Raw genomic sequence first — 139,763 nt, forward strand, 5'->3', positions numbered from 1 at the left:
AGTAAGTTAAATGTCTGATATGAACTGAGGTCCTTCTGACTCCAGGCCCCATGCTCTATCATTACTCCATCTGGCTGCCCTATGCTCATCATTTCTTATAGAACAAGAGTATTCCATCATAATCACACGCATAATCAATTTGTTCAGCTGTTCCCCAGTTGATGGGCATCCTCTTAGTTTCCAGTTCTTGCACCTTTCTCTACACAAATTTCTGCAACAAGTGGAAAGACATTTCCCATTTTTTATTCTGAACCTTAATTCTTTCTGGTCTCTCAGGAAATTCAAGGTACCCAGCATTCCCATCTCTGACTCTGTAAAGGTGCTGGTCTTGGCTTCCAGGAGGGACACCTGTCATCTTCGATTCCACCTTCTCTTCACTCATAGAATTTAGTCTGAACCCCTTATTTTGGATAAGGAGGGCGGAGGTGCAGAGAGGCTCAGAGAGGCTCGGTGACTTACTGAAGTCATATAGATAGTGAAGGGTCACTCCCTTTGCCTCTTTTCATGGCGCCATGTTGACTCCAAATATACCTTAGACTCCCATCTGGGATCCTCTCTTATGGATTATTCTTTTTTAAATATTTCTAAGAAATTCTTTGGTTTCACTCTGGGTTCATATTCTTATGACTTCTTGTCACAATTCAGGAAAAGTCCTCTGTCATGTACAAAATACTTTCCAGGACTCCCCATTGACCCCCAGAGGAATTTCCAACCTAGGTTTATTCTGTATCTCGGCCTGAATGCCTTCTGCCCAGCTGACTTTAGATTGGACTCCCTCTGTGCTCCAGAGTGCCCCATGCCCTTGTGCCCCACCTCCCTCTTTCCTTGGTATGTAAGATGTTCTTCAAATGTTACTTCTGGGACAAATCTTTCTTGGACTCTTCCTTCCTGCTCACAGCCCCACTGTGTGTGTGTGTGTGTGTGTGTGTGTGTGTGTGTGTGTGTGTGTGTGTGTGTCTGTCTGTCTGTCTGTCCCTGATGCCCCAAAAGACCGAGGCTGCCTTCAGATCAGGGATCACGTGCAGTCAGCATGCCCTTTTGCTCTCTGGAGGGGACTACCTGGTCCCCCACTGTTATAACCTCAGAGTCATCTTTGTCTTTTCTCTCTCCTTCCTTCAGCTCATTTTGTCCATCACCAAATAGGGTTTTTTCTGCCTCCACATCTCTCATCACTCTCTCTCTATTCAGATGGCCAACCCCTAGTTCAGGTTTCCATCACACTTGGCCCAAAGTCTTTATAATAGCCTCCTGGTGAATATTTGTCTTCAATGTCGCCTCTTTCCACCTCTCTCTTTTATACAATTGTCAGTATAGTCTGCAGAAATAGTCCTGGAAATGTTTTACATAACTTTACATATATCATCAATATCATATTACTAACCTCAAGGGATAGGTAAGAGAGAGAATTTAGACCTCAAATTTTAAAAATTAATTAATTAAAATATTAAAACACAGAAGAAAAACAGTGCTGGACATGTCTTTCCCCTCCTCAGGAATCAGATAAAAATGGGGATTCCTCCTCAAAAACCATCAGGGTCTCTCTATGGCCTCTAGGATAAGATGAAATTGAGAGTCCCAGCATCATAGCTGTAAGACTGGACAGGACATGAGATTGCCTTTGTTTTTTCCAAGACATCAAATCTGGTATCAGGGCAGGCTTCCCTGGTATCCCCATTTTTAAATGCTGCTGACTCCTCAAATATTCCTAGTTCTTTGACCTATCTATCCCTTGTCCCCATTATTACCTTCCTATGTAAAACGGCTGGAGATTTTAGTGACTGATTAAATAACTACAAGGTCGATATAAATCAATAAATATTTGTTAAGCATGCCAGGTCTGTGCTAATAAGCACCTTACAAGTACTGCTTCATTTGATGTTTACAACAACAGGGAGTGCTGTTACAATCCCCTATTTTACAGTCGAGGAAGCTGAGTGACTTGCCCATAGTTATACATCTAGAAAACGTCAGGTTGGATTTGAAATCAGGTATTCCTGACTCTGGGCCCAGAGCTCGAACCATTACACCCCCAAACTGAAGTAGGGATTAGTGCTCTCCTTCCCTTTACTGGAAGTAGAGTCCAGACACAGGAGATGGGTGAGAATCTGGCTTTCCTTGACGTGGAAGGCTGAGCCCAGCTCTGGATGCCATGTCTGAGGAGCAACAGAGTGAGTGGGAGTGAATGCTGAAGAAGCTCCCAGGTGAGGAAAAGAGGGAGGTCTGGATGAGTGACTGATGGTGATACTCAGGCAGGAAGAAGGTCTAGGGAGAAGGCACGTAGGAGACATCTTCCAGCTTCGGCGGCATCTTGGAGGCAGTTTGAACGTAAAATTTTGTTTTCCCTCATCAGCCCGCTGCCAGTGCCCTCCAGGCCAGGATTCCAGTGTTCTGCGTTCCTGGCCAGCTCTAATAGCCTGTGTTGTCATGGCTAATAGGGAAAGGTTTCATATGACTTCACATATAAAATCAATATTAATTATTTGCCTTCTCAAGAGGTGGAAGGGCTGGGACTGGGGAGGAGGGGATGAATCTGGAGTGCAAAATTTTAAAATATTAAATTTTATTTTTGCAAGTAATTGAAAATAGTGAATGAAAAGTTCTGAAAAACAGTCCGTGCTGTAGGCTCCCTGTACCCCAGCTCGAACATTTTATGTTCTTTGTCCTAAGATCCTTTCTCACTCTAAAGATCTCATTCTTCAGGGCTAGGTATTTGAGGAAATGAAAAATGTTCAGAGGTTCTGAGAGTCAGTGGCCCTGGGGCCTTCAGGTCTGCCCTTTACCGGATGGATGGCCTTGGAAAGGTCACAGGCCTCGGTTTCTCCCCTCCTTACGATGGGGAGATAAAGATGTGTGAAAGGAACATTTGAAGTTTTGGAAAGCCCAGAAGTGTGAAACGGGGCGCAGGGGTCACTGGGACCGGCAGGGGGCGCTGCACACACGCACCTGCCAGCTCCTGGCCAGTCCCCAGCCATTGTCAATTGTCCTACTGGGAACACGGCCTGGGGGAGCCGGGAGAGAGCTCCGCGGCCGCTGTGTTCAGCCCCATCATCCTGGGAGGGCTTTCCAGGACACAGGGAGCCGGGCTTTAAATCCAGACTTCTCTCCTGTCTTAGCGTTCTGGGCTCTTGTCACTGACTCCCACCTGTGCCTTCAGCCTTCCCTGCCCCAGAGAGGGAGATGCCCCGTGCAGCTCAGACCCACCCAGGCAGTAAAACCCCCCTGCCTACAAGGGCCCCAGGGATAACCCTGGCTGGTGTCCACATTTGACCTAGAAAGGAACACCCCTTTGGGCTTTGGGCTGCAGGCCTCCCTCCCCACACCCACCATCCTCCATCTCTCCACTAGCCTCGGATCCTTCCCTCATTCTCCTCTGGATTGACAGTTGCCTGCTGTCTCTAGAAGACCCCTTATGCCATGTGAGGAAGGAATTATTGTGAGGGGCCGGTGACTTAGAGGCCCTAATGGGCAGGGAGAAGGGCCTGTGACTTAGAGGCCCTAATGGGCAGGGAGAGGGGCCTGTGACTTAGAGGCCCTAATGGGCAGGGAGAGGGGCCTGTGGCCCTAATAGGGAGGGAGAGGGGCCTGTGGCCCTAATAGGGAGGGAGAGGGGCCTGTGACTGAGAGGCCCTAATGGGCAGGGAGAAGGGCCTGTGACTGAGAGGCCCTAATGGGCAGGGAGAAGGGCCTGTGACTTAGAGGCCCTAATGGGCAGGGAGAGGGGCCTGTGACTTAGAGGCCCTAATGGGCAGGGAGAGGGGCCTGTGACTGAGAGGCCCTAATGGGCAGGGAGAGGGGCCTGTGGCCCTAATAGGGAGGGAGAGGGGCCTGTGACTCAGAGGCCCCCCTAATGGGCAGGGAGAGGAGCGAGGTGGCAGCTGCATTAGAGCTGCAGATACAGATGATTGATGCTAAGGCTTTTACACCACCTGCAGCCAGGCCTTGGGGAGGCCAGAGCACCTGCTTCTTCCTCCCCTTCAGTCAGTAGCTGTGCCTGGTGCCTGGCAAGTCAGGGCTGGAGGCTGGGAGGTCGGCTCTGGAGACCTAGGGATGAGGAGGAGCTCCCCACCTGTATTGGAGGTTCCTGAGTCACAGCCTGTGCAGCTCCAAGCTCTTGGTCCCTGCAGCAGCCACGGATCTCAAATATACAAAGGTCTTACAATATGGCGGACACTGACAACAAAGAAACTGGACTTGACCAACAAGATATGGAAGATGTTGAAGAAGTGGAAGAAGAAGAAACTGGTGAAGATGCAAATAGCAAAGCTTGTCAGTTGACTGTTCAGATGATGCAGAATCCTCACATTCTTGCAGCTCTTCAAGAAAGATTGGATGATTTACATTGGATACATTGACAGTTTGCCAAAAGTAGTTAAGCGATGCTCTCAAAAACCTTCAGGTGAAATGTGACAGATAGAAGCCAAGTTCTATGAGGAAGTTCATGCTCTTGAAAGAAAATATGCTGCTCTTTACCAACCACATTTTGATAAGAGAAGTGAAATCATCAATGCAATTTATGAACCTACAGAGGAAGAATGTGAATGGAAACCAGATGATGATGAAGAGATTTCAGAGAAATGAAAGAGAAGACCAAGCTTGAAGAGGAGAAAAAAGATGAAGAAAACCGCCAGGGCTGGCCCGGGGATAACCCTAACCCAGCTTCTCGGGGGGTGGATGAAGGCACTCTGCAGGGGAGAAAGTTATTCTCAGTCTCCCCACCATGGCCCTTTGGGGCACTTCCCCCATTCCATCTTCCTTTTCATCTCCCCCATCAGGGACCCCAATAGTGTCCATGATGTTTTCTTGGCAAAAATCCGGGGCTGCTTTACCATGTCCTTCTCTGGTGGAGTAAGACAAACAGGTTAAATGACTTGACCAAGAATCTAGGAGAGTACTAGGGCTGGAGCAGGACCCCAGGAGGAAGGGAGAGGGTAGCAGGTTGAGGGAGACAGATACTGGGCTCAGGGGGAAGGTTCTGGGCTCCAGGGGATGACCAAGTCCTGCAGCCAGGTGGGAGATGGTCAGGGGTCTCTCCTTGACTCCCCTCCTTACATGGAGGATGTGGGAGGAGCTCTCTGAGGCCCACCCTCTGTCCCTTCCAACCAGAGCAGGAGCTGGCTTTATGAAACAGGCATTTTGCCCTCCCCCTCTGCTCTGTACTGTCTGTTACTCCTCTACAAACCCCTTGGCTGGTGAGTCTCCTGCTGCTGCAGCCATAACAAACTCTTCCACCTGGAGCTCTGGAACTGGCAAAGCAGCCTCCAACCTGAGCACCTCCATCTCTAACCATATTTGGGCTCCTACTCAGGAAAGGAAACCCAAGCAGAACAGACCAATAGGGGCTCAGGCCCAGACTCATCTAGTTGAATGGGGTGTGGACCTGGAATCAAATTCTGCCTCAGATAGCTGTATGACTTACCTGCTATCTGCCTCAGTCTTCTCTAAAATGGGATCGATAACAATAGTACTTACCTTAAGGGTGGGAGGAATTATTCATTTGGACCCCTAATCTATTCCAATTAATATCTATTCCAATTTGATAGAAATATATCAGAGTTCTGGACGTCAGTTCTCAAAGCTATAAACTGCAGATTCTAACTTCACTTGCTAAACTTAGAAAATTAACTAAAGGCCCTCTACCCAAATTTTTTCTTGTCGTGGTGACCAAGCCCATGTGGCAGAGATGACAAGTACGCGGAAAGTTCCCCAAAATATTTTGTACTCTAGACCAATCCCTTGTCCGATAGGAGCAGGTGGCCATCTTGTGCCCACTTAGCTTGCTGACTATGATAGCTTGTACCATTTCCTCCTACTCAGCCTAAAGAGAAGCCTCTCTGTCTGGTGTGCAGATATTCCTTATCGACTTGCGACCTTGCTGATGCATTCTTTAGCTTATTTTAGCTCATTTTGTACGGCCATTCCACAATGTCTGGAAGTCTAGCCCTCTATAAACAGGGCTGGAAGGAGGGGGCGTCTCAGATGGAGAGGAAGATCTGAGGCCCGCTTCATGAGAGAGGACCATTCAAGGAGGAATCAGGCCTAAATCCTCCTCCTCCCTTTCCCCCATCACTCCTGGCTCCTGAGCCAAGCAGGCCGACTTCAGCCTGCCCTGCCCGGGACGGCACTTCCTTCATACGCTTGAAGGCAGATGGCATGGCCCGCAGGCTCAGCTGAGCCTTCTCCAGTTCCCTGGTAAGATCCCGGCAAGAACAAAGCTAAGTTCTGCAGCAGATAGAACTGGTTTCAAATACTGCCTGAGACACTCTCTGGGTGATCCTGGGCCAAGTACTTACTCTCTACTTGCCTCAGTTTCTTCATCTGTAAAAAGGGGAACAATAAGGACCCCTCCTTCCCAGTTTTGTTTTGAGAATCAAAGGAGCTAATATTTGTGAAGCATTTTTCCAACTTTAAAGTGCTGTAGAAATGTGAGCTGTGTAATGATCGCAGGCCTTTCACATCCTGCTCATCCTTCTCTGGACACCCTCCAGCTTATCAACGTCCTTGCTAAACTGTGGCGCCCCAAACGGAACACAATACTCCGGGTGTGATTTAACCGGAGCAGCAGATCACAACAGGACTGTCACTCTTGAAAGTTCTGCCTGTCTTTAGGCTGCCCAAGATTGCCTCACCTATTTTGACTGCCCCACAGATCACACTGATGATTTGTGGTATGCTTACAGTCCACTAAGACCCCCAGATCCTTCTCGGATAAACTACTGTTACCTCTGCTTTCCCCATTTTGTAGTTGATTTTTGAACCCAAATGATTTTCTTTGAAATTAGACTTTTTTATGCCATTGAACTTCAGAAATATCACCTTGGCAGCCAAGTAGAAAGTGGACTTGGGTGGGGGAGGCTCGAGGTTGGCAGATCCACCAGCAGAGACATCATAAAGGACTTGTCAACCAATTGAATACGGGGAGTGAGTACGACTGAGGAGTTGAAGATGGCCATGAAGTTGTGAGTCTGGGAGGTTACGTATGGGTTCGGGATGCCCTTTACAGTAACGGGGATGTTCAGAGCGGCTGTTATCATGACTGCACCACTCCCCCAGATCATCCTGTTATATAACCTGGCTGTGATCTATGATAGAATCAAGAACTAATATAAGTTTTATTTTTTAACAAATTTTTATTTATCTATTTCATTAAATATATCCCAGTTACATTAAAAGTTTTTTTTAACATTCTTTTTTTGGAGGAAGGCAATTGGGTTAAATGACTTGCCCAGTAAGTATCTATGTCCACTACACCACCTAGCTACCTTTTAACATTCATTTTTAAAATTTGTGAAAGACTCACATCATCTTAAGAGCAGAATTGTCTCTAACAGTCTCACTGCTTCCTGAGCAGGAATCCTCCCTACAGTATAATAGGAGAAGCCATTCATCCATCTCCTGCTTGAAGCCCTCTAGAAATGGAGAGCTCAGCCCTTCCCAGGCTCCCCGTTGGACTTTTGGATAACTCCAGTTTTCAGACAGTGTTTCTTTATGAAGGTGGAGGGTAGCCAAGATCAGATGCTGATTGGGAGAATCTGAGAGGGAAGTGTTGCAGAGCTTGGCCATTGGGAGCTCAAACCCAAGGACAAATAGGGGGTTATCAGGGAATAGAGGGATAGAAGAGGTAGGGAGACCTGATTCGGGTCTCCTTTAGCAGACAGGGAAGATGTGGGGCCAGAACTGAATTTGGAGGCAAGCAGGGAGGATGAGAAGCCCCACCTGAGAAGAGCAGATATACAAAAACCCAGGGACCATAAGAACTTTAGAAAATACCATCTGCACCCAGAGTAAGAACTACAGAGACTGAATGTAAATCAAATGTAAATGCAATATTCACTCTTTTGTTTTCTTTTTCTTCTGTTTTTTTTCTTCTCATGGTTTTCCCCTTTTGTTTTGATTTTTCTCTTATAAAGAAATTTCATAAAGAAATGTGTATTTTTTAAATTAAAGTACGGGAGTAGGGTCTAAAAAAAGGTGTGTGGGGCGGGGGAAAGAACTTTTGTTTATGTTCAGGATTAGATGGAAAGTCAAGTCCCAAACAAATGATGGATCCTTCTGGATTTTGGGAATCCAACCTCTGCAGGGAAATGGGCTTTTTTTCTATCCTTTTTCACTCACTCCCAAGAAGAGCAACATGTGGAAAACTCAATGCTTACTCTCAGGGTTCAGAGCAAGTGGCAGAATAGCTGATTCCTAAAAGTCCTGGATTCCAGCTGTGGTCATAAACTATTATTTGAGTAAAGTTTTGTACCGCCAGTGTTCATCTGTTTTCTTTCCTTTAAATTCTTTCCTCTAGAGCTTTCATTTCCTTTCTCATTTTTTTCCCAAGAGTTCTCATTTCATTTCTTTTTCTTTTGAAGGCAATTGGGATTAAATAACTCGACCCCAAGTCACAGCTAAATGTCTGAAACTACATTAGAACTCGGGTCCTCCTGACTCCAAGCCTATTATTGTATCTACTGCACTCTCTAGCTGACCTTATTTCATTTAAATAATCTTCCCCCCAAAAAAAAATTTAATTGCTTCATTTCTTTCCAGGATTATAGTAAAGCTTAGGGGTAAATTGGTAATTTTCTTTGCAGTTTTGCTAATAGATGGTGTGGAATGATTCTCTTCCGGGTTTGTACTTTTAGCCTCCCTGACTCCAGAATATTTATCATTTGTATACATGCTTATTTTTTGCAGCCTTATATCCTAAATTGGGACTTTGTTTCAGGGCCAGGCTCAGTGTACTTTTGGAAGAAATGATGGGTCTCCCTTGATACTGATTTGGGGTCTGAGCAACACATGCTAAGGTCTAAACTTAGGCCCACATGGCCACAGAGTAGGATACCTGGAGAGCAGGTAGTGCACTTGAATGGCCTTGAATGGAAGGTGTGGGCTAGGCTGTTCATTTTTCAGTTGTGTTTGTGACCCTGTTTGGGATTTTCTTGGCAGAAATCTTGGAGTGGTTTGCTGGTTCCTTCTCCAACTCCTTTTGCAGACAAGTAACTGAGGCAGGCAGGATTAAGGGACTTGGCCAGCCTAATAAGTGTCTGATGCTGGATTTGAACTTGGGAAGATGAGTCCCCCTGACTCCAGGTCCAGTGCTCTATGCACTATAGCACCCCCTAGCTGTCCAGGGCTGGGAGTAGGGGGTTGGGAAGATCTATATATCTTCTCAGAGAGGACAAGAGCAATAGGCTATAACCACAAAAAGTCAATGGGCATTTATTAAGCACTTACTGTGTGCCCAGCACCATGCTAAGCTCTGGAGATACAAACACAAGCAAAAAGAGAGAGTTCCTGCCCTCAAAGAATGGAGAAAGACAACACATAAAAGGGAGCTGAAAATGGAAGAAACAAGGGAGAACTCTGACTGGGGCAGAGAAAGATAGAGGTAGAGGTGGGGTAGAAATAGAGAAAGTCCAAGAGAGTCAGGAGTTCTAGAAAGAACTAGTCAATTAGAAAAAAGAAAATGTAGGGATGGAGGGTGATTTTTCTCCTACTATACATTTTTAAGCCCTCTGAGAAGTGACTGGCCATCTGTGTGAATTTTATTCTGGTGAGCAGATCGAATTCAGTTTACAGATAATACAGATAAAACTAATGCCCATCCCAAAGCCCATCAGAATGAAACAGAGACACAGACAAGAGACAGAGACAGAGAAGCAGGCAGAGAGACAAAGAGAACTGAGAATAGAAAGAGACAGAGAGACAGACACAAAGACAGAAACTCTCGTCATTGAGACAGAGGCACTTCCCACCTTCAGATTTCTGCTTCCAACTTTGAGAGGAGAGGACATGCTAAGACCACTTCCATTTATTGCAGAGAGAACAAAACTCTGGGAAGGAGCCAAGGTGAGAGGAGCCACTGGGCTCCATCACGCCCCTATCCTCAGTTCCCTACATTAGAGACTTCGGGGAGTTTCCCTTTGGATGAGATCCAAGACGCTCTCTTGCCTGGGCTGAGTTTTCTCACTCCCAGTGGGAGAGCTCCTTCACTGTGTTGTCTGGTATAAATTCTCCTATGGATCCCTTCTCTGATTTCTGTTTTGTTTTTGACTTGCTTAGCTAAGCACTGCATGTGTTCACTGTGGACCTTGTATTTGGTAGGGCAGGACTTGGATACAAAGTTTGGGGTCCCCAACAATGAAGCAGTAATCAGAAGTTTGATTGAACTAAAAAATCAGACTAACAAATCAAAGGGGGCAGATGAGAGCTTTTCTTTTTCTTTTTTTTAAATTAATTTTATTATATTGTATAATAACTTTATTGACAGAATCCATGCCAGGGTAATTTTTTTTACAACATTATCCCTTGCACTCGCTTCTGATCTGATTTTTCCCCTTCCTCCCTCCATCCCTAGATGGCAAGCAGTCCTATATATGTTAGATATGTTGCAGTATATCCTAGATACAATATATGTGTGCACAACTGAACAGTTCTCTTGTTGCACAGGGAGAATTGGATTCAGAAGGTAAAAATAACCCGGGAAGAAAAACAAAAATGCAGATAGTTCACATTCATTTCCCAGTGTTCTTTCTTTGGGTGTAGCTGTTTCTGTCCATCATTTATCAATTGAAACTGAGTTTAGGTCTCTTTGTCAGAGAAATCCACTTCCATCAGAATACATCCTCATACAGTATCATTGTTGAGGTATATAATGATCTCTTGGTTCTGCTCATTTCACTCAGCATCAGTTCATGTAAGTCTCGCCAGTCCTCTCTGTATTCCTCCTGCTGGTCATTCCTTACAGAACAATAATATTCCATAACATTCATATATCACAATTTACCCAACCATTCTCCAATTGATGGGCATCCATTCAATTTCCAGTTTCTAGCCACTACAAACAGGGCTGCCACAAACATTTTGGCACATACAGGTCCCTTTCCCTTCTTTAGTATCTCTTTGGGGTATAAGCCTGGAAGTCGCACTGCTGGATCAAAGGGTATGCACAGTTTGATAACTTTTGGGGCATAATTCCAGATTGCTCTCCAGAATGGTTGGATTCTTTCACAACTCCACCAACAATGCATCAGTGTCCCAGTTTTCCCGCATCCCCTCCAACATTCATCATTATTTTTTCCTGTCATCTTAGCCAATCTGACAGCTGTGTAGTGATATCTCAGAGTTGTCTTAATTTGCATTTCTCTGATCAATAGTGATTTGGAACACTCTTTCATATGAGTGGTAATAGTTTCAATTTCATCATCTGAAAATTGTTCATATCCTTTGACCATTTATCAATTGGAGAATGGCTTGATTTCTTATAAATTTGAGTCAGTTCTCTATATATTTTGGAAATGAGGCCTTTATCAGAACCTTTCACTGTGAAGATGTTTTCCCAGTTTGTTGCTTCCCTTCTAATCTTGTTTGCATTAGTTTTGTTTGTACAAAGGCTTTTTAATTTGGTATAATCAAAATTTTCTATTTTGTGATCAGTAATGATCTCTAGTTCATCTTTGGTCACAAATTTCTTAGATGAGAGTTTTTCTAGCCTCTTACTCCCTTTCTCTGGGGAGAGCAAAATGGCCTCTAGCCCCCACTTCCTGCTTTCCCCTCTGGCAAGAATGAAAGTCTCCTATGAATAGGATGGGGAGACATCAATTGGGGAATGACTAAACAAGTTGTGGTACATGAAAGTAATGGAATATCATTGTTCTAATAAAATGATGAACAAGCTGATTTTAGAAAAGCTTGGAAAGATTAGAAAGTGAAACAAGTAGAACCAGTAATACATATACCCAGTGTGTCAGCCACAGTGCTAGTGCTAGAAAGCCAGAAAAAAAACTGACACAAATCCACACAGGGTGGACACTTCATGACCTAGTGAAATGTGAAATATGTCATGGGACATATGCACCAATTGTGAGTGCAATTTGGGGGGGGGGGTTGGGGCATGAATCCTGGGGTTGAGAGAGTTAAATTCCCCAGAAGAATGTAGTATAAAAATCCAATGATCTGGAGCATGCAGCAGTAGCCGGGGCAGTTGTCCAGAAAGTAGCTAGGGGGTAATGTGAGATGTGGCTGTGGCTAGATTGGATGGGCCCTGCTACTGTCTCCCCACTCAAGATAGCACAGGACATACTGAAAAGTGTGTGTGTATGTGTATATATATATATATGAATGTCCCCAAAAAGTATGTATCTATGTCAGGGATAAAGGGATAAGTCATTATCATTGTTTTCTATTATTTTATATGTCTTCCCATATTTCTCTGAATTCTTCACATTCGTTGTTTCTCAATGTTCCAACAATATTCCATTATACCCACATACACCGATTGGGTTAGCCATTTCCCAGTGAATGGAAGGGCAGTGAGATGTTGGAGCAGACCCACCCCAGCACTCAAGAACTAAATGTTCAATTTTTATACCTCAGAAACCAGCAAACAACAGAAATCAAGGTTTGATTTGTTGATTATCTAGACTTAAGAAAGTGATAAAATGTTAATACAGATTCAGCTTAAAAGTTGAATTCAAACATTGATCAAACATATACCTATGGAAAGCCTACCTTTTTTTAATATCAATAGTTTGGTTATATGTTTGAGAAATGTGTATGGTGGCTGTGAGCTGGTTGCAATATATAACAAATAATCAACTGACAAGTATTTCATATGTGACTCTGGCCTCTCAATGTTTTAGATAATTCTCTAAGATCCTAAGTTATATAGAAAATGTTGACTTGGGTAGAGGGAGTTTCTTCACCTGAAAGTTCTCCATAACAATAAAATCACCCAGTTCTAAGAAAAGAATCATCAAAGGGATAGGAAGACTACTTGGTGATGAGAGAAAGGACAAAGCTGCTTAATTACTATTTTATTTTTCCTTTTCTGGCCAAAAAAAATTAATTTGTGCATTGAAAACTACCTCAATAGGGAGTTGATGCCCAATATTAGTGAAGAGATAGCTAAAAAAAAAAACAAACAAAAAAAAACATAGTTCAATGAAAAGAACACTGACTCTCCCAGCAGAGGGCCTGAATTCAAATCTCGCCATTGATGCTAATTCTCTGCACAAATCTCTTTACTACTTTAGAGATATTTCTCATCTGTTATAGCCTGAGAGAAGATAATGGGACCATCTTTTCTGGTTGGAGAGAAGCTGGAGAATACAGAGAGAAAGAAAAAGAAGAGTCCCTTTTTGCTTGAGGAACTGTTTTTAACCTTTAAATTTTGAAGATAATTCTGGAGAAGAGACTTTGATTGATATGTTGAGTGAAATAATCAGTGTAGGACTGTATATTCAGAAGTGAAGAGGAGTCATCTGTCAATGTGATGATAATTTGAGGTGGCTCTAGTTGTGATCATCCTTGGCTAAAATATTATAAATAATTATGCATGTTTTTATTTTATTATTAAGTTCACTAAATTGTATATTCATTGATTTTAGATTAGATTGTAAACTCCCTGAGGACAGGCAGAGTCTTTTGCCTCTTTTTTGTTTCCCCAGAGAACATTTATATGGTATCTGGCACATAGTAGGTCCTTAATGTTTTATTGAATATATTGAATTGAATTGAATATTTATCTAATCCTAAATGATTACCTCTATATTTTTAGACAGAGCTACATGAGTAGCTACTCTCAGGGAAAAAGATTTCTCCAATTTGTTAAATAACATCATTGTTTGGCCAGGCTATACTCCAGCCTGGAATCTTTTCCCTCCTACCATTGACTAAAAGAATCCCCAGATTCCTTCAAAACATAACTGAGGTCTCATCTCCTACAGGAGACCTTTCTTGACTTTCTCCCTTTTGAAATTACTTGACCTATAATCTGTATTATTTCTGTATTTGTATCCCTAGCATCTAGCAAAGTGCTTAGCACACAGCAAGTTCTTAGTAAATGGTTGTTGAATTGCCCTGAAGATCTCAGAGGTGAGATAGTTATTAATTTTGGAGGAGAAGTTCCAACCTGCCTTCTCTCCTCTCAAAGTGTAATCACTCTTTGTAAAGTAGATGTTAAAACACTTTCCTCCAATCTCACTGTGTAGCCACTTGTAAACTCCTCTCTGTGTCAATAAGGGAATAGTGGGATTGGCTAAAAGGAACAGTTGTATTCCTTAGTTATGTATAAATGTATACATGCATATATTGCTTATATACATGTACATACATATGCACATATATGTACATATATGTGTTCATTTAGCAGTTTGTAAGTTGGAAGGTTTCAGCTTTGTGGAAATAGATCCCTTTGCCTGTACCTAAGAACAGCAAGGGAAGGAGACAAGATGCCCATCCCCTAATCATATCATTGGACTTCCTGGACAAATAGGAAATATTCCATTTAGCTGGGAGCAGAGTTATATAAATTATAATTTTCAAACTATTCATTTTGTATTTTTACAGCTAATAGTATTTTATTTTTTCTAATTATGTGTAGAAGATAGTTTTCAACATTCATTTTTGTATGATTTTGAGTTCCAGACTTTTTTCTCCCCTCCTCTCTTACCTTCACCCTCCCAAAGACAGCAAGTAATCTGACATGGGCTATACATTTATAATTATGTTAAACATATTTCCAAATTAGTCATGTTGTGAAAGAATCATAACAAAAGACAAAAAAAAAAAAAAAACCACGAGAAAGAAAAAACAAAAAACCCACAAATTTTAAAAAGTGAAAATAGCATGCTTTGAGCTGCGTTCACACTCCATAGTTCTTTCTCTGCATTTTCCAGCATGAGTCTTTTGGAATTATCTTGAATCATTGTATTGCTGAGAAGAGCCAAGTCTATCATAGTTGATCGTCAGACAAAGTTGCTGTTACCATGTGTAATGTTTTCCTGGTTTCGATCTCTTCACTTAGCATCAGTTTGTGTAAGTCTTGACAGGTTTTTGTGAAATCTGCCTGCTCATCATTCTTTTTCCAATAGTATTCTATTTAGTTTTCAACATTCATTTTTGAAAGACTCTGTGTTCCAAATTTTTCTTTTTCCCTCCATCCTCCCCAAGATGCAAGCAAAATCAGACTAAAGGGGGGGAACACAAGAAAGGAAAACAAAGATTAAAATACCATGCTTTGTTCCACATTCAGTCTCCTTAATTATCTCTCTGGATGTGGATTGCATTTTCCATCCTAAATTCTATTGAAATTGCCTCAAATCACCAGATTGTTGAGAAGAGCCGAGTCCATCACAGTTGATCATCCCATCATCTTGTTGTTACTGTGTACTATGTTCTCTTGGTTCTGCTCCTTTCACTCAGAATTAGTTCATGTAAGAATTTTCAGGCTTTTCTGAACTCAGCCTGCTCATCACTTATAACACATGTTATTCCATTACATTCATAGACCACAACTTGTTCAGCCATTCCTCATCTGATGGACATCCTCTTAATTTCAAATTCTTTACCACCATAAAAGAGCTACTATAAATATTTTTGCACATGTGGATCATTTCCCCTTTTTTGTGATCTTTTTGGGGTACAGACTTAGAGTACTGCTGGATCAAAGGTTAATATTCTTTTGGGCATAGTTCCAAATTGCTCTTCAGAATGGTAAAATAAGTTCACAACTTCACCAAGGACGTATTAGTGAGAGACACATAAATTAAGGACAGACATACCTACTCCAGATAATTACTTAAGAAAGGAAGTAGCTTCAAGGTGCTCATTCTCAGTAAAGAATACTAGACACAGGGGCAGCTAGTTGGTATAGTGGATAGAGCATCAGCCCTGAAGTCAGGAGGACCGGAGTTCAAATCTGGTCTCAGACATTTAATACTTCCTGGCTGTGTGATCCTGGAAAGTCACTTAACCCCAACTGCCTCAGCCAACCCCCCCCAAAACAAACAAACAAACAAACAAACAAAACCAGGTATAGATATGAGGCAAGAGAGTAGCATAGTGGTTAGAATGCTGGTCCTGTAAACAAGAAGGCTGGGATAGATACTTATTAGCTTTGTGAACCTGAAGAGTCAAGTAATATATCTGCCTCAATTTCCTCTTCTGTAAAATGGAAATAATAATAGTACTTAACTCCCAGAATTTTGGGAGAACCCTATGAGATAATATTTATAAAGCTCTGATTGGGGAGTAGCCTTTTCCAATTCTAAGTTTTTCTGTTATAACACTAATTCATAAAAATGCAAATTAAAACAACTCTGAGGTACCACCTCAGACCTCTCAGATTGACTAAGATGATAGGAAAAGATAATGATAAATGTTGGAGGTGATGTGGGAAACCTGAGACCCTAATGCATTATTGGTGGAGTTATGAAATGATCCAGCCATTCTGGAGAGCAATTTGGAACTGTGCCCAAAGGGCCATCAAACTGTGCCTACCCTTTGACCCAGCAAGTAACTCTACTAGGTCTGAATCCCAAAGAGAGCTTAAAGAAGGGAAAGGGACCCACATGTGCAAAAATGTTTGTGGCAGCCCTGTTTGTAGTGGCCAGAAACTGGAAACTGAGTGGATGCCCGTCAGTTGGAGAATGGCTGAACAAGTTATGGTATGGGAATGTTATGGAATATTATTGTTTTGTAAGAAATGACCAGCAGGATGAAAACAGAGAGTCTTGGAGAGATTTATATAAACTGATGCTGAGTGAAATGAGCAGGACCAGGAAAACCTTGTATATAGTAATAGCAAGATTATATGATGATCAGCTATTATGGATTTGGCTCTTTTCAGTAATGAGATAATTCAAAGCAGCTCCAATAGACTTGGGATGGAAAACACCAATCACAGCCAGAGAAAAAACCATGGAGACTGAATGTGGATTGAAGCATAATATATTCACCTTTAAGCCCAGCTTTCTGACTCCAAATTCCATATGACATTGCATATTTTAGGTGCTCTTCTGGCATTGACTGTCTCTGTTTTATATCCTAAGGACTCTTCCCTTTTTGACATTATATTCTAAGGTTATTCCCACTTGTGACACTTAGTGATCTATATTCAAAGGACCCTTTATAACACTATTAGATAAAATACATTATATTTTCTATCTTCCCATGGACACTGTGTATAATTTGGCAAGAGGATATCTCCACAGCTTTGGAGGAGGGAGGATGGTTCACCAAGACCGTTGTTACTAAACCATCTTAGCGAACGCTTTTGCTAAAAGCTAAATAGGCTTACTAGTTGATCGTTCACAGGACACACCACTAGTGGAGGCTAATGAGCTCTACTACTAGGAGTAGCCAACAAAAAGATAAACCCTGAAGATAGTCTTGTTCTGGGGACCCAACCTATGAGTTCAAGTGCAAGTAATGGTGGAGTTATGTCTAACTTTTTTTATCTTAAAAAAAAAAATTCAGTGAACTACCATCTTCTTTTATTTATTTATTTATTTATTTTTTACAGCATTATCTCTTGCATTCATTTCTGTTCCGATTTTTCCCCTCCCTCCCTCCACCCTTTCCCCCAGATGGCAAGAGTCCTTTACATGTTGAATGGGTTGCAGTATATCCTAGATACAATATATGTTTGCAGAACTGAACAGTTTTCTTATTGCACAGGGAGAATTGAATTCAAAAGGTATAAATAACCCGGGAAGAAAAACAAAAATGCAAGCAGGTTATATTCATTTCCCAGTGTTCTTTCTTTGGGTGTAGCTGCTTCTGTCCATCTTTGATCAATTAAAGCTCTCTGTAACGAAGAGATCCACTTCCACCAGAATACATGCTCAAACAGTATCGTTGTTGAGGTATATAATGATCTCCTGGTTCTGCTCGTTTCACTCAGCATCAGTTCATGTAAGTCTCGCCAGTCCTCTCTGTATTCATCCTGCTGGTCATTCCTTACAGAACAATAATGTTCTGTAATGTTCCTATGCCATTCCATAATGTTCATATGCCACAATTTACCCAGCCATTCTCCAATTGATGGACATCCTTTCATTTTCCAGCTTCTAGCCACTACAAACAGGGCTGCCACAAACATTTTGGCACATACAGGTCCCTTTCCCTTCTTTAGTATCTCTTTGGGGTATAAGCCCAGTAGTAACACTGCTGGAACAAAGAGTGTGCACAGTTTGATAACTTTTTGAGCATAGTTCCAAATTGCTCTCCAGAATGGCTGGATGTGTTCACAATTCCACCAACAATGTATCAGTGTCCCTGTTTTCCCACATCCCCTCCAACATTCCCCATTATCTTTCCCTGTCATTCTAGCCAATCTGACAGGTGTGTAGTGGTATCTCAGAGTTGTCTTAATTTGCATTTCTCTGATTAATAATGATTTGGAGCATATTTTCATATGTCTATAAATAGTTTCAATTTCTTCGTCTGAGAATTGTCTGTTCATATCCTTTGACCATTTATCAATTGGAGAATGGTTTGTGAACTACCATCTTCTCAAGCTATCATCCTATATCTGTTATCCCTTTCGCAGCCAAACTCCCAGAAAAAGTTATCTAACACTGTTGCCTCTACTTCCTTTTTCTCCTTTTCCCCAATATCTTACAGTCTGACTTTCAATTTATTACTCATAATGAAGTTGCTCATTATCCAAAGTTACCAATAAACTCTTTATTGACAAATCTGATGGATTTCTCATGGTCCTCATCTTTCTTATCCTCTCTGCAGCTTTTGACACACTATTCACCACCTTCTCTTTCTAGATATTCTCCTTACTGGGTTTTTGTGACGCTGCTCTCTTCTGGTTCTCCCTTGACCTGTATGAACATTCCTTCTCAGTATCCTCTGCTGTATCTTTAGCCCTTCTAATTATAGGTGTACCCTAAGGTTTGATTTGAGCCCTTTTCTCTTCTGTTTCTATATCCTCACTCCTCAGCTCCCATGCATTTAATGATCATCTCCCTGCAATTGATTCCATCTTGATAATCTCAATCAGGTCCTATGGGTCCAATTATCATTGATATACAGATGACTCCTAGATCCATATATCTAGCCTTAGTCTTCTTCCTGAGCACTAATCCTTTATCACCAATTGATTATCGAGTATCTCAAACTGGGTATTCTATAAATATCACAAACTCAACCTGTCTAAAATAGAACTCATTATCTCTTATTATCTATTTTTCCCCCTCAGACACTTCCATGTCCCCATCCAGGACACTATGCATTTTTGAATAGGTTAAAAAAAAAAGGCTATTCTTTGCCTGCCTCATTTCTTACCTATCTTTAATCATAGATTGGACATTACCTCAGTCATATTGAGACCCATTAGTTTCAGAAATGTAAGGTCTTCCACTGCATTGAAGGCCATCTCCAGTCATCGTGCTCTATAGACAGGTGACCTTGCACAGCCCTCCCTCACTTCCATCTATTTCAATTGTATGCGATTACATCCTCTCCTTGATGTCATGGTCATCTTCAAGAACAAAGGACAAACAAGAATAATTATTGTCCTTCTTGTGGCTCTTGTTTACAACCATGAAGCCATGTTCCTTTCTTCATTGTCTCTCCATCCCCACCCAGCATCCAATCAGGTGTTAAGCCTTGTTGATTCTCCTCCTGCAACTTTCATATTCATCCTTTTACTCCTCCCCCAAAGCCATCCTAATTCAAGCCCCCATCATCGCTCTGCCTCTTAATTGTCTTCCCTGTCTTAAGTCTCTCTTCTCTCCAATCCATCTTCCACAGAGCTGCTGCCAAAATGATTCTCCTAAATACAGTCTGATGATATCGCTCCTCTGTTCAATAAACTCCAGGGACTCCTTATTTCTTCTAGCATCAAAGACAAAGCTTCTCTGGGATCTGAAGACTTTCACAAGTTGACTTCAAGCAACCTTTTTCAGCTTACTGTACATTCACACATTCTATCTAGTCCAGCAAAACTGGGCTTTTTTATGTTCCTCACACCCAACCCTCCATCTCTCATCTCTACACTTTTGCACTGGCTGTGCCTGGAATGCACTATTTCCTCACTCCTGCCTTGGTAGAATCCCTTTGATGTGATTGTTCAGTGATTCTGAGTCATGTCCGATTCTTTGCAAATTTGGACTTTGCTTAGCAGAGATACTGAGTTGGTTTGCCATTTCCTTCTGAAACTCATTTAAAAGATGAGGAAACTGAGACAAACATAAATTGCTTTCCCAGATTTGAACCCAAGATGATCCCCTTCAATCTATCCATTGTTGACCAAACTCTTATTAACTTCACTCAATCTACTGCACCCCTTTGCTCCCTATTTAGATTTCCTAGTTTCCTCCAAAGGACCATTTCCACATGCATCCCTCCATATGATACTATCTCCTCCCTCCTCATATGTATTTGCAAACTTTAAAGCCCTGTATAATGTAAGCGGATATTATATATATAATACAAAATATCATTTTGTATATAATTATATGTGCATGTTATCTCCTGAGAGAATAGAAACTCCTTGAAGCCAGGGACTGCTTCATTTATGCCTCTCTCTCACTAATACTCAACACTGCCTAGCATATTGTAGCGGCTTAATAAATGCTTAGGGATTGAGCGAAGGAGTGAGCGGGAGGCTGAGGGATTGGGGTGGTGACATGATACCTGTATTCAGGTATTTGTGAGGGAGATGACAGATGTTCTCTTTGGCCCCAGAGAGGAGGACAAGGAGGACTCAATATTAAGAACTTCCAGATGAACTTTGTTATTATTTTTTCTAGTTCTATAAAATGGCAGTTTGATTGGTACGACACCAAACAAGTAGACCAATTTAGATAGAATTGTCATTTTTATATTAGCTCGGCCTAGCCATGAACAATCAACATTAAGAACTCTTTAACAAAGATGCCGTCCTACAATGGAACAAATGCTTTTGGAACATAGTGAGCCCTTTTTCCTGGAGGTATTCAAGTGCAGGTTGGATGACCAACCTGGGTGAGTTGGAGCAGAGATTTTTCCTTCAGGCAAAGTTGGACGAGATGACCTTTTAAATCTGAGATTCTGGGATTGTCCAGACTGGAGAGTGCATTGGGCCCAGAATTTATCTGTCTCCCCATCCCCTGCCTTCCCATTCAGAGCAGAACCTGAGCCTCCATTTAGGGGTTAGGTGGGGAAGAGTTTCTTTGAGTTTCTTGCTATTTAATTCTTCAGAGTCTGGCCTTATTTCCTCCTTTGGGGTGTCTCAGTTTCCCCAAACTCAGAGGAAAGGGAGAATACAAGTGGACAGAGCAGATTACAGCCAAGCCCCAGTAGCAAGATGCTTTTGGATCCTTGTAATTGTGGTGTAAATGTCTGGCCCTTCTTCCTCTTAGCTTATGATCTCTTAGTCCCTGAGCCCAGATTGAGTGACTACTGTTTACTCTGCCATGGTGAAGGCGTGGATAGAGGGGGAAAAGAGGGGCAGACTGAATGGGGGTGGGGGAACAGATGGATGGATGGACAGAAGGCTGCTGGGTGGGCCAGGGAGATGAATGGGGGAGGGGCAATCAGCGAGGACAGGTGGATACAGGGCAGGACAGAAAAGCGTACAGATGGCGAGGGGGGATAGGGAGAAGCAGACAAATGGAAAGTAGGACAGACAGGGGCATGGCCGGACCCTGAGGGGGACAAACGGATAGGAAAGGGACGGGAAGAAGGGGAGGGAGCAGGTGAGGCGGGCTGGCAGACTGACAGCACACGGGCGGACGAGGGGCGCAGTGCCTGGGGAAGGCAGCGGCGGAGGAGGGGCTCGGGCTGGTGCCCGGGGGCACACGGGGGGCCGCCCCTGCCCTGCCCACCCTGGGGCCCGGCGGCTCCCTCCCTCTCCTGCCCTCTGGCGCCCCTGCGTAGGCACGGCTGCTCTGGAGGAGGCTGCGGCGGGCGGCGGGGGAGGCGGAGCGCCTGGGCAGCGGGCGGGCGGGCGGCACGGCAGGAGCCGGAGGATGCGGTCTCCATGGGGCTGCTGTGGTTTCTGTCCTTCCTCCATTCCACCTTCTTCGGGGACGAGGTAGGAGCTGCCGAGGCTGGGGCTGGGGCGGGGGGGGCTGGGTTTCTCCCGCCGCGGGGAAGGGCGAGCTTTGGGGGAGAGGGCAAGGCCTGAGCCCAGAGGGAGGGAGAGGTTTGGATGCCCGGGAAGGGGGAGGGGAGGAGAGGGAGATGAAGGACCAAGGGGATGGGGGAGGAGGCAGGGACGGAGGGGTGGGGGGAGACAGGGGTGCCTCGGAGGGAGTAGAGGGTGTCCTTCAGACCTGGCGGGGAGCGCAGACTGGGGGGAGAACCCTCCTGGAGGGGGGCGCTGCAGTGAGAGTCCCACAGAGAGAGGGCGGAGCCCCTGGCCGGGAGACCCGGTGGGGAAGGAAGCGCTGGCTTCGGGGCTCAGTTGGAAGGGAGACTGGTCGGGGTTCGGCCGCAATGTGGGGGGCATAATTTGAGGAGCTCTGGGAACAATAGGGTAGGGTTTCCGGGTATTGGCTTGGGGGAGGATTTTAAGGGGAGCAATGTAATGGGAAGGCTTTAGGGAGAAAGAAGGGGCCATCTTTTGGGCCTAGATTGGAGGCTGGAGCTCAGTGTGGTCTTTCGGCAACGATTTATCTGGCCTTTTCGGATGCTGTTAGCCCCTACTACGTTGGGAAGTTTTGGGGGTGGGGAGGAAAACAAGGCTGCGGCAGAGGTGAGGCTTCATCAGGCCTTGGTGCTAGGGCGGAGCTGGAATGGACATCTGGGCCCCCCAGGCCAGAGGCTGGCACCAGAGGCTGGCACCGGAGCCTGGCACCAGCCGTGGGAGAGTCTGCCCCCAGGAGGCCTGCTTCTCCATTCCTCCTCTAACCCACCCCTCCCTGCTCCCCCATCCCTGGCCCTGGCACCTCCCCAGCCAATTGGCAAGGGAGCCCCTGTCCCCATGGTGACCGTTGCCAGGGAACTGCTTCCTATGTCTTTGGATTCTAAGTCTAAGGCCCTTGCCTTGTGGGAAGATGTGCTAGGGGTTTATGGGGGCATGTGGAGGGTGGAAATCTCCCCCCTCCTTCCACAGTGTCTCCTTCCCCAGGACCAGACCAGACTCTAAAGCATCACTATCTCCAAAACATCCCTCTATATTACTGAATCTCACGTGGCAACACTTATACTTCTTCCTGAAACCTGGCTGCCCTCAGTATCTCCAGCATGCACAGGCCAGCCCAGTCCCTCAGTCATACAGCCCAGTGTGGGAAGAAAACGCAGCAGGAGTCTCTGGGAGTGGCCTGCTAGTCATGCTTTGGTCTCTGGGGAAGGGGGGTAGCTGTAGACTGGGCTAGTAGGAGGAAATTCTGAGTCCCAGGGGAGGGGGATAGCCCAGGACCTCTGTACCTTCTCCTCCCCATCAGTTCCTTCCCTTAGAGGGAGAGCGGGTTTAAGGGGAGGACAATGAGTGATAACATCTTAAACTAGGACAGAAAAAGACATTTTTAATATTCTTATTTCTCTCCAGAGGGTGAGACAGGGTGGTGTGTGAGTTGAGGGAAGTGCTGAGAGACCATATAGTTCAAGCATCTTATTCCATAGATGGGGAAACTGAGCCCCAGAGAGGCAAATAGCCTTCTCCTAAAATCACACAATGAGGAAGCAGACAGAGACTAGTGTCTGGGAATCTTGAGTCTCAATTCAAGAATGGATGCATCTCTCTCCCTCTTCTGAACCCTCCCAGTGTTTCATTTTTGCCTCTGCTGGCTTCTTCCATGCAGCTTCAGGATTACAAAATGTTTTTAATAGATTATCTCTTTGGATTATCACCATTCCTCTGAGAGGCACACTGTGCAACTGTTATCAAGCTTTTTTATAGAGGAGAAAGATGCAGCTATATAACTTGGATACACAAGTATAGTAGTCAGCAGAGCAAGGAATTGAGTCTTTGACCTGGACCAGGTCTGGGCTTTTGTCAAGGATTACCTTGTAGCCCTTATGATAACTTTGTGGCTTAGAGTCTCTGTTAAGTTGTGATGGGCAGGAACCTAAATTTTCTTCTCTGGATAGTGACAGAATCAGACTAGATATCTACCTTTAAGATATTCCCCAGCTTGGACCTTCTGTGTTTTGAAAACCCTCCCAACTCAGCCATTCTGTGTTCTAAGGGCCCTCCCAGCCCTGACTTCCTGGGTTCTAAAGGTTCTCTCAGCTCTGAAACTGTTCTAAGGGCCTTTCCAGTACTAATGTTCTATGTCCTCTTTCCAAGCAAGTGCGTTTCCCCCTAAAAATTTGGGCAGAAGAACCACAGTCTCTAGTAGTCTTATAGCCAACCAGTCACAATGAAAACCCAAGAAGGATTTTCCTTTTCAGCTTTATTGTTAGAGGGCAGCTCTCAGATCTCCTCAATCTGTGACTTCAAGCCAAATTGGGTTTAGAGGCAGGAGATGGCTTAGAATAAGACCCAAACACCTTGGTCTCCTGAAACTCCAGTAATTTCTCCTCTATCTTCAGAGAGCAAATGAAAAGAATGTATGCTTCTTGAGGGCAAAAGTGTCTCTAACCCAGCACAGTGCCTTGCACATAGTACGTATCTAATAAATATTTTAAAAACTAATTTGAACTCAAGTCTTACCAGATGGAACCTTAAAGGTTATTGAGTCCAGCTCCTCAATTCTACAAATAGGGAAACTGAGACCTTAATAGTTATTGTCCTACATAACACAGGTAGTAAGTGGTGTAGCTAGGATTTGAATTCAAATTTTTAACTACAAGTCAGACATTTTCCCACTCAGTCTATTTGGAAGACATCATTTATTTGGTCGCCTCTCATCCTCTCCCTGCCACCAATTGTTTTTGGCCCCAGGCTTAGTCATTTGCTCTGGATGTGTATACTTGGTCAATGTTCCCCCCAAGAGCATGTAAATTATTCAGGTAGGGTTGGAGTGTGTATGTGTGTATGTGGATATATATATATATATATGAGTATGAATATATAAAATGTATATATATACTGTGTGTATACATACACACCCATATAGTCATTATACCACCAGCACCTCACACAATGCCTGGCACATGGGAGAAAGAAAACAGAGGAAGTGAAGGGAAGAGAAAGAAGCATTTATTAGTGCCTACTATATACTATATACCAGACACTGTGCTAAGTGTTTTACAAATATTATTCCATTTGATGCTCACAACAACCTGAAAGGTAAGTGCTGTTATTTCCTCCATTTTTACAGCTGAGGAAACTGAGGTAGAGGTTAAGTGACTGGATCAGGTAACACAACTAATAAGAGCCTCATTCCAATCTCTTACAAATGAGGAGACTAGAACCTAGAGAAGTTAACTGATTTTCTCTGGGCACATAGGTAGTAAGTGACAGGTAGAATTTGAACTCAGGTCTTTCAAATTCCAGGCCCAGCACACAATCCATTCTGCCACCTACCTGAATTTATTTAATTTTTCTTGAATTGAATTGTTTCTCAGTAAACAACTTATTGTACCTGCAATAAAGAGGAAAAAGCATGGGTTTTGGAGTCAGGGATTCCACCTATGTCATTTACTACCTGCATGGCTTTGGACATACTTCTTCTCTAAGCCTCAGTTGGATTCAAGGACCTCTGAGTCTCCTCAGCTCTCAATCTCCTTCTGAAAAAGACTTATAGACTGACTACAGAGAAAAGCCCCTGATTGTATAACACAGCTAGGAGACAAATAAACAAGATAAAACTGACATTGAATCAGATGAGAAGGCGTGGGTGGGCTGTTATTTGTGTTATTGAAAGGAGAACCACATGATATGACATCACAAATCCATCAGAGTTGAAAAAACTAACATTTCTTTTAAATTAATTAATTAAATGTTTATTCCAGTTATAGTTAAAACTTTTTTTTACATTTGTTTTTAAAACTTTTGAATTTCAGATTCTTTCCCTAATCCTCACTCCCAGCCCCCATTAAGGAACCACATGTGAAGTTATGTAAAACATTTCCATAAAAGTCATATTGTGAAAGAAAACATAGATCTCCCATCCTAAAAATCTCAAGAAAAATAAAGTAAAAAGAGAGACAAAGACAAAGAGAGATGGAGATAGAGAGAGACAAGAGACTATCTTTCTATATGTATTCAGATACAATCAGTTTCTTCTCTGGGTATGAATAGGATTTTTTATCATAAGTCTTTCAGAGTAGTTGTGGATCATTATACAGCTGAGAACAAAATCATTTACAACAGATCATCCCAGAACTTTATATACAGTACATTTCACTTTGCTTGAGTTCATGGAGGACTTTCCTGGTTTTTTCTGAGCGTATCCTGCTCATCTTTTCCCATAGAACAATAACATTTCATCATATTCTCCTACTACGATTTATTCTGCTATTTCTATATTGTTTGGTGGCTTGCCAAGCCCTTTTACATCCATTCTCTTCAAGTGAACATTTGTTTTAAAATGTATATTGATCCTCACATCAAAAAAATTGCTATCCCAATTTTTCAGAAGAGGAAACTGAGGCACAGAATAACAAAATGACTGGTCCAAGGTCACACATGTAACAAAGATCTATTGGAGGCCTGAATCTTTTGGCTACAAATCAATTTCTGGTTCTGCTACATTTTACCTGCTTTCCCATTCATATGATGAGACACATCTTATTTTAAAGATTACCCAGATGGTGTTGGGGTAGTTAAGGAGGGCTTCCTAGAAGAGGTCTCTTGAGCCAGGAATATTCAAAAAAGGCAATAATGCAAAGGCACAGCCTCACTCCAACCTCATCCCATCCCTACTGCTTGAAGGAAAGGCAAGTCTGATTCCCTAACTCTGGAATGCCTTAAGAACCATCTTGCCACTAAGGCAGAGTACTAGAGTAGATGCTTTTTCAAGGATAAAGGTCCAGGAGTGCAGCTTTAGAGAAATAGAAACGGCCACTACCCTCACCTCTCTTTTCCAGTATACATTTCTTTTCAGACAAAAATGGACTTCTTAGTCAGGACTGGGGAACCTCTGAGGCTCTGTCCACGGTGCTGATCTCTTCCTATTCAGTTGGAATCCTGAAATTATAGGCTAATAGATTATAGAATGTCAGGGACAAGACCTTTGGACAGAGAATATCAGATCTGTGGAGAATCTGCCAGAAAATAGAACATAGACTATCAGAGTTAGAAATGACCCTTAGAATATAGATTGTAAATTATCACAAGTGGAGGTAACCTTAGAACATAAAATACCAGAAATGAAAGAATCCTTAGGATATAAAGCAGAGAAGTTCAATGCTGGAAGAACTCTCAAGATGTACAACATCATATGGAAAGAACATGGAGAAGAACAAACTTGGAATTAGAAAATTTGGGTTTAAATCCTATTTCTCAAAAATAAAAAATCTTATTTTTCCACCCATTGTAGGATCATAGCCTTTCTCTGGGCTTGTTTCCTTATGTGCAAAATGGGAACAATAAAACTTATCCTATACATTTCAAAAGATTATTATGGGGAAAACATTTAGTAAATTGTATATTGCTATAGAAATAATAGTCAGCATTATTATAGAAAAACCTCATAATTAGAAGGGACTGTAGGTTTTAGAACATAAGGAATCGGATCTTGTTAAATAAATGAATGAATAAGAGGGACTTAAAGCTGGGAGGGATTTCAGAAGATGGAATTTCATGATTTGATTGGATCTTAGGGACAATTTGGTTCTATCTCCTTAGTTTACAGACCGGGAAATCAAGGCTAAGAGAGAAGATATGACCTGTCCAAAATCATACTGTGAATTGATGGCAGAGCTGGAGATAAGTCCCAGTCCAGTGCTGCTTTAAGCTGCCCATTCTGCCCATGGGGAAATCTGGGAAAAGGAACAGCAGAGAGGAAATAACTGAGGCATCAAGGGCTCCTTTGGGAGGGCCTGGTCAATGTGTCATCCCTCCCAAGTGAAGTGAGAGGGTGACTGGTTTCAGATTCATTAATCCCTCAACCAGCCCCAGGTGGCTCATATCTGGGCCTCAGACATGATGGATGTGCTGGGAGGTGGCATCTGTCAGAAAATGTTTATTCCCATCAACCCATCACTTTGCTCATCAGAGTGGGTTGGGGGTTGAGACTGAGCTCCCAGAAAGGGGATGGATTTTAAAGGCTTTTCAATTCAGTTAGAGACAAAGACTTCAGGAGGAGTCAACAAGAACTAGGATCTTTGAGGTCTGCCCTCGAGGAGAAGTACTGTGGTGTGTTGGAATTAACCTGAAACTTGAAGTTAGGAGACCGAAGTGTGTTCCAATTCTGACACTATCTGTTTGACCTTTGATATGTCCCTTCTCCCTCTCTGGGGCTTCGAGTTTCCCTATATATAAAATGAAAGGAGAATGAATTTGATAATATCTCAAGTCCCTTCTAGCTTCAATGAAATCTTAGGATTCTGATCTTTAGGCTCCATGACTTCTTATCTTTGAAATCGGCTTTTTAAGGTCAATCTTTGAAGTTGACATTTGACTTCAATCTTTGACTCTGGTTTTGGAGATCAATCCTTGAGCTCCATTTTCCATGGCTGACCTTATATGCTGAGTTGATGGGGATGCTCCATGTGTGGGTGTCATTGATCAGAAAACTACCTAGACCCCAAACAAGTTCTGGTCAATATAGAAATTTGTCTTGTGTCCTGTGAACTCACTCTGATGTGTATTTGTGTTTCTGTTCTGTATGCATGTATAGACATATGCACTTCATATGTATATGTACTGTTTTGTGCCTGTGTGTGCACATGTTTAGAGATATTCAAGAAACTGAGGGATATTCTGGCTTGTCCAAATGAAGGCAGAGCTGTTATCTGATGATCTAGAGGGGCAAGTAGAGACAAAGGGCAGGGGAGAATTTGGGAGGCAGACAGAGCAACAAAACCTTGAGAGAGAATTTGGGAATATTCTTCTCTTGTACAATTCCATATAACACTACTTTCCAAATACCCAAAACTCTGCTTAGTTAAGGAGAGTAGGGACACATTTGTGCATTTTAAGAGGAAACTGGTAAAAGGACCCAGACTTGAGAATCAAGAGACCTGAATTCAAGTCCCATCTCTGCCCCTGACTCTGAGATTTATCTGTAAAAGGAGGGGGCTCAAAGATTTGAGGGTCAAGGCTGATTATTGGAACACAGAAACTAGAGGGTCTCAGTCCCTGCTCTTGGAACTCTCCTGCCTATCTACCTTAAGAATCTTGCTGATTCCACTCCTGAAGCTTCCCTGGGGTTCAAAGCAGAAGAATCCCTGGTGTAGTGGGGATCAGGTGAGGAAGGGTCTTTGAAAATAGGGAGCTCCAGCTTCCCTAATCCATGGAAAACCATCAGATTATTTTCTCTTGTTTTCTTTTACAAATTCTATCATAATCCAACATGTTCACTTAGAACCTAGAGTCAGATAATGTGGGTATAATTCTAAACTTTTTTGCTTTCAGCCTTAGAAAACCTTCAGTAGATGGAAGGTTAGGTCTCTTCTTACTCATACAATCTTTGAATTATAAGTTTTTTTTCTGTGAGATTCTGTGAATCTTATATTTTATGACTCTGATCTTTTATAATTCTACCCTTCTGTGACTGTTTCATTCTAAAAACCTAAAATTTGATGACTCTAAGGTTCTGTGAATCTAAACTGTATTCTATGATTCTAAAAATCTATGATTTTAAGAATATGGTTTTCAAATCGATGATTCTATGATCTTATGCCTCTTAAGATTCTCTGTTTTCTAAGCTGATAATCTAAGATTTTTGTTTTATGTTTCTCTAATTTTAAGATTTTGATTCTGTGGGTCTCTTACTCTAAGACTGTCATTCTGCGAATCCATTTTGCTAACAGAGTATGTCATGATCCCCAGCACCAACACTCTTACAAGGGGATTTTTTTATCTGCAAATTAATACTTCACCGTTGTTGCTGTCCCTTCTCTCCCCAGTCCCCATGCAAGTCTCAGGGCTAGTATCACCATCAGACTCACAGAAGTGGGGCCATAGTACCCAGAACAGAGGCAGCAGTGGCTTCTGATGATGGTGGGAATGGTGGAGTAGGTCCCCCCTCCCCAGAGCTGCTATTGGCTGTTGCCATGGTGCCAGACAGTCTTCTCGGGTCTGCCATTGGCTGCCGGCAACCAGCATCCCCGCATCCCTCCTCCCTCCTCTGCTGAGATCTCATCCAGTGCTGGGGATGTGGCTGACAGACTGATCGGCCCCAAGCCCAGGCCCTGAGCAGGGCTTTGTTTCCCGGCTGAGCCTACAACAGAGCTGCTGGCCCCAGGGAACACACCATTCAGCTCCGAGTTCTGTTGCTTGGCTTCAGGGCTTGGAGCTTGGGGCCCAGGACGTGGGATTTGGGGCTATTCATTGGCAGCTGGCCCTGGGCCTGGCTCTGCCCCTTCTTCGCCATCCTGGGGATGAGCTCAGGGAGACTGAGGCAGCCACAGGCGACCCGGCGAGTGAAGTAAGCGGAGACCCTTCATTTATCTGTCTCTTGCTACTATCTCTGTCTCTGTCTCTGTTTGTTTCTGTTTCTGCCTTTGTCACTGTCCCTGCCTTTGTCACTGTGTCTGTCATGCCTTTGTCACACACACAATCCGTGCACATCTGCATGGATATACACACAGGTTATGCACACTTGCACACAGATGGAGCTCGTACATACCTGCAAGGAAACACACAGCAACTCTGTACACTTGGATAGAAATGGATACACACTAACACACACATTTATTCTCTGTCTCTCCAATACTTACTTTCAGAACCCGAATGGATGCAAAGTCCTTTTTTACCCAATGTGCTGATGGAGAAACTGAGGCACCAGAAGATGAGAATTTGTGCTTTCACAGAACCAAAAAGCAAAGACTTATCACACACACACACACACACACACACACACACACACACACACACACACGGCATCCCCAGCACTTTCTTGGATCCCCCTGGCCCAGTGCACCTCCAGTCTGTCTTCCTGTCCACTTACCTGCTGAGTTCAGATTTTGTGTTTGAAGACCGATAACTTCCCCCTTCTCTAGCTGTGTGGTAGGGATCTCTCTAGAGACATCCCAAAGTAAAGCATGATGCTACCACATTCAAACTGGTGGAAGCTGGACGTGAGAGAAGTGGGTGGGGAGACTGTTGAAGGAGTCATCAGTCTTTGGGACACTTCTTGCCCTCAGGTAAAGTCTTGCTCATATTAGGTGCTTAATGTGCTTGTTGACTGAGATCTTGTTGGCTCTGATGACAGCTCCAAAGTTGGGTGAAGAGCAGGAATGGGTGGAAGGTTTGGGGAGCAAGAGAGATGAAGCTTCCTAGGTTAAGTGCTTTCCCCTCTCCAAAACCTGTATCAGGCAGGATGAGGGAGGAAGGCTCCCAAGGCTGGGCCCTAAGACTAGAAATCAAAGCCTGGGCTGGACAATCAATGAAGCTAAACTAGCAGCTAGCAATGGGAGTGGCTCTTGCTCAGGGTAGGGGACAGAGCCAGCTGGACATCTCTAGATCTTGAGCTGCAGCGTGTGCCCAGAGAGGCCCAGGAGCTGGGAGTTCTTAGGGCTCTTATGAAAGAAAAAGAAGCCTCTTGGAAATTAAAAAAAAAAAGATTCTTGAATCTGGCCTATAGAAGCCTGTGTCTCATGGGGGCTGGTGAGTGTGCTTTGTTCACTGGCCTTAGGTTGAGTCTTTGACCTCAAGAGACATAACATAAAGCTTGGAATGATCCCTTATGATCTTATTAAGGGAGCATGAGCTGACTCTGTCCAGCCAGGGGCTGCCTCAGCGCCTCCTTCATGGCCTGTGGCCTGATGTCCTAATGAAGCCAGAGTGGGCTCAGGGAACTCACTGGGATCTGGAAGAAGGGGAGACAAAAGCCTTCAATTGATGTGAACTCTGGGCCCCTAGGTTGGACCCCACTGCTCCCACCTCCCGCCTCTTGCCTCTGACCCATTCATGAATTACTTGGTTACTCCTACCTCCACCTGGACCATTCCTCCTTAATAATAGTTCTTTATGAGCCAGGCACTGTCCTAAGCCTGGGACAAATATTATCTATTTGATCCTCACAACAACCCTGGGAGGCTGGTTCTGTATTTTTCCACTGAGAAAACTGAGGCAGGCAGAGATTAAACAGTTTGTCCTGGGTCACACAAAAAGTAAGTGTCAGAGAGCAGATTTAAACTCAGGTCATCCTTAATCCAGGCCCAGAGCTCCATCCACTGCAGCACCTAGCTGCCTCTAACATTCTTCTGGAGGTTCAAGGGTAGCCACCTCTTCCAGAAAGTCCCCTTGATCTTTTCTCTCCCACCCCCTCTCTCTTTCTCTTTTCTCTCTCCTTTCTATCTCTCTTCTTCCCTTCCTTCCAGTCCTCTCCTTCTTTCCTCTCTCTTTCTGTGTCTCTCTATCTCTTTCAGTTTCTGCCTCTTCTGTCTCTCACTCACTCACTTGCTCATTCTTTCTCTGGCTCTTCTTGTCTCTTCCTCACCCTTCTTTCTCTCTCTCCCCTCTTTCTCCTCTGTCTGTCTCACTTTCTCTGTCTGACTCTTCTCAGACTTCATCCTATCTGATTTTACATGCATGTGCACCTCTGTCTTACCTTGTTCCTACTCCTAAACTATGAGTTGCATGGGGGCTAAGGAAATGCTTTAATAACCAGTAGAAAGGGCACTGAGCCCAGAGGCAGAAGGTCTGATTTTAAATCCCAGCTCTGACAACTGTGTGACCTTACACAAGTCATTTTCATTCCTCTGGGCTTCAGTTCTCCCTTCTCCAAAATGTACCTTCTAATCCTTGCACCTTTGCACTGGCCCAGCATGCCCTTCCTCCTCACCTCTATACCCCATCACCAGTTTCCCTGCAGACACACTTCAGATCCCAGCTTTCAGTAAGAAGGTTTTGGGGCTCCTTCAGTTATTAGAGTCTCCTCTTGGAAATTATCTTTCATTTATCTGTCTCTCTCTTATATTTATCAGACTGTAAATTTTCCGAGTTCAGGAGCCATGTTTTTGTCTTTCTTTATGACCCCAGTGCTTAGTCCCTGGAATATAGTAGAAGATGCTTAATACATGCTTGTTCTTTGACTATCTCAGAGCTAGTGGGAAGAAAGAACTTTGGGGGTCTTTAAGTGTCCATGAAATGAAAGCTGTTTGTTGCCAATGATTAAAAATAGGAGTAGCTTCCTAGCACCTTGAATTTACAAAGACCTTTCTGAACAACATCCTGTGAATGTCCTTATGTTACATATAGGGAAACTGAGGCACGGGGAGGAGGTAATGATTTGCCCAGTCATACAGCCAGGGAATGTTAGGGCCCAAACTTGAACAGGTCACCTAACTTCCTAATGATGACAGTTAACCAGGAGTGGTGATCTCTGGAGGTGTTGGCTTCCCCTCCTTGGAGGACTTCAAATGGAAGCTGCCTGGGATGCCCAAGGGGGGTTTTGGTTCAGCCATGGCCGCTGAGGTTTTTGGGAATCAGAGACTCCAAATCCGGGTCAGCACGGGAAGGCAGCCCTGAGTGTCTGAGGACTGACTGGTTGGGGGATTCGTGGGGGTGGGGTGTGGAAGTGAGTTGGCCATGGGCCCCGGGGACCCAGAGGAGCCAGGCTGAGGTCCCATGTAGGGAAGGCTCTTGTGAACGAATCCCAGATTGAGCTTCGCTAGCTGGGGCAGGACTGTGGGGGGTAGGGAAGGAAGGGGGAAGAATTGGAGAGTTCTCAGTGTCGCTGGGAGCGGAAAACAAAGGCAGGGAGAAAATGTAGCAGGAACAAAGAGGGAGATGGAGATGGAGTCAGAGCCACCGAGAGAAGGGAAAAGGAGCAGAGGAGCTGAGGGGACCCGGGAAGAGGAACTCAAAGGGGAGAGGAGAAGGCTGAAAGGCAGAGGCAAGAGATGAGACCGACAGGGAAGAAGGGATGGGAACAGTGTAAAATGGGAGAGAGAGAGGTAGGGAACAGAGAAACCCAGATGGGGAAAACACACACACACACACACACACACACACACGCACGCACACACACACAAGCTGAGATGGACACCGAGAAACAGAAAGGAATGGGGACTGACAAAGAGCTACCGAGACAGATGAAAGCAAGAGAAAAAAAGACATAAATGAGGAAGAAAGGAACCAGCGAGAGGGAGAATGGGGTCAGAGGGAGAAGAGCAGAAGACTGAAGGGTGGCGATCGTCAGATCGTCAGGAGTGTGAGGAAAGGGAGCTTTGTATGAAAACAAAGAGGGGGAGAACAATAAGGAACGGAGGAGCCCTAAGGGAACAAAGGATCGGCTGGGGGCGGGGACAGGTATGGGCAAGGCTCCGCGGGCCTTGGGCCAGGATGACCACGGCAGAAAATCTGGGCTTGAGGGGGCAGCTGGGCCCCAACCCCACTACTCCCCACGGGGATCACAGGCCATCTGTCCGCCAGCACCATGGGACTGCCTACCTGTCAGATTATTGGTCCGTGCATCTGTCAGGTTCCCCTTCTCTGGCTGCCAAGCTGTCCGTCCCTAACTCTCCTTCCTTGCTGGCCCAAGCCAAGCTGCCCCTCCAGTGGGGACCCCTGGAGGCTGTCAGCCCCAAATCCCCAGCCTTCCCTATTGTCCCCGAACCTCTCCCGGGCCAGTGGCTACAAGAAAATCAAAAGAATCACAGAACTGTAGCATTGGAAGGACCTCTGAGGTCACTTATTTACAAACCAAATCTAAAAGGCGTCCCTACAAAAATATGCCCAATAAGTGGCCATCCAGCATAGACTTGTGGGAGATGGCTCAAATCCAGAGGAAGTTTGTCCCTGAATCAAACATTTTTTCAGCTTCCACCTATTTTCTTTCCTTCCATCCATGCTTCCTTCCTTCCTTCCTCCCTCTTTCCCTCTTTCCTTCTCTCCTTCTCTCCCTCTCTTCCTCCTTCTTTCTTTTCTTCTTTCCTTCCTTCCTTCCCTCCCTCCTTCTCTTTCCTTCCTTTCCTTCTTCTCTGCCTCTCTCCTTCCCTCCCTCCTTCTCTTTCCTTCCTTTCCTTCTTCTCTGCCTCTCTCCTTCTCTCCCTCCTTCCTTCTTCCTTTTTTCCTTCCTTCTTTTCTTTTCTCCCTCCCTTCCTCTTTCTCTCCTTCCTTCTTTCTTTCCTCCCTTCTTTCCCTCTTTCCTTCCTTCCTTCCTTCCCTTCCTCCTTCCCTTCATACATTCTTCCAGCTTTCCTTCTTTCCTTCCCTCCTTCCCCCTTCCCTCTTTTCCTCCCTTCCTTCCTTCTTTCCTTTCTTCAGCCGTTAAGATTAAGTGACTTGGCCAAGGTCACACAGCTAGTAAGTGTTAAGTATCTGAGGCCCAATTTCAAGTCAGGTCTTTCTTATTCCAGAGTCAATGCTCTATCTACTTCACCATCTATCTGGCCCAGTTTCTACCTATTGTTCCTAATTCTGCTCACTAAAGCCATATGAAACAAATCTAATCCACATAACCTCCAAATATTTCAACCAACAAACAAGCTTTTATTGAGTGACTACTATATGCAAGATCACTGTCCATTCTGGGAACACAGATAAAAACAAAACAAACCCTTCCCTGAGGAGTTTGCATTCTATCACTAGAGATAACATTATGTAAATATATAAAACATGTATGTAAAACTAGATCAAACTGCTTTCTTAGGAAAAGGAGAGGGAAGGGCAAAAAATATGGAAGTCAAAATATTATAAAAATAAATGCTAAAAATTTTCTTATAATGTATCAGGAAAAATAAAATGCTATTATATACAAAATAAACAAATTAACAAATTTAAAATATGTATATAAAAAATAAAGTAATTTGAGGCAGGAGGTGGCAGGAGAAACTAGGGCATCTGGAGAAGCCCCAGGTAGGAGGCTTGGGATCATAAGAAGAAAGGGTGTGGAGGTAGTGCTTCTCGAGCGTGGCAGACAACCTGGTCAAAGGTCCGGAGGAAGGAGATTCAGTGTCATAAATAAGGAACCACAAGAATGGCAGCACAGCTAAACCAAAGAATCTCTGATTAAGCCCCTAGAATTTGGTTGGAGTCAAGTTATGGAGGGTTTTAAATAAATATAAATAAATAAATAAATATTATATTTTTAAAAATATGTTTTTAATCCGAGATGTAATAAGGAATCTCTAGAATTTACTGAGTAGGGAAGTAGGATGGTTACATCTCAGCTTTGGCAGCTGAATAGAGGATCAGTTATAATGGGGAAGAGACTGGAGGCAGTAGTAGCCTACTAGGAGGCTATTGCAATATAGTTCAGGCAAGAGATAACAAGATTCAGGGAGGTTAAGTGATATGCCCGAAGTCATAGTGTTGTTTCAGAGGGAAAATCTGAGCTCAGGTCCTTTGACTCCAGACTCAAAGCTCTTTCTGCTGTGCCTTCCTGTCTCTCTTGGCACAAACAAGAAAGATCTGTGTCATAAGAACTCAGAGAGAAGATAGTATCCAGAAGAGGGTGATGAGTGGAGAGAAGGGAATAGACAGGAAAGATGCTATAGAGGTTGCTGTTGTTCAGTCTTTTTCAATCATGTCTGAATCTTCATGACTTCATTTGGGGTTTTCTTGGCAGAGATACTGGAATGCTTTGCCATTTCCTTCTGCAGCTCGTTTTACAGATGAAGAAACTGAGGCAAGCAGGACCATATAGCTAATGTCAGGCCAGATTTGAGCTCATGAAAATGAATCTTCCTGATTCCAAGCCCAATACTCTATTCAACGTGACACTTAGCTGCTCCGTTATAAAAGCAGTTGACAATCAATTGATTCTGGAAAGTGGAGAGAACGAAGGATGGCTTTAAGGTTGTGAACTGGGCTGACTTGAACAATGCTGATGCCTGGAAATAGGGAAGTTCAAAAGAAAAGTGGGTTAAGTTCTTGTTTTACACAGGCCGAGTTTGAGATGCCCCATCCAATTGGAAATATCCACTACAGATGAAACTCTGATAAATGTTTAGCTATTAATTCTCTGGGAGGGGAAATGTACAATAGTCTTTTGAATTTAATCCACATTATTTACACTTCTTTCCATCCTTGAGTCTAGAAATAAAATTATAAATCAAGTCCTGATTTGTAGTGTTTGCTGATTTCTGGGTGTAAACCTTCACACTGAAATTTTAACAATCAGTCTCTGAGTTATTTGCATAGAGATGACAATTAAGTCCATAACAGCTGAAAGGATTACCATAGAAAGTGTGGAGAGAAAAGAGGTCCCAGGACAGAGCTTTGGGCTATATCCATGGTCAGGAGGCAGGAGGCTGAACCAGCAAAGAGCTTGGGAAGGAGATATCAGGCAGGTAGGAGGATCCACTTAATACAATACCATCTTTTTACAGTTGAAGACACCGAGTCCCAGGGAGATTGTGATGTGTCCCAAGTCAGACAGTGTAAAAGGTGGTAGTTGAACCAGAAGCACTGTGATTTCCACTGCACCATTCTCCCTCTCCAGACAGCGAGGGCATAAGAACTCAAAGAGGAGATAATATCTAAGGGAGGAGGGTGATTCATAGTGTTTTGTGTTGCAAAAAGGTCAAAAAGGTTGAGGACTGAGGAAAGGCTATTGGATTTGGAAATTAAGAAACCACTGATAACTTTGGAGAGAGCAATTTCAATTGAGTGATGAGTTCTGAAGTCAGATTAGTTGAAGATAGCTCTCTTCTCTTCTTCCTGAGTCTTCTTTAGTTCTTGTTTTTCCTAGTTTCCCCAGTTCTGTCAACTTATGCTCATACAATATAGACTCAAGGTCCTTCATCAATTTGTTAGTCATTCAAGAAATATTTACATGAAATTGTTTCTTGAATATTTTTCTTCTCTTGCACAATATTCCAACATCCTACCAGTATTTGTCTTTACAGAATTTTTTTTCTGTTCTGTACCTAATGTTAGCAAAAAAAAATTTTTTTTAATTTTTTGAAGTATACAGAGTGTTAGGGGTTTTGGAATTTGTGGAAACAGGTTTAGAGGATAAGCATTTACAAATGAAATATTTTATGTCTATAAACAAAAAGAATTATTTGCTAAGCACCTACTATGTGCCAGGCATCGTGTTAAGTGCTGGAGATACAAATACAAATAAAAACAAAGATAGTCCCTATATTCAAGGAGGTTATAGTCTAATAAAAGAAGATGAAAGGGAGCTGGAAAAGGAGGAAGGAGGAGCAAGGCAGAGATAGAAGGCAAGGGGGCATGATGAAAAAAGTCCAAAAGCAGTATAACTGGTGGGAAATTGGATGAGGACTGTATTGAGGCTGGTTAAATAGAAACCCTAGAGTTATTATAGCCCTGCCCCTCCGTTCAGAAGCTGATCTCCTCTAGATTATCAATGTGCTTCTCTTTCTCTGTAGCTCATAGAAGGGGGAAGGGAAGTGAATAATTATATAGGACCTGTTTATATATTTAAAGCTTTTTACAAATATTTTCTTGATCCTTACCAAATCTTGTGAGGTAGGTGCTATAATTATCTCCATTTTACAGTTGAGGAAATTGATTAAAGATATTAAGTGACTTGCCCAGGGTCACACAGTTAGTAAGTGTCTGAGGTCAAATTTGAATTCAAATATTCCTGGCTTTAGTCCCAGTGTTCTAACTAGAACTGGATACAGGATTGTAAATATAATCTGACAAAACTGAATATGCAGAAACTAACACCTCCTTTTCCCCAAAAGCTTTTCTTAATGTATTTCAAGATCATATTAGGCTCTTTTGGGCTGCCACTCTATACCACTGACTCTTACTGATTGAACTGACAGTCCATTAGAAGCCCAGGATCTTTTTCAGGAAAAAAAAAGCTGTCTAATCATTTCCATCCCCTTCTGAACCCGTGAAGATGATTTTTTGGACCTAAGTGTGCAGCACTTTACACTTGCCACCATAGAATGTCATCTCATTAGATTCAGCCCAAGGCTCTAGTCCGTGAAGATCGTTTGGGATTCTGATTCTGTCACAGTGTGTTAGCTATCCTCCTCAGCTTTGAGTCATCTGTAAATTGGATAAGCATGTCATGTTTGCCTTTATCGCTGATGAAACTGTTAAACAGACACGCAGATCCCCCAGGCATTACATTGCAGAGCTGCTGCAAGTTGACATTGAACCACAGATGACTAGATTTTGAGGCTGGCCATTCAACCAATTATGTATGACTCCATAAGCCGTATATCTCAATGTCTTCCGAGTGAATAGTGTAAGATGCTTTTTTTAGAAGCTTTGCTAAAATCAAGGTAAATGAAAATCTCAGAATATCCTTATCTCTTCATTTCATAATCCTGTCAAGAAGGGAAATGAGGTTAGTCTGGAATGACCTGTTCTTGAGGGTCACCCTGCTGCCTCATTGGAATCACTGCTTCCCTTTTTAGATATTTGTCCATCATCTCTCTAACAATCCATCCCAGGAAGCTCCCAGGAACCTAAGTTAAGCTCACTGACTTGTAGTTTCTTTCCCTCTTTGGACACAAGGGCCACTCTGCTCTTCTCCTGTCCTGAGGGCACTGACAGTGGGGCAGCCCTCACATCTGCTTGCTCTTTCAAGATTCAAGGATGTTACCCCTGTGGGCCAAGTGACATGAACTCATGGAGTTCATTTCCTTACTTGTGTGGAGGGATTAATTAATGAAACTGGACTAGATCGCATCCCTTTCAGCTTTGATTTTTGATAGATGAGCAGAGACTAACTAGAACATTGGTGGGTAAGAGTTCCTGCTCACTCCCAAACTCATTTTCAACCTGTATCTCCCTGGTTCTGTCCCAGGTACTGGAGGAACTAAAGATGTCGGGTCCAGGCCCAACAGCTTCCTATGAGCAGCTGGTGAGGCAGGTGGAGGCCTTGAGCCGGGAGAACACTCACCTGCGGAGAGAACTCCAGGATAACTCTAGTCATTTGTCAAAGCTGGAGAATGAGACCTCTGACATGAAGGTATAAAACCTAGGAAAATGGGGACATTGGGGTGTGAGGTATGGGGTCCCATAGATATGGAACCGGAGCCATGGTTCATCAGGATCCAGGCACACAGGGATATGGGACCCATAGGGGGAGCAGACGACAGGATGTAAGGGCTATGGAGACAGAGATTATAGTTGAGTGGTGGGTGGTAGAGAAGAGCAAGACTAGGGACTGAGGGAGGAGATGAGGTGAGTCTGGGGGTGGAATGGTAAGGAAGCATAGGTTGCTATCAGACACACTGAGGACAATTTTGGGAGCTGAGCAATGGGGAAATGAATGGGGGGAAGATAGTAAAATGGAATTCATTGCCACCCTATGACACCCAGCCCTATTCCAACTGCCACACTCACAGGCAGCTGTTTGGAAAGAACTGTCCCTTCCTTCCTTACTGGATCTCAGTTTTTCCTTATGTAAAATACTGATAATCCAATCTTCCTGGCTCCCAGGGCCTGTGGTAGTGATAGGGGAGGTGGGGGGAGGAGTGAGGTCTCCATCTGAAAGCTGGAGCTGGACTGATCTGGGGTTTGCTTTCCTTCCTAGGAGGTGCTGAAGCACCTTCAGGGGAAACTGGAGCAAGAAGCTCGAGCAATGGTGTCGTCTGGGCGGACTGAGTTGTTGGAGCAACTGAAAGGTAAGCCGGAGGGGAAGGGAGCCCTGGACTCCACGTCTGGAGAAAAAACTATGACAAAGACTCCAGTCTTTCTGGAGCATCCAGGCTAGCAGGAGACATCAGCCTGAGGCATTGGACCAAGCTGGGAAATAGGTATAGCGTAGAAAACTCCAGGTTGGTTCTGAGGAGACACGGGTCCTGACTCTGTTAATTCACCCACTCACTTACAGAAGACATTTCACTCTGTGGGCCTCAGTTTCCCCATCTGTATAGTGAGGGTTTAGACCTAATTCTAGATCCTATGATTTTGTGACTGTAGTTCTAATCTTGGGTGAAACAAGGAAAAGACAGGGTGATCAATTAATCAATCAACGAGCATTCTAAGCAATGAGCTAGATACTAGGCACACAAATACGAGAACAAGACAGTTCCTGCTCTCAAGAAGCTTACATTCTATTCAAGGGAAAAATACACACACACACACACACACACACACACACACACACAACACAACACAACACACACACAGAGGCAAATATAAAATATTCACAAGCCAAATACAAACCAATATTTTTGAAAGGGAGAGGCACTAGCTGCTAAGGCGGAGGGATTGGATTAAAGTCTCATGTATGCCCGTGTATGTACCTGAGCTTTGAAGATGGTGAGCTTGTGAGGGCCTGAACTAGGGTGGTGACTATGGGAGTGGAGATAGGGGGACAAATACCAGAGATGCTGTGGAAGTGAAATAGAAGCTGGAACTGGTCCCGTACTGGGAATGTGGGAGAGTTAATGGTTGAGGAATATGCCGATAAATACTCATGAATTTGGGTGATAACTTGAAGGATGGTAATGTCTTCACCAGAAATGTATAGGTTAGAATGACGACTGGATTTAGGATCAGTTCTATTTCACACATGGTGAATTTGAGAAACATTTGCTTTAAAATGTTTAATAGGCAGTTGGGGATGCTAGATCACAGCTCATGAGAGACTGTAACTGAAAATGTAGATCTGGGAGTTATTGCATAGAGAAGATAATTAAACCCACTGGAGGTGGTAAAAAAAAAAAAGTATAGAGAGAGAAGAGAAGAGGTCCTGGGAGAGAGTTTTGGAGTATACCCACAGTTAGCATGGATAATGATCTAATAAATGGGACTGAGAAGGAGCAGTCAGACAGTAGGAAATAGGAAATAAGTAGAAAGAGAATCAAGGTGAGACAACAGTGTCAAGAAAACTGAGAGAAGAGAGTACTCAGATGAAGGTGGTCAGCAATGTCAAATACTACATGAGTAAAGGAGGAAGACTGAGACACAGATGTACAGATTGCTTAGAATCCATCCAACTGGGAAAACCTCAGCTGTTCCAACAGGTATAACATGGTGTGTGTGCGGAGGGGTGGGGTTAGTTAATTCCATGACAGATGGTTTTGGGTTTAGTAACTTTAGAGAGTACTTGTATTGAGGTTGGATATTAGATTTCAGCATATTGAGAAGTGAATGGTATCAAATCAACAAAAGATGATCCAACTAGGAAAATCCCCTCCCCCCCCAGTCAACAGCTTCACTTCTCCTAGTATCAAATATGTCTAGTAAAGGTCTGATGTCCATAATAGTAGCAAACATATTAAAATAAGAGCCTATATCCCTAATAGATACATGGTCAATCAATCAACAGGATTATTGAGTTTACTAAGTGTCAAACATGATGCTAAGTGCTGAAAATACAACAGATCTCAAAAGAATTACAAACCTTTAGTAAGGATAGAAAACACTGTTCTAAATCATTAAAAAAATTGCCAATCAAAAAAACTGAACACAGTAAATAAAATCAGAGGATATGGAAACAATGAATGTAGATATCTTTTTCTAGGAATTTGGCTTTGAAAGAAAAGAGACAGGTAAGACTATAAGTTGAAGGACTGGTACGATCTGTTGAAGGCTTTTTTAAAGGAGGGAACACCTGGATACATATGTAGATAATAGGAAGTAACGCATAGATAGGAAGAGATTGAAAATATATTAATGTGAATATTGGACAGAAATGTATAGAGTCGTTCTAATTTTTAAAATAATTTTAATTTTTCCCCAATTACACATAAAGACAATTTTTACTATTTATTGTTTTTTTTTCTGAGTTCCAAATTCTATCTTTCTCTCTCTTCCCCTCACCATAATAAGTAATCTGGTATAGGTTTTATATATATGTATTCATATAAAACATTTCTGAAAGATGTGGTTTTAATCCCAGTCCTGTTCTTCATTATACATTTAAATTATCTGGACTTCAGTTTCTTTGTCGGTCAAATCAAGGACTTTGACTACCTATATAAGGTTTCTTCCAGCTTCCAGTCCTGTGACATTTGTTGCTGGTATTGAATAAGTGTTTTTCCTTTCTGGGGCTCTATCTTTCCATCTCTCCAATGGGGAGAATGTCCTTCCTTTCCCTACTCTCTAAAGTTTCAAGTAAGAAGTCCTTACTTGGACCTTGGGTGAAGGGAAGCTCAGAGCCCCTGCTAATGGGCTATCCTGGCCTCCTTCTCCCCTCTCAGCCCTGCAGATGGATATCACCAACCTGTACAACCTCAAGTTTCAGCCTCCGGCTCTTGCTGCAGAATCTGGCAGGAGGAGTAGGAGCCGGAGCCCAGAGGGCAGCCCCCTGCACTGTGCTGCCCCTGCAGCCACAGCCCAAGGCCTGCACAAGAAAAGAGAAGAATTGGGAGAATTGAGCAGGGCCACCGTCCGCCTGCTGGAGGAGCTAGACAAAGAAAGGTAAGAGGGAGCAGGTAAGATGAGGCCCCTCAATAGTCTTGACCAATATTGACAACCTTGGAATCAGGACACCTGGAGTCAAGTCCTGGTCCTACCCCCTAACTTGAGCAAATCTTTCCTCTCTGAGCCTCTTTGTTTTATGACCATGGACAGGGACCTCAGGCTCTCCATTCAAACCATTGAATGGACAGCAGGAATATTGTCCCTTTAAATATTGTCATGGGCAGGGTCCAGGGTCCTGGGTGAAGGGAACATGCTGGAGGTCTTAAGGAGAAAGAAGTGATTCAAATTCCTGTTTTTTATTTTTCCCCCCTGGTCTTAGAGGCTGGGAATGAGTCAATGAGTCTGGAATTTGTAGAACTTTTATATCAACAGAGAATGACACAGTAGACATTTTTCACTTTAATTTTTAGTCCCATCTTCCCACCTCAGTATATGACTTCATTTGCATTGTGAATTATTTCTTATCTCTTTACCTCATTTCTCTTCTGTCATGAGTTTTCTGCCAACTCAGTTCAGCTCAAACAGCATTGTTTTTATGTATGCCTTGTGGTGCCCAAAAAATGGTGTTCAAACAAGGTAGAATCTCAGATTTTGTGCATTGTACAGGAGCTCAAAACTTTACTAGCCATGTGACCTTCTCCTCCCTGGGCCTCAGTTTCTCTATCTGCTAAATTAAATTAATGACACTTGTCTAAAACTCACTTCCTCCCAGGCTGGTTGAAAGGAAAATCCTTTGTAAATCATGATAGTGATAGAGAAGAGAATTGAGATTGTTACTGGGGGATTGGTAAGAGAGGGGACTTTGGTGGCACCCTCTCAACTATGATCCTTCCATCTCCCAACAGGTGCTTCCTGCTGGCAGAGATTGAGAAGGAGGAACAAGAGAAACTCTGGTATTATGGGCAGCTCCAGAGCTTGTCCCAGAGGCTGGATGAGCTGCCTCAGTCAGAAACGGTGAGGAGGAATGGGTCTAAGGCTTTGAATCTTACATCTAGAGAGTGGGGGAGGGGACTTGTGTGGCCTTGGACTGTTTACTTGTTATCTCTGAGAAGGAGGAGGAAATCTCTCCCAGCCCTAATTCACTCTTATCCCCTCTCCAGTTTTGTTTTGTTTTGGTTTTTTTAGCAGTCTTAATTCTATTTTATTTTATTTTTCAGTTTTGAATTATCTCCCTTCCTTTCCCTCCCATCAAGAAAGCAAGAAAATCAAAGCCCCTTACAAACATGAAGAGTCATGCAAAATAAATTCTCCCACTATCCATGTCAAAAAAAAAATAAAGAGAACAAAATATGTTTCAAAATGCTCTGGTTCCCTTAATTCTGTATCTGGAGGTGGATCATATCATCAGGTCTCCTTTCAAGCTGTGGTTGATCATAGTGTTGATTAGTTATTGAATGTCACAATTAATTATCTTTAGTATGTCACTGTTGCTATATAAATTGTTCTTCTGATTCTGATCACTTCACTCTGCATCAGTTCCTACAGTTTTTCCTAGGTTTCTCTGAAAATGATCCCCATCATCATTTCTTTTTTTTTTTATTATTAAAACTTTTTGTTTTCAAAACATGTACGGATAATCTTTCAACACTGACTCTTGCATAACCTTGTATTTCAAATTCCCCCCCTTCCCTCCACTCTCTCCCCTAGATAGCAAGCAATCCAATAGATGTTATACACAGTAAAATATGTTAAATCCAATACCTTGATCACTTCTTACAGCATCACAGAATCCCATCACATTCATATGTCATAACTTGTTGATGGGTATCCCCTCAATTTTCATTTATTTGCTGTTACAAAAAGAGCTGTTAAGTATTTTCACACACATAGATCCCTTACCTCTTTATCTGACCTCTTTGGGATTCATACCTAGTATGGGGCAAAGGGTATTCCCAGCTTAATAGCTTTGGGGGCTATCTCCAAGCTGCTTTTCAAAATGATTGGGTTGAACACTGCTCCCCAAAAGTGGTTAAAGAGCTCCTTTTCCCACAGATCTGGGGCATTTGTCATTTTCCTTTTTTGTTGTATCCCTTCCAGTTTTCCATGCAGACAGACCTGATCCGGCAGCAGCTGGAATTCGAAGCTCAGCACATCCGAGCGCTGATGGAAGAGCGATTCGGGACCTCGGACGAGATGGTGCAGAGAGCTCAGGTGGGGACCGGGGACCTGACCCGAGGAAGACCTCCCTCCACCCTTATAAGCCCCCGTATTGCCAGGGAGAACTTTGTGCCGGGGACTGAAGGTAGGGGAGGGCCAGGCGTGAGCAGAGGGCACAGCGGAGGATGGGGCTGGCTGAGGCCTCCGTAGAGCCAGGGCCTGGGGGGAGCCGAGGCAAAGGAGGGACTGAGAACACCTGGAGTCAGGAGCTGGGCGGAGCCAGTGCTTAAGGTCTGAGTCTTGGACTGGGCGTGTGGCCAGGGGGCGGAGCCCGGGTTGGGGGTCGGGGGCTTGGAGACTACCGAGCTCCACGTTTTGCTTTGTAGATCCGAGCCTCTCGCCTGGAACAGATTGAGAAGGAGCTTGCGGAAGCCCAGGCTCAAACCCAGACCCGGGAGCGGGCGCAGCAGCCACAGCCAGAACACCAGGTATCCAAGGGTGGTGACATCCGAGCTCAGGAGACCCTAACTCACCTCCCCGCGCCAGTCTGGTCGCCAGTGTGTCCTGGCTGCTCCTGAGCTTATGGAGGGTGGAGCGGGGATAATGAGAAGGAGCCCGGGCCCCAGACGTCAACTCCCACCTTCCAGACTACCAGGGAGGCCCAAATGGATAAGATCTAATGGTGGAATTGTTGGCTGAGGGGAGAGGGGAGACCCTTTGGGGAAGGAACTGTAGGGCAGGGAGCTAGGACCTCATCCAGTTAGTGGGCCCCCCTTGCCCTGTGCAAGGTATGTGTATCCACGTGTGTAGATGTAATGCAATTTGATAAACATGTTTAAGTGCCTACTGTATACCAGGCACTGATCTAGGCACATGGGCAAACATGAAAGAGCCTTTGTCCCACAGGGAGTTTACACTCTACTGGGGAAAAACACCATGAACTGAATGTGTAAGTAAATATGAAATGATACAAAGTCGTTTTTTTGAGAAGCCATAATAACTGGGGAAATCAGGAAAAGGCAGCCTGTGGAACATGTCGCTTTAAAGGGGCTGAGGGTTCCGAAGGGGGACAACCTGTGCAAAGGCACACAGGAGGGAGGTGGGATGGGCAGGGAGCTGGGAGTGGGTGAATTTGACTGCAGTGGTTATTGAGGGGGAGTCACGGGAAATAAGTCTATAAATATAGTTTGAAACCAGATTGCAACGGGCTTTAAATGCCAATGGAAATTTATAGGTTCTACTAGAGGCTACAGGAAACCACTGAAGTTTCTTAAACAGGGGAATGACAGGGTCTGATGTGTGCTTCTGCAGGGGTGTGAGGCACCAGCTAGGTAATGAGAGCTGGTTGTTAAATATTCATTTATATCTCTAAAATCAGCAGTCCTTACCAATCAGGGCCTGATTGTTTTGTTGATTGTCTAGACTTTAAAAAGTGTTAATAATCAAATCACTAAACTTAAAATTCTCTCTATGGGTACATTTTTCCCCCTTCTGCTGGAGAGCTAATTTATTTTCAAAACATTTATCAGCACATCCTTAGCTTTAGGGATACAGTTTGGGCCTCTTATGGTAGTTCAGATCTCTAACCCCTGGTTCTAGGGGGGGGTTGAGACTGTTGCATCCCTTGAATTTGGGAGTTCTGAGTGGCAGTAGACACTAAAGACTACTACAGGGTGTCTGTCCTACTTGTACCCATATATAGTAAGCCCATGAGCACAGAAGTGGGAGGGATAAACCCATTTAGGTCCAAGATAGGGCAGGGTACAGCTTCCTTATTCAACACCAGTAGGATTGGGCCCATGACTGGCCACTGTACTTCTAGCCTAGACAAGATAGAGAGACAATTTAGATACAGATGTGTTATGTATGTATATATATGTTGTTATTGAGTTGTTTTAAGTTGTGTCCAACTCTTCATGATGCCTTGTGAGCTTTTCTTAGCAAAGAAGTTGGAGTAGTTTGCCATTTCCTTCTCCTGTTCATTTTACAGATAAGGAAACTGAGGAAACCTGGGTGAAGTGACTTGCCCGGGGACACACAGCTTAATTAAATGTCTAAGGCTGAATTGGAGTTCAGTAAGATGGGTCTTCCTGACTCTAGATTCAGCTCTCTATCACTGTATCACTTAGCTGCTTCAATATATAATAGATGATTTTATATATATCATGTATCTATATCTACCTCTATGATTTGGCAGCTATATGGGGAGAGATAGAAGGTGCATTTAGGGTCTATCGGGATAATTCAGGAGAGGTGATAATGGCCCAGGCTGGAATAATACCTTTTATGAGCAAAGAGGACATGAAAATGAGAGCATGATAAAGGGAGACTGGAGAGCTGGTTGAGTGTGAGAGTTAAAGGAGAGTCAAGAGTTTAAAATGATTCATAGGTTGTAAATCTGGGAGACCGGAAGGATGCTGGTCCCTTAACAGAAACAAGAAAGCTAAGAGGGGGCTGGTCTTGTTTGTTGAAAGGAGATGATGAATTCTCTTTTGGACAAAATAAGTTTCAGTTGCCAAGGGAACATAAAGCTAGAGCTATCCATCGGATATTTAGTTGATGATCCAGGTCTGGAGGTCAGGAGAGGGATGAGGGCTGGGTATATTTTAGATCTGTGTAGAGGTGATAACTGACCCCATGGGATCTAATGTGATGAGAAAGAGAGAGACTGACAGACAGACAGAGAAACGGAGAGGAGAGACAGAGAGGAGGAGAGACAGAGAGGAGGAAAGACAGAGACAGAGAGAGAGGAAAAGAGACAGACAGACAGACAGACAGACAATGGAGAAAGAGAGACAGACAGAGACAGAGAGAGAAAGAGAGACAGAGACAGACAGGCAGAGACAGAGAAGCGAAGATGGCCCCGGAAGGATCCCATGGCATATCCATGTTAGAGGGCAGCACATGAAACCTAAGTCCCCTTCTTCCCTCAGACCCTCCTAGGGATAAAGCCAACAGGAGTAGAGGGGGATGGGGAGCCAGAAGCCCCCACCCACCCAGAAGATGGGACCAGCCAACTCAGCAACAGCAAGGTAAGCCATGACAAGCCAACCCACACTTCCAAAATTGAGCCAAAGAAGGCCTGGGTTGAACAGGGCTGTGAGGGCTGGTCTGGGTTTGGTGCAGCTGGAAATGATTCCAAGAGGAATTCTCCCAAAGGGGAAGGGGGGGGTGGTTCTCAGGGTGTCTGGGTGGGCTGGAGAGCAAGACTGTGGGATCTAGGGGGGACTGAGAAGTCCTCATCTGAGACTGAGCCCGCTGGTGGCCCCCAGGTGGAGGTGGTGTTCTGGTTGCTGTCCATGCTGGCCACGAGGGACAAGGAGGACATGGCCCGCACCCTGCTGGCCATGTCGAGCTCCCAGGAGAGCTGCGTGGCCATGCGCCGCTCGGGCTGCCTGCCGCTCCTGCTGCAGATCCTCCATGATGCTGACCGGGAGGCCGGCCCCGCCGAGGGGGCCAAGGATGCCCGGATGCGGGCCAACGCGGCCCTCCACAACATCATCTTCTCCCAGCCTGACGAGGGCCAGGCCAAGAAGGAGATGCGCGTGCTGCATGTGCTGGAGCAGATCCGCTCCTACTGCGAGACTTGCTGGGACTGGCTCCGGATGCAGGGCCAAGATGGAGGCCAGGGCCCCGAGGGCGGTGCTGGTGAGTGAGCAGAGGATGGGGAGGCAGCTAGAATGGGGAGGGCCCAGAAAGGGGGTATCGGCTGGAAAGAGCCGTGAGACCTGGGGTCTCATCCCAGCCTTGTCATTGACACGTCCTGCCTTATATTCTCCCTTGCTGGGTGACCAGGGGCAAGAGCCTTAGTTGTATCATCTATAAAATGGGGATAATAACTCTTGCCCCAGCCTCCTCACAGGATCACTTGGGAGAAAGCATTTGTGCTTTGACAGTGTCAGAAATTATAATTACTATTGACTTGTAGGTCTCTCAGACTCAGTTTCCACACCTGCCTCTGAGCATTGGGTGACCTTCTCCTTCCTCCTTCCCTCCTCTCAGGGCCCGTACCTATTGAGCCGCAGATTTGCCAGGCCACATGTGCAGTGATGAAGCTCTCTTTTGATGAGGAATACCGCCGAGCCATGAATGAACTTGGTAGGTGGAGAGGGAAGAGTAGAGGGAGGGAGGGAGGGACAATAGCAGGTTCACTGCTGGGTGCTGGGAGATCTGTCGGCTGTTCTTTGGGAAAGGCCTTGCTCCATGCTTGATGCAGGGGAGGGACTGGGGGAAGGGAAGCCACGGGCAAAGACTGGGCTCCTCTTCTTGGATTGGTGGATGACGCCCACCCTCCCCCACACTCACACAGAAGAATCTCCTAAAGTGCCAGGAGAAATCTGAAGAGGGAGAGAGCATTTTCATCTGTGTGGTGGAGGAAGTAGGTTCTGCCGAACCCTAACTGGGGAAGGGTGGGAGGGGCTTTGCCCCAAGGTGCCAAATTTGGAGGGCACTGACCTTAGTCTGCTAGCCGAGCAGAGATAACACAGATTAGCATCAGTCAGTCAATAAGCATTTATTAGATGCTTGTTTATGAGCCAGACATTGTTTGAGGTGATGGGGATACCAGTACAAAGAATGAAATAATTCCTATTCACAGAGAGAGACAAAAATTAAGACATAGATATATACGCATATATATAGTATGTTGATCAGTCTGTGGAGGTGAAAAGAGATTATATGTAAATTGACAGGTATGCACATGTATCTATATGTATGCAGGATAAATATAAAGCTAATAAAATACAAATAAATACAATGCCATTAAACATGAAGTAGTCTGGGAGGAAGAGAAGGTGCTAGCTGTTGGTAGGAGCAAGAAAAGGTTTCTTGCAAAAGATGGTACTTGGAGGGCAGCCAGGTGGCATAGTGGATAGAGCATCAGCCCTGAAGTCAGGAAGACCTGAGTTCAAATCTGGCCTCAGACACTGTCTAACTGTGTGACCCTGGGCAAGTCATTTAATCCCAATTGCCTCAGGGGAAAAAAAAAAGAAGATGGTACTCTGGCTTCCTCTGAGAAGGGACTTAACAAGGCAGAGGTAAAGAGAGAATATATTCCAGGCGTGAGGGGTTTTGAAAGCTGAATAGGTATTTATATTTAATATTTAAAATGTAATAAAGAGACAGCTAGATGGCCCAGTGGGCAGAGCCGCTCAGGAAGACCTGAATTTGAATCCAGCCTCATAATTTAACACTCATTAGCTGTGTGACCATGATCAAGTCACTTAACCCCAATTGCCTCCCCTCCCGCCAAAAAAATACAATAGGAAGCCACTGGAGTTGGCTGAATGGGGATCAGGAATGTCCTGAGAGACTCAAAGCAAGACCAATGAGGAGATTGTGGCAATAATCAGGGCAAGAGGTGACTGTATGACTCTGGGCATGTCACTTAAATGCCTGTCTGCTCAGTTTATGCATCTACAAAATTGGAAAATAATAACACCTACCTACCTCCTGAGGTTGTGAACAAGGGGCTATGTAAAATGGGATAAGGTCTGGATGTGAGAGGTGTTGTGGAGGTGGAAATGGAAAGACTTGGGAGAGGGAGGAGGCAAGAAGAAAGAGGAAATTATGAATCTGGGAAGACTAAGGATGACGATACCTTTGACTAAAACAAGGAAACAAAAAGGGAGACATAGAAGAAATTCAGTTTGGAACATGTTAAGTTAGAGATGTCTCAAGTCTATTCAGTACTAGGCAATTGGTAGTGCACAAATGAAGCTTGGGTAAGAGACAAGTAAACATGCATGTACACATCTATACATGTGCTGTACAGGTGGCACACTTATAAGGGATCTATGTATATGGACAGCTATTTGTCACAGGGGAGACAGCACTGGGCTTGGAAAACCTGAATTCAAACCTAACCTCAGACACTTCCTAGCTGTGTGACTTTGGGCAAGTCACTTAATGCTCAATTTCTCATCTGTAAAATGTGGATAATAATAACACTTACCTCCCAGGATTGTTATGAGGATCAATTGAAATAATAATTATAAAACATTTAGCATTTTGCCTGATACTTAGTAAGTGCTATATAAATGTTGGTTATTATTAGCTATTATATGCATATACATATGTATATATGAATGTTTCTATAAATATAAATATATATACATGCATATAGTATATGCGTTGAGATGATAATTAAATTATGGAACCTAATGAGATTACTGAGACAGAGGATGCAGAGCTGAGTTGTATCCTGGATCCCTTTGGCAGTGAATCTGGTAAAGCCATGGACCCTTTTCAGAATCATGGCTTTTTGTGAGGAGTTTTTTTCTATTTTTTTTCTCAATTGTATTTTATTTTCCCCCAATACAAGTAAAGATAGTTTTCAACATTCATTTTTGTAAGACATATTCCAAACTTTTTCTCCCTCCTTCCTTTACCTCCCCCTTCCCCAAGGCAGCAAACAATCTGATATAGGTTATATATATGCACAATAAACATATTTCTCTATTTGTCACATTGTACAAGAAAAATCAGACCAAAAGAGAAAAAACCACAAGAAACAAACAAACAAACAAATAAACAACAAAAAAGGTGAAAATACTATATGCTTCGATTCACATTCATTCTCTATGAGTCTCTGGATATGAATGACATTTTTTATCCCAAGTCTATTGGAATTGTCCTGGATTGCCACAGAGAACCATGTTTTTTAACAAATGAAGTAAAAAATACAGAGGAATAGAAAGGAAGCCAATTAAATTAAAATAGTTCTCTCTTTTTTTTAAAGTTCCTGGATCTTAGTTTAAGAACCTCTGGATTAGAAGGAAAAATGAAGAAGGGCATGAAAACTGAACTCATTTTCTCCTCCCCCCCCCCCCCGCAAGCTTTCTCCTCTTCCCAACTTCCCTATTATTATTGAGTATACTACCATATTCCCAGGGACCCAGACTCCGAAACCAGGTATCATCCTCAACTCCTTATGCAATTTGTTGCCAACTTCTGATAATTTTACATTGATGACATCTCTCATCTATATCCCCTTCTCTCTTCTGATACCATGACTGTTCTGGGGTAGGCACTCATTGCCCATTGTGGTAGCTTACTGGTGGGTCTACCTGTCTCAAGGTTCTCCTCACTCCAGGACATCCTGCACTAAATTGACAAAGTAAGTTTTTTGAATATGTCACCCCCTTACTCAAACACCTTCAGTGGCTCCCTGTCACTCTCAAGTTTAAATATAAAATACTCTGATGTTCAAAGCCCTTTATGACTTAACCCCCACATACCTTTCCAAAATTGTTTCATCTTATGTCCCCATCCCTCACGTCCTCTTCAACACGCCGACACTGGCCCCTTTTTTATTCCTAGAAAAAGATACTCCATCTCTCAACTCTGGGCAATTTAACTGTCCATTCCCCTGTCTTATCTTTGCCTCCTGTTTTCCCTGACTTCCTTTAAGTTTCAGCTTAAATGCCACATTCTGTTGTTGTTAAATCATTTTCCAGTCATGTCTGACTTCCCATGACACCATTCTGGATTTTTTTTGGTGACAAATACACCGAGTGCTTTGCCATTTCCTCCTCCAGCTCATTTTACAGATGAGGAAACTGAGGCAAACAGGATTAAATGACTTGCCAGGGTCATCCACCTAGGAAGTGGCTGAGGCCAGATTACCCTTTAATTGTAGTGCTTTCCGTCCATTGATTCTCTAGAATTTATCCTGTGTAGTTTGCATATAGTCATTTATGTGGCAGCTCCCCTAATATAATTATTAATAATAATATAATATAACCTCCCTGACAGCAGGGACTTTTACCTTTTTTGTATATGAAGCACTTAGAACAGTGTCTGGCACATAATAGATATCTGAAAAATATTTATTGACTTGAATGACCAGGATAAAACCTTGATCTCTTCAGTTAAGAGACATGGTGTGAATGCTGAGCTAGCAAAGGAGCTTGAAGGGAAATTACCTGGATAAGAGGAGACAGGTGATCAGCAGTGTCAAAAGCAGGAGGATGAGGCCTGAGAAAGGCAGTGGGGAAATTGTTAAAAGTTTGGAGAGAACAGTTTCAGTCAATGAAGTGATGAAGTCAAAATCCAGACTGAGGGCAAAGGGCTGAGGAGAAAGGAATGTAGCAAGTGTAAACGGTTTTCTTAAGGAGTTTGGCCAAGAATGGGAGGAAAGGCATAGGAAGATAGTTTTCAACATGAAGTGAAGGTTTTTTAGGTTTTGTTTCGTCTTAAATAATAATTTTTTATTTTCCAGATACGTACAAAGATAGTTTTCAATATTCACCTTGGAAAAACCTTGTGTTCCATATTTTTCTCTGTCCCTCCCCCCCCAAGACAGCAAGTTATCCAATATATGTTAAATATGTACAATTCTTATATACATATTTCCATATTCATCATGCTGCACAAGAAAAATCAGATCAAAAAGGGAAAAAAGAGGGAAAAAAAGCAAACAAATAACAACAAAGATGAAAAAAAAAGTCATGATTCACATTCAGTCCCCATGGTTTTCTTTCTGCATGCAGATGACTCACTCCGTCACAAATGTATGGCAATTGTCCTGAATCACTCATTGTTGAAAAGAGCCAAGTCCATCACAGTTGATCATCACATGTACAATGATCTCCTGATTCTGCTCATTTCACTCAGCATCAGTTCATGCAAATCTCTCCAGACCTTTCTGAAATCATCCTGCTGATCATTTCTTATAGAAAATAATATTCTATTGCATTTATATACCATAACTTGTTCAGCCATTCCCCAACTAATGGGCATCTATTCAGTTTCCAGTTCCTTGCCAAAGTGAAGGTTTTTTTTTTAAATGAGGGAGGCTTGGATATGTGTGAAAGCAGTAAGGAAAGAAGCATTTGATAGGGAAAGGTTGAAAATTAGACATTTGGGGAAAATGATTGAGGGGACAGTCTGATGGAGAAGAGGAGAAGGAGCAAGTATATTCCTGGAGACTTTGGTATAAGGTACACCCTTGGGAAAAGGAGGAGAGTGTGGGCGAAGGGAGCTCAGGTTATATGGCCTCAGTTATTTCAGGAAAGTCAAAGTAAGATCTTCAAATTCTATGATTCAAGATGGAAAATATTATCTACATCCAAATACTCCATATAAAGAAGTATGGAGTCTGAATGCAGATCAAAGCATACTATTTCCACTTTGTTTTTTTCTTTCTCATAGTTTTCCCCTTTTGTTCGGATTCTTCTTTTAGACTAATGTGGATTATGACTAATGTGGCTAAGGTGAAAATATGTTTAATATGATTGTACATGATTAACCTATATTGGATTGATTTCAGTCTTAAGGAAGGGTGAAGGGAGGAAGGGAGAAAAAATGGAAATCAAAATCTTATAAAAATAAATGTCAAAAATAAACAATTTCCTAAAAATAATAAAATGACAGAGTAAGGTCTTCAGCTGGAGTAGAGGGTGGGGAAGAGATGGAGAAGGGTTGAAAACCTATAAAATATAGGTAGGAGGTCAATAACCTGCCTCAGCTTTGGATTGATGGAAAATGTAGGGTTAGGAGCTAGGATGGGTTTCCCTTGAGACAAGACAATAGTGAGAAGGAGTAATTCAGATTGGGCCAGGCATTCGATGGTGATAGAAGGAGAAACAGATGGGGTAGTCATCTCCATATCCAGGGACAGTGAGCAAAGGCAGATTATGGCAAAAACACTGAATAGTGCAGTAGAAACAGGAAAGGTTCAAGTCCTAAATATTGTTAACTCGCTGTATGATCTTGGGAAAACTGCTTAAACTGATTCTGTTTCCTGATTTGTAAACATGAGGATAATAATACTTGCACAATGCTTCTGAAGCTGGAAGCCCTCGGAAGCCCAGGCCATACTCTGGTGGAGCCTGCTAAGAGAGAGTGTATGATGTAATGGGAAGAGCCCAGGACTTGGGAGACTGGCATCCTGGGGATTGGGGATCAAGGGGACCCTACCCTTAAGGATAAATTAGAATCCCTGGGATAAGCCCAAAGAGCCCTGGGCTAAGGCTCAAGATGCCTGGGTTCTAAATCTCCTTGATCTTGATCAGGTCACTTTTCTGGTGTCTGTTTCCTGATCTATAAAATGGTAGGAACCTCTATCTATATCTCCAGCACATAGTACAGAGTCTGACATAGAAAGTACTTAATAAGTGGTTATTGATTGATTTTCTGGAGCCATACCTTGACATCGAGATGACTCTGGACTCTCAGAGGCTGTCATTAGAGTTCAGTACATTTGTGCAAGTTCCCGTCCAGGGCAGTGCTGAGAAAAGCACTCTGTAGATGGCAGCCCTCTATTGTCATGGGACTTACTATTATCCTCAGTGAGGAAAACTCCCGCTGAGATTGTGAAGCCTCAGATGGGGCTGTGATGGCTTTCATCTTGCAGGCGGGCTGCAGGCTGTAGCAGAGTTGCTGCAGGTGGATTATGAGATGCATAAGATGACCAATGACCCTCTGAATCTGGCCCTACGGCGCTACGCGGGCATGGCCCTCACCAATCTCACCTTCGGTGACGTCGTTAACAAGGTGAGTGTGTGTGTGCCCCAGCCCAGGAGAGTTTGATGTTGCCATTCCTTCTACCCCTACCAAAGGGGCTATCCCTTGGGACTTCCTCCTGGAAACCACAGGATGGCTTAGCGCTTGTCCTAAAAAGCCAACTAGCCATGCAACTTTGGGTGAGTCTCTGTGTCAACTCCAATATTCCACATACTATGTTAATACAGTAACTTGTAAGCTCCCTGAGGGCAGGGACTTAAAAAGAAATTATTTTGGTCTTTTTAATCCTAGCACCTAATAGTGCCTAGAACTTATTAGACTTACTGCTTGTGAACTGACTTTATTGTTGAATTCTATGGTTCTTTCCACCTCTGAAGGCAGCCATTGCTGTCTAGTCTAGAGTTTGGGGTAGACCCATGACCCCTTTTCCCTATAACCTGAATTAATTTCAAACTATCTAACCTCTATTTTATGGAGGGCAAAACTAAAGTTCCGAGAGGGGAGGTCACATAGAGGTCAGTGACAGAGCCAGGTACTCCTTCTGGGGATTGGGGATCAAGGGGACCCTACTCTTGAGGATGAATTAGAATCCCTGGGATACGCCCAAGCTAATAGCAGGACATGCTTTGAAACTGGACCTTCCCTTGATGTCTAAGTAAGTCATCCACTGAAACATCCTTTGCCTTTCATTGACAGGCCACACTGTGTGCCCGGCGGGGCTGTATGCAGGCCATTGTGGCCCAGTTGGCTTCAGACAGTGAGGAGCTCCACCAGGTAAGTTGGTTAAAATCTGAGACAGAGAGCATGGGATGGGCCCAGAGCCCAACAGAGGGCAGTGGGCGGCTGTGGGTATCATGGGATGGGACTGGATGGTGTGCAGTCACCAAGGAGGGCTTTAGCCCAGTTCTAGGCCCTGTTCCTGCTCTTTGAACTCCTTTTTGGCCATTTTCTGGTTCCCTATGCTCCAGTTTGTTAATGTTCTTTAAATGGGGTACCCAGAACTGAACATAATATTGTAAACTTTTATCATGGCATTAGCTATAAAATCTCACTTATTCTGGACACTACTCTTATGCTTGCACTAATTTTTTGACTGCCAATTCATACTGTTGACTTGTGTTAAGTTTGTTAGTCCACTTAAATTCCCAAATCTTCTTTTAAGAAAATTATGTTAAATTTGGGAGTTGTCAAAAACAAATATTTTAATATATAAACAAGAATAAAAAGAAATTCAAACTTTCAAATTTTATTCTTTGTAGTTTTTTCCCCAAAAGTATAGGCCCTAGGTCTTTAAAATAAATTAGCTACATCCCTTCCATCCTGTTTTTGTACCATTTGTTTTTTTGTTTTTTAACAGATAAGCTTAGGACTTTACACTTTTCCCTTTTGAACATTCATCCTTCTCTATCCCTCACCTCCAGGTGGTGTCCAGCATCCTTCGAAACCTGTCCTGGAGGGCAGATATCAACAGCAAGAAGGTCCTACGGGAAGTGGGCAGTATGACTGGGCTCATGCAGTGTGCCCTTCGAGCCACTAAGGTAAGCCTCATACCAGAGAGAGCACTGGGCTCAGAGTCAGGAAAATCTGGGTTCAGATCCAGCCCCAGATACTTACTTTGTGACCCTGGGCAACTCAATTAATTTCTGTTTGTCTCAGTTTCTTACTATAAAATAGGACCAAACTTGTGGGGTTGTCGGGAGGATCAGATGAGATTGTATTTATAAAGCCCATAGCACAATGCCCAGCATGCTGTAAGAGCTATATAAATGCTTATTCCCAGTGGGACTTGTCTGATATGATTTAGCTGCTTCTGCCATCTAGGCCCTTGAGCAGTGCTAAGGGTGATCTGTCCCCATCTTCAAGCTTCAAGGGAGCGTGACTGCACACACGCACGTGCACACACACACACACACACACACACTCACACACCAGTTGCTATATTATGGGGTAATTATGGTAATGGCTAAAACCATGGATTTGAATGGATTTGCATTAATTATGACAGCATCTCTATATATTTGAAAAAGGGATACTTCATGTATAAAACAGAAGGGAGGCCAGTGACTAGAGGTATCCTGATTGCCAGACCAATCCCAAGTGCCTCTTCCAAGCTCTCATTCAGCAGTCCAACGAGGTGTCTGTTTTTTCTCGGTGACCATGGGGCACACTGAGTTAATAAAAGTGACAAGGATATCGGTTCTGCAAATATGTATTGTATCTAGGATATACTGCAACATATTTAACATATATCGGACTGCTTGCCATCTTGGGGGGGGGTGGAGGGAGAGAGGGGAAAAATCGAAACATAAGCGAGTGCAAGGGATAATGTTGTAAAAAATTACCCTGGCATGGATTCTGTCAACACAAAGTTATTATTAAATAAAATAAAATTTAAATTTAAAAAAAAGTGACAAGGGTCAGTGGGCCATTGAAGGTTGTCCTGACCTCCCCCTCTGATCTCTGCATCATTGTCACATCGGCTCTCCGGCAATCTCAGCATTGGCAGTGATGCTAATGGAAGATATCCCGGACCTAAGGCTAGCAGGAGCTTCGGAGGCTCTTGAGTCCAACGGTCTGAGGATGGACTTCTATGTACTTAATAGAGATACTGTGAAGGCTCCGTTCCTCTTCCCTGCCCCCCAACCCCAGCAGAAGCTTGCTCTAAGTGTCTACTGAAAAAAATACACTATGGCAAAAAGCAACTGTGAATCCTATAGCGTTTTTGAACAGATGTGTATTTTATTAAATACAACATCAACATACATTTGAGACTTAGGAACACTCTCAGACGTGTGAGACATTATTCAGTCTGCAGAAGTGATGTATGATTATTATACAGTGACAGTGAATGTTTTGTTGGTGCTAAGGAAGGGTCAGAAACAGTGTCTGGCACACGTGGGTGAGTTTGCATATGCATATATGTTTATATCCACACACACTGTGTATACATACACACACACATCTATACACTTATACATATAAAAACACACATGCATATGTACACATACATCTATTTATATATAAGTATACACCCATCTATCACCCCTTGAAATAGATAATGCTAAGACTCCTAATTTGGGAGCCACTGATCTAGTCAAACTTCATTATTTTACAGATGAGCAAACTAGTGCTGGGGGTTGGGGAGGAATACTTGTCTAAGGTTACTCAGCTAATTAGTGGCAGTGGGACTGGGTTGTCCCTGTCCCTAACTCTTATTACTGCACCACTCTGACTTCTGATTACTATCGAATACTATTATAACAACCATTTACTAAGCACTTTTTTATGCTCAAGGAGCTGAAGGATATTTACAAAGATAACTACTTATTCCTTATGTATTTTGGATGAAATAGTTATTTACACATTGCATCCCCTCCCCATTCCTCCACCATTAAATATGAGCTCCTTAACGGCAGAGACCAGCGCGTCTTTTCTTTCTCTCTGTCCCTAGCACTTAGTGCCTGGTACAGAGTGAGTGTTTGATAAATTTCCTGATGATGATGAAGACGAGTGCCACAGGTCTTCCCCTCAAGGAGCTTCTACGAGCATCTCGGTCCCTTCTCCCACCTCTGTTTCTGTCATTTCTAACCATTCCGTCCATCTCCATCCTCACACCCAGGAGAAGAGAAGGGAATAAAGCAAGAAAAAAGAATCCATTCCAGGGAAGCAGGGGGTGGGAGTAGGGAAGGAGCCGCCAGTCCAGGAAATGGGATGGAGGGTGGTGTGGCCGGGCGCAGATAGACTTGGGTATGAAAGAGCTGAGACAGTCTCAGAGGGAGCTGGTAGCCCCGGATGACTGGGGATGGCTTCACTCTCCTCCTCCCAGGAGTCCACACTGAAGAGCGTCCTCAGTGCCCTGTGGAACTTGTCGGCTCACAGCACGGAGAACAAGGCCGCCATATGCTTGGTGGATGGAGCCCTGGGCTTCCTGGTCAGCACTCTCACCTATAAGTGCCAGAGTAACTCACTAGCCATCATCGAGAGTGGAGGGGGCATTCTCCGGAACGTGTCCAGCCTCATCGCCACCCGGGAGGACTACAGGTCAGGCAGAGCTTCCCCCTGCTCCTACTGCCCCCGCCCCCCTCTCCTGCCTGCCTGCCTTCAAAGTTCTAGGTCAGCGAGCCGCTGCTGGTTTGGGAACTAATGCTAAGATTGCTCAGAAACAGTTTCATTCTCCTGGGGGACAAGCCTCCTGTTCCGTCTGGTTCCCACTCCATCACTGCCTCGCTAACATTGTCACAATTGTTGCTGGGCCGAGGACAGCCGCCCCTGACCAGGGCTCCCCCGATAGCATCCCCCACAAGCGCATCTCCCGGCCTCCACATGGAGACCTGCAGGGAGTGATCCCTGGCTGCTGCCCAGACCCTTCTGTTGGGGGATGCCTGAGGCGGGGCAAGGGCTTAATGGGACTCCCTCCCTCCTCCCCTCCTCTAGGCAGGTGCTGCGGGACCACAACTGCCTTCAGACTCTGCTCCAGCACCTGAGGTCGCACAGCCTGACCATTGTGAGTAATGCCTGCGGGACCCTGTGGAACCTGTCGGCTCGGAGTCCCCGTGACCAGGAGCTGCTCTGGGACCTGGGAGCCGTGAGCATGCTGCGGAACCTGATCCACTCCAAGCACAAGATGATCGCGATGGGCAGCGCGGCCGCCCTGCGCAACCTGCTCACGCACAGGCCCCTCAAGTACAAGGACACGGCGGCCGTCATCTCCCCGGGCTCCTGCATGCCCAGTCTCTACGTACGCAAGCAGAAGGCGCTGGAGGCCGAGCTGGACGCCAGGCACCTGGCCGAGGCTCTGGACACGATGGAGAAGCAGAGCCTGAAGGGTCAGGTGGCCAAGAAGCCGCCGCTGCGCCACCTCGACAGCCTGGTCAAGGACTACGCCTCGGACTCCGGCTGCTTCGACGACGAGGACGTGCCCGCCCTGGCGCCCGGGGTGGAGGTGGGCAATCCCTCTGTCCTCTCCATGTTCCTCAACAGTTCCTTCCTGCAGGGCCAAGCCTTGCCCCGCATGCCGCCCCCCCGCCGTGGCCCCGAAGCAGAGAAGGAGGATGGCAGCAGCGGCAGGGGCAGCATGGACGCCAAGAAGGGGGTGATGGACGGGACGGCCGCGGCGGCCGAGAAACTGGCCACCAAACTGTCCGTGGCGGTGGCCAAGATTGACAAGCTGGTGGAGGACATCTCGGCCCTGCACACCTCCTCCGAGGACAGCTTTAGCCTCAGCTCTGGGGACCACGGGCTGGACTGGCCCTCGGGGCCTGGGGAGGTCCGGGAGGCCCGGGCCCAGTCCTGCTCACCCTGCCGGCTGCCCGAGGCGGGGAGGAGGGAAGGGGTGGGGAGGGCCCACCCGCTGCTCCGGCTGAAGGCGGCTTATACCAGCCTGTCCAATGACAGCTTGAACAGCAGCAGCACCAGCGATGGCTACTGCCCCCGAGAGCACATGAAGCCCTCCCCGAGGGCCTCGTTTGCTGACTATCGAGAGGAGCTTCAGAGGTACCAGCAGCGCCCCAGCCGCCTGGACCTCAAGAACGTTGTGGCCACCCAGCCGGACAGGAGGGAGCCTCCAGCTCAGGAGCCCACTGCCCTGCAGGGGCTGGAAATGCCCGACGGGCTGCACAAGCCAGCAGTATTCCCTGGGGAGTGGGCCCCGAAAGATGGAGAGGGCAAGCTTGCCCCCGATGCCCAGGTGCACACCATCAAGCTCTCGCCCTCCTACCAGCACGTGCCTCTGCTGGAGGGCATGGCCAAGGTCGGGGCTGTTCCCTTTCCCGGCACTGGGGGTAGCTCCATGGCTCGGAAGCAGGCCTGGCTGCCCCCGGGCACCCTGAAGGGCTCAGAGGGTCTGAGCAAGATCCCAGAGAAACTGGCAGCCCCGGCCCCCCCTGCTCCTGCGGCAGAGACCCTACAGAAGTACTCGGTGGAGGATACTCCCATCTGCTTCTCTCGTTGCTCCTCCCTCTCTTCCCTCTCCTCTGCCGACCATGGCATGGATGGGAGAAGCCGCAGTGAAGACAACGACCTGGATAGTGACTCGTCCCTGGAGATCCTCGAGGAGCCGGGGCCCGGGGAGGGAGAGGACGACGGCGTGGAGGACTGGAGGCCCCGAGGAGCCGCTTCCCTGCCCGTGGCCATCCCCGCTCCCCGGGGTGACCGGGGCGATGAGGGTGCCTCCCCCTCCCGACAAGAAGACATGACACCCTCCAGCTCCTCTGAGAATTACATCCAGGAGACTCCCCTCGTCATGAGCCGCTGCAGCTCCGTCAGCTCCCTGGGCAGCTTTGAGAGCCCCTCCATTGCCAGCTCCATCCAGAGTGACCCCTGCAGCGAGATGGTGAGTGGCACCGTGAGCCCCAGTGAGCTTCCTGACAGCCCGGGGCAGACCATGCCCCCCAGCCGCAGCAAGACCCCCATTCCAGAGCGGGAGACCAGCCAGTTCAACCTGCAGTGGGAGAACAATGTCAAGAAGTTCATGGACATCACTGACTTCAAGGAGCGCTTCCAGCTGCCCCCGGACCTCGACAGCACCATCTACTTCACAGTGGAGAAGCCCGACGAGAATTTCTCCTGCGCCTCCAGCCTCAGCGCGCTGCCCCTCCATGAGCACTATGTACAGAAGGATGTGGAGCTCAAGCTCCTGCCCCCTTTCCCTGAGCGTGGAGGTGGACTTCACTTTGCTGGCCACGAAAAGCGGGAGGAGCCCGGGCGGGAGGAGCGGCTGGATGGGCCCCGGGGGGGCCGGCCCCGTGTGGAGACCCACTCCGAGGACGACCTGGAGATCCTGAAGGAATGTATCAGCTCAGCAATGCCCTCCCGCTTCCGAAAGGTCAAGACAGCCCTGGTGCCGGGCTTGCCTGCGGGGAAGAAGGGCCTACATGTGCCCGTCTACATGCTGGTGCCCGCACATGCCCATCCCAGCTTAGCGGCCAGGACCCCCCGGCCTTCCCGCAGCCCGTATAAAGAGGAGGATTCCTTCACAGACTCGGCTGAAGGCACGCCGGTCAACTTCTCCAGTGCCACCTCACTCAGCGACGAAACTCTTCAGTATCCATCCAAGGACAGCCAGGGGCAGCGGGCTGAGAGAAGAGAGCCCGTCTCTCGGCGGGTCACCTCCAGCCATTCTACCCCAACCAAGATGGCAGGTACCTACAAGCACAGGGTGGGAGGGACGGGCCTCCCTCTCTCAAACAGGAGCGCCGAACCTAGCCGAGGCTCTCTCAAGAACCTGCCCAGCCTAGAACTGACTGTCAGCCGGCCCAGGAGTGCCCACTCTGAGAGGGACAGCCGTGCCAGGGGAGATAGCTCCCATCCAAGTGGAGGGCACGGGGATGTTGCCTTCCAGTCATTCTGTCATACTACACCCACTGAAGAGGCGGTTTACTGCTTCTATGAGAATGATTCAGATGAAGCTCCTGAGGCCCTGGCCCGAAAGGCACCCACGGGAGGCCGGGCTCCAAAGAAGGACCATCGGGCGGGCAAAAAAGAAACAGAACCCAAGCCCAAAGCAGGGCCCCCAACCTCCATGCGGCCCCGGGTGCCCACCAAGTCCCAGCATAAACTGATCGCAGATGAGACGCCGCCCTGTTACTCCTTAAGCTCCTCCGTGAGCTCGCTCAGTGACCTGGACCTTTCGGATAGGGACGGTGGGCAGCCACCCAACAAAGGGGGCCCACCCCACCCGCAGGCCCGCAAGCCCATCCACACTAAGCCCCCCCCACCGGCTCCTGGTCGGGACAGTTCTCCCAGCTCACCGAGCCTCAACTCGGACGAAGATCTGCTCCAAAGGTGCATTGGTTCTGCCATGCCCAAAAGACAGCGCCATGCAGCCCGGCACCGGAAGGCCGAGCGCAAGCCCAAGCAAGGGGGCCCCAAGGCAGCCGGCAGCAAGGAGCGCAAGGCCGAGTTACGGAGGGAGCTGGGCGAGGAGGCGGCCTCCGACCGAGCCTCCGACCTGGACAGCGTGGAGTGGCAGGCTATTCAAGATGGCGCCAACTCCATCGTAACGTGGCTGCACCAGGCGGCCGCGGCAGCAACCTCCTTGTCCAGGGAGCCCTCGTCTGAGTGTGATTCCATCCTCTCCTTCGTGTCCGGGCTGTCAGTAGGGTCCACCTTGCAGCTTACCCTCGGAAGGGAGGAGCAGAAGCGCAGGGGGAAGGAGGCTGGAGGAGAGGTGGAAAAGAAAGAGCAAACCAAGACTGCTGGTGAAAGCAAGAAAGGAGGGGAGGCCCGGACCCTCAACCGCAGGATATCCCGGGGCCCAGAAAAGCCAGCCAATGCCCAGAAACCAGTGTCCAATCTGCCTGCTGTGTTCCGGGGCCGGACGGTCATCTACATGCCCACTCTGGCCAATGGGACCCCCAAGCAGCGCTCTCCCCCAAAGAAGGCTGTGCCCAAGACCGAGCCCCCCGCCAAACCCCTCCCTCTCAGTCAGCAGAGGTCCCGGAGCCTCCACCGGCCAGGGAAAATCTCAGAGATGGCAGAGCTGACACTGCCCAAGAGAAGTGCCACCCCACCTGCTCGGATGGCCAAGACCCCCTCCTCAGGCTCTTCCCAAACCTCCACCCCCTCCCAGCCATCATCCAAGAAGTCCCCTCCCTCTTCCCAGACGAGCAAGCCGGTGCCCGCACCTGGGGGTAAAGCAGGCACCGGCAGCCCTCAGGCCAAGCCCGTGAAGGCTCTGCTCTCCAGACAGCACAAAACTCAGAAATCTCCAGTCCGGATCCCGTTCATGCAGAAGCCGGCCAGGAAGCCGTTCCCGGGGAGGAACACGCCGCCTGTCCCGGAGGAGCAGGGGGCAGGAGCAAAGACGGGATCCAGGCTCAATCTCGTCCGAGTGCCCTCGACCCGGTCCAGCGGCAGCGAGTCCGACCGTTCCGGCTTCCTGAGGCAGCTGACCTTCATTAAGGAGTCTTCCAACCTCCTCCTGCGGCACCGCTCCGAGGCCACCGCCCCCCTGTCCCAGAACAGCTCCCCCCGCCGCAGTCGGCCCGGCGTCCCAGCCGTCTTCCTCTGCTCTTCTCGTTGCGAGGAGCTCAAAGCGGCCAAAGCCGGGCCCCCGCCCAGCCCCAGAGCGTCACCAGGGGAGCGCCTGCCCCGCCGGACCAGCTCAGAGAGCCCTTCCCGCTTGCCCGTCAAGATAGCGGCGCCCGCCCCTGAGCCCTTCAAGCGCTATTCCTCCTCCCCCCACATCAACGTGGTCAAGAGGTCGGCCAGCCCAGCCCCTACCCTTCCGCAAGGGGCCGAGGCTGGGGCTGGGCGGAGGCGGAGTGATGGCGAGGCCCAGCCCCCTCCCCAGGTAGGGGCGGGGGAAGGCCGCGGAGCTCCGTCAGCGGCCACCAAGGGCACGTGGCGTAGGATTCGGGATGAAGACATCCCCCAGATCCTGAAGAGCACGCTCCCTCCCACTGCCCTGCCTCTGGTCGGCACAGTCCAGGAGGACGGCCCGGCTCCCCAGAGGAAGACGAGTGACGCTGTGGTCCAGACCGAAGACTTCTCAACTTCTAAAACCAACTCCAGCACCTCTCCCACCCTGGAGAACCGGGAGCCCCCCAAGAACGCGCCAAGCGGCCCGGCAGGCGGCACGCAGGCCCCATTCATTGGCAGCGATGTGGACGGGCTGAGTTCCAAGGTGGCTGCCGCCCTCGCCTTTGCCCACGAGGGGCTGACGGCCCCGGCTGGGGGCTTCCCCTCCAGCCGCCACAGCTCCCCCAGCCGAGCCGCCCGGGTTACCCCCTTCAATTACATCCCCAGCCCCATGGTGGTGCCAGCCACGACCGACAAAGCTGTGGAGAAAGCTGTCAGCCTGCAGGGTGAATAGAAGCTCGTCCGGCCCGCCTCCGCTCTCCCTGTCTCGACCCCTCCAGCCCTAGCCTGCTTAGGCTTCCCAATACTACCCTCGCGGCAGCAAGCTGCGCTCTCGTGGAAGATGCCCCTGTACAAAGAACTTCAAGAAGCTGCTTTCTTATTTCATACTCAGCCAAGTACAAGAGAAATTAGCTGTCAAGGATCAGCGGCTCAGACCTGGGCCCGTGGCGGGGTGGGGAGAGAGACTGGCTAAGGGTCCTCAGACCTGGAACTGCTGGCCCCTCGTCTGACCAGGGTTTCCTCCTTCCTCTCTGTATCCGGGCACAACCCGGTTGCCAGGAACCTTTCCTTCCTGGAAGGTGGAGATAACGGATGACATTTTTTAAAAAACCCACAAAGCCTAGGGCACTGTGGGGAAAGAGTCCAAAGCTGAATATCCCCTTCTCTAAGATATGGCCATGTCATTAAGGGCTCTCCCCTCACCATGAGGGGAAGGACTTTCCTTGGGAAGTAGGCAGAGGAGCGGGAACAGAGAAGGGTCTTATGCTTTGGAACTCAGGAAGGAGCAATGAGAGGAAGGCCGTGGGAGGAGACACCATGAGGGTCCCAGAGCTAGTTAAGTCAAGGGAGAGAGAGGTGTCTCTAAGCCTGGAAGACTGAGGCAGGGAACGTGCTGAGCCACCTTTTTCTGAGCAAGGGATGGTTCACCAGCATGCTGCCCTCAGGCACATCAGCACCTCAGTGTCCCAAACAAAAGAAGATCCCTGGCTGGGACTGCTGCCTCCCTGTGCCCAAGTGGAAAGCCACCTTCTAGCCAAGCCTTAATGCAGATCTCTCTGCTGCATGCTTTATCTCGAATACCCAGCACTAATAACCAGTTATAAACATCATATAGATGAATTACAGCTTGTCAACGCCATGGGAAGCCCAGGAAGGAGACTTCCAGACAGGAGGAAGCCCTGGGGAGGGCCAGAGAGGGAGCAGGCACAGAACCCACCAGATGCAGAACTGTTGGTGGCAGGGCCAAATGCCTGTAATTAATGCAACCCAGTAATTCGGTAATGACTAATTTGCCGAGTTTTGTCTGTGTTATATAAACCAGCTTGGAAATAGGGCTGAAAGGGATCTGAGACAATTTGAGAATTGCACCTTATTTAATAGGGAGGCGAGGGGGTTACCCCACAAGCCTGGAGCTGATGTTGACACAGCTCCCTTGATGTCCCACTGTAGGCCTGACCCATGAGAGGGAAAGGGGGTAAGAGGATAGGCAAAAAGACAGATGAATATTAGTTTTCTCACTCTGGCTTTGATCTCTTTTTCCCTGGGTAGCTCTTTCCTTTAGCTGTGTGGGCTCACCTCCAAAGTCATGAGGTAATGCTGACATAGGGAGGATTGAGTATCCCTGGCAGGAAGTCAAGACTTTAAGAAGCACCCAAGTAAAGCTGATTGTGCTTTTAGCAGGTGGATGGCATTAAGATCTATGAGCAGTTAGAACAGAGTTTGCAAGCACTGAGCCATCCATAATCTGTTGCCTAGTCCCCAACAAGCCCATTGTTGGGGAAGCTAACTAGATGGAGGAAGATCTGTCAGACAACTAGCAGGATGAGCAAGCATCCTCCTTAGCACTTGCCACATGCTAACTGGTGAACTGAGCCCTCTCAGAAACTGAACCACAGGAGGGACCAAAGAATACAGATATGGATGGCAGAAAAAGGAGAAGCAGAGAGGAAAGGCCTGGAGAGGGACTGGAAAGTGAGGGTCTGGTGAGCTGCTTCAAGGGCAAAGTCTTTCTGTTGTAAAGCTGCACTTTAAAAAGATTGTAGAAAGCAGAGCCAACTGCTAGTATGTGATATTTTGGGGGATGTGGGGGGTGCGAAAACATCTATTTGGGGTTTTTAATGATTTTTTGTGAAAAATGCAAAATTGCAAGAGTCCAGTGTTTTCTCTAGGAAGTAAAATTTTGAGTTTCACAGACGAGAAGATTCAAACTGCTTTCTGGACTTTGGCCAAGCCAAGACTCTGGGAAGAATATACTTAATAAGGTCAGAGAACTGATTGTTTTCTGTTTGTCCCCAGAGGGCAGATCTAAGAGACATGTGGACCCCAGAAAGAGGAAGATTTTGAGTTTGGTGTGTAAGGAGGCATGTCCAAACATTTAGAACTGTCCAGAAGTGAAGTGACCTGCCTCAGAAGGTGGTGGGGTTTCTCATCACTGGAATTCTTCAAGAAGAGTTTGGATGACCACCTGTCAAGGAAACAATAGAGGAGATTCCTTTTTAAGTTATGGGTTAGAGTTAGACTATATCAAGTCTGAAATCCTTTGTAGCTGAAATTCTGTGAACAAATGTGAAGGGTCAAACAATTAGCAAAGCTGCTGAGGGAGTAATCTCCCCACATAACTAACTTCAGTTTGCTACTGGGCTGAAGGTCCAGGGTAGAGAGGGAAGAAATCTGTAACAGAAGTATCAACCTATACTGTGCCATATAAGGGATGTGAGGAGGATCAGATGCAGGAGAGGGAAAAAGGCAGAGAATGAAAGGGCCAGAAGATGTTTGGCTGATTTTGCTAATTGAACTGTAGCTTTGTATGGTGGTGACTCACCCACTAGGAACTGGACTGAGGCCACAACTTATTTCCTACAGATACCATGGAAGAGATAACAATCAGTGAACCCTACCCCACCTAGGGTTATGACTAGGAAATGATTGAATTCTTCTTGGGCCATGTTTGTCCCTTTCTGTTTCCTTCCTCCTTGGCTTTGAAATAGCTTGATCTGCTTATTCTGTATTCCAGAGATAGGGTTTGTTGAAGAGACACCTTCTGATATTTCAGTCTAGAGCCCCATTGGAAGGACGACATGTCTTTAGCCACTCAGATTTAGCTTAGGAATTAGAGTGTTTCCAGTTAAAAGTATTACCACTGGAAAGAGCCAATAACCTCTTTCCCAGTGTGATCCTGGATTCCAGAAAACTGTTCTTTGCAAAACTGTTTTCCAGCTGTTTTTGCAAAGAACCACTCCTCATGGAATGCAGCATAGGCTCAATCTATGTGAGACTTGGGCAAGCCAAGTCTCCCTGTTTCAGTTATCTCTGTAAAATGAGGGGCTTGGACTAGAGATTTATAGGGTTCCTTCTACCTTGAATGTTTTGTGATTCTGGGAAGAATAGAATACATAGAGCAAGTAGATCGATAAGCATTAGGCAAATAGAAGGGCATATGAATTCAATTTATTCTATTAACTCTGTTTCTCTGGGGGAAGAGAAACAGCCCCCCATTGGACTTGATCAGTATCAAGTCCTTGTTTGCCAAGTCTACAAAAGGAAAATTTACCTTCAGAAGCCTGGAAAACACTGCTCTTTCTTGCTGATACCTTTTCAGTCATGGCAGGCCACTGAGCCAAATTCATTCATGGCCACCATTTCAAGGGACCATATGACAAAGTCAATTGTTGGGAGCTTTGGGACTGTACTTAAGAAGCCATCTCCCAGTCTGGAACTAATCATATTTGGGGATTGCATCTCCAACAGTTCATATGGGGAGTTGAGTCAATGTTCTTTTTTGCCAAGAAGCCCTTATTAAAGGAGGAGCCAACTCTAAAAGGCTGTAAATAGGCTCAAGTTTGACCCAATTCACATGGATTTATGGGATAGCTCCCACTGGAGATTTTTCCTCCCTATGCTAATTTGCAAGGAGACTTGACATGTATACCTGCAACCTGTGTCTGGAATTGGAACCAAAACACAAGGAGTGATTTCATACTCATTTCCCTTTCACAAATCATTGGATGCTTCCATCTTGTAGAAATAAGTGGAGAGGAGACTTTTACAGGGATCCTCCAAGTCTGGACTCTGAAATTGGGGCTGTTTTCCAAAAATGCTTTTAGTTCTGTGTCTCTATTTTAACAGAAACAATATGGTGAAGGGACAGGCATTGTTTCCCATTCAGCAAGGACAAGAGAGTTGGGTTATAGAACCTGTCTATACAATCTGTAGCCAGAGATTATAAGTATGGAGATAGGATGCCTGGTTTTAGTGAATGTTAGAGCTAATGTTCAGCTGCCCATTCGATATTGCTTGTTACTGGATGTAACATTCAATTATAAGATGTGTTTAAGAGTGAAAACATGACCTGGAAAGGTGAAAACATGACCTGGAAAGTTTGCAGACTGAAAAAGGTGAAGACATACTGTTAAACTGCTATCAGTCATAATAGTCAAACTCTGGATGGAAAAGAGATGGGAGTCTCAAATGCTTACAACTGGTAGTTAACCCAACCCACAATTTTTTGTCCTAGGAAGACCATTACAAGGTTCTGGAGGAGGGGCCTCAGAGCTGTGCCCAGCCCCTACCAGCTGGCTGGGTGATCTAGGCAGGTTGCTTCACCGTTCTGTGCCTGTTTCCCCAAACTTCGAAATGGGGAGAACTTCTGCCAGATCTACCTCCCAAGGGAGTGAGGGTTGACTGCTCTGATAGACACATGATGGAGTGTTGGGAGATCTACAGGAGGATAGCATTATTCTATAGTGTAACTGGTGCTATACTTCAGGGCGTGCATTCGGTTCTAACTCTTTTGAGCAAAGGATTAGGAACCTTCTGCTTCCTATTGTGCTAACTTGTCCTAGGAGCTGTACCGAAGCCAGTCAGAACACAGTCTCTCCCTTCCCAGCCTCAGAGGCTTGATAACCAACACTCCAGGTACTCATGGGAAACCATCAGGAGTGAATCTGGACAACTCATCCTATCTTTGAAGGAAACATGCTGATATGGAAGAGCAGGTACTGCTCCCTCACTGGAACCAGAGGGAATCATGTCCTAGCATCTGTGTTCAGTCAACACCACCTTATGAGGTGGGTGCCAAAAAGGAGGCTGAAGCTTTAAGAGTAGCTGGACAGCCGAGCCTCCCCAAGTTAGCTGCCTGCTCCCCACAAGCAGTGACAGGATCAGCTGGCTTCCCCTCCTCCTCTTTCATTCCCTCACACCACATCAGCTTTGTTCACACCATCCTCCAGCCAGTGGGGAATGGGGGGAGGGCAGGGAGTGTCACAGACATAGGTTTCCTGGTGGAGAGAAGGGGGCAGTTTGTGGTAATCGAACAATTGATATCCATACACTGGGGCCAGAGGAACCAAATTGTCATATACCAAACACAACTATCACTTAAAGCCTTTATCCCATCATAGGGATGCTATCTGTACCATGCAGCTGTTAACCTGGTTCGCTCCTTTATGCTCTCAGTGTGAGAGTGGGTATGTGTGTGTTCCTGCTTAAGTGCTGCCAACACTAAGGAATATGAACTGAGGACTCAGAGGGGCAGGAATCCTACACCATCAGAAGTGATCAAGTCCATCAGGCAAATCTTCACCAAAGTTCAGCACTTTATGATTTTCCCCCTGTGTAACCTGCTGTTGTTGGAGTGATCAACCCAAAGGGGAAGGACTTAATCTTTGGGAGTAATATCCCCTGGGGTGGCCAAGATAGAGGCTTAACATCAGTCTACTATTTCACCAGCTGCTCAGGAGCTGGTATTTTATACCTGATAGTTCTGTCTGATCAGCAAACTTTAAAGAAAAGAAGCCCCACCCCAATCCCAGGGTATTGGATTTAGGACAACACACATATACCTGAAGCAGCAGGAGTGGACAGCATTACCTCACACCTCTAATCTGTCAATATGTCCATTCAATACAGTTCTTCACCACAGAACCCTAGTTTTGTTCTCATCCAGTTTGTGTGATAATCCTTCCAGCCCCCAGAAGAAAGCTGCCTTTACCCACCTCGTTCAACTGGTTTCCAGTCCATTCTCTCCAGTCTACTCACTTCCTGCTTCCCCTCACTTCCCTATCATCTGTACTGAGGGTCATTTTACTGGGATTCTGGACAGTATTAAAATGAAGTATGTAAATATTAAGTGTAAACCTTCCCTCTTCCTTCCCTCCCTCCCCCCACTAAAATAAAAGAGCCATTTGTCTGGTTGAAAGGTGAGACAGGAAGATCAGGCAATTGACTTGTAGGGCACCTTTAGCATCTTCACTTAATAAACTAAGCTGTTGAATTGCCTTCTTGGACTGGACGAGGCTTTATTTCTTTTCTTTCTATTTGGGAGGATGTATCTCAACTTCTGGGGAAATTGGTAGAATCTATTATTAAAAGGTGAGATCACTGGAAACATGCAAACACAATTCTATCCTCTAGGGGGAAATTGGACTTACTTATTCTACTAGAGGGGAGGGAATCAATGAAGTGGACAAAGGGGAGATCAAATGATGTCAGAATTTCTGAGTTCAGCAGAAAAGACTACTGAATTTGAAATCAGAAATTCAGTTGGACAAGCCCCTCCAGGTCTGTGCACTTCACTTTCCTCACCTCTAAAATTATTTGTGTGTCTGTGTGTATTTATGTGTACACACACACACACACACACACACACACACACACATACACATCCCACCTAATGGTTCTCTTCCTCCATTTTATCAAAGGGATTGAGACCTATAGAGATTAAGTAAGAGATTAGCTCAAAAATCTGAACATAGGTCTTTTGAGGTGGCTAACTGAATCAATAGATAGAACTCTGGATCTAGAGTAAAAAAGACCTGAGTTTAAATCCAGCCTCAGACACTTATTAGCTGGGTGAGCCTGGATAAATCAATTAACTTCTACTTGCCTCAATTTCCTTGACTGTAAAATGGGGATGGTAATAGCACTTATTTCCCAAGGTTTGCTGTGAAACTCAAATTAGATAATCTTTGTAACATGCTTGACACATAGTAGATGCTTAATAAATTCTTGTTCCCTTCTTAATCCAACCTCTTCACTACACTTTTATCACCTCACCTATTCTCCATCACAGTCTCTGCTTTTTTCCAACTGAAGAAATTGGCTGTATCCCTGTACTTTTCCACCTCTCCTTCCCTTATTCCTGCTGATGAAGTCATCTTGGGTAACTAGGTAGGGTTGGCAGAGAACACCTAAGCACTGATAAGATTACAATGCTCCCTGAGGACATCAGGGAAAGGTACTGATGGGGACAGCTCAGCTTTACAAGCCCATCCTCTGTGGAAGTCTTGGGAAACCCCACCTTACTGCATCCAACCAGAAAGCCAAGTTATGCTGTCAAACCCTCCTGAGGTTAATTTTCCCCTAGATATCTGCTGATGACCTATGTCATCTTTGCTGAATCCCTATTGGGGTTAGCGCACCATGACATTCTACCTCATGGTTTCTTTCTTCTCATCACTTCCCCATGCCCTATGGTATATTTCTCCTTCTTTACAGCTAATTCTTTTGTTGCTAAACTCCTCTAAGGACTTAACCTGCCAGCCAGTGTTATATGCCTACCTTATGACTATCCCCTTTCTCCTGGCTAATCGTGAGTTCCACTGGGGAATTTGTCTTTTCCCTTGGCAATTGCTAAAAATCCTCTCCTTATTAACTATATGCTCTTCCAAATCCATTTCATATTTACCACTCCTGGTGTCTACTTTATCTCATTTTGTCCATAACCCCTTCTCAAACATAAAAGTACCTTTTGGCAAAGAGAAAGCTATTGTGAATTATTCACATGTGAATTGCTAGTGATGAGGTTTAGATTTAAGGTACCCAAGTGAAATTAGGGTTTCTGGTGGTCAGGGAGTTAAATGAGGTCTTGTGGCAGGTTCAGAGTACAGGATAGGTTTCACTCTCCTGCATCTATTGGGATATGGCGCAAGGGTTGGGAGTTCTGGGGAACTCCCTTCTAGTAGCGCAAGCGGTTCTTTGTAAAGGAATTTACAGACTTGAAAACCTAGATTGATAAAAGAGGCTTGTTATGGGAATTGGAAGTAAGGTTAAAGTCTGGTTAAGGAAATAGGTGAGGGTAAAGAGAAGAGGGCACTGGAAACAGTATTCCAGTGGGCAGAGACCCTTGGCATGCCAAGCATAGGGCTGACATGTTTGGAATCTCTGCAAAGAGAAAGTTTTAGTTTGGCTCTTTTATAAAAAGGGGCTTTGCCTACAAGCTGAAGGGGGCTCGTGGGTGGAGTCCCAGCTTGGCTCCTTGTTGGGTTTCAGTTAGGGCTAGAATTTGAATTGAATTCAGTGGGTTTCAGGGCTGAGCCGACCCCACCCATATAACAAAGATGAAACTGTTTGTGCTTCGGGATGGAGTCCCCTCATTGAGGCAGTTGAAGGAGATTTTCTCCTTTAAGGAGTTTCAGAGTTTTGGGGTTCCCTCTTCACTACCAAATCCCATCATTTGGTACCAAAATCTAAGATCTTCTCCTCACCAAAAGGTAGAAATCTGTATGGCATCTAACACAGGTACAAAGGAAATAGGCACCCCAATATTTTTCTTTTTGTTCTACTTCTCAAGGCATGCTGAATCAAGAACCCAGCAATATCTTGGGGTACACTTATCACTTTACTTACTGAGTAGCAAGAGGGACCTAAAGTAAGGGGATGCCCAGAAATAGGTTGTCCTCTTCAGAGAATAATTTCTTGTAAAATGATCACTTCTCCTGAGTGCAGGATTTTGGTTTTCTAGGGGTGTTTGTGCTCCCCAACATTGCAAAGGGAAACTAATGCAACATCTGGCCATCTAGGATTTAAATCATAGGATTTCTGTGCTATTCTCCATGTCTTTCAACTTAGTTTCTCTCTGTGATAGTCCATTTTCAGTTAACCTGCATTTTCTGAAAAGTTGAGTTTTTGAGAGACAAAAATGTAGCCTCTTGAAAGGCTGACATGCCCTCCTGAATTAGCTTCACTTTTAAAGACCTTAGTGAAATCAGTCCTGGCCAAGCCAATGCCCTGGCTTGATAATTAGTCTGACCTAAGGTAGGCTTCCCAACCCCACTTAGTTACCCAGGACCTCATCACTGGCAGGCACTCCCTTAATTTCTGCCTCTTGTTCTAAAACTCCAGAAAACCTTCATTGAATCTCAAATCTTTTCCTTCATGACAGGAACAGGAATAATCTTGCCCCACCTCAATTCAGCCCTTCCTACTCCTCTTTGCTCTTCGGAAAGCAGCACAGCTAACTGGAAAGAGCACTGGATGAAATCAGAAGAGCAGGAATCCAGTCCTAGTTTAGTCACTTACTACCTCTGTTGGATCATGTACAAGTCACACATTCTAAATCTCAGTTGTGTCATCTGTGAAATGAACATAATTTACTATTTTTCTCACAGAGTAAAGACAAATCACTCCTACAAAACCAGTTTCATTTATTTGAAATTTCTTCCATTTCCATAAGAGTAAACAAGATGCTTAACCAAATGTTTGTTGAATGACTATCAAGCACAAAATAGGCTTTGCACTACAGTTGAGGTATAGCATCTCCTCTCCTGGCCAAAGGAGATTCAGAATACCTCTTTTCACTTGCTAATTTACAGGTCAATTCATCTCTCAGCTCCTAAGAGACCACAGTTTCAGGCAAAGCATTCATTTGAACTGAATTAATTCTGTTTCAAAGAAACAACTGAGAAGTCCCAGCTACAAAGAAAAGGGCTTTTATTCATGTGGAGCTCAGAGAGTTCCAAATGGTAAGCATCAAAATGGCCCTGAGGCTCTGGATCACCTCTTCACAAGTCATTTTATTATCATTTATTTTAAAGAAGATGAAAAAGGAACTTTCAGCTGTACCCTACAAAAAAAAAAAAAAGGCAAGATAAAACAAAGATAGAGGGTGAGTCTTTAACTGTTCACCAGCCCTGAGGTTATATCTGAGAGAAATCTCTGATGTTTTTAGCTGTTAAAGTTGATCCCAAATTCTAAATTCCAGGCCATATTCCAGAACTTCAAAGAGGGGAAAAAACCTTTTGAAATCAGACACCCAAGGTTAGAGTCCAACTCTAACACTTACTGGCTGTTACCACAAACCACTTAACCTCACTCAGTCCCATTTTAACTCATCTATAAAATGGGAAAATACCTACTTATTCAGAGCTGTGTTGAGGAAAGCATTTTGGGGGCAGAGTGCATTGCACATAGTAGACAGTTTTAAAATGTTATGTTGAGTCCCTGTTTTGTTGAATAGGAGCACTGAGGCACTGTGATGCATGTCAAGATAATGGAACTTGGAACCATAGATTTGACTCAATCCTAGTTCTCATTTGTAAATAGTAGTTGGAACTATGCTCAAAAAGTTGTCAAACTTACATACCCTTTGACCTAGCAGTGTTTCTACTGGGCTTATAATCTAAAGAGATCTTAAAGGAGGAAAGGGATGTGCAAAAATGTTTGTGGCAGCCCTCTTTGTAGTGGCAAGGAAATGGAAATTGAGTGGATGCTCATCAATTAGAGAATGGCTGAATAAATTATGGTATATGAATGTTATGGAATATTATTGTTCTATAAGAAATGACCAGCAGGATGAATAGAGAGAGGTCTGGAGAGACTTACATGAACTGATGCTAAGTGAAATGAGTAAAACCAGGAGATCGTTATACATGGCAATAAGCTACGATGATCAATTCTAATGGACGTGGCTCTCTTCAACAATGAGATGATTCAAACCACTTCCAATTGTTCAGTGATGAAGAAAGCCATCTACATCCAGAGAGAGAACTGTGAGAACTGAATGTGGACCACAACATAGCATTTTCATGCTTTCTGTTGATAGTTGCTTGCATTTTGTTTTCCTTCTCAGGTTTTTTTTTCTTTCTAGATCCTATTTTTCTTGTGCAGCAAGAAAACTGTATAAATATGTATACATATATTGGATTTAACCATAAATTTTAACATATTTAACATGTATTGGACTACCTACTATCTAGGGGAGGGGGTGAGGAGAAGGAGGGAAAAATCTGGAACAAAAGTTTTGCAAGGGTCAATGTTGAAAAATTACCTACACATATATTTTGTAAATAAAAAGCTTTAATTAAAACAATAAAAAATTTTAAAAAATTTTTAAAGCGGTTAGAAGATGACTTCCAAAATATCTTCTCTTTCTAGATTATGATTCTTTGAATCAAATGTCTAAGCATTAAATGCAAATTAACTAGGGGCAGTTGTTGAAAGCAGGAGACTCTGAGACAATTCTCAGTGCAAGTTCCAACCTCTCCATCACAGGGAAGAGTCAGGAAAAATAATCACCTCAACTTTATCCTGGCTTTCAGGGGTAGGGTCTGAAAGAAAGGACAGCAGGCCAGTGTTTGGACACTCACTTTAATGGGGTAAGGAAAAGTCACAAAACCCCCAGAGCTAGCATGCAGAGAAATGACCCATCAAACTTTTAAAAAGTAAAGGCATGGATTTAATCTGACTTTGAGGCCCATGTACAGAGAAACAGGTCAGAGTGAGAAAAGGGTAATCTGCCAGCACCCAGGAAGGCTTTTGGGAACTGTGACAAGTAAGTGAATGCATTCCTGGAGCCAGCCCTCTTCTCTGGAGATCTGGAAGCATATCTTGGAAGAATCCTGCTTGGAGATAATGTCTTCAGCATGCCACTTTCACTTCCAAGGAGACGTAGTCCTCGGTTTCATGGTCTGGTTTAGAGTTTATTCTAGCTACTCAGATTTGCCCAATGGTTGTATAATGACTGGCTTCAGGTCCTATACTATCCGTGAAGCTCTTGAGGTATCCCTGTCCTCCTTACAGGGCCAGAGGTAGATGGCATACTACAATATTCCTCCAACTCTCTTCAAGCTGGGAACAGAGCCTCAAGTCCGAAGGGACAGGTGTGTTGAAAGAGAGAAAAGGATGAAAGAAAACTCAGAGGGCCAGAACTGGCAGGAAACTGAACTCTGGAAAGCATGTGTCTGTAGATACAGAGATCCTAAATTTTACTTCTAAAAATAAATCCAAAAGTATGACATCAACTTGAAAAACCCACATCAGGAAGACAGCTGGAACCCTGTGCATCAGAAAGGGTCCTCTGCTTCATCTCTAAGATGTCCTGCTCAAGGCTGTCCCCAGCCTGTCGCAACTCCTCACACTTCTGTTTCAGCAGGCCACAGGCCATCTGGAGTCGATGGTTCATGGCCACATAGGAGCGACTCTGTTGGTACTGCCGTTCCCTTTCTGCCTCTGGGTCCTTATTCTCTTGAGTGGCAGGAAGCTCTGAGAAGAAAAAGGCCAGGAGGGGGGGAAAACACAAGGCCAGTTGTCTCTTATCTCTTAACTACCTGTAAATTGGAAATGGGCACAATATAATCCCAAACTATGGATAAAAATTATTCCTTTCTAGAATGTGCCATCTGGAAGAACCTTTAGAAACTACAATGTCAGACTTGGAAAGGTCCTTAGGACACAGGGTTTCAGAGCTGAGGAGGGATCTTAGATCACAGAGTGTCAGAGCAGGGAGGATGCTTAAAACAGGACATAGAATACCTAAAAACATTGAATGACAGAACTGGAGACTTTGGAGATCATTCAGTACATTCTCATTTTACAAACAGGAAAATTAAATTCCTCAATCTTATAGAGATCAATTTAATATGAGGAATAAGACATGCACAATTACAGTAATAGGCATAATATGATAAGGATCATGGCAATTTTGTACAGGCAACAGAACAATAAAGTGAGAGTCAAGGCTGGATTCAAGATCCACGCCTTAATAGTTATTTGGCTGTGTGCAAATCACTTTCTCTTTCTGAATCTATTTCTTCATCTGTAAAATCTATTATTTGCACTTCCTACATCACATAAGGAAAATGGTCTAGAAATAGGAGTTGATTATTATCTTCAAGATCATCGATTTCACCTCCCCAAAAGTATTTAATTGAAGATGATCAAATGATTTTGGGTTTTTTGCTCAGAAACCAAGTGACTCAGAAGTGAGTGAGGAGGTGCTAGAGGGTATGTGCATATATATATAAACATGAACATGTATGAACAATATGCAAAGTAACTGACAAATCACAAAGTAGGTAACTGAATAATAAAAGTTGGCCAATCAATCAGGCTGACCTGATATAACAACTGGAATGTTCAGATACTCAAGCCAGGATGCACAGAAAGGTTGCAGGAGTGACTTGCATTACCTTCCAGGACTTGTGGGGCAAAGGAAGTGAAAACCGGATCAGAGGGCAGAGCACCACTGACATCCTCCAAGATCTGTTCAACTGTGGGTGGAGATGGTCTTGTGGGGAGGACCACTCGCTTTCTGGCCTTAGAGGTCATCAGGTAGAGAAGGCTGAGGGAGACAGAGAGATAAGAAATTAGGGAAAACCACAGAAGAAGACAGTAGACAAGGAAAGAGGGCAGAGTGATAGGGAAGGACACAAGAAATCATAGGAGATTGAGTCCACTACAGATCAATGCTCCAGAATCTCAGCTGGGTAGTCACATTTGGTGCTAATTTGCATATCATTTTCTCCATTTTGGACCTCCTAAGAGGCAATATTAAATAATACAAAAAGCTTGGGCTTTAAATCAGAAGACCTAAGAGTTTTACCTCTTTAAGTGGATTTAGTTGAGGCTAATATTCAAATGAGTTTATCATCTTTAAGCTGTGTTCAAACCCTAGTTTAATGATATTCATTTTTTTGCCAAAGATAAACTCTCTACATATATCCTTGCTATTATCCCTATCTCCTCAAAACGATCCTAAAATCCTATTTCCCATCTACTATATCATCCCAAGTCTCTCTCTAGACTTCATTGTAGCAGCCTCCACCTCCCTACCTTCTGTTTGCCCAGGTTTTTAAGCATCATTTCCCAAATCCCAGCTACCCTGCTCACACCTTCAATGACTCTCAATGTCAACAGGGTAAAGTCCAATTGACATTGAGAGTATCCACAATCTAAACCTAACCTACCCTTCCCACATCATCTTTCATTGTTCCTACTAATGTACCTACCAAACATGACTGCTTCAATCCAGCCAGAATCAAGTAAGCATTTATTAAGCACTTACTGTGTATTCAGTTCTGTAAATTCATTCACACTATTTCTGACCAAATGGCACTCTCCCATCTCTGCACCTTTGTTTCTTATGTTCCAAGTCTGCAATGCCCTTTTATATCCCTCTGAAAACCAGGTTATCTATCTTTCCTACTTTTTAAGAATTTTAGAATTTTAAGAATTTTAAAGAAATTTAAGAATTTTTTAGAATTTTTTTTAAATTGATGAACTTAACACCAACAAAAAGGCTGCAAATCTTCATTATGCATAGCTTGCTTTTCTTCCAAAATACATAATGTCACATGTCACTTTTAAAGCCCTTATACTTGAAATGATCATTTCAGGCTGTAAGTCAGTTTTTTCCATCCCACCAGTCAGTCCCTCCAATTCTCTCACTTCAGAGATAAGGAAACCTGCCTAACTTCTCTGTTTCTCCTCACAGAGAGTCATGAACATGGCATACCTTCAATAAGGGGGTAAGAAGAAATGTAAGAGAGAAAGTCACAAGTGGGAGGATGGGAAAAAATTGGGAGAGGAGAGTGAGAAATGGGGAAAGAATAAGGTAGGGGAAAATATAAAAGGGGGAAATCAGGAAAGTCAAAACACTGCTACCACTCCCAAAAGAATTAGGATCAAGGAGTACTCTTTCATCTTGTTTTTGTATAATCAATGTCTTGCACATAGTAGGATCTTATTAAACACTTTTGGGACTAGAGTAGAAGTGTGTCCTGCTCTGTCCAATTGCTCTGTTCAAGCCATCCCATACATTGCCACCTAAATAGCATTACTTGTGTATAGAGAATCATGGCATTACTCCACTAAAAAATCTTCTGTGGCTTCTTGTTATTTGGTTAACTTGTAAAGTTTAAATTTTTCTGCCTCAAATTCAATACCTACAATGGACTGAAAGTCCATTATGGACTTCGTCCACTTATGGACTTCGGCACAGAAGCGTAAAATGGATGGAGCACCTGATGGTCGAGGAAGAAAAAAGAAGCTAAAGCTATGAATGCTTAATTGTTTTTGTAATCACTAAATTTTAAAAAGTAGTTCTTTAATTTACGGGTCTTCATAAGATGTACTGTACAATGCTCAACTATTATGTCATTAAGGACATCGGGTTCATCTATTTACTGAACTAGACACATAGTATGTAGCTACTTTTTAAAATGCAACAGCTGTGCTGAAATTTTTTTTACCATTAACACTTGAAGTAATAAAATAGGCTTCATTTATTAATAAAAAAAAAAAAAAAACTGAAAGTCCATAAGTCCAATGAAAAATATGTTCACCTAGAATTTATCCTTATTTGAAGACTTTCCACTGTTTTGGAGTGAACAGGAAATGTACCGAACTAGGATATCATTTTAGAATTAGTTTTTCACAAAATCACTTTACTTATTCTAGTCTTAGTTTCCTCTTACATAAATTAGCATCACCCTCAAAAAATTGTTTTAAACCCCAAATAAGGGGACATATACAGAATATTTTTTACAGACTTTAACTTGTTATTCAAATGTTAGTTATGGTGGTGATGTCATGATGATGCTATGATGATGGCATGATGAAAATAATAAAGTGGTGAACTATTAAAGAACATTAAAGAACTATGGTTGGAAGGTGTAATGTTCTTCTCTAAAGTATAATGTTCTCTGGGAGCAGGTTTCTTGTGGAGCTTCTGGGAGCAGCCTTCCTTTCAGTTCAGTGTAATCATCCCAAATGCAGCCAGGAGTTAAAGTTGCCTTTTCAGCTTTATTCCATCAAAGGCTATTTTACTGATTCTTATCTACTCAGTACTTAAAGTTGTGCCATTCAGCCAACTAGTATTATTATTTTTTTAATTTTATTTTTTTAAAATATTTTATTTTATTTTATTTAATAATTACTTTATATTGACAGAATCCATGCCAGGGTAGTTTTTTTTTACAACATTATCCCTTGCACTCGTTTCTGTTCTGATTTTTCCCCTCCCTCCCTCTACCCCCTCCCCTAGATGGCAAGCAGTCTTATATATGTTAGATATGTTGCAGTATATCCTAGATACAATATATGTTTGCAGAACTGAACAGTTCTCTTGTTACACAGGGAGAATTGGATTCAGAAAGTAAAAATAACCCGGGAAGAAAAACAAAAATGCAGATAGTTCACATTCATTTCCCAGGCCAACTAGTATTATTAAGCAAGAAATATTATGTATCGGATACTGTTGCTACATGCTAAGGTTACAAAGAACTGACAAAAAAAGTATCTTTTTCAAGGAATTCACAATCTAATTAAAGGAAGATAACATGAACACAACTATATACAAACAAGATATATACAGGATAGATTGGAAGATACACTCTCAGAGGAAAGGCAAGAGTCTAAGATTAAGTACTGAGATTTTAACTGGGAAATCAGGGAAGCTGGGAAGCAAAGATGAAAAAGGAGAAGCATGGGGGACAGCAGAAGAAAATGCTTGGAGTCGGGAAATGACATGATCAGGAAGATCATTTTGAAAGCTGACCAGAGGTTAGATTGGAATAGGAGACCTGACCCAAGGAGATCGGCCAATAAGCTCCAGCAGTATCTTAGGTTTCAGGTGATGAGGGCCTGCATCAGGATAGTGACACTGTCAGAGAAGAGGGAGCATATGCAAGAGATGTTACTGAGGTAGAAATGAGTTATGACAACAATCTGGATTTAATGTGGTTAATGCCTCTTACTTCACATTTGTTGACTGAATCCAGGCCTTCCTCTCCCTGAATTCACCTCCAGAATGCTGCTGTCATCTTTTAAAAGAATTCAAAAGCCTCCATTCAAAATCAAAGATGTCAAGGGAACTTAAGAGGTCATTTAGTAAAGATGTGGAAACTGAGGCCCACAAAGCTTAAATGACAAGCCTCCTTTGATTCTAAATTCTGTCCTTGTCTTCAACAACAACTATTCCTCTCAATTTCACATAATACTTTGTTTACAACCTTTTTCCAGCGCATTTATCCCATTTTATTAAGCTGCATTACTGTCATCAATCAACAAGCATTTATTTCTCAAGCGCCTATAAAGTGCTGGGGCCTTGTCTTCCAATAATCCAATTCATCCTGCACTCGACTGTCAAAGTGATCTTCCAAAAGTACAAGGGGTTTACAGTCTGAATCCCCTACTAAACTGAATTTCTGAGGGCAGGGGCTCTATCCTATAGAATTACTATTCAGTCCTTTCAGCGACGTCTGCCGCGTCAAGATCCGTTTGAAATGTCTGCCAAGAGGTTCTGGAGTGATTGGCCATCTCCTTCTCCCGCCCATTCGATGAATGAGGAAACTGAGGCAAACGGGGTCAAGCGACCTGCTCAGGGTCACACAGCTGTCACTAAGTGTTCGGAGTCAGATTTGGACTGAGGTCTTCTTGACTCCGCTGCGCAACTTCGGGGCTCCTAGCTTAGATAAATTTCTAAGATTTTGCACAGAAGAGGGTATTGATTGGATTTGGAGGTGGATCCAGGAAAGCTGTTAGGGGGGTAGGTAAGGGAAGCGAGAGGGGGAGGAGCAGAGAGGGGAAAGGAGGGCGATCCGTCCCTCCCGCCTCCGCCGCACTTCACTAACTCTACAAAAGGTCACTAATTGCAGTTCCTCGTCCTTCTCATCCCAGACTAGCATCGGGTCCACGGGCACCCCTCCTACGACTCGCGGAAGGCCTAAGAAAGCCACTTCCCTCCTCTCAATCGAACACTATGAAAGAAGCAGGGGCCAAAAGACCTCCTCACCTAAAGCTCGCGCTCCAGCGTCAGGACGACAGCCACGGTGGCCACTTCCGCTTCCGCTGCCTTCGCACTCCTCTCCGGCCCCCCCCGCCGCAGCGCACGCGTCGCGAGTCGCTGCGTTCTGGCCCCGCCCCCGCTCAGCGCACCCGGGGCTGTCCATCCCTCAGCTCTCCCTTCCGCCTTTCTCCCTTCTCGCCACCACGTCTCGCTCCTCCCCCCAGCGCCGAGACCGGCGACGTGACGTCGTGGCCCCGCCTCCTGCTTTCACTTCTCCTCGGGCACGCGCGGGGCTGGCCGCCTCCTTCCTTGTCTTCCCGCTCGGGGTATTTCCCCTCCCCCAGTGTTCCTCCTCCTCTCGTGCGACCCCCTGCCGGGAGCTGTGGGTTGCGGGCTGGGAGGGGGGGTCCCGATGAAACGTAAGCTCCCTGAGGACAGAGCCCGTTTTCCGTTTGTCTCTGCTTCCCGGGGCCGCTGGTTTGTAAGTTCTGTAACTTTGCAGCCGGGAGGGACCCCCAAAGTTATCCAGCCCAGAGCCCGCGTTTGCTGGGGAGCAGCCTGGGGCCCAGGAAGGTGCCTCCCAATCTCAGTTTCCTCATCTGTAAAATCAGGCTCTTAATAGGTGGTTGGGGGCTCGGTGGCCATAACCTATGCACAGCATTTGGCCAACCTGAAAGCGATGTAGCAGAGTTATGGGTATTTTATTAATGAAAGAAAAGTGATCAGACCACTAACTATGGATGAACCGGAAGCTTGCAGGTCACCCTCCCGAGCTGGCCCTGGGACCCTTAGGAAGAAAGCTGCATCGGGACCCCAGAGGATCCAAGCCAGGACGAAGTAAGACTCAAACACTCCTTATGGGAGTATGCAGCCCCTGGCTCTAACACAAAGTCCCGCTTTAGCAAAGATGAGTGAGCAAAGGAAGAATCTCGCCTTAAAAATGTGCACAGACAAACCTGGAAGAAGAAAATACAAAGGCTCAAAGGAAAAACACTGATTGGACACGAGCCCATCTAGAATTCCTAGGAGACGTAAAGCAGAAATTTAAAACGAAAGAGATCACTTAATGAAAGGAAACTAAGGTTCAAGAGGGTAATAATTCTTCCCAGCCTAAGGAACCAGTTAGCGGCAGAGCCAGGACTAGAGTACAAATGTCTTGAGCTTTCTCCCCCCAAAATAGATCAAACCACCCCCTTTGCACAAAGATTTCTTCTCCTAGATCAGTGGTTCTCAAAGTGTGGTCCAGAGAATCCTGGGGGGTCTCTGAAACGCTTTCAGAGGGTCTACAAATTCAAAATTAGTTTTTATTTCTTATATGATAAATATTTATAAATATAACCCACATCAACAAAAACTCTGGGAAGATCCTCTATAATTTTTAATAATATAAAGGGATGTTTGAGAACCACTGTGACCTAGACGCTTCTCCTCTACACAATCGCAGCTGCCAGTACTTTAAGTAGTCCGCACTGCTGGGCTGAGAATGAGCTGAGCTCAGCTGAGCCGAGGTAGGATAAGTTCTAGGTACTTTCCAGTCTAGGTTTCTTCTTTTTTCTATTTTATAACCAGCTCCTATAACCATTTCTATCCCCTTCTATTTCTCCTTGGCTAAAGCCTGAATGCTGTGAACAAAACTAGTCTGCAGTGGGCACTAGAGAAGTTTCTTTGGGAAGCCCTTCCCCAGGCCATGGTACCTAGCTGAACACAGATTGTGGAAAGTGATAGTCATTTGAATTTTATAATGCATTCATTATCAAAAGAGAAGTCCAAATACCTACCTTCTGGTGCTGGCTTTGCTACTATGTTTTCCTATCTGTAAAATAGAAATGAGAAGGTGAATTCAAGATCTCTAATATCTCTTCTCTTCTATTTTATTTTAAAACTTCCTTCAGTTTTAAGAGCCTGTTAAATATCCTTGGAGCCAAGGGGCCCCCAGGCTCTTATTTTCTTTAAGTCTGCTCTAATTATTCTTCAGCCCCGAGGACCCACTTGACTCATCCAGACCCATGATTCTGCGTTCAGGGAAAGTGACAGTCCTATCTCCCCAACCACTGGGAGATCCTAATGTCCTGGAGGAAGATAGATGGCCCTCTGTCAGACCATGCTGGCAACTCCAGAAGTCGAGAGAGGCTTCAAGGCCACTGGAGAGAAACTGGGGGTATGAGGTCAATACCCAAGAGGCCAGTGGTGAGGTCCATGTGCCCAATCTGGGGCAGTGCCAGGCATTGGCCCAGGAATCATCAAACAAGGAGAAATGGGCAAAAGCATTTGAAGAAGGTAAGAAGTCAGGTTGAATATGGGTGGAGGAATGGGGGTTTTGACTAAAACTTGTTGGAGGCTGAGGCCATCAAGGAGAAGGGGCACTCTGGGCTTCTTCTTTCTCTACAAAGCCTCCTTTTCTTTTAGCTCCCCAGGTCTCTTGGAGTCAGCCTATAATCCCAACCCTCTATTTCTCTGCTCTCCCTGAGGATGAGACCTTCCCCTGTCCCCTGTGAGTACAATGCCGTAGCTCCAAACCTCAGAACCTGAGTTGAGGCAGGAAAGGGAAGGAGATCCCTGATGACATAATAAGGGGGAAGAATGTAGTAAGGAATATCTTTTAATTTGACTTTTTACTAATGTATATGGCTTTTAAAAATACTAGTGATGCATTTTGTGATGACGCAACAGACTTCTCAACAAACCCTCTTACAAAGGTGGTTTCCTGAAAAACAGTCTGTCATTTAACAGAAAAGAGCTTTATTCTTTCTTCACAGTGTAGTGCTAACACTATTGCCATTGACAAATTGTTTTCTTTTTGTCTTTCCCATGTTAATATCCCTTTTCTGAATTTATTGTATGAGTTTATTATTCTTTCAGTCCTACTTTCCCATTTATATTTCACTTCTTGATAGAGACAAGAACTGGCCCAGAGAATTCACTGATATAGGGAACTCCCAGTGAGGTAACTCTCTCCTTTTCTATAAATTACGGTCTTGGAGAACTGCCTGGGGTGCTAAGAGATTTAGGATTGCTTGCCCAGAGTCCCACAGCCAGTGTCTGAGAGCCAGGGTATGACCCTTTATCTTCCTAAATATGAAGCCTACTTCTATCCTGATCTGACCACTGGACCTAGATGGCTCTAGAGAAGAAAGTGAGGCAGGTGACCTTGCACAACCCTCCCTTACTGAAATCCAATTCCCTTGAATGTCATGGCCCTTTTCCAGAATGAAAAACAAGGAACAACAACTCTATTTATCCTATATCCTCTCTAGTCATTTCTTACTGCACAGAAATAGCCTAGTTACATTCATATAGAAGGCTGGATGTGTAAGGAATGAGACTCTTCTTGTGATCCACACTAGCTCTGGGACCTGAGATAAGTCACTTAAACACTATGTGTCTCCTCGAATAACTCTTTATGACTTAAGAAATCACTTGTAATAATAAAGGGAGTTCTCATTCCAAGCAATTCCCATGATGCCTAAATTATAAATCATTAACTTATTCACATATGGTATTCCCCAGTCATTGGGCACGTACTTTATTTCCATTTTAAAAATCATAAATAATGCTATTATGAAATTGTTGATCACTGAGGTTACAATCCTGATAATTAATGTAATGTGTGAACCATAGAATTTGTCTTCTAACAGGGTATTGCTTTGATCTAAATGATATAGTGTCCTAATGATGGTATTTCAATCAGTGATTACTCCTTAAAAAAGGCATTTTGGGGTTGGAGGGTCTTCCCAGAACAAAAGTCTAAGGAAAGGAATAAAGGCAAATGCCCAGCCTTTCTGTGGCTAGCAGACTGTCTCTAGCTTCTGTCTCTCTTCTAACAGCTCCCTCACCCCCTGTCCTCTATACCGAAGGAGACTCTGGCCCCGGAAGCTAAATATCCCTCCAAAGACCCGGAGCATACCAGATAGCACATTGGTCCTGGAGTTGGTATGTGACCCTGACCTCCGTCCCAGTCTCAGCCAACTGTTCTATCTTCCTTGTTACTGGCTAGATCTGAGGGAAACCTAGGGGGTGGTGAGGGGTGGGGGTGGAGAAGAGCAGACCTCATTCCCTTCCTCCAGCCCAGTTCCCTCCTCAGGATGAGATCCTGGTCTCTTGCTCCCTTCGGACTCTGCCCAATGCTCACTTCTCCTTCCCTGTGAGATTCCAAGGTATCTATTACAAGGTGAGTAGTTTTGGTCCAGGATGGTTGTTATGGGTGGATTGGAGAAAAGCTCCCAGGCTTTGATTCCTGAATCATCGAATATCTCAGAAAGGACCTGAGAGCTCCTGGTGGCTGGCAAGTGGGCAGCTGGACCTGGTCCTTTGGTTAGCAAGTGAAGTGAAGACATCCTATCCATTGCTTCCAATGGGCACCTGTTCTTGGTTCCCAGGTGCAGGGCAGGCTTCGGCCCCATGCCCGTGAATTCCTGGAGTTCCTGAGTCAGTTCTTCCAGGTATCGTCTTTATTTTTTTCCCTACCTTGCCCCTTCCTTTCCCCACCCCACTTCATGGGTCATTTTCAGAGAGAGGGAGAATGAAGTGGGGTGGGTCAGTTTGAAGAGGAAATCTGAAGGATTTCTAGATCTTCCTAAGGATCTCAACTCCTTGCCCTATTTTGAGGAAAGCTGAGGGACAGGAGTAGTCAGATCTTCAGCGTATCCCCTTAATTCCCTATTCCCCACCCCTCCACTCTAGATCATTATCTTCACCACAGCTAAAAGGGACTATGCAGAACCAATCGCAGACCTTCTGGATCCCCACAAGAAGCTGATTAGGTGAAGCCACCAACTTCCCACTCTACTCTTTGACCCTTTGATACCATCACAACCTGATCATTTGCCCACATAGTCCAGTGAAAAGGGCTCTGAACATGAGTCTGGCTAGAGATGGCCTGTGTCTTACCTTGGCTTGCTGTGGACTGACTGTGTGGCTGCCCCATTCTGAGCCTCTGTCCTCCCCATTTGTAATGTGGGACCATCAGCCTTCCCCTACCTGCCCAGGGAGGGTGAGAACAGCTTGGGAAGGAGTGCAGTGGCATCCAGAGAAAGACACAGGCTGAAGACAAGGATTTTGTTTGGACTCAGGGGCCGCCTTTTCCAGGATGACTGCATCTGCCTCCAAGGTCACTATGTAAAGGACCTGAGGGTGCTGGGGCAGGACCTGGCCCGGACTGTGGTGCTGACTGATTCCTTCAAGGCCTTCCCCTACCAGGTAACAACCGCCTCTCCTCTCCCCCCTCCCCCTCCCCCTTTCCCTACCACCGTGGACAGATACATTGATATAGAACAGGGAGCAGTAGTGGAAAGAGGCTTGAGGTTAGAGACAGATCATAGGATTGGGCTGTTAGGGAGGAACTAACCCCATCATTCCACAGGTTAAAGGAACTGAGATCTACAGAGGGAGAGAGGCAGTCAGAATTTAAATCCAGGTCTATGGACCCTTGCCACTACCCAAAGGACTTGAATTTGAATCCTGGCTTAGCCACTATTCCCTATGCCACCTTAGGCAAATCAGTTGCTTCTTGAGAACCAATGTCTTTTAAAATGAGCAGATTGTCAGGGAAGCCAAGGAGGAAGAGAAAGAATGGTTTGGTAGTGGTTCAGCATCCATGTAATAAGAGGCTTCCAGCAAAAGGTCCCAGGGATCTGCGCTGGGCCCTTCATCAGTCAGGAAGCATTTATGAAGTACTTACAGTGAGTTAGTACTGTGTTAAGCACTGGGTATAAAAGAAGAGGCTCACAGTCTAATGGAAGAGGCAACACACCAACAACTAGGTGCACAAAAGACCCCTTTGCTTGTTTGATGTTTTTATCTTTCATAAATAAAGGCCTGAGTAACATACTCGTCACATTTGAGATGATTCCAAATACTGGAAGAGAGAGGGAGGAATCAAAGAGAGCCTGAGGGGCTGGAGCATTAGGTTGAATTCAATTTGATGATATTCAGTTAAAATAAATATAAAGTCTTGTGCATGCAGGTACAAGTTGAAGGAGACCTGATTAGGCAGCCCCACTTCTGCAAAGGATCTGGAGGGCTTCAGTGAGCTGTCAGTCAAACACTTATCAAGCACTTACCATGTGCCAGGCATTCTTCTAAGCAATGGGCACTAATAGAAGCAAGGCCCTGCCCTCAAAAATCTCACCATCTAATGGAAACTCAGTATGAGTTAGCAGTGTGATGTACCAGCAAAAAACTCCATGTGACCTTGGGTTATCTATGCTGTCCTCCTCAGCATTCATTCGCAGATTTGCTTCTGACTTGGGGTATCAGCAGTAGGGATTACAGTTAAGCTGGAGAGAGTCCAGAGGAGGACAGATGGGATGAGGAAAGGTCTGAAATTTTCATCAGTGGAAATAACTGGACATATGTAACCTGGAGAAGAGAAGACTGAAGGGGCTCCCAAGAACTGATTTAAGTATTTGGAGAGCTGTCATGTGGAGAAGAGAATAATTTTGTCCTGTTTGTCTCCAGGAAGCAGTAGGAGGAATAAATGGAAACTGAAGGGAGAATTTAGTTTGGAGGTCGCTGGGACCTGTCTAGAATAGAAAGTGACCTTGAAGGTCTACAAGCAGAGACTGGACAACCTCATGTCCTGTGTGATGGATATGAGTTCAAGTGGGCAGCTGCTGACATCCCTTCCAATGTTCAGATTGTGCAAGATATACAATCTGTCCCCAAAGGACAGTTGTTCTAAGACTTTTTTGTCTATCATGGAAAAACTTTGGAAAAAATATTTGTGCCAGCAAGGGGATTTCAGAAAGGCCTAGAGAGACTTACATGAACTAATGCTGAGTGAAATGAGCAGGACCAGGAGATCATTATACACTTCAACAACAATACTATATGATGATCAATTCTGATGGACGTGGTCCTCTTCAACAATGAGATGAACCAAATCAGTTCCAGTAGAGCAATAATGAACTTAATCAGCTACAACCAGTGAAAGAACTCTGAAGATGACTATGAACCACTACACAGAACCCTCTATTTTTGTCTGCCTGCATTTTCGATTTCCTTCACAGGCTAATAGTGCACTATTTCAAAGTCTGATTCTTTTTGTACAGCAAAATAACTGTTTGGGCATGTATACTTATATTGTATTTAATTTATACTTTAATATATTTAACATGCATTGGTCAACCTGCCATCTGGAAAAGGGGATGGGGAGAAGAAGGGGAAAAATTGGAACAAAAGTTTTGGTAATTTTCAATGCTGTAAAATTAACCATGCATATACCTTGTAAATTAAAAACTATTAAAAAATAAAAGTAAATAAAAATATTTATGGCAGAACTTGTTAGGAAGAAAACCAAATAACTGAAAATAAAGCAGGTGCCCATCTGTTAGGAAATGAATGCACAAATGAACATCAGGAGAATATTATTGTGCTATAAGAAACAAGAAGGATAAGGAATTCAGAGAAGGAAGATTACCAGAGAGAACAGTGCTCATGATATTAAGGAAAACCCTAAAACTATTGAATCTATGAATTTCAATGACCAGAGCAAAACAAGAGAAAAGAATACCTCTGTCCTCTGGACAGAATGGGCAAGTTTGGAGTCAGGGAGACTTAGCCCCTAAGATCAGATCGGGCCCAGAGGCCAACTGTGTGACTCTGAGCAAGTCACTTAACCCTGCTTGCTCCTGTTTCCTCATCTGTAACCTGAGCCGGAAATGGCAAACCCCTCCAGGTCTCTGTGACCCACGCAGGGTCACAACTGGGGGATGTGACTGAGAGTGGCTGGCCACAGTGGGTTGTCCAAGGAGTCTTGTAGCCTCTTTGGGTGGCTCTTGTTTCACTTTGCCTTGTGCTGTAGTGTGACTTTCACAGGCAGAAGTCAGAGTTGTCTGGCTTGGGAGTAAGGAAAAAAAAAGAAAGAAATCAGGGAATTAGATTTATCCACTCAGGGCAGTCCCATTCACCATCCCACATGCACTGCTGTCAACAGTCTGGTCTTTGCTGTCCCCTGGTGGTCACAAGGAGAAATTACCTATGTTGGAAGGAGGGCCTTCCCCTGGACCATGGGGTTGTCCCGAGGTGGGAGGGAAATCTTCATCCACCGTATATCTCCTAGATGGACAACCAGCTCCTGATTCCTCAGTGGCAAGGGGACAGCGAGGACCAGGAACTGCCTAAGCTTTTGCCTTTCCTGCAACGTCTAAGTCGCCTGGTAAGGAAAGAGTGGGGAATAGTACAGAAAGCCCCCATTCAGAACTCATCCCCTCTCCACTGATTCCTAACCACTCCTGCCAAGCATTGTCCCCTTCCCAGTCCCGGTCCTCCATCTCTCCCCTATCCTTTGTCCCATAGGACGATGTTCGACCAGAGCTTTGGAGTCTCTACCCTTCACACAGAGTGACGCAGACCACCTCTTCCTGAGAAGGTACATGTGCACCTGGAGTCACCCCTTCCAATCTTCCCCCCTCCAACTGCTCCCCACACGTGGTCCCCTGACATCTGACTTTGGGAGTGGGGGTGCTGAGCAGATGGAGAAAAGGCAATTTTTCTTGAGTTTGATTGAGTTCAACCTAGGTTCAGGTGCAGGGTTCCAGTGAAATCAGATAATAAGACTAAGGGAAATCAGACATTTTGGCTAAGAAATGAAATATACTGCCTTATCTTCTGTCTCTCTCTCTCTCTTTTTTTTTTTATTTCCTTAGAGGAACACAGGCTGAAGCTAGGGAGGTGTGGTCAGTGGTGGTGGGGGCTGAGCCAATGCTAAGATTTTCAGCTGGTGGGGTTACTCACCTACTCCTCCCTATTATATCTAGTCTAGTAAATATGGGAAATGAGTGACTTCCCTGGCACAAGAAGGTAGGCAGCTTATTTTCATCTGATCATAGGATCATAGGAGGTCATAGGATATATTACTGGGTTCAGAGTCTTGTCCCTATGTAATGAGACAAGAGTTCTTAGAAAGCGTGATGTAGAAGGGTTTATAGAAACATAAAACAGTGTAGAGGATTGAAAGGGCACTTAATTCAACCTCTTCCTTATATAGAAAAAGGCAGTTACTTGCCCAAGATCACCAAACTCTTCCAATGCAGAACTAGGGCTTGAACTCAGGTTCTCAAGAGACACATTTTTTCCCCCATCAGAGTAGGAGAGCTGTTACACCTGAGTCAGTCTTGGCTTCTGATCCTCAGCCTGATTTGTGTTGTCCCCTGCAGGTGATGCTGATCCCTGGGGCTTTCAGTGGAGTGGGAGAGCAATGGGATTTGAGAGTGCATCTGTTGCATTTCATGTATGAAGAGACTGAGAAACTTTAATAAAATGATTTTATCACTCTGCTGTCTGCTGGACAAAGAGCCTCTGGCAGAGGAGAGCATTCTCTGGGCTTATGGGATGCAGAGCAGCAGCAGTAATAATAGTAACACGTGTTTTATGTGCATGATCTCATTTAAGCTTAACCCCACCAGGAGGAATAGGTTTTGACTCCATTTTACCGAAGAGGACACTACATTTTGTAGAGGTTAACTGCCAGGCCCCTTCACATGTAAGAGGGGTTTGAACAGATATCTCCCTGATTCTCAAGCTATCATTCTATCTAGTATACCCCTTTACTAGGGCAGGTGCCTTAAAATCCATCAATAAACATTCATCAAACATCTATTGTGTAGTGGGTATTGTGTAAGCAACGAGAATGCAAATGCAATGAATGAAAAACTCCAAAAGCGATTTCCAAGGAATTAATAATCAATTTATTAATTAGACTAACCAACAACCAATAAATTGTCAATGGTTTCTCTCTTTAACCAAAGACAAACCCATGGAAATAGAGAATGCCTTAAACATTTTTGTAAAAGGGAATGCCTCTGATGAGTGAAAATCACACCTGATGAGTGGACATTTAATAAGAAGGTAGGCTAGAAATCGGGTGTTCTTCCTGCTGAGAACTGACGCGATCATGAGACCCGGCCCCTTGCAGCAATCCAGATAGGGGAGGTCATCTCTACTCAGACCATTCTGGTTGGTGTTCCCCTTCATGAGCTGGGTCAGCCAAAACTACGGGAGGTGGACAAGGACAGGGGCTTATTTTCTCAGGTAAGAACTTGCCCATACTGGATTTTTTTATACTTTAAACAGAAGTCAGATCTCCTAGTTGGTTGGAGTTCCTACCCAAGATTGAAGAGCCTGTTTCCTGAGGCCTAAGACAATCTCATCGATCACTAGTCCTGGAGAGACTTTTTATTGGGGGTGGGCCTTGAATGAAAAAATAAAGGACAAATGCCTGGATCCCCATTTAAAATTGGTTATTAGCATAATAGTAAAATAATTATTCTATTACCTTTCTTCTAACAAAGAAAGGTAAAATACAATCCCTATCTTTGAGGATCTCATACTCTGATAGAGGGGGTAAGACCTGAGCTCCTGACACAAACACATAGCCCTCTAGTACCATATGCTTTAATATCTTATCTTCTCTGGGCTCAGTGACCTTAAATTACTTTTAATAGTATTTTATTTTTCCCAATTACACATAAAGACCATTTTTTTTTTTTTGCTGAGGCAAGTGTCTGAGGTCATATTTGAATTCAGGTCCCCCTGACTTCAGGGCTGATACTCTATCCACTGCACCTCCTAGCTGCCCCAACATGTACTTTTTTTTAAAATAACTTTTTATTGCTAGAACTCATGCCAGGATAATTTTTTTACAACATTATCCCTTGCATTCACTTCTGTTCCGATTTTTCCCCTCCCTCTCTCCACCCCCTCCCCCAGATGGCAAGCAATCCTTTACACCTAACATGTACTTTTAAATGAAATTTTGAGTTCCAAATTTTCTCCCTCCTCCTTCCTAAAACAGTAAGTAATTTATATATGTGTATATATATATAAAATCATGTAAAATCTATTTCCATGTTAGTCATATTGCAAAAAAATAACAATTTACAAAAGAAGAACCACAAAAAAAAGTGAAAATAGTATATTTTGATCTGCATTCAGACTATCAGTTTTTTCTCTGATTCGGAATAGCATTTTCCATCATGAGTCTTTTGGAATTGTCTTGGATCATTATATTGCTGAGTTAGTCTATTTTCTGAAGGTCTTAGGACTGTCTGTCCCTTTGGCTTCCCCAGCCTTAGGGAGCCATGAGCTCCAGACTAAGCCTTCTTAGATCTGACAAATCTCTTGTCTGTGGGTCAGAACAGTCTGCTGAGTCAGTGGGGGGTAGGAGGAAGGAGGGGGCAAGGGTGCCTGCTATCCTGGAGCTCACTCTGTCCCAGTGAGATAAGAACCTTACCAGATCTAATGTGCAACATTATATGATAAGCCTATGGGAGAGTTTTAAAACAAGGGGCTTTGTGCAGTCCAGTGGGGAAAAAAAAGATCATTGTTATGTGTGCTTTGTCTGGAGCAAAGTAGTGGAAAGCTGCCTGGAGGTGTTAGCCTTTGCATTGAGCTTCAAAGGGACAGGGGGCATTCATTAACTCAGGAGGGCTGACATAAGAGTTTAGGGAATATTAAAGAAATGAGTGTAGGGTGCAAGGACCTACTGAGAGGAGTGTAGGATGCACGGACCAGGAGACCAGGGAATGAAACACATAGGGGTGGACAGCAGTTTGTATCTTTTAAAGGGGTATAGTAGAGTTTAATACCTAATTAGTAAGAGTAATTGGCTAAAGTGGAGATCCTGCTCCTGGACAGTTATCTCAAAAGATTACCTGCTCTGGTCTCTCCTTCATGCTTCTTCCACAGATGCAGAGTAGTTTCTACCCAAGGAAGCTAGGACCTTAACATTTCTGTCTTTCTGCCCTTCTAACCCCCAAATAAGGCATTGGATCCTGGGGTCTAAGGTCTCTCTAACAATCACAGAATTTGAGTGCAGCTAGCTAGTCTAGCTGATAAACTAAAGCAATTCTCACCCAAACATGAGAGTGATCAGTCAGTATCGACTCACAGATCTCCAAAGAGGAACCCACCACCTTTCAAGGGGGCTTGTCCTTTGGGAAATCTAGAAGGGCTACATGGTTTTTCTTGACATCAAACGTCAGTGGCAGCTTCTGCCCATTGCACCTGGTTCCGCTCTCTTAGCCAAAACAGATCAGGTCCAATTCTTCACATCACAACCATTCAAACTCATTCCAAAAGCTAGGAGAGTTCTAGAAAGGGAATATGGGGACACAGTATTACCTGTCCCTTTTTCAAGTGCCTGAGAGGGTGCTCTCTCTGTTAACCCTAACCTGGATGCCTTTTGGATTTAACTGTATTGACTCCTAACCTTTCCAGAGCTGCCTTTCTTGCTCTTCCTGGAGAGAGAGAACTGGAGCGCAACAAATGATAGCCCGGGGGGATGAGGGCAGCAGAGAAAGGCAGTTAGATAACTAGAAGCTTTGAACATTTATGAAGTGCCAAGTACGTAAGAGAGGACAAAAGACAATCCCTGCCCTCGAGGAGCTTACAATCTAATGGAAGTAGAGGAGTAAATTCCAGGGCTGATATAATTCTGCAGGATAAAGACATTACAAGAACAGAGTGAAATCTGGAGGGGTGTCCTGGTGTTAAATTTGAAGTTATCCTTTTGCAACAAGAGGTTTCTAAGATTGAGCCTCCTTTCCCCTATACTCGTGGGAGAATGTGTCACAATGTTTTGGAGAGGTGTTTTACTAAGTAAAATGCTCCTTTCAAAAAATCTACTCAACTAGCTGACTAAATGATTCTTAACTGGTAACCTTAATTGATAAATTATTTCAGTGGGGACTCAATAGCCTAGGAGAATCAGTCACAACAATCACCCACGGACTTCAAAAATCCCAATGGGGATATGTTGCCAACATCGTGGAACTGGAGAGCCCTCTGTGAGAATGGGCGTTGAGATGAAGCTGGTCAGAGTCTTCACTGACTATAGGAATAACAATAATAATGATAAGAACTTCCATGCACGTAGCACTTTAGGATTTCCAGAATACTTTACTTAGGTTGTCTCATTTGATCTTCAGAGTAAAACAGGTTATCCTGCAGGGATTATCAGCTTGATTTTGCAGATGAGGAAACAAACTTGTTTCCTTGTAAGGCAGTCTATTCCAACTGGGCCTATCTCTAATTCCATTTTTCTTTACATCAAGCCTATATCTGTCTCTAGGAAATTTATTGCTGTTCTCGATTTTGTCTCCTCACCTGAGACCAGTCAGAACTTTAGCATGACAGCCCATTCAAATACATGGACAGACGCCATGTTCCATCTCACCTCCTAGTCTAAGTCTTAGTCTCTCCCGACTAAATACCCCCAAATCCTTTGTCTGTCCATTATAAAGCATGGTCTCCATACCCTTCATCATCCTGATTATCCTTCTCTGGATGTTCTTAAATGTGGTATCCAGAACTGAACAAAATCCTTGGGAACTCTGACAAGAGCAAGGATTATCACTGCCTTGCCTTATTATGGATGCTAGAGCTCTTTTCAATGTAGCCTAAAGCCACTGGTCTTTTTGTCTAGTGATATACTCAAATCATCACATTTGAGCTTGTAGGTCATTAAGATAGCCTGATCTTGTTATTTTTAAAGGTTCTCTTATTATTCTCTTACTAATCATCAATGAAATATATAGCAGCTTTTTTGTGATAACAAAGAATTGGAAATCAAGGGGACATTCATCAACTGAGAAAAGCCTAAAAAAGTTGTATGTGGCTGTGATGGGAATATTATTGTGCTATAAGAAATGATGAGTAGACTGATTTTGTTTTCTCAGTAGTTTTTTATTTTTCCAAATACATGCAAAGATAGTGTTCAACATTCATATTATTATTATTATTATTATTATTTTGCTGAGGCAATTGGGGTTAAGTGACTTGCCCAGAGTCACACAGCCAGGAAGTATTAAATGTCTAAGGCCAAATTTGAATTCAGATCCTCCTGACTTCAGGGCTAGTCCTCTATTCACTGCACCACCTAATTGCACCTTTCAACATTCATTTTTATTAGACTTTTGCATTCCAAATTTTTTCTCCCTCTCTTCCTTACCTCTTGCCTTCAAGACAGCAAGCAATCTGATATAAATTAAATGTGTAATCCTTTTAATCATATTTCTATATTTGTCATGTTGTACAAGAAAAAAATCAGACCAAAAAAACCCACGAAAAAGAAAGAGCAAATACACAAAAAATGTGAAAACACTATGCTTCAATCCACATCCACAAAGTTCTCTCTCTGGATGCCAATGACATTTTCCATCTCAACTCTGTGGGGATTGTCTTGAATCACATCACAGTTGATCATCTTATAATCTATTGTTTACAACTTTTCTCCTAAGAGCAGGTAGCTCTTAGAAAAACCTGGAAAGACTTTTATGAACTAAACAAAGTCAGTTGAGCAGAACTTTAGCCAGGAATTCTTAGCAATACAATGATCCAAGACAATTTCCCATGACGAACTGATCAAGTCTGAATGCAGATCAAACCATACTATTTTTCACTTTCTGGATTTTGTTCATTTTCTTCCTCTGTGTCTTCTTTTACAACATAACTAAGATACAAATATGTTTTGCAGAATTGAACATGTATAATCTATGTCAAATTGCTTACTATCTCAGGGAGGAAGGAAGAGAAAAAATTTGGAACTCAACATTTTTTTAAATATTAAAAATTGCCTTTCCACATAACTAGGGGGAGAAGAAATGGTGAGCAAGACATTCTCAGAAAAATCTGGGAAGACTTACATGAATAAAGCAATATGAGCAGAATCAGGAGAACATCATACACAGTAATGTTGGGTTTCATGGGGGACCCCAAAAATGTTGGGTTCCAGATCAGTGTTGTCAAGGTATCTCAAAAGAATTTGTAGGCTCGGGCCCATCTTCAAGTCAAAGGGCAAAGTTTATTATATTTGTAATGCCAGTGAAAGCAGGTTAAGTTCCAAAAAATTAGCGAAGAACCAGGAGTGAGAAGATAAATATATAGGGAAAACTTAGAGAGACAGGTCCTTCATGTCACTGATATGCTAATTTTATGGTTTAAAGGTGGAGTTGAGGAGTGGTCTGGTTCTAACTTTGTGCACAGGTTCAGTACCCACCGTTCTCTGGGCAGACCTTGGAGTATCTGAAATGATACTAGGTCAAGTGGCAGACACCCAATTTTATTCTGTTCTTGCTTCAACTTTAAGCATCTCATTACTAATGCTCATTAGTCTCATAAACCCTGTTATCGCTGACCAAGAGGCTGTTATCTGACAGCCAGCAACATATTGGACTCAGCAACCTGCTCAGAGAGAGTAAACTGGGGCAAAGTGCCTAAGGGAAGAAACATGTCCCTTCCCAAGGCCAGGTGGGGTTACTGCTACATTTTTCCTAAGGGCTGTACCATGTTGCTCCCTCCCAAACAGTTGGCATCCAAATTCTTGGGGGGGCAAAGGGATGAAGGTCTCATCTAGAGTTACTTCAGGCTGAGAAAGGATACAAAGCTGACTCTGCCTCGTGGGCCAGATAGAGAGGATGTGAAATAGTGGCGGCGGCATCTCAGAATCAGGTAGAAGGTGAAATTCAGGTTGAACAAGTTATTGGAAGTACATGGTTTGCTGCCTACAAGAGACAAAGTTCACAAAAACGCATGTTTCCATGCGTAACAATACCCTTGCAGGTAGAGGCTTTCTTCCCCTAGATTAAAAAACTTGCGAAAGTACTTACTCAATTTCTGAATAGTACATATGTCAAATAAGGCATTTATAAGAAAACATGTTTATACCATAGGACACACAGTACAAACAGATTTATTTCCACAGTAATAACTAATTTGAACAAAATTGACTTTTTCATTGATGTAACCCAAAATAGCCCAATAAATTACATCCCTCTAAGAAAACTGATTGCATTAAAATTCTCTTCTCTAAATCATATTGAAAGTGTTTCGGATTTAATTTCAATAATCAATAGAATAACAGGTTCCATAGACAGTATATGAGTAGCCAAATATTCTTACATCATTTTGAAACATTTAAGAACCTTATTTCATACAGAGAGATATCTAATAACAAGCAGATGATTAGGCCAAATACTCATTTACCTAATTATTTAGAATATAATGACTACTTATTTTCAGATTGAAAATAGCAAGATCTTACATACTTGTATTGGGTTCAGGGCTTCTACTGACTACTTGCTCTGATCATAGAAATTTGCTATGAAAGGAAAAAGCAGGGACATGATTATGATAGCATCCTCGAGGCTTCAGCCTGAGAGCACATACATGGCAGAATAAAGCATCCTTAGTTCTGTTTGACTCGGTTATAGTCACAGTTGACAACCAATCATGCAGTAACAGTTCCACCTCATAGCCAGACAGGAATAATTAGGTAGGAAACATTTTTGTTGAAAAAAGAACACAACTGGGAAACTGAGTCAGAAAGATCGGACCCTGAGCAGAGACCAAAGTTGTCCTTCCAGCTCTTAACCAGCCTGTGACAGTTCAAAATGGCACCTTTCAGAGTAACTTATAGCATTTCTCTCAAATGGTGGATTATTGATTTAACAATCCATCAGACAATCATATTCAAATTGAAAATTCAAAAGAATATCAGTTACAATCCCAAGAGATTTTCATATTCAAATTGAAAACTCAAAAGAATATCAATTACAATCCCAAGAGATTTTATTTCAAATAGCAAATTCTACTAATCACAGCTTAAGGCTAGATACATTATTTTTACTTTCATGAAGTTGAAATAAGCAATAAACATTTACCAGGACACACACATATAGGAGATTTTACTTAACATCTTTTATGTGTTTTTCTTTTCTTCTTGAGTTGAAACTCATCCTGGTGCAAAGACCAATCATTAAAAATAATTCCTACATAATAAACAAGTTCATTTCTCATGGCTGATGATTTGCATATACTGATGGTTTCAGGAAAACTCTATGAAGCTTATAAATTAAGAGGAGTTGACAGAGACCCCAGAGAGGGGCTGATCTTGATGTTACTATTGGCCTACTCCAACTATTCTTTGCTTCCTCATAGATTTTCTTTTCTTCTACACTTTTAAAAAATTTTTCTTTTACTTAGTATTTTTATTTTTTTCCCCAGTTATTTATGTGTGACCATCCTCTAGAGTTGTATAAGGACAATGTCAGAAATAAGTTAACATCAGCTGACTAAGATATTGAATTGCTAACTGATAAACTGAGAAAAATCACACCAAACCAAGAAACAGCGGGTAGAAGGTAACTGTAAGCACTGAGTGTACATGTTTAATGAGTTAATTAATATTAACTTCCTCCCAAAGAAGGAGTTTTCCAGCTTTTTTGAACATGGTTTATATGATGAGGGGGGGGGGAACATGTCAAGGAGGAATACATAATGGGAGGACCAAGAAGTCTGTTAATTTCATCATTCCCAGATAATTGGGGCTATGAGGGAGGGACCTTGTGTTACAGGATAAAAAATTCAGATTCACCCAGGATAGCCCATTTCTTGTAAGAACTGTAAATAAGCCAACTTCATGCCCTCCTGAATCCTTTTGATCTTTGCAGCATATTTCTAACATATGTAAAAATAATTTTTAACATTTATTTTTAAAACTTTTAAGTTCCAGATTCTCTCCCTCCCTCCCTCCTACCTCATTGAAAATGCAAGCAATTAGATACAGGTTATACATGTATAATCATGCGAAATATTTCCATAAATCATGTTATAAATAAAATAAAAAGAAAATAAAGTTTAAGAAAAGTTTGTTTCAGTCTGCATTAAAACATCAGTTTTTTCTCTGGGTATGGATAGCAGTTTCTTCAGAGTTATCTTGGATCACTGAATTGCTAAGAATAGTTATATCATTCACACCTGATTATCTTACAACATTCTTGTTATTCTGTACATAGTACATATTTTGCATCAGTTCACGTGCATCTTCCCAGGTTTTTCTGAGAGCATCTGTTCATCCTGTATTCCATCATAATCACACACCACAATTTATTCAGCCATTTCCCAATTGATGCACATGCCTTCAGTTTCAAATTCTTTTGTCACCAGAAAAGAGCTGCTATATTTTTTGTTCATATAGGTACTTTTCCTTTTTTTTTTAACCTCTTGGGATACAGATGTAGTAGTGGTATTGGTAGGTCAAAGGATATGCATGGTTTTATTGCCCTTTGGATATTGTTCCAAATTGCTTTATAGAATGGTTGAATCAGTTCACAACTCCACCAACAGTACATTAATGTCTTTTTTCCCACATCCCCTCCAACATTTGTCATTTTTCTTTTTAGTCCCATAGCTAATCTAATAGGTGTGTAGTAGTATCTCAGAATTGTTTTTACATTTCTCCAATCAATGGTGAGTTAGAGCAGTTTTTTCATATGGCTATAGATATCTGTGATTACTTCATCTGAAGATTATTCATTCAATCAGGAATCAATTAGGAAAACTGCTGTGCACTTTTTACTTTATTTTTTCCTTCTCTCCCCCCTCAGAATGTACAGTTATGTACATACACACACATATATCCTTATATACACACATCCATATCCATAAACATGTGCATTCACATTAACTGGAAACTGAGTAGATGCCCATAAATTGGAGAATGGCTGAGTAAATTGTGATATATGAATATTATGGAATATTATTGTTCTGTAAGAAATGACCAGCAGGATGAATACAGAGAGGCTTGGAGAGACTGACATGAACTGATGCTGAGTGAAATGAGCAGAACCAGGAGATCATTATATATTTCATGATCAATTCTGATGGACGTGGCCCTCTTCAACAATGAGAGGATCCAAATCAGTTTCAATTGATCAGTAATGAACAGAATCAGCTATACCCAGCGAAACAACACAGGGAAATGAGTATGGACCACAACATAGCATTTGCACGCTTTGTTATTGTTTGCTTGCATTTTTGTTTTCCTTCTCAGGTTATTTTTACCTTCTAAATCTGATCTTTCTTGTGCAGCAAGATAGCTGTATACATATATTGTATTTAACATATACTTTAACATATTTAACATGTATGGTACTACCTGCCATCTAGGGGAGAGGATGGAGGGAAGGAGGGGAAAGTTGGAACAAGTTTTTGCAAGGGTCAATGTTGAAAAATTACCCATGCATATGTTTTTAAAAACTATAATAAAAAAGAACATTTGTATTCACATTTATGTAAGACATACTATGCTAATTTCAACTTATATTTGTTTGAAGGGGGATAGCACCTTCCTTCATAAATCCAGGTTTATGTTTTTTAAACCAACCTGCTCATTTCCTATGTCACAGCAATATTCCAACCCAAAATGTCCTGAGAACTTGTCTAGGAAAATTTTCCCCAAATTTTTCACATTCCTTCGCTTCTTAGTTGAATGGGTTTTATACAAGAAAATTTCAACTTAAAATAATCAAAATAGTTAAAGTTTTAATTTTTTTTAAATTTAAGTATGAATATATTTGAATATTAATGTGCTATAATAAATGATAAATGATGTATACAAAGAAGCTTGGAAGATTTATAGGAGCAAATGCAGAGTAAAGCAAGAAGAGCCAAGAAAACAATATGCCCAGTGATTATCCCAGTGCAAATGAAAAAAAAAAAAAAAATAAGACAAAACTAAATGCTTTGAAGTTCTATCGGTGAAGCTTGCCCCAAAAGAGAGAGATGAGAAGCAAAGTTTCCTCTGCTTCTTTGTAAGAGTTGGGAAAGCGCAAGTGGTAGATGCTGCATATGTTGTCAATTTTCCTGCTCTCCCTCCCCAATATGTAGGTTAATTTTTCTGAATAATTTTCTCCTCTTTTTTGGTAACTCTAAAAGTACCCAAGATATAGATATTAACTCCCCAAATCCAACACTGAAGTTCCAGAGGAACAGTCTGAGAAGTACTGCTGGCTGCTGGTCTGTATTTTTTTCCATTTAGGTCCTTGAAGCCTTCATCTATAGACCCAGTAACAACTCCACCCCCACCTCATCCAGTCACTGCTCCCCCTCAGTAGGAAGAAAGACGACAAGCTTTGTGTTAACTTTTATTAGGAAATATGGAAGCCAACTCTCGGCCCTCAAATTGGGCCCCCAGTGCCCAAATTCCTGTGAATTCCCCTCCCTTCTCCTCCCCCACGCCAGAGAAGGAGAACTCAAGCCAAGGACAATCCCACTTTGGCTCCCAAATGGCAGGGGAACTCCTGGAGCCCAGGCAGAAAGGAGCTCAGCAGGTTCATCAGCCCAAGAAATCCAGATATGAGGGCCCGGGGGATCACAGGCAGAGGACCCAGGCCCCTGCATCACAGACGCTCTGTGTTCTGGCTCCGGAGCAGCTGGGAGGGCTAGCCAGGGGAGGAGCTGTCGGTGTCGGGGTCTGAGGATGCAGCCGCGCCCGGGCTGGTGGTCCAGGAGGGCAGGTAGGCCGGGCCGGGCCCGGAGTCGGCCCCGGCGTGGCAGCAGTGGCGGTGGCGGCTATCCAGGCTCCTCCACAGCACGTAGTAGCTGAAGTAGACAGTGCAGAAGAAAAGGGGAGTCCCGCAGACCATGACTATGATCACCACCATCTTCTTCTTCAGCTGCTCGGGCTGGGCCGGGGGCAGAGTGCTGGCGAGCTGGGCCAGCGACGGCGAGCGGAAGGAGGCGGCTGGCAGGGGGGAGCAGGAATGGGTCCGCTCGTCCAGGGCGTAGTGGGGAGGGCAAGCTGTGCAGGCATGGGCCGAATGGCCTTGGCAGGTGTAGCAGGAAGGGTGACAGCTGGCACAGATCCGGACCTTGGAGGCCGGATGCCCAATTTCAGGGGTCGGGCCCTGGCGAGTCTGGTTGAAATATCGGGGCGGGCAGTAGGACAGGCAGAGGCGGCCCAGGATGTAGTAGGGGCTGGTACACTCTGGAGGGAAAGCGGGACACGGACAGTGAAACTGGACACGCCAGGCCAGGGTGATCGGGGCAGACCCAGGGACAGGTCGGGGGACCCAGTGATGTTTGCTGCATTATTCGGGGAGGCTGGCTCAGAGAATCATTGGATCGCACATTTAGAGCTGAAGGGACCCCAAAGCCCAGCAAGATTCCCCCCATTTTATAAAAAACAACTCATGGAAAGATTTAAGTGACATGCCTAGGTTTTCTGACTCCATGCCCCCTGGGCACGGCGATTCCTGTGCCCCGTGGTTGCGGGCAGAGCAGGGGCCAGAGCCTGGCACTCACCTTGGCACAGCCCCATGGCGTCTTGTCGCAAGCACTCACTGGTCACCAGCGTGCCCAGCGTCCGGGCCAACGTGTCCTCCTCGGTGCCGTACAGAATCAGCGTGTAGCTCTGCAGGGTCCCTGGGCAGTGTGAGGTAGGCAACCCCGGTGACCACCTTGGCCCAGAGCACCGGGGCAGCCCCGCCTCTGGTGCAGAATCCAGAGAGGGCCCGACCCCTGCCCTGCCTTCCCCAGGTTCTCACCAAAGTTATAGAAATAGCCTTTGTTCTCCAGGGTCAGTGTCCAAACACCCTGAGGCTTCTCATCCCAGAAGTGTGTGGACATGAAGATCCAATTCTTATAACCCCGGCTGCTGATGTCGAAGGGCCTGGAGGAGGGAGAATGGGCTGCTGTGGGGAGAGCTTTGGCTCTAGAATTCCAATGTGGCCCCAGACACACGTTAGCTGTGTGTACCTGAGCTGGGGAAGTCACTTAATTAACCCCTGCCTGCCTCAGTTTGCTCATCCGTAAAATGGAGACAATAATAGCACCTACCTTCCTGGGTTGCTGTAAAGCTATTTCATCACTTGCAAAGCCCTTTGCCAACCTTAAGTCACTAAATGCAAGCTATTCATAGCAGGAAGAGGCCTGGGCCATTTGGGGAGAAGTGAAGGTTCAGGGAAATTCTAAGATGCGGTCGGGCCCTCATCATCTTGCCTGAACTATTTTAAGACTAGTGGTAGAGAACAATTAGAACCGCCTCTAGAATCCCCCCATCTCCACAGGCTGCCTGAGGAACCGTCCTAACGCACAATTCTTACTGGTCCTGTCACTTGTTTCAAAAAAAAAAAACAACCCAAAAGTCCAAACATGCAAAAAATCCTGTTAGTTCCATCCTGCTGCCAGAGAAAGCATAAATGCCTGATCCTATCATCCAAGGCCCTTCCCCACCTGCCTCCAACCTGCCCGATCTCATCTCCTTCCCTTTCTCTACCTTACAATCTGGCCAAACTCCACCAGATCTGTCCTTCTCCATTCCCTCCACCTCCGAAGGGTCTCCCTTCCTTCAAGGTCTAGCCCAGGTGTGTTACCTGCCAGGAAGCACGCCCTGATTTCTTCAGGTGCCACAGAATCACAAGATTGCAGAGTTGAAAGCCACTTTGGGGTCTTGTGGCTAAGGGCACTGACTTGGGGGTCAGGAAGAATGAAGTTCAAACTGCCTCAGACGTTTCTAGCTAAGGGACCTTGGGCAAAGTTATTGAATTATCTCAGCCTCAGTTTCCCTTCCACTTCATTCTCCATATAATTACCAGAATTATCTTTCTGAAGCATAACTCTAACCCAATCACTACCTGCTGAAAAATCTCCAGTAGTTTCCCTAGGATAAAGTCTCAACTGCTCAGGTTGGCACTTAGAGTCCTTCTCATGTGGCCCCAGATTTGTGTCATGTCCCTCCCTTTGTTGCACTCCAGACTACTTCTTAACCAGACTTGCCCGCTGCTCCTTGTATGTGATATTCCATCTCCTCTCTCCATCCTTTGCTTCAGGATGTCCCCTTGTGCCTGGGATGCATTCCCTTCTCCTCTCAATGTCTAATGCCCTTCAGGGCTCATCCCCTGCGCTCCCAGCTTCCTGACCCCTTCTTCCACCCCCACCGACCCACAGCCCCAACTGGCTCACCCCCACCTTGAAATTGCCTCATTTATAACTTAGTTTATGTTTATATTTAACATATGTATACACTTACCTCCTCAAGGTTATGAGGAGCTTAACTTCTGTAAAGCATTCTACCAAACGCAAATTGCTCTAGAAATTCTAGCTAGATTAAGATCGATGATTATGTTACATCCCTCAGTAGAATTTAAGTTCCTTACATTCCCTTTGTACATTGTTTTTGTCTTTGCATTTCCAAAAGTACCCACTAGGTACCTAATAAATGCTTGTTGACTGATCATCCAACTTTTGCTTACAGAACTCACACAAAGGAGATCAAAACTGAATGTGGCCCTCCAGATTTGGTCAGTTCAGGGCAACATGCTGTGGTCAGAATCTACCATATCTCCTTATTCCTGCTTGCTATTCTTCTCCATTCAGTTAAAGATCCCATTTGCTCTCTCCAAATCACATTATTGATTTAACACTGAGTTTGCAGTTCACTAAAGCCAGATCTTTTTTCAGATGAATTTCTGTCTAATCATACTTTCTCCCATCTTGTGCTTTATGAAATTGATTTTTTGAATCCAAAGATATGACCTTCCATTTATATCTATTAGATTTCATGCTAAGATTCAGCTCAATATTTTTGCCTGTCGAGATGTTTTGTTTGTTTTGTTTTGGACTCCTGACCTTCCCTTCCAGTGTATTAATTATCTCTTTTAAGCTTTGCACCATTGGCAATCTTGGTAATATGCCAGCTAAGACTTATCCAAAGTCATAATATGTTTTTAACAACATGAAACGGCCCTGAGTCATGCATAGATCCCTGTGGCATTCCCCTCGAAATCTCGTTCCAAGATGGCCTATCTTCAGTAACAATTACACAGTAACTGTTCATTCGTCCAAGCCCGAATCTATCCAAATGAGGAGTCAGTCACTAATGTAACTGTTTCGTCCACAGCTCTCCACCTTGTCCACGAGAATAGCACAAGACTGTCAAATGTTTGCTAAAATCTACATGATATCTACAGTATCTCCTCTCACTTGGCAGTCTAGGAGCACCAACAAAAATGGAAAATAAAGTTAGCTCAGTACCTCCTGACCCCAAGGAAGCCACATTGGCTTTTGGCGATCAGTGCTTTGTTCTCCATATGCTTGTTCACTTAACAATTTTTGACCCAGACCTATAATGTCATAGGTTTGGGGAACTTCAAGTGAGGAAAAGCTTTCTATCAATGCAGATCAGCAGCTGTTCTACAGTTTAGACAGAGAGGGTTACCTAGGCTCCTGAAGGATTTCATGACCTGCCAGGTTCACAAAGCCAGGGTGAGTAAGAGATAGGTTTTAACCCAAGCTGCCTTTTACTCTTAGAAAATATGGTCTGAATCCTGCCAGAATTAAGCCAATCATGGTGGTCTTTTGTTTGCAAAAGACTTTCTTCTTTTCTCCTTCTTTTTAAAAATCAGAAAAATAGTTGCCTTTCTCTAATCCTTGGGAACCTCTCCATAATTTTTTCATTCTCCATAATTCTCCATAATCTTTCAAAAGTCCCTAGGAGTGGCTGAGCTATCAAATCTGGCAGTTCCTTCAGTTCCCTGCCAAGGACATAGTTGGCTTGGGCCAAGTGAGTTGAACTCATCAGTTATTTATCCTTCCTCTCATTTGCTGTACGTTATCTTTTTTAAATGTTGATTAGTTACTTTCTAGACCCTCTAACTTTTCAAAGCCAGACCTTCCCCTTTGGACTGATCTCATACTCCCTTTGTCAGTGTTGTATTTGATCTTGTCCCAGTCCCTTTTAATTTTGGTTAAAGATTCAGCTCCTGGAGGGCAGGACCTCTGGCCTACTGATTATTGAGTCTCGATTCCCTTGCCCAAGGACTATGAACAAGAAATAAAATAAAACAGGATGAACTCACCTGACTGCCACTAGCGTGGAATGTGTGCCCATGGGGCTGGTGAGTGTTATCTCCAAGTCCCCTCGGCGACTGTAGGTGAGGGACAGCTGTACCTGGACATGCTCCAGTGAGCGGATGTAAGGATCTTTCCCTCCGCAGGCTGACACGTTTCGGCTCACATGCATCCTTGATTTGATAGAGCTGCCCAGGGATGGGGTTGGGGATGAGAATGCAGGAGTCACATGGAGTAGCTGAGACCCTCTTCACCCTGGGGTAGGGTCAGGAGCAGGGGAGAACACAGGAAAGTGACTAGGTCCTGGGCAGGCAGGGAGGGAACTTAGAGGATGTCAAAGTTAGCTGTCCCCTTAGGACACAGAAAGTCAGAGTTGGGAGAGTTCTTAGAGCACAGAATGTCAGAGCTGGGAGGGCCCCTAAAACAGGATCCTTAGAATCCAGGATGTCAGGGCTGGGAGGGCTCTTAGAACATAGCTCCCAAGGCTAGGAGGGATATTAAGATATCAGAGTTCTTAGAATATGGAATAATAGTATTGATACTCTAGGGATCTATGTTTTTTTATCTGGGGTCCACTGACTGAGTTCCAAACCTGCTCTTTCCTAGCCATATGTGCTTGAATAAATCCTGCCTTTTTTTTAGGCTTTAGTTTCTTCATCTACAACACGAGGACTGTCCCCCTTCCAGCTCTAAAGAGTGATTTCATGAATCCCAGGGCCTGAGGGTACATGTTGAGGAGGGGAGATGCAGAAAGGGAGGGGGCCCTCACATGGGTGTGTTGATGATCTTGACAGAACATTTCAGTTGGGGTCGAGTCATAGTCCATTTCTTGGCCAAGTCCACCAAAAGCCCACCATCCAGCAACCCATAGCCATAGTGGTGGCTTACTGTGGGGAGACAGGTGAAGGGTGATCTGTTTCTTTGTTCTGGAGTCCAGGGCAGACCCTCCAAGGGTAAGGGTGAATCCCTCCCCTCCCCACACACCTCACCTTTGCGTCCTACTCCATTGGTGGCCCAGTCCTCAGCCTGCAGTTGAGCTGGCTTGGAAGCCCTCACTACTAGATGTTGCATGTCCCGCCAGGTAAGGAATGGGCTGTGGGTGAGAGGACAGGGTTAGAGGTGGGACAAGAAGAAGGGAAAAAACTCAGGATCTGAAGGAAGTGAAGGAGGAACATAGGAAGATAGAGTCAAACTGGAGAAACTGAGGGAGAGCCTCAGAACATGGATGTCAGAGCTGGGAGGGACCTTAGAGCCCAGGAGGTCAGGGCTGGGAGGGCCCTTAGAACCCAGGAGGTCAGGGCTGGGAGGGCCCTTAGAACCCAGGAGGTCAGAGCTGGGAGGGCCCTTAGAACCCACGAGGTCAGGGCTGGAACCATACAGAATGTCAGTGGTAAAAGGGACTTTAAAGCTCATTTGGCCCACTCTTCGCACTTCACAGATGAGGGAGCCATGAAGGAGCAGTACCTTCAGGAACAATGCCTCCTGCCCCCTTTCCCCCAGGTGTGTGAAGGAGGGTGGGATGTAAGGAACTGGGAGGGCCCTTTGGGGACAGAGGCCGGAATGAAGAAGTCCAGACCCAGCCCGGATTCACCTACTTGGCTTCCAGGGCAAGTGCGATCATGCCGGCGGCCAGTGGCGCAGAGGCTGATGTCCCCGTGTGCTTATCTGTGCACTTGTGGTGCAGGTCTGTGGTCACCTGGGGAAAGGCGTTTGGAGGTGGGGATGGGGCAGGAGGCAGGGACCGGAGGGGGGTGCACGAGGGTGGGGTGGGAGGGAGGACCGGAGGGGGGTGCACGAGGGTAGGGTGGGAGGGGGGACCGGAGGGGGACAGGAGGGGCGGGGCAGGAAGGAGGACCGGAGGGGGCTGAGGGGGGCGGGGCAGGAGGGAGGACCGGAGGGGGCTGAGGGGGGCGGGGCGAGAGGGGGGACCGGAGGGGGGTGAGGGGGGCGGGGCGGGAGGGGGGACCGAATGGGCGCGCAGGGGCGGGGCAGGAGGGGGGGACCAGAGCGGGGTGAGGGGGGCGGGGCAGGAGGGAGGACCAGAGGGGGGCATGCGAGGCGGGGCAGGAGGGGGGACCGGAGAGGGGAGGGCTGCCGACACTCACAATCTGCCCGTCGTTGGTGAGGCCGCTGCTGAAGGTGGTGGTGAGGGTGGAGGCGCAAGCCTCGCTGTACCAGGGCACCAGGCCGTGCTGGGTGGTGCTGCCCACGGACAGTGTGTGGATGCTGTTGGTGTAACCGTCACAGTTACAGTTGTCAAAGTGCAAGCCGCCATTGCCCGAGGCCCAGACAAACAGCGTGCCCAGATTGCTTCGACCCTGCGAACAAGGAGGGCGCTGTGGAGTCAGGGGCTTGGGGGGGCGGGGCAGGAAAGGCTTGTGAGCTGGAGGGGACCTTATAAGGACCTTAACCTCCTCTTGCAAACCGGGAAAATGGGACCCAGATGGGGGAAAATTTGCCTAAAGGCACCCACTGAGTAGGTGTCAGAAACGTAGGGGGTCGGCCACCTGGGAGGGGGGGTAATGAGGAATCCCCTGAGGGTGGGGGGTTGGGATCCAAATCCTGGCTCTGGGAGCTCTGTGTCTTCTCTGTGGGCCTCAGTTTCCTGTAGAATGAATGGGTCCTAGAAGATCTCCTAAGGACCTTGCCAGCTGGAAATATGATCCTACAGGGGGCAGCTAAGTGGTGCCATGGGGCACAGAGCACCGGCCCTGGAGTCCGGAGGACCTGAATTCAAATGAAGCCTCAGACATTTACTAGCTGTGTAAGTCTTCCAATTGCTTCAAAAAATAAACAAAAAATATGATCCTATGATTTCTGTGAATTTGGGGGAATCATTTCACTCCCCAACTGTAAAATAAAGGGTTTTGATTGGGTCAAGGATTCTTTCTTTTAAAATGTATTTTAAAATGTTTAATTGGGGCAGGTAGGTGGGGCAGTGGATAGAGCAACAGCCCTGAAGTCAGGAGGTCCTGAGTTCAAATTTGACCCCAGACACTTAACACTTCCTAGCTGTGTGACCCTGGGCAAGTCACTTAACCCCAACTGCTTCCGCACCAAAAAAAAAAAAAAAAAAAAAAAAAAAAAAAGTTAAATTGATGTGCTTAAAAAAAAAAAAAAAAAAACTAATTTCCTCCAATATTCCTTCCTGTATTCTTTCTCAAAAGCCATCTCATGTAACAAATACTTTGTTAAAATAGTTACTTTTTGAATTAAAAAAAAGATGAAAAAATTAGCACAACTGATCGATATACTGAAAAAGTTTTAAGAATATATACAGTGTACAATGCTTGTTGACTACTCTGACTCCTGCAAAAGGGTGGTGTGGGAGTGTCTTCTCTTATCTCTTCTTTCTAGTCAGGCTTGTTCTTCATAATTTTGCAACAATCCTTTTTTTGTGTGTGTATGTGTGTGAAGCAATTGGGGTTAAGTGACTTGCCCAGTCACATAGCTAGGAAGTGTTAAGTGTCTAAGGCTGGATTTGAACTCAGGTCCTCCTGACTCCAAGGCTGATGGTTTATCCACTGTGCCATCTAGCTGCTCCTACAACGTTCACTTTTGATTGTTGTTTTCAAGGATTTTGAGGGTTTCCAGGCCTCCTCAACTGCTCAGGGTCAGCATCCTCATTTACAATTAATTTATCCTTACAAGGATTTATCACTTATTTATGACCTATTATTTATTAATTAATATATTGATTTGGGAAGATTTAAGAACTGAGCATGATTGATACTGCTGAAGGAACTCTGCCAGGAGAGCAAAGACTCAGAAAGGCAGTCAAGAAAGGGTGCTACATGGAGTGATCTTCCCGGCAGTATGAAACATCTTTGTTCCCAAATCCCCAGGAGCTGTCCTTAGTCCTGATCTCTCAGGACTTACTGATTCTTTCTCCTCCTTGATAGTACCCTGTCTATGCTTTATATTTCTTTCCTTGTGTAGATGTTGTAACCCCTCAATGCTACCCCAGGTAAGCTACTTGAGGAAAGGGATTGTTCCATTCTTGTCTTTACATTCCTAGTATTATTGTTCAGTCATGTCCAATTTAGTGACTCAATGGTCCATGCACATCAATGCTATCCTTAGAGTTTGCTTCTTTTCTTTTCTTTAAAGTATTTTATATTATTTTTCCCTACTGCATGTAAAAATAATTTTTAATATTTGTTTTAAAACATTGAGTTTCAAATTTTTCCCCTTCTCCCCTAGCCCCATTCTCTGAAGGAGTAAGCAATTTGATATTGGTTATATATGGGGGCATACTTTCCATCAAGAGACCATGGAATATCCTTTACAAAGATACTGGAGTGGTTGCTATTTTCTTCTCTAATGGATTAAGGCAAACAAAATTTAAATAACTTGCCTGAGGTCTGATAGCTAGCAAGTTGGTGGAGTCAGGATTCAGGCTCAGACCCTCAGGATGGAAATCCAGGATATCCTATCCTATTGTCAATATTTGAACTACTTCCCTCACCAGGAGTATGATGAGGACCAGATGCAACTGGGGCCAAGAATGTCATTTGTAACCATCAGGGATGCGGAGCTTCCGGAAGTTGCGGGATCATCTCATCTAACCCTGGCAATTTCACTTTTTACAGATGAGGGAACTGAGAGGAGATGAAATCTCTTGCCCAGGGGCTACCCTAGATAGTAAGGGGCAGAACTGGAATTTGAATGATGTCCCCGACTATAAATCCAGCTCTTTTCCATTCTGTTCCTAAACCGTAAAGATTTTTTTAAGGGCAGCTAGGTGGCACAGTGGATAGAACACCAGTCCTAAAGTCAGGAGGACAGAGTTCAAATCTTATCTCATACACTTAACACTTCCTAGCTATGTGACCCTGGGCAAGTCACTTAACCCCAATTGCCTCAGCAAAAAAAAAAAAAAGAGTTTTAAAAAATATAAAAGACATTAGGATAATATTCTTTTTTCCCCTCAAGTGTTTTATAGTTTACAAAGTATTTTTTACTTCCACAGTCCTATGAAATAGGAAGTATATTATTTCCATTTTGCAGGTGAGGAAACTGAGACTCAGAGGGAGGATTTGTTCAATGTCCCATGGCTTCTAAATGCCTGAGATACCCTCCAGGGCTAGCTCACCTCACATTATACTGTCATGCATCTCCAAGGAAAAGGAAACTGAATGATCTTTGGGGCCAGAATTTGAAAGCAAATCTTCTGACTCTGAATCTGGCTTTAGTACTTCCATCTCTTAACATCTAGATATCATAATCTCAAGGTCTGACTGCTAGGGTATAAGTTTCAGGGCAAGGATGGGTGTCTAGTAGATAGTGGGGCAAAATAACAGTCATATTATAGCTGTGTGCCCCTAAACAGGACACTTCTCTTTGAGCCTTGATTCTCCTACTCATAAAATGGGGGTATTTTCCAGAAAGTTATTGAGAGGAAAGTACTTTGCACATCTTTTTGAACTTTAGAAAGAATCACCATCCTCTATGAGGAGATCCCTTTCCTTACACCTTTGCAGAAATTGAGGTAGGGAATGTGGAACATTACATATATTGTCAGGGTTTTTTTTAAACAATCTTTTCTAAATTTTTGTTCTCAATCCAATTCTTCCTGTGCAACAAGAGAACTGTTCGGTTCTGCACATATTGTATCTAGGATATACTGTGACAGATTTAACATGTATTGGACTGCTTGCCATCTGGGAGAGGGGGTGGAGGGAGGGAGGAGAAAAGTCGGAACAGAAATGAGTACAAGGGATAATGTTGTAAAAAATTACCCAGTTCTGCACACATATATTGTATCTAGGATATACTGCAACCCATTCAACATGTAAAGGACTGCTTGCCATCTGGGGGAAGGGGTGGAGGGAGGGAGGGGAAAAATCGGAACAGAAGTGAATGCAAGGGATAATGCTGTAAAAAATTACCCTGGCATGCGTTCTATCAATAAAAAGTTATTTAAAAAAAATTACTCAGGCATGGGTTCTGTCAATAAAAAGTTATAATTATTAAAAATAATTTAATTTAATTTAAAAAATAAATTTTTGTTTTCATCTTCCTCTTTTTTCTTTCTTTTTAAATTTTCAATAGTATTTTATTTTCCAGATCAATGTAGATGTTTTTCAAAATTCATTTTTGTAAAGCTTTGTGTTCAAATTTTTCTCCCTTCCTCTCTTACCTCCTCCTTCTCCAAGACAGCAAGTAATCTGATATAGGTTAAATATGTGTAATTCTATTTTTTTTTATTTTTTATCTCTTTTTTACTAAAGTTTTTTATTTACAAAGCATATGCATGGGTAATTTTTCAACACTGACCCTTTGCAAAGCCTTCTGTTCCAAATTATCCCCTCCTTCCCCTATCCCCTCCCCTAGATGACAAGTAGTCCAATACATGTTAAATATGTTAAAATATATGTTAAATCCTATATATGTATAAATACATATTTATACAGTTATCATGCTGTACAAGAAAAATTGGATCAAGAAGGAAAAAAACTGGGGAAGAAAATAAAATGGAAGCAAACAACAATAACAGAAAGAGTAAAAATGCTATGTTATAGTCTACACTCAACTCCCATGATCCTCTCTTTGGGTGTAGATGGCTCTTTTCATCACTGAACAATTGGAATTGGTTCGAATCCTCTTATTGTTGAAAGAGCCATGTCCATCAGAATTGATCATCATATAATCTTCTTATTGCTATGTGTAATGATTTCCTGGTTCAGCTCATTTAGAATCAGTTCATGTAAGTCTCTAGGCCTCTCTGAAATCATCCTGCTGGTTGTTTCTTACAGAACAATAATATTCCATAACATTCATATACCATAACTTATTCAGCCACTCTCCGATTGATGGACATCCACTCAGTTTCCAGTTTCTAGTCACTATAAAAAGGGCTGCCACAAACATTTTTGCACATGTGTGTCCCTTCCCTCCTTTAAGATCTCTTTGGGATATAAGCCCAGTAGAAATACTTCTGGATCAAAGGGTATGCATAGTTTGATAACTTTTTGAGCACAGTTCCAAATTGCTCTCCAGAATGGTTTGGTTTGTTCACAGTTCTACCAACAATGTATCAGTGTCCCTGTTTTCCCACATCCCCTCCAACATTTGTCATCATCTTTTCCTGTCATTTTAGCCAATTTGAGAGGTGTGTAGTGATATCTCAGAATTGTCTTAATTTGCATTTCTCTGACCAATAGTGATTTGGAGCACCTTTTTATATGACTAAAAATAGTTTCAATTTCTTCATCTGAAAATTGTCTGTTCATATTCTTTTGACAATTTATCAATTGGAGAATGGCTTGAATTCTTATAAAGTTAAGTAAATTCTCTATATATTTTAGAAATGAGGCCTTTATCAGAACCTTTGAATGTAAAAATGTTTTCCCAGTTTACTGCTTCCCTTCTAATCTTGTCTGCATTAGTTTTGTTTGTACAAAAACTTTTAACTTAATATAATCAATATTATCTATTTTGTGATCAATAATGCTCTCTAGTTCTTCTTTGTTCACAAATTCTTTCGTCCTCCACATATCTGAGAAGTAAATTATCCTATGTTCTTCTGATTTGTTTATAATATCATTCTTTATGTCTAAGTCATGAATCTATTTGACCTTATCTTGGTATATGGTGTTATATGTGGGTCAATGCCTAGTTTCTACCATACTAGTTTCCAATTTTCCCAGCAGTTTTTGTCAAATAGTGAAACCTTATCCCAAAAGCTGGGGTCTTTGGGTTTGTCAAACACTATAGCTATTGTCAAATAATAGCAATAGACTATTGCTATAGTCACTGACAATTTTGTTCTGTGAACCTAACCTATTCCACTGATCAACTGCTCTATTTCTTAGCCAATACCAAATGATTTTGATGACCATTGTTTTATAATACCTAGCTGATACAGCTAGGCCACCTTCATTTGATTTTTTTTTTCATTAGTTCCCTTGAAATTCTTGACCTTCTGTTCTTCCACGTGAATTTTGTTGTTATTATTTCTGGATCAGTAAAATAGTTTCTTGGGAGTTTAATTGGTATAGCACTAAATAAATAGATTAGTTTAGATAGTATTGTCATCTTTATTATATTTGCTCTTTCCAAGAGCACTTTATATTTTCCAATTGTTTAGATCTGACTTTATTTATAGTTTGTGCAATTATATTATTGTTCTGTAAGAAATGATGAGCAGAATGATTTCAGAAAAGCTTGAAAAGACTTACATGAACTGATGCTGAATGAAGTGAGCAAAACCAAGAGAACATCGTACATAGCCACAAAAGATTATGTGATGATCAACTATGATGGACTTGGCTCTTTTCAACAATGAGGTGATTGAAGTCAATTCCAATAGACTTGTGTTAAAAAGTGCCATCTGCATCCAGAGAGCAAACTTTGGAGACTGAATGTAGATCAAAGCATAGTATTTTCAATTTTTGTTGTTGTTTGCTTGTTTGTTTTTTCTTTCTCTTGTTTTTTTCACTTTTAATCTGATTCTTCTTGCTCAGCATGATGTATATGGAAGTATGTTTAGAAGAATTGTATATGTTTAACCTATATCAGATTGCTTGCTGTCTTGGGGAGAAGGGAAGGAAGAAGAACAGAAAAATTTGAATGTTGAAAACTTGTTCATGTATTTGGAAAAATAAAATACTATATAATGTGTAATTCTTTTAAATATATTTTCATATTTGTCACATTGTACAAAAAAATTGGACCAAAAATTGTGAGAAAAAAATTTATTTTTCTTTAAAAAAAGAATTCTTATAAAGGATGGCTCTTTGAATGGGAGGAGAGAGAAAAAAATACAGGAAAACATTTAGGAGATGTAAAAATAAAAAATATCAACAAAAATGTAGTTAATTTTTAAAAAGAGAGCATTAGCACCATCTCCCACTACTTGCACCTTGCAGCCTGTAAATTTTGAGCAAATGAATCTGACCTTTTCTTTGAGTCTGGGCTTAGCTATAAATTAGGATAGGCTCGGAACTACAAATCAAAGATTTTGCCTTGGGTGTATATAGAGATAGAAAAGAATCCTAGGGCCCAGCCCCATAGCTTGCACTCACAGTGTTGACCCCCTGGGAGAAGGCCTCTTGAGTCAGCACCCCTGGGCCATCCACTGTGCGCCCATCATCCTCAGGACCCCAGCTGGCACTGTAGATGTGGATGTGTTGGGGCTGAAGGCTCAGGGACTGGGCCTCTACAATGTCAGTAATGGAGCCATCCAGCATCCTCACACCTGGGGATGAGGGTAGAGAAATAAGGGTAGAGTGGGGGACTGGGGCTAGGGCTTTTACCCACTTCACAAGGCTTTCTCAATCCCCACCCCTGGCTGGATCTGTATTCCAAGATTCAGATTCCTGTAGGACTCCACATTCTACTATATACCTTCCCCAATAACCTGTAAGGGCCTCTAGAACTCAGGTGTCTCCTGGTGTATCCTTGGAGAACAATTGACCTAGAACATCAGAGCTAGGAGGGGCCACAGAATCATAAACTATCTGATCTAGAAATGCCTTCAAATCTTAAATCCTCCAGCCTGGGAGGAGTTTCAGAGCTTAGAACATCAGAGCTAGAAGGAACCTTGTAATGGGCCAGAACTCTGGACAAATTCTTACAACAAGATGTTAACTCAGTTTAATGAGACAATGCTTATCTAGTTTATCATGGTGATTAATAGTTCTCTAATTCAGTACATTTACTTAGTACTTAATATAGTTCTACAAGATTGACACCTATGATAATGTAATTATAATAGAGTATAAAAGAGCCAACAAGGACTGGGAGAGAGACATTCACTCCATCCCCCAACATCGTGGTGGCTGGTCTGTCCTCTTCATTTCCCCACTGAGACCAAGACCAGTCTGAAGGGCCTCCAGAAAGCTGCCCGGGCCCCAGGCAAGGAGACAACACTGTGAAGGAGATAATAAAGAATTTGGACTTTAACACCTGTCTATTCTCATGGTGATTGCTCTGCTGAAACGAAGACTGGTCCAGAGACCTCCAGAAAGCTAACCAGAACATTATAGAACCTCAGAGAGCATTTTGTCAAGCCCCCTTCCTCCCTTTACAAATGAGGAATAGGAGATCCAGGGGTTCATTAACTTGCATAAAGCCATGGAAAGATCATAATGGTGGGTGAATGGAGAGTGGATGGGAGTGGGGAGAGGCTTGAGGCAGCTAGACTATTGCACTAATCTAGGTGTGAGATGATGAGCACTGGCATTAGAAGGGTGGAAGCAGAGGAGAGAAAGGGGTAATAATACAGCAGTTAGGAAGAGAGGTCAGACCTATTCTTCTTGCCCCCAAAAAGAAGAGAATTAAGAATAAACAATGGGAACTCCTAAGGAGGGAGATTTCAGCTCCAGAAAAGGAAAAACATCCATGGCCAGAACTTCCAGCAATGGAATTTGCTGACTTGATCCTTATCATAGGGGTCTTTTAAGCATTAGCTGGGTGATCACCCACCAAGGATTTTGCAGTGAGGATTCATGCTTTGGGCTGTGTTTGGGCAAAGTGACTTCAAGTACCTTCCAGCTTTGAGATCCTGGGAGGTAAAAGGGAAATGATGGTGTCGCCAAATATCTAAAATATGGTCATTTGGGGAAAACAAAGAAGACTTGTTCTAGGAGGCCTCAGAAGTAGAACTAGGTGCAAGAAGGGACATTGCAAGAAAGAAGATCTCCAAGGGCCACAAGAAAACAGCAGTGGTTAAACAGCTGGTCTTTAGGTCAAGAATGTTGGGGATGGGATTGCTAATTTAGAGAGGGGTGGGACTGGATGCCTTCTGAGAGGGCCCTTCAAACTTCATCCCTGATATGATTCCTCCTTCCCTAGATCTGTTACCTTTAGGGGCTTCCAACAGTCTGAATTCTAGGAACCAACTTCCCAGCTCTGACATTCTTTGTTCTAAGGGTCCTCCCAGGTTTAATATCCTGGGTTCTAAGGCCCTCCCAGCTCTGACATTCTGCGTTCTAAGGGCCCTCCAGGCTCTGACATCCTGTGTTCTAAGAGCCCTCCCAGCTCTGACATCCTGGGTTCTAAGGGCCCTCCCAGCTCTAACATCCTGTGTTCTAAGGGGCCTCCAGGCTCTGACATCCTGGGTTCTAAGGCCCTCCCAGCTCTGACATCCTGCGTTCTAAGGGCCCTCCTAGCTCTGATATCTTAGGTTCTAAGGACACCACCCCCCCAGCTCTGACATCCTGAGTTCTAAGGCTCTCCCAGCTCTGACATCTTAGGTTCTAAGGACACCCCCCCCAGCTCTGACATCCTGGGTTCTAAGAGCCCTCCAGGCTCTGACATCCTGGTTTCTAAGGCCCTCTCAGCTCTGACATCTTAGGTTCTAAGGACCCCCCCAGCTCTGACCTCCTGGGTTCTAAGGGCCCTCCCAGCTCTGATCCCCTGGGTTCTAAGGGCCCTCCCAGCCTTGACATCCTGGGTTCTAAGGTCCCTCCTAGCTTTAATATCCTGGTTTCTAAGGGCCCTCCCAGCTCTAACATCCTGGGTTCTAAGGGCCCTTTCAGCTCTGACATCCTGCATTCTAAGAGCCCTCCAGGCTCTGACATCCTGGGTTCTAAGGCTCTCCCAGCTCTGACATCCTGCATTCTAAGGGCCCTCCCAGCTCTGACATCTTAGGTTTTAAGGGCCCTTTCAGCTCTGACATCCTGCATTCTAAGAGCCCTCCAGGCTCTGACATCTTGGGTTCTAAGGCTCTCCCAGCCCTGACATCCTGGGTTCTAAGGTCCCTCCCAGCTCTGATATTCTGCATTCTAAGGGCCCTCCCAGCTTTAATATCCTGTGTTCTAAGGGCCTTCCCAGTTCTGACATATTGTATTCTAAAAGCCCCCACATCTCTGATCTCCTGTGTTCTAAGGGCCCTGACTTTCATTTATCATCTTGATCACTAGCTTTCAGAAACACCTCCACTTGCCCAGTCTACTACACAGACAGCGATTCCCACAGGCCAAACCTGGAGAACCCTGACACTGAGCCTTAGCACCCTGCCTTGTGAGAGAGAGCAGGACCTGAGCATGGATGCCAGCACCTTTCTTCTAGAGGAAGAATATGACCCCCACCAGAAACATAAACCTCTGGCTGGAAATCACTTCCAAAGCAGGGGCACCCACCCTGTGGGGCTGCCTTTCGAGGTGCCCCCTCACGGGGTCCCTACCTCCAATCTTGGCCTTGTAAGCCACGCCTGTTCCACAGACCCTGTTGTTGGCAACAGCCGCCACTTCTCCAGCACAGCGGGTCCCATGCCTGGGGAAAGGGAGGAAGACAGTGAGAAGTTCCTTCCTTCCCCATAGTGGAAGCTCTGAGAGACCCATGTGTTCCCCTCCAAATCCCCCAAGGAAGGAACTCACCGATTCTCATCCATAGGAGTGTATCGCGGCTGTGGGTCAGGGTCATTGTCATTGAAGTCATAACTGGCCAGGTGGTCCTGGATCAAAGAATTAGAACACTTCAGGTTGGAAGGAATCTTACAAACATTTAGTTCACTCTAGCCCCACTTAGATGAGTAAATTGAAGCCATAAACATTAAATGGCTTGCCAAGGTCAGTCACACAGCTACTTAGAGGCAGAGTTGGGATTTGATTCCCAACAATAAGGACCATCCCAAAGTGAAATGGACAGCCTTAGGAGATCATCGGTGTGATGCTGAGATCGTCAAGTGAAGGCTGAATGATCATTTGTTGGGGGATGATGAAAGAATTCTTGGCCAGGTATGGATTGATTTCTCTAAGATCCCATAACTACCTAGCAAAAGCAATAAGATTTGAAGTGAAATCATAGAACCGATGGATTTATGGCTGGAAGTTAAATGTTATGGCTTTAAAGTTATATGGGATTCTCTTCCTTTTCACAAATGTTTATTTATTGTGAATTCTGTGCCAGGCACTGTGTTGGGTGCTGAAGCTACAAAGACAAAAGTGATTTGTGAAAATGTTTTCAATAACTTCACATATGCCAGGAAAGGAAAGAATGAAGAGAGAGAATCTGGAACTCAAAGTTTTAAAAACAAATGTTTAAAATTGTTTTATATGTAACTGAGGAAAAGAACTTAAATAAATGCAAAAGTGAAACAGACCCTGCTTCCAAAGGGTCTGTTTCCAGAATCTACATTTCACTGGGAAGAAAAAGCATATACCCAATAAATAAATACAAAATAATTTGGGGAACCTGAAGTAATACTGACAGCAAAACGAGCTTTAAAGGGTTTCTGTGCCTAGGAGGGAGAGAAGGTTTCTAGGATGTGAGGGTGAGGAAGAAGATTTGGGAAGGGGAAAGGGTTGTGACACAAAAACAAAATCAATGAGGGGTGGAATGTATATCACATGGATTGGTTTGATTGGAGTATATGGTTTAATGCTCTATCTTAAGAGAAACTAAGGCCATCAGGGAGAAGTGACTTTCATAAGATCACACAGTCAGTATGCAGAAGAGCTTGAATTCCAACCCAGGTTCTGATTCTCCATTCTGTGCTTTTACTATCCCATTCCTCCCTCTGTTAAGTTCTTGCTTCGTGTGAAGGTTCCCTCCCAACTGGTCATTTGGGGGAGTCGGGGTAGGAGGAGTGTTAAGAATCCCAACTCCACCCCCACCCCATTCCCAACCCATTCCCCTCACTGCCCTCCTACCTTCCCAGGTCCCTGCACTCACAAAGTTAGCCTGCAGATCAGGGTGGTCCTTCTCTATGCCGTCATCCAGGATGGACACCACAACCCCCTGGCCTGTGTAACCTTTTTTCCAAGCCTCCACGATGTTCAGGTCAGGTTTGACTTGCTTGTTCTAGAAGGGGAGCCTCAGAAGGTCCCTGCAGGGACTTCCCCAGCCTGGGGGCCCCAAACTCCCAACAGTGGAGACTGAGGCTTAGGGGAAGCCTTGCTCCTCACCTGGCCCCCTCACTCCTTATCCAGGAACCCTGGAGTTCCCGCCCCGCCCAGTCCCCACCCTTCTTACCATATACCACTGTTTGGAGAACCAGGGGTCGTTAGGTAGCACAAAATTTTCTCTCTTTACTCGGCGCTTCAGTGTTTGCTGCTCAAACCAGTGGACCTGAAAGAACACCATTTCTGTCTTCCCTGCTCAGAAACATCAGGTACCAGGGAAATTCTCCAAGCACTCATTTTTTTTTTAACTTGCCATCTACTATTCTGTTGTTCAGTTCCTTCACTCATGCCCAACTTTTCAGGACCTCATTTGGGGTTTTCTCTGCAAAGATACTGGAGTGCTTTGTCATTTCCTTCTCAAATTCATTTTACAGATGAGGAAACTGAGGCAAACAGAATTAAGTGACAGGGTCACATAGCTACTAAGTGCTTGCTCTGAACCCAGCGCTTCTTGTTTTCAAATGTTATCCTTACTCGATCCATTCTGCCACCTGTCTGCCCCAATGCCTACATACAAGCCTTGGAGGAAAAAAGCAGTATTTTTTGTTTTGTTTTGGTCTGGTTTTTAAAGAAAAAACCAGAAGCAAAACCTCAGACAAACCTGGAAAGAGGAATTTGTTGCTTGTTAATGATATATGAGGATCGACCTTGTTAAATCAGGGAAGGACTGAAACACTGATTTCATTAGTATATGGAAAAGATGCAGGTGGTCTTGGACCTCAGAGCATTAAGGTTAAGTGACTCACTCAGCCATCAGTGTTCGAGGCAGAATCTGAACCCAGCTCTCTCTCTCTCTCTCTCTCTCTCTCTCTCTCTCTCTCTCTCTCTCTCTCTCTCTCTGTCTTTTTCTGTCTGTCTGTCTCTCTCTCTCTCTCTCTCTCTCTCTCTCAATAATAGCTTTTTATTTTCAAAATACATGCAAAGACAGTTTTCACCATTCACCCTTGCAAAACCGTGTGTTTCAAATCCCTCTCTCCTTTTCCTTCTCCCCCTAGACAACAAGTAATCCAATATATGTTAAATATGTACAATTCTATACACATTTCCACATTTATCATGCTGCAAAAGAAAAATCAGACCAAAAAGGAAAAAAAAATGAGCAAGAAAATGAAAAGCAAGCAAGCAACAACAAAAAAAGGTGAAAACACTATGTTGTGATCCACCTTCAATTCCGAAAATCTATTTCTGGCTCCAGGACTAGTTTTCTATCAGTTACTCCATACCACATCTTACCTTGTTAAATGCTTTTAGCATTTACATAATAGTTAATGCTAATTTCATATTTTTAGGTTTTCATTGTCAGTTACTAAACTTGTAATTTTTTTTAAGAGCCAACAAACAGCTATTAGGATAGCGTGGAGTGAAAGTGGAGATTCACATATCTCGTGAGCCAATGTAAGGATACTGTCTGAGTCTTGGGTACAGAAAGATGGAGACTTGTCAGGTAGGTAGCATAGTGGATAAATTGTTAGACTTGCAGTCACAAAGTCCTAAGTTCAAATCTAGCCTCTGATGTTTACTAGCTGTGTGACTCTACTCAAATCACTTAATTTCTCCCAACCTCAGGTTTTTCATCTGAAAAATGGGGATAATAATATCTATTTTCCAGGATTATTTTGAGTATAAAATGAGAATATATATGTGTGTGTGTGTGTGTGTGTGTGTATGTGTTTTATATTTATATATGTGTGTTACATATATATGTAAAATACATCCACACCACACATACATATATATATTGTCCTTTACACATTTTAAAGGATTATATACAATTAGCCCTAATCTTCTCAATCTTGGAAAGAGCCCTAAATTGGCAGGAAACCTGGGTTCTCATTGTGGCTGTGTCATCCTTACTCTGTGTAACTTCAGGAGAGACACAATGTCCTTGGGATTAATTTTCATAAAATGCTTGATATAATAGAAAAAAATCCTGAATCAGGAGGCTGGGGACCTGGGGCTCCAGAGGAAGGAAGAATGAAAATGGAGAAGGGATTCAAAACCAAGTCTGTGAAGGAATTGAGAACATTTACCCAGGAGATCTTGGGAGAATGACAATTGACTCGAAGTCTTTGAAAAGTTGTGATGGATATGCTTGCCATCTGGGGGAAGGGGTGGAGGGAGGGAGGGGAAAAATCGGAACAGAAATGAATGCAAGGGATAATGCTGTAAAAAATTACCCTGGCATGGGTTCTGTCAATAAAAAGATATTTAAAAAAAAAAAAAGAAAAGAAAAAAGAAAAAAAAAGTTGTGATGGATAAGAGGGATTAAATTTGTTCTGCTTGGTCCCAGGAGACCAAAAAAGGAAGAATGGGTTTCAGTCAGGGGATATGCTAAATAAATGTTTAATAATCAGGCTCTCAGAAAATGCAAGACATTTTAAAAGTTTGATCTCCATTATTAACATTTTTTTCCATACTGTCAAGTCTAGACAATCAACAGAACAATAAATCAGGCCTTGACTGGCAGTGTTAGAGAATTTCTGAGATATAAATGCTCTTACTGAAAATGTAACTAGTTCCAAAGTACTGGTCACTGCTGGTTTCAGGGAAGCAGATTTAAATTCAAGGTAACAAAAAACAGTCTAATAATGAGAGCTGGTCTAAAGTAGAATAAATGGCCTCAAGAAGTAAGGGGTTCTCCAATAAACTTTAGATGGAAAACACCATCTGTATCCAGAGAGAAAAATCTGGAGGTTGAATGTAAATCAACATATTCTATTTTCACTTATTTTTTTCTTTTTTTTTTCCCTCTTATAATTTTTCCCTTTTGTTCTGATTTTTCTCTCCCAATATATTTTTTAATGTGAATGTACACGTATAACCAGGAAAAAAAAATTAAATAAATAAAAAAAAGGAGTAAGGAGTTCCCCATTGTTACAGACTTTGGAAGAACAGATTGGATAACTATGTCAGTCCCATGATTCTAGTCCTACTTACTCATTGATCATGGATAAGTTGCTGCCCAGGTCCACTGCCTCAAAATCTCAGAAGTCTAAAATGATTTTAAGAGTATAAATAATAGCTTCTAACTCATCTTCCCCCAACCCCAGAGAAGGGAAGCAAGTATAATGAACAAGGTCAGCAAATCTGGTGTTCTTCTTCCCCTCCCTCCACTCACCTTAGGGTCTTTCTTCAGCCTCAGGCTGTGGCCCCAGTGTTGGCTAAGGGCTCTTGAAGACACACCCCGGTGCCGGAAGTGGTAATAATGCTGGCCCTGGATGACCTGCAGAGATGGCCAAGCCAAAGAAGCTGAGGCTGAATAGGTCCCCTGGACAGCTCATACTAATGAGAGGAAGCCCACCGCCCACTCCCTGGCATGCCATCACTTCACACCACCTGGAACCAGACCTTCCATTGATCTACCTGGCCACACAGCAGCCAGCTCTGCTCATTGCCTGAGACATGGTGGGGACCCCGGGGAGGAGGGACGGTTGGTTATTTATCTGTGACTGAGCTGAAAAGGAGAAAATTGGGGAAGGAAACAGGAAACAGTTGGGCAAGACTGTCTGAGACTCAGAGGATGTCTCTATTTCTGAGCTCACAGGGGTGATGTTGTCTGGAAAGATAGTGCATGGGGGGGGGGGGCTTCTGCAGCCCCCAGATCTGAGGAACTACATCTAAGTGTGCAGGAAATGAGGAGACAGTGTATACAGGTGTTTGTGTACACTTTATATCCACTTCAGCATGTACAGTTTACACTATATATGGTGCATTTAGTTCAATAAACACAAATATTAAGTTCAAATAAAACATAGACTTTAGTTCAATGAACATTGACTATCTGCTCTGCTCAATGCCCTTGGTAGGCATTGTGAGAACAAAGATAAAAAGGGATGTGGGCTTTGCCTTCAAGAAACTTATCTCTTATTAACTGGGATACCTCATGCACACAAGTAAATATGAAAGGAGATACAGGGCAAGGGTTCAGGAGCAGAAAGGAGATCCAGGCAAGTTCTCTGGGAAAAGTGGACTGCTGGAAGGAAAGAAAGTCTCATGGAAGACCACAGGTTCAGGGTCTCTATAAAGCCAGAAGGGGCTTTGTCCAAACTCTCATTTGTGTAGATGGGGACTCACCCAAGAACACTTAGGTGCTGACTCACACCTTTAGGAGGGAGAAGGATTACGAAAAGCAAATCATTTAACCCCTCAGTTTCTCCTCTGTAAAATAAGGAGGTTGACCTGGATGGCCTCTCAAGTCTGTTTTAACTCTACTCTGCTGAACTACTATCACGATCTCTTAAAAGTCCAACTCTGTCCCTCCCTTACTCCATAAATGTCAGTGGTTCCCTATTGCCTTTAGGATCACATATAAAGCCCTTTAAAATCTTCCTCTCCACTTTTCCAACTTTCTTACACATCCTGTCTTCTACGCTCCCCCACAAGAGGCATTTGTGCTCTTGCTCATATTTCACACACTAACATCTCTCTTCTCCATGTCTTGAGCATCTCTCCCCATAACCAGAATATATCCCCTCTTCACCTCTCTTTTTTTTTCTGCAAACCTCTGCTCAGTCAATACCATCTACATGAAATATTTCCTGATTCCCCCCAGCTGGTAGTGCTCTCTTACCCAAATTTACCCTGATTTTGCTTTTATATATTGTGTATATATTTATTTATACAAACTTCTTTTCTGATAGAATGTCATTGTAGTCTTAGTACACCCACTGCCTGGGTTGGTGCCTAATAATTGTTTCTCTGTCTCCAAATCCAAAAGTTCTTTCCACTGTACTATGCTACCATGCTAGATTCTGGGGATACCAAGAAAAAGTGGAAAATAATGACTCTTTATTTTCCATTTTTTCTTTGTATCCCCAGAATCTAGTGCTTTTATCCTTAGAATCTTTGTCCTTAAAGTGCTTTTATTCTACAGGAGGAGGGAAGAGGGAAGAAACTAAATCCACATAAGGATGTGGATAATGATTTGAAGAGAGAGATCCATTCCAAAAATATGATGACCTTGAAAGATTAGACAATAGTTCACTCAGATTAGAACATTAAGTGTACAAAAAAGAGTAAGGTGAAATATGGCTGGAAAAACTGGGCCAGATTGTGGATATATCTAAAGCATTTCAGGCTAAGTAAAGTGCATGTATTTTAGTCTATGGGCTACAAGGAAGCATAGAAGGTTTTAGAGATGGAGAAGGACTCCATCAGTCCCATACATTAAGAGGATGTCTGGCAATTATTTAGAAGGTGGGATGGAAAAGGAAGAGCCATCAGTGGGAAACAATGAGAGACCACTTAGAATTTGTCTTAGACTTGTGATGGAAAGTGCCAGAGAATTATGGAGACTGGATTGGATCAAAGCACAGTATTTTGTGTATTTTTTATTGTTTGTTTGCTTGGTTTTTTCCTTTCCTTATGTTTTTTTCCCCTTTTGATCAGATTTTTTTCTTGCACAACATGACGAATATGGAAATATGTGTAGAAGAATTCATTGTACATGTTTAATCTAGATCCAGTTGCTTGCTGTCTTGGGGAGGGGGGAAAAGACGGAGAAAAATTTGGAACACAAGATTTTGCAAAAGTGAATATTGAAAACTATCTTTATATATATTTGGAAACAAAATACTTTTTAAAATGTTTTTAAGTAGTCTTAGGAAGACCACTTAGGAAATAAAGAGTTTGGGTGCGAAGGAATGAAGGTCTGAACCAAGATGGTAGCTGTGTAAACAAAGAGAAGAGATAATAGTAGGAAATCTATAGCACTTGGCGATTGTTGAAAGCTGGGGTTTGAAGTAAGATCAAGATCATTATGAGGTTTCTAGCCTGGGGAGACTGGGAGGAAATAAGAGGTTTCTTGGGGAAGACAATGGATTTCATTCTAAACATGCTGAATCTGGGATGCCAGGAGGCGTCCCGGTAGAAATTCCAGATGGGAGCTCAAAGACAGGAGAGTTAAAGCTGAAGCCATAGATCTCTATGGGGACCCAAGGGATAACTCTGTATGTGTTCTTTCTTCGTTCCCTCCCTCACTCCTTTGATACCCACTCGCTCATCAAGCCCTGGCAATTTGGCTTCCTCTCCTATTGCTCTATGGAAACAAGCCTCTTCAAGGTCACTAATGACCTCATTATCACCAACTCCAATGGCCTTTTGTCAGACCTTAACCTCCTTTATCTATCTCTGGAATTTGATACTGTGGACCACTCTGCTCTTCTTGAAATTCTTTCTCCTTCTCTACCCTTGGATTTGGAGATACTGTGTCCCTATGATTCTCCTCATAACTACAGACATGTCCATGACACGTGGAGATTTTCAGAATGTATAACTCAAGGAGAAAGGCAGCAGTGTCAGAAAGCAACATCATCTTACAATGAGAGAGGGGTGAGATTTGGAGTGAGGAGAAAACTGGGATCAAATTCATTTTATTATACCTCCTAATTGAATGAACTTGGAATATTCATTCCCTTCCTCAAGCTTCAGTTTCCTCGTTTGTAAAATGAATCTCATTCTCTCCACAGTATTTATCTCTAAGGGTCATTGTAAGGTGCAAATGAGATGATATATTTTTTAAAAATTTTAAGCAAACTATCAAGTACTGCATGTCAGTCATTATAATTATCTTTGCTTTACAGATGGGGAAAGTGAAGCATTCAAAAAAGTTATGTGAGTTAATCCTGATTACATCCAATTCAATCCAACAAGTATATAATAAGCACCTATTTAAACCTTATATTTAGATCTAGAAGGTAAATTTAGAAGGGCTGCCCTTCTTTTAAACAGGACAAACGAATGCTCAAAGATTCCTGATTTGCCCAAGATCAGAGAGGTTGAAAAGAGCAAAATCAGGATTCAAAATCTCCCAATCCAATACTGTTCTTCTCACTAGTCCATGCTGCTTGTGCCAGGCTCTGGACTACAAATAAAATATGGGAAATAGTCTGTTCTCAAAGGGTTTATACTCTACTGGAGATAGTAGAGAGGGAAGTCTGTATACAGATGATCAATTGAAAAGAAAGGAGAAATCATGAATACTTAAGGTACAGACTGAAGAATAGAGACAAACTGAGGGAATGACTGGAGGAGCAGTTTACTAAAGAGGGGGTAAGGTCAAGACACAAGCAGAGGGATTATTCCTGGTTAAGAAAAACACCAAACCCTTGGCTAGAGACTGGGACAACAAAGGACTATAAAACCCATCCCCTTTGATCTAGCAGTATTTCTACTGGTCTGTATTTCAAAGAGATCATAAAAAAAGGAAAAAGGATTCACATATGCAAAACTGTGGTGAGGAACTGGAAACTGAGTGGATGCCCATCAATTGGGGAATGGCTGAATAAATTATGGTACATGTATGTTATGTAATATTATTGTTCTATAAGAAATTACAAGCAGGCTGATTTCAGAAAAGCCTGGAAAATTTTACATGAACTGATGCTAAGTGAAGTGAGTTGAACCAAGGGAACATTGTACACAGCAAGAAAATTATGTGGTGATCAACTCTGATGGATTTAGGTCTTTTCAACAATGAAGTGATTCAAGGCAATTCCAACAGATTTGTGAGGAAAAGAATCTGCATCCAGAGAGAAAACTATGGAGGCTGAATGTGGATAGTATTTTCACCTTTTTTAGTGTTTTGTTTTTTCCTTTGTGTTTTTTCCCCTTTGATCTCATTTTTCTTGCACAGCATGACAAATATGGAAATATGTTTAGAAGATTTGCATATATTTAACCTAAATGGGATTTCTTACTGTCTAGGGGAGAAGAAAGTAGGGAGGAGGGAGAAAGAGAGAAAATTCAGAACGGCAAAGTTTTGCAGAGGTGAATGTTGAAAACTATCTTTGCATATATTTGGAGAAATAAAATAGTGATTTCAGAATGATTCAGATGAAGTGATGCTGAGTGAAATGAGAAGAATCAGGAGCATGTTGTGCACAGTAATAGTAACAGTAACATTGTGAGATGATCAACTTGGATAGATTTAGCTCTCCTCAGCAGACAATTCACAATGAAAAATGCTATTCACATCCAGAGAAAGAACTATGGAATCTGAATGCAGATAGTAGCATGTTATTTTCACTTTTTTTTCTTGTGATTTTCCCCTTTTGTTTTGATTCTTTTTTCACAACATGACTAATGTGTGAATATGTGTAATATGACTTACATATATAATCTATATCAGATTATTTGCTATCTTGGGGAGGTGGAATGGAAGGGAGGGAGGTAGAAAAAAATTTGGAACTCAAAATCTTATAAAAGTTAATGGTGAAAACTATCTTTACATGTAATTGGAAAAAAATAAAATATTATTAAATGGTGGAAAAATTTGGGGGAGGTAACTTACCCAGAGTCACCCAGCTAAGTTTCTGAGGTCACATTTGAACTCAATTCCTCCTGACTCCAGGGTCAGTATGCTAGCCATTGTGTCGTCTAGCTGCCCCTGGGGAAAATTCTTTTTAAAAGAAATTTTAAAAAAAGAAATCTAAGATTTACATGAACTGATGTTAAGTGAAATAAGAAGAACCAGGAAAATAATTTACATAATGAAAATAATGTCAACATTATTTTGTTGACATATCTGAAAGCTAAAGAACTCATAAGTAAGCAACCATTAGATTATAAAGAGCTGATGAGGAAGTATCCTGCCCACTTTCTGAAGGAAGGACAGAATGAGACCTATATGATTTGACCATGGCCACTATGGAATTTGTTTTCCTTGATTATACATATTTGTCACAAAACTTTTGTTTTTCTCCCTATTCACTTCCCTCCAGGATGGAGAGAAGAGAGAAATCCCCTAAAAGGGGAGGGGAGAAAATATTGTTAATTGAAAAAAAATTAAGTAGTAGACTTCAAGGGCCTCTACTGAAAGGATGAGAAGATGAAGTTAAAACCTTAACTAGATAAGGGAAGATCTAGAAGAGCAGCTTTGGGGGAATTGAAAAATGAATCAATTAATAAAAGATTAAAAGGATTGCCAGGCAGCAGTGAGAGCCTAGATGAGATTAAAGAAAATCCATTTTTAGTGGACCAAGTAGTCAGCAATGGTTGAGTAATTGCTTCCATTATTGTTCAACAGCATTGGAGTAAAAGTACAGGAGGCAGATGGAGGAGCAATCCAAGGCAAAGGGTGGGTAAATTTTAAATATGGAAAGGACCGGGGACTTAAGAGCATGTAGGGATGAGGGAACTGGTAGAGGTAATGGTCAGGAAGAATAATAGGTTTTGCACAAATCTGTTTTCCTTGACCTTACATCTGTTATGATGGAGAGCTTTTATTTGGGGTGGGGAATATGAGGGGAAATGATAATGATGGAAAAAGAACAGTTTAAACAAAGAAAAAGAAAGAACATGAAACAAAAACTAGACAAGAGGAGACCAAAATGATGTTCAGAGGCAGACACAGACCAGAAGAGCAATGTTGGTACTACTATATTAAATTTAAATACACAAAAAGAAACAGTGTGTAATGGATTCATGTTTTCATATTTTTATGACCCCAAGATCTTTTCTCAATTCTCATCTTTTTCACTTGCTACACTCAGATACTCAGTTTTCTTTCTTTTTTTGTTGTATATCCAATGTATATTTTTTATTATAACTTTTTATTTACAAGATATATGCACGGGTAATTTTTCAGCATTGACAATTGCAAAACCTTTTATTCCAACTTTTCCCCTTCTTCCCCCCATCCCTTCTCCCAGATGGCAAGTTGACCAATACATGTTAAATATGTTAAAGTATAAGTTAAATATAATATTAGTATACATGTCCAAACAGTTATTTTGCTGTACAAAAAAATCAGACTTTGAAATAGTGTATAATTAACCTGTGAAGGAAATAAAAAATGTAGGTGGACAAAAATAGAGGGATTGGGAATTCTATGTAGTGGTTCAGAGTCTCCCAGAGTTCTTTTGCTGGGTGTAGCTGGTTCAGTTCATTACTGCTCTATCGGAACTGATTTGGTTCATCTCATTGCTGAGGATGGCCACGTCCATCAGAATTGATCATCATATAGTATTGTTGTCGAAGTATATAATGATCTCCTGATCCTGCTCATTTCACTCAGCATCAGTTCCTATAAGTCTCTCCAGGCCTTTCTAAAATCATCCTGCTGGTCATTTCTTACAGAACAATAATATTCCATAATATTCATATACCACAATTTATTCAGCCATTCTCCAATTGATGGGTAGCCACTCAGTTTCCAGTTTCTGGCCACTACAAAGAGGGCTACCACAAACATTCTCGCACATACAGGTCTCTTTCCCTTCTTTAAGATCTTTCTGGGATATAAGCCCAGGAGTAACAATGCTGGATCAAAGGGTATGCACAGTTTGATAACTTTTTGACCACAGTTCCAAATCATTCTCCAGAATGGCTGTATGTATGCACAATTCCACCAACAATGAGATTCTCTGTTTTCAAGAAAATGTGTTCTTTTGTTTCCCCTTTTATCTATCTGCTTGGATTTTCCTTCTTTATCCCAACTATTATCCATGAAGACATGAGTGTCCTTACCTCCTAACTGTGGATGTTCTGAAAGGTTTTGTCCTGAGCCATCTGTCTTTATACCTTCTTACTTCAAGTTCCCACAATTCAATAATCATTTCTATGCAAAAGACTCTTACACCTAATAGAACCCACCCTTTCTCTCTTTTGAACACAGGTACATCATCTTCAATTGCCTATTGAATACTTTGAAAGGGATCTCCCAAAGGCCTCTGAAATTTAACATGTCTAAAACAGGATTCATTATCTCTTCCCCTGAACTTAATCCTCTTCATAATTTTCCTGTTCTTGTTGAAGGGAACATTCTCCTACTTAGGTTTACAACCTCAATTATCCTTGATTTTTCATTCTTCTTTACTCCATCCAAATAATTAACAAACTGTGAAGTCTTGGCCATTCTACATTTAAACATCTCAACTCTATCTCTAATTTTTTTCCACTCAGACTGCACCCTAGTTCAACCTTTCATTGCTATCAAAATTGCCTCGTATTAGGTCTTTCTGCTTCACATGTTTCCCCTCTTCTATGCATATATCATACAGCTTCCCATACAACTCGACAGCTGCCAAAATGACATTCCTAAAGCATGGCTTGCTATGTATCAGGCACTGTGCTAAGTGCTGAAGATACAAAGAAAGCCAAAAACAGGACCTGTCCATAAGAAGTATACAGTCTCTCAAAGTCAACAGGCAACAACTATGAACAAACAAGATATAGACAGGCTATCCCTCAAAGGAAAAGCATCGGGATAGAAGAACTAGGAAAATCTTCCAGAAGACATGACTTTAGTTTAGATTTGAAGAAAGCCAAGATATGAAGATGAAAGAGGATAGGATTCCAAGCTTGAGTGACAGACAGTGAAAATGCCAGGAGGGGCAGCTAGATGGTAAAGTGGGTCTAGAGTCCTGCAATCAGGAGGACCTGAATTCAAACTCCACCCTCAGATACTTAACACTCACTAGCTGCTTGACTTGTGTAACTTAATTCCCCTCTCCAAAAAAAAAAAAAAAAGGAGCCTGGAGATGGCGAGTCTTGTTAGAATAACAGCTAAGAAATCAGTATCAATAGATCACAGAGCATTTGAAGGGGCAATGTAGCAAAACTGGAAAGGTATGAAAGGGCCAAGTGATAAAGGGCTTAAGCCAGAAGGAAAAGTTTTATATTTGATCATAGAAGTAATAGGGAGCCAATGAAGTTGGAAGAGAGTAGTATATGACATACTTAGATATGCACTTTAGGAAGATGATGCTGATAGCTGAATGGAGAATGGACTGGAGTGGGGATAAATTGAGGTAGGAACACCAACCAGAAGGCAACTATCACAATAGAACAGGAGTGAGGTACAAAGGGCCTGCACCAAGATGGTGGCAATCAGAAGGGTTAACATATACAACAGATGTTACAAAAGTAGCATCAACAGATTTTGGTAACAGATTGCACATGAGGGAAAAGGGGTGAGAGAGAGTAAAGAGTCGAGAATAACATCGAGGTTTCCAGCCTGGATGTCTGGGAGAATGGTATCCAGTAATGAATTCAGGTTTTAGACATGTGGAATTTCAGATGTCTATGGGGCATGCAATCTAATAAGCAGTTGGGGATATAAGATCAGAGGTCAGCAGAGAAATGTTACAGTTAGATAAATCCAGGAATCATAAGCATAGAGATGATAATTGAATCCATGCAAACTCATCACAAGTACAGGGTACAAAGATAGGACAGAGAGAAAAGATCCAGGACAAATCCTTGGGAGCTGGGGGACATGTGCCCTAGCAAATATAGGCTGAACAAAAATCTATCAAAAGAGATAGAGAAGGAGCAGTTGGAGAAGAAAGAAAACCACCAGAAGAGGGGATCAGGCAGTGTCAAAGGCTGAAGAGAGATAAGGAAGAATGAGGACCAAGAAAAGTCCATTAGATTGTCAGTTAACTTTGGTGACAACTTCACTAAAAGTGATGAGTTTGGATGTCAAATTGCAGCAAGAAAACGGGCAGAAGAAAGGAAGAAGCAGCAATGATTGTAGAAAACTTTCTCAAGGAGTTTAGCCACTAAAGGAAGGACTCTTCACAACTCTTCAGTCCAACTTGATGCTTCTCAATCAATTAATTGTTTGTATTAAATGCCTACTATGTTCCAGATACTAGGCTAGACTCACATCCAATATTACATCTCCCTAGCTGTCTTCCTTGCTGGTAATGCTTTCCCTTCTCATCTCCACTCCTTAGAATCCTTAGTTTTCTCAAGGAGGTTCCAGTGCCTCCTATAGACACTTTTCATCTACTTTGTATATATTTTATCTAAATTAACACAAGTAGCAGAGAATCATCCATACTTTGTTGCATCCCAGATTTGGAGGCTACATTGAGCGCACAATCATCTGCAAACCAAAAACCATGCATTGATATTCTCTCCACTTTCGTTTTGGCTTGTATTGTTTTCAAGTTGAAGAATTTACCATCATTGCGGCAGCTGACTTGGAAGCCATGTTTTTCTACATTGAAGGTGTTTGATCACATAGCTGAAAACATCATGCTAAAAGCATGGGAGGAAGCCCAGCACCTTGTTTCACTCCATTGGTGACTGGGAAAGCTCACAAGCATCGTTCATCGTCCAAAATCCAAGCAAGCTGGCCATCATGAAATTGATTTCTCCAGGCAATCAAATTTTGACATAATTTTCCTTAAGCCCTCGTGACTGAGAGTATCAAAGGCCTTGGCCAGATCTGCTAATGTTACATACAGACCTGTTCTCGTGGCATTTCACCACTCTTGGTGTCTATTTTTTCTCTTCATTTTTTCTGTGACCTCCTCTTTTAAATAAATCTACTTTTTGCCAAAGAGAAAGGCCATTGTGAATTCTCTACATACCCAAACCCCAACATGTGGGACCAAACCTCAACATTTGGTGCCAATGGTTCTCCTAAATCTCATCATTTGGTGCCGAGCTTCAAACCCATCACTCCCACTGGACTGCAGTCTCCCATCTGCACAGTGAGGAATTGAAATATCTGTGCTCCCTCCCCCACCTGCCTCCCCCTTGCCCAGGCAAATTTTGCAACTTTAACAATGTCAAGTAAGTATTCCTCCATGTGATGGCATCTCCTAAGACTCCATTGTTAATACTAAAATTTGCTACTTGACTGGCTGACACATTAAGAGAGAAATATTTACAGAGACGGGGAATTGCTCACACTAAAAAAAAAAAACAATGTATAAAAGGAGAGAAAAAAGATAATAGAAAGCATGGAAATAGCCTCAATCACCAATGGCTAGAACATGTGAAGAGAAGGGGAGCAAGGACAGAGCCTTCAGGGCTGCCTGTGGTTAAGGGCAGAAAGCAAGGGGAAACAGAGGAAGCCTTGGTGTGAGGTGATGTGGTGAAGTTGAATTCTAGACCTGGGAATCAGGTCAGACAGATAAAAAGTGTACCAGTCGTGGCTTTGGTGGGGAGGGTGGCTAGGTAAGCTGTCTTTCCATCTTTTAAAGACTTCCTCTTTATCTTAAATCTTTTTCTCTTGTACTCATAGAAACCTGACTCTCCCCAGTGAGAGCTGCACCTCTGACCATGATCTCTAGGACTAAAAAGAACCCTCTCCTTCACTCAAGGAACCTATGCTTCTGATGTTCGGTCCAAAAGCTTTTATTAAGCACAGAATAGGTAAGCATATGAGCTTGAATCTTGCCTCTGGAATTTACTTTTAGGCAAGCCACTTCCTTGTTTAGGTCTCAGTTTCTTCTCCTGTAAAATTTGGTCCCTTTTAGCTCTGGCATCATTGTTAATATTAAGACTTGCCCCTGCCTGATACATTAAAAGATAAATGTATCTTTTTCTTTTTGCTGAGGCAATTGGGGTTAAATGACTTACCCAGGGTCGCTCACACAGCTAGGAAGTTTTAAGTGTCTGAGGTTACATTTGAACTCAGGTCCTCCTGACTTCAGGGCTGGTGCTCTATCCATTGCACCACCTAGCCACCCCCAAAAGATATTTACAGAAATAGAGGGACTTTCTGGCACTAAAAAAATAATGTATGGAAGGAAAAAAAAATTAAAAGCATGAAAGTGGCCAATGTCACCAATGGTTAAGTGGGAACAGAGACCAGATTCAGGAAGATGGTAGGGGCCCATGAGTTTAACCAAAAGCTGGCAGTCCAGTTTAGCTAGAAGGTAGAGTGTATGAAAGGAATAATAACTTGGGGAAAGATGACCAATTCCTAGCTCCAAACTCCATCTGGGTGTCCCACTGATACCAAACGAAGCAGGTCCCTTCTCTCTTTGCCCCAGCATTCTCAGTCCTTTTGCTAAGCTCAGCTGTGACAGCCCAGTACTCACTCTGGGGTAGGGGACAGGCATCCTAGCTCAGGACCTCCTTTTTTCTCCAGGACCATTTCTGAAGTGGCTCCCTAGTATTCTATTGATTTGGGAGCAATTTTATCTTATCTCAAAATTCTCTGAGGTCTAGCATTGTTGTTGGCCTTTTATTGTTCTTTTAAAAAAAATCACTTGTTGCATAGCTAAGGCCCCCAACAGAGCTGAATGACTTAATAAACTACTGAAAAAGAGAAAATCCACTGGGATCCAGAGGAGTTTGTACCAGTGCTGGGGGAAGGGATGGTCTGAAAGGATGGGAGCTTGTAGGGAGAGGGCAGTTCAGTGGCAGATAGATGGGGGAAGGGGAGGAGACTGTGCTTGAGGTGGGGGGTGGAGGGGTGGAGATGGAGGTGTCCCCGTAGAAGGCTTGGGAAGCTACCTGAGCCCAGGGAGTGAGGAAGACGGTGGCATTCGTGCCCTTGCCAGCATCCAGAGCCCTAGCGAGGCTCCACGAGTATCCTACCTGCCCCAGGTTGACAAAGCCGAACTTGCGTGCCAAGCGCTCGGCCTCCTGGCTGCCCCCTGGCAACAGCACAGCCCAACTGCTGACATAGATGGGTACTAAGTAGCGGCCCCGGCCACCCCGGCCCGGCCCCGGTTCCTGTTTGGGTCCCTCTAGGGCCAAGACGGAGACTAGAACCAGGGTCACGGTCAGGACTAGGACCAAGGTCAAGGCCAGGGTCAGAATGAATCTCTGCCGGGTCCACCCGGACCGCATGGTAGCCAGGGGTCGGAGGAAGCCCCTCCCGTGGGACAAACTGTCTTTGGGGCCCCAGGATGGGGCGTTTAAATGCCCCTTCCCCCTCCCCCCATCCCTGGGCAGGAATGGAGGAGCCCCACGCCCTGGGCACCCGAGCGAAGCAACCCCCGCCCCCTGGACGCCTCTTTCCGGCTCCATGGCAACCCCTTTGCCCCTGCCCCCGGTGGTGGTGGGGGCTTCATTCCCAGGGGGCTGTGCGGCCGCCGAACCACAGCCTCGGGAATGGGGCGGTCCAGGGGGCGGGGAACGGAGCTCCGTGCCCCTGGGCATGTGGGGAATGGGGTGATGGGAGAGTTAATTTAGAGGACGCCGCGGAAACTGGGATTTAGATAAGATCTTCTCCTTTCCTTCAGTCCACAATTCCTTTCCCACCCGGCGAAACGGTTTCAAGTTCTGCTTTTAACGGTCTTGCTGTGTGATCTTGGGCCAGTCACTTCCCTTTTGCCTCTCCGTGAAAAGCACTAGATAATGCTCTCTAACCCAGAAAAGGTCTTTCTAGATAGCTTTTAATTAGTGGCCTAGAGGGACTTGATAGGGGTAGCTAGAGCCTAGTGGCTGGCTTCCTCCTGACACAAGTTGATTCGGTTATCCTGGAGCAGTTGCTCGAGTTTCTACTTTACAGTATGCTATACAAATACTGAAACACTCCCCTCCCCCCTTTCAAAGAGGCACAAACTGAGGCATCCAAAGGGGAAGAACTGAGCCAAAAGTCCTACCGCTTTGTTAGTCAATCAGTCAAATCCATAAACGCGCCAGAGACTCACTGCTCAGCTCTCTAAAGCGTTTAAAAAAAAAAAAAAAAAGCCAATGCCAGTCTCGGCAACAGCTCACAATCAAAGGGAGAAAATACCATAAAAACAACTTCGTACAAACCCGCTATATTCACGACAAATTGGAAATAATCAACAAAGGGAAGGCACTTGAATTTAAGGAGATCCAGAATGGCCGGGATTTTTAGCAAGAGATTGAGCAGGAATTTCACTGTTCCCCGCTCTAATAATTTCATCTCAACATTTGCCAAGTCCTGTTCACTCTTCCCCATCTCTATCTTCATCATGGCTTTTGGCCTAATTCGAACCTCTGTGTGGTCCAGATGAACTGCCCTATTTCTTATTAGTTTCCTTGTATAATCTTTTGCTTGTTAATTTCCTTGTATAATCAGTTGCATTAAGGGTTATACAGGCTGTTTTCCTAAGCCTTGAATGCCCTCCCTTCTAAGCTCCCTCTCTTGGGATTTTTAGATTCCTTCATGTGCCACCTCTTAATAGAGGTATTTCTAGACCTAACCTCCCCTACCCACTTTGGAACTAGAATTCCTTTCCTATCTCATAATCTTGTATTTATAATGTATATATTTTGAATGTTTTAATTTGTGCATTTTTGTGCCTGGCACATAACAGATGTTTAATAAATGCTTTTGATTAACTGATTCATCACTTGTAGCCTCCTGATTGATCTCTGTGCCCACTCTCCCTTTTCCAGTTTTTTACACCAACGTCAAGATAATCCATTTATCTAAGGTCCAAATTTGACCATGTCTCTCCCCTGATAAAAAATAATTTCTAGGGGGCAGCTAGGCAGTTCAATGGATTGATCATTGGCCTTTAGTCAGGAGGATCTGGATTCAAATCCAGCCTCAGACAGTGGCTAGCTGTGTGACCCTAGGCAAGTCACTCAACCCCATTACCTCAAAATCAACCAACTAACCCTTCAATGCTTCCCTAATATCTATAAATTAACATTCAAATTCCTCACTTTCCACCATCTGCCTCCAACTTACCTTTGTAAGTTAATTTTATATTCTATTATTCATCTCTTTAGATGCACTGTTGTTTCCCCAAACCCAAAGACCTGACAAGTCCCTCTCATTTCCCCATCCCCATAACTGGAATGCATTTCCTCCCCATCTCTGCTTCTCAGAATTTCTGTCTTTTTTCTATGAAAGGCTAGTTTTACATGCTAATTCTTTTAGGTAGTTTTCCCACTGAATTTCACCTCCTGCTAAAATAGATCCTTGTATCATTTTTATAATAATGATTAGAAAAGCTAATATTTATTATATCCTGCTTTAAAGTTGGCAAGAAGCTTTACCTGTATTATTTGATTTGGTCTTACAACAAAGTTAGTTCTATTATTATCCAAATTTTTAAAAGAAAGAAACAGACTGACACACAAGCTAGTAAGTACACATGTATCTTCTACTACTTTAGAACACAAAATCCTTTCGAGCAGGAATTATGTGGGGGTTTTTTCTGTGTCCCTGGCCTCCGTACTGAACACCGTACCATATACAGAGGCACTTAATATTTGCTGAATGAATGTATGAATGAACTAGGTTTTTTGATTCCAATTTCAGTGCTCTTTCCATTACATCACACTGTCTCCCCAAACATTTATTGAACTCCTACTGTATACAGGATACAAAGTGGAACTTTTTCATGCATCTCAGGGAGAGGAAAAATTTGGAGAGTAAAATGAACGCGGGGTGGGGTGGGGAGCATGAGACTGGCTCACAAGGGTACTTCTGCTTGAGGGATGGGACAAAAAGTGACTTTAGAAGTCCAAGCATTAGTTAGGAAGGCCGAGGAAAGGGAAGAAAGAGATGTGGAAGAGTTTAGACTGCCCAGAATCTGGAGGTGGGAGGGACATTAACTCACGCCGGAAACCCGACAGGTGTTGGCCTAGAGGGACTGCCTGAGAAATAAAAGATGTCGCCCTCCGGTCTCACCTGGCCTCCCCTTCCCTCTCC

The 139,763-nt window shown here is 43.8% G+C and overlaps 4 protein-coding genes across 13 annotated transcripts; 2 read left to right on the plus strand and 2 right to left on the minus strand.

The window, feature by feature from the left end:
• Positions 1-20,607: 20,607 nt before the first annotated feature.
• APC2 (APC regulator of WNT signaling pathway 2) lies at positions 20,608-67,611 on the plus strand. The gene is made up of 15 exons (XM_051972196.1): positions 20,608-21,799; positions 39,453-39,617; positions 40,185-40,275; positions 42,802-43,021; positions 43,870-43,978; positions 45,062-45,175; positions 45,508-45,609; positions 48,055-48,153; positions 48,394-48,769; positions 49,124-49,219; positions 55,479-55,618; positions 56,285-56,362; positions 57,010-57,126; positions 59,415-59,629; positions 60,023-67,611. The coding sequence occupies exons 1-15, from the start codon at positions 21,746-21,748 to the stop codon at positions 65,400-65,402; spliced, it is 7,356 nt and encodes a 2,451-aa protein (XP_051828156.1). The 5' UTR covers positions 20,608-21,745; the 3' UTR covers positions 65,403-67,611.
• Positions 67,612-74,572: 6,961 nt separating this feature from the next.
• C1H19orf25 (chromosome 1 C19orf25 homolog) lies at positions 74,573-83,071 on the minus strand. 2 transcript variants are annotated; one of them, XM_051972205.1, is made up of 5 exons: positions 82,959-83,013; positions 81,922-81,987; positions 78,355-78,506; positions 77,202-77,428; positions 74,573-75,011 (listed from the first exon to the last, which is right to left on the minus strand). In XM_051972205.1, the coding sequence occupies exons 3-5, from the start codon at positions 78,491-78,493 to the stop codon at positions 74,883-74,885; spliced, it is 495 nt and encodes a 164-aa protein (XP_051828165.1). In that variant the 5' UTR covers positions 78,494-78,506; positions 81,922-81,987; positions 82,959-83,013; the 3' UTR covers positions 74,573-74,882. The 2 variants fall into 2 exon arrangements, with proteins under 2 accessions (XP_051828165.1, XP_051828164.1); XM_051972204.1 differs by lacking the exon at positions 81,922-81,987 and having other exon boundaries at positions 82,959-83,071.
• Positions 83,072-83,172: 101 nt separating this feature from the next.
• Positions 83,173-92,545, plus strand: LOC127545122 (CTD small phosphatase-like protein 2-A). Of its 6 annotated transcripts, XM_051972202.1 has the most exons (12): positions 83,173-83,433; positions 83,705-83,789; positions 84,928-85,229; positions 85,359-85,443; positions 86,777-86,882; positions 87,034-87,120; positions 87,329-87,391; positions 87,633-87,712; positions 88,022-88,148; positions 91,012-91,107; positions 91,248-91,320; positions 92,108-92,545. In XM_051972202.1, the coding sequence occupies exons 3-11, from the start codon at positions 84,959-84,961 to the stop codon at positions 91,314-91,316; spliced, it is 984 nt and encodes a 327-aa protein (XP_051828162.1). In that variant the 5' UTR covers positions 83,173-83,433; positions 83,705-83,789; positions 84,928-84,958; the 3' UTR covers positions 91,317-91,320; positions 92,108-92,545. The 6 variants fall into 6 exon arrangements, with proteins under 6 accessions (XP_051828162.1, XP_051828157.1, XP_051828158.1 ...); XM_051972197.1 differs by having other exon boundaries at positions 83,173-83,789; XM_051972198.1 differs by lacking the exon at positions 87,633-87,712 and having other exon boundaries at positions 83,173-83,789; positions 88,038-88,148.
• Positions 92,546-102,861: 10,316 nt separating this feature from the next.
• Positions 102,862-137,040, minus strand: PCSK4 (proprotein convertase subtilisin/kexin type 4). Of its 4 annotated transcripts, none has more exons than XM_051972209.1 (15): positions 136,718-137,040; positions 124,551-124,655; positions 121,503-121,598; positions 121,203-121,331; positions 119,906-119,982; positions 119,713-119,801; positions 116,609-116,781; positions 109,685-109,897; positions 109,175-109,275; positions 108,569-108,672; positions 108,349-108,466; positions 107,588-107,767; positions 104,276-104,400; positions 104,034-104,153; positions 102,862-103,331 (listed from the first exon to the last, which is right to left on the minus strand). In XM_051972209.1, the coding sequence occupies exons 1-15, from the start codon at positions 136,970-136,972 to the stop codon at positions 103,102-103,104; spliced, it is 2,115 nt and encodes a 704-aa protein (XP_051828169.1). In that variant the 5' UTR covers positions 136,973-137,040; the 3' UTR covers positions 102,862-103,101. The 4 variants fall into 4 exon arrangements, with proteins under 4 accessions (XP_051828169.1, XP_051828166.1, XP_051828167.1 ...); XM_051972206.1 differs by having other exon boundaries at positions 102,862-103,716; positions 136,718-137,032; XM_051972207.1 differs by lacking the exon at positions 124,551-124,655 and having other exon boundaries at positions 102,862-103,716; positions 136,718-137,032.
• Between the last annotated feature and the right edge of the window lie 2,723 nt (positions 137,041-139,763).

Source organism: Antechinus flavipes, chromosome 1 (assembly GCF_016432865.1).
Source record: "Antechinus flavipes isolate AdamAnt ecotype Samford, QLD, Australia chromosome 1, AdamAnt_v2, whole genome shotgun sequence".
Taxonomy (NCBI): Eukaryota; Metazoa; Chordata; class Mammalia; order Dasyuromorphia; family Dasyuridae; genus Antechinus; species Antechinus flavipes.

Excerpts from the sequence above, each read along its gene's own strand:
- APC2 (XM_051972196.1), top strand. The coding sequence starts at position 21,746 with ATGGGGCTGCTGTGGTTTCTGTCCTTCCTCCATTCCACCTTCTTCGGG. Across the intron at positions 49,220-55,478 it reads CCGAGCCATGAATGAACTTG|GCGGGCTGCAGGCTGTAGCA; the intron begins GTAGGTGGAGAG and ends TTCATCTTGCAG. Across the intron at positions 55,619-56,284 it reads TCGGTGACGTCGTTAACAAG|GCCACACTGTGTGCCCGGCG; the intron begins GTGAGTGTGTGT and ends TTTCATTGACAG.
- C1H19orf25 (XM_051972204.1), bottom strand. The coding sequence starts at position 78,493 with ATGACCTCTAAGGCCAGAAAGCGAGTGGTCCTCCCCACAAGACCATCT. Across the intron at positions 77,429-78,354 it reads TGCCCCACAAGTCCTGGAAG|AGCTTCCTGCCACTCAAGAG; the intron begins GTAATGCAAGTC and ends TTTTCTTCTCAG. Across the intron at positions 75,012-77,201 it reads GTTCCAGCTGTCTTCCTGAT|GGTACAGCTGAAAGTTCCTT; the intron begins GTGGGTTTTTCA and ends TTTTTTTTGTAG.
- LOC127545122 (XM_051972197.1), top strand. The coding sequence starts at position 83,689 with ATGGATGAACCGGAAGCTTGCAGGTCACCCTCCCGAGCTGGCCCTGGG. Across the intron at positions 86,883-87,033 it reads GCACATTGGTCCTGGAGTTG|GATGAGATCCTGGTCTCTTG; the intron begins GTATGTGACCCT and ends TTCCCTCCTCAG. Across the intron at positions 87,121-87,328 it reads TCCAAGGTATCTATTACAAG|GTGCAGGGCAGGCTTCGGCC; the intron begins GTGAGTAGTTTT and ends CTTGGTTCCCAG.
- PCSK4 (XM_051972206.1), bottom strand. The coding sequence starts at position 136,972 with ATGCGGTCCGGGTGGACCCGGCAGAGATTCATTCTGACCCTGGCCTTG. Across the intron at positions 121,599-124,550 it reads GGCTGAAGAAAGACCCTAAG|GTCCACTGGTTTGAGCAGCA; the intron begins GTGAGTGGAGGG and ends GTGTTCTTTCAG. Across the intron at positions 109,898-116,608 it reads TCTCCCAGGGGGTCAACACT|GGTCGAAGCAATCTGGGCAC; the intron begins GTGAGTGCAAGC and ends CCTTGTTCGCAG.